Raw genomic sequence first — 143,230 nt, 5'->3', positions numbered from 1 at the left:
AAAACTGGAAAGGATTAGTTTACTACGTACATATCCCCAGAACTTAGCATTGGATAAAAATCAGCTAGCATATACTAATATATATGCTGCTGCTTAATCCAGTACTAGTATATATATCTATATATATAGAGAGAGTTAAAAGTTCCAGAGGAAGGATTGTTGAGAATAATGTTCATCGCCACCATTGCCAATATCATCGTCATCATAATTAGGAGTTGCTCTTTGTGGAAAATGTGGTGGTGAGTAGAGGTTACTTGACAAACAATCCAGTACTCCTCCTCCTCCAGGATGATATGGATCACAAAAAAATTCAGGTGGAGGCCCACTAGCATGATGATATGAATAATTCTCGGTCATATCAAAGAAAGCCCAATCCATTTCAGCCGCAACAGTATTATTATTATTATTACTAATAGTGTCCATTTGGACAACCTCACAATTAGTTGATGATAGCGAAATCTCCTCTTTCTCCATATTTATCACGTGCGAATTAATATTTCCCATATTACCCTCATGATCATCAGGCCGTATTTCCTGTACTACTGACGACTGCGAGTGATCATTCGCAAATCTAGCTGCGACAGCCTGTATCTCCGCAGGCGAAAGCCTTTGTCCGCCGGATATATTCGGCGGATTATCAGGGAAGTTAAATTTGGCTTTCGGCCCACGGAGGCAGAATTGAGCAGCATCAAAAGCTCTTGCGGCTTTTTCAGCGGTATCATAGGAGCCCAACCAAATCCTCTCCCGGCTATTAGGCAATCTGACTTCAGAAACCCATTTCCCCCACTTCCTCAACCGAACTCCTTTGTACTTTGGCTGATCATGACTAGGGCCACCTTCTTGATCCATGGATTGTTGTTATTACGAGCTAGTATATTATTAAAGTGGACCCAAATAGCTGAGAAAGAGATAGTTTTAATTGAAAATACCATTGGAGGGAAAATGATTATAAACAATTTAGATATATATATGATATGAATGGATGAAGGAATGAAATTGTATAGGGGCCGGTGACCTTTGTCAAAATCATTCAAAATGGGTCCAAGGACTGGAAACGTGTGGACGTTTAAAATTCAAGCTGGGAAGTCCAAATGAGCGTAAAGAGAGCGTGCATATGTCTTATATGGCTCGGTGGAGAAACTAAAATTGTGAGCTACTTAATGACGTCACATCCTTAGCTTACGTGGGTGGGGGATGGAGGGTTTTGGTTAGTTTGGTCATTTAAATTATTCACTAAAGAAATAAAATAGTACTGTTGGGTTCATATCAAATTATAAACTTATTAACCAGGCTATTAGCACGGGATCGATATTATATTCATCGTCATACCCTTACCTAAAAGTAACTTTAAGTCTAGAATTATGTTAATTCTATCCTAGCTTAGATAACAAATTTAGGCAGAGAAAGAGTTGTTGAAAACATATGAATCAAATTGGAAGAAAAAGATTTTTCATCCCTATAATCGATGAATATTACACAGGGTATTCATCGACCTAGAGAAGTATTACAACAAAGACTTAATAAAAGTTCTATGGAGATGTTTGAAGGGTAGAAGTATACCTGTGGAGTATACTAGGGCAATTAAGGACATGAACAATAGAGTCAAAACTCGGAAAAGGACAGTGGAATGAAACTCAAGAGCTTTCTCAGTTTTGATGGAATTGCATCAAGAATCAATTCACTTTAACTCGTTTTTATTTGTCTTGGAGATAGATGCATCGACGTAAGAAATTCAAGGTGAGGTGCCATAATGTATGTTATTTATGGATGACAAAATTTTGATTGACGAGACTCACGGTGAAGCTAATGCTAAATTGGAGCGTTGGAGATAACACACGTGGGTTCAGGTTCAGGTTGAGCAGAATCAAGACACAATCTTAATAAAAAAGAAATTAATCATACTTGGAGTGTAAGTTCAGTAGCATAATACACGAGGCGGATTTGAAAGTGAGGCTTAATACACAAGTCATCCAAAAGAGAAAAAGTTTCAAGTATCTTGGGCAGGGGCAGAACTAAGCGGAGATTCAAGGTTCGAATGAATCCAGTAGCTTTTCATAGATTTGCATTTGTATTAGAAAATTAAATAAATATATATGTACATTAACTTCTGACCCCTAACAAAACTAATAGATAGCTTATTGTTAAGGAAGGGGCCATGAAAATGCTTTTCCACACTAGAGTTGTGGGTTTGAACCCCACTATCATCAAAAGTTTCTCTTCCTTTTTAAAAGGAAACATGCTTTGCAATATTTTTCTCTTTCTTTAGAACCCCCAAATTCCTAATCCGTATAAGCGGTAGTCAAGCCGACTATGTTGTATGGGGTGCGTACTAGGAAAGATAAGATTAGAAATAATGAGGATGTCCAAGACAAGGAGGGAAAAGCTTTGGTGTAGGACAAAATGCGAAAAATAAGACTAGGATGGCTCGTACATGTGAAGAGGAGATGTGTGAATGTCCTGGTGTGAGAGGTTGATTTTAGGAGCGGTAATTGGGACAAAAGGAGTAATATATATTATCAGAAAATTACATAAAAGATACTATAAATCACAATAATTAAAAAAAATAGATATCTAAAAACCTATAAAAATTTTGATTGACTCTCGAAATTGGAACAAAGGGAGTAACATATATTCTGTGAAATTACGTAAAAAGTAATACAAATCACAACAGTGAACATCTTAAAATATCTATAAAAACATACAACAATTTTGAACTATCAAAATTATATATGTGCCATAAATTGGAACGAAAGAAATCACATATATTATGTGAAAATTATATAAAAAGTACTATAAATCATAATAATTAGCAACTTAAAATATTTAAAAAATATATAGAAATTTTGGTTGACTCCAAATTTCATCTGTTTCACATAAATTGGAAGAAAATGAGTAACATATACTAGGTTCATACTGGCACAACTCTGTTCTTAGTATAGACTATAGAGTAACTAGTAGAGATAGATTAGAAGTGTCAGTGATTTTTTAAAAATCGATTGGATCATATCGAATTAAACTGACTTTTATGGTTTTTTTTTAAAATGTAATTGAAAAGTCTTAAAATAAATTTATAATCGTACCGAATAATTAATATGAATTTTTTTATTTTATAAAAAGTATTAAAAAAATTTGAACCGAATATATATAATATAATTTTTATATATGTTAACTTTTTATAGTAAGTATTAAAGAAATTATCTTGGACCTTGGTACTTGATCTTTGGGATAAATTTTGTTAAAAAGAGTACCGTATTAAATCCAAAATTTATTGTCAAAGACAACTCAAGTAATCAACACTAGTTTGTTCTTTGTGATTATCTAAAATTTAAATTTCAAGTAGCAACAAAAGACCTATTCAATCCATAGGCATTAATTGTAGGCTAATATACTTTGAGGTGAGATTTTTATAATATTTACTTTGTATATTCAATTATAAATAGAGACGGATTTAGAATTTTGAGGTTCTGAATATCACATTCTATGAATAATAGCATGATTTCAATATTTACATAGAGAACTTTAATAGTCCTTTTGGCCCCAAAAATGCTTTTTTTAAAAATAAAATAATGAGGTAGTATTTAACCAAGTTTTGAGGACAAAATAAGTTTTTTTGGTAAATAGCAAAAACTGTTTTTCAAAATCTAAAAAAATAGATTTTCCTTTAAAAAGTACTTTTGATTAAAAAATACACTTTTTATTACCAAATTCGAATTGAACAAAAAGTGGATATGGTTGATAAAACATAAGAATCATATTCAACATAAATTGAGAAACATTTTTAAAATTTAGCCAAATACTAATTGCGGTTCAAAAGTATTTTTAAAATTATTTGGTCAAATAGTTCTAATCAAAAGTTTTTTATTTTTAAAAGCACTTTTTGGAAAAAAAAATGAAATTTCAAAATAATTTCATTTTTGAAAACCGTTCACAACTATAAAAAACTTCATCATCAATTTTGGCAACGGATATTTTTGGCTTGTTGGTTTGGTCGAATTTTTACCTTAAAGGACGTTTTGGGTTCAAATCTGCTTAGAACATGAAAAGGTTGGAACTTGTGACCCTGGGGAGTATAATTTGACGCATTATCATTGCCACTACACAATCATTTGGTACTAAGAGTGGCATGTGTTATATTTATATAAATTCTGATACATATGTACCTATATAGAGAGAGTTTCAATCGAGATGATCGGGTGCCATGGAACCCCCATACTTACTACTACGTAGATTATTTTTTAAAAAAGCAAAAAGTTGTAGATATTTTTTAAATCCCTATAGTCAACTACATCTAATAAGGCAGTTCCTTGATAGAACAATGCTTTACATTACAAACGATGTTAAAGTATAACTTAATTGTTTGACGAAATTATCAATTATAGATTTCATTTAAATCTAATATAAATTTTCATAATTTATAATAAGAGTGATGCATCATGTGATTATGATAAACATAATGAGTATATTGCTTCTGTTAGTTGGCATTGTAGTATATTCTAAAACAAAAAATATCTTCATTCTATGTTATTGTAACTTTTGAATATTTAACTCTATTACATTTTATCGATTGTGACACGTTAGATGACATTTAGCAAACCAAAAATAATCAAACCCTATTGAAATTATATCTTTTTTATTTTCTTCAATTTTGTGTTCAAGGGTGAATCTGTGATCTTTCTACGAAACTTAATATTTTATGTATATATTTTCTAGAAGGGGAAAGGGTCAAAATACCCCTAACCTATTAGAAATGATTCAAAAATACTCTTCTTATACCTAAATATTTTAAATATTATGGGATGAGATAATATTAATAATTTGAATAAAAAAATATTATTTTAGAACAAACAAAAGAATTCAATTTAATTAAATTTTAATTGAGAGTATTTTTAGATCAAAAGGTGGAAGAAGGGATATCTTTGAACCAAAAACAAAAATAAAAGGTATTTATAAATCAAAAGGTCGAAACAAGATATTTTAAAATTATTTTCAATAGGTTAATAGAATTCTTGACCCTTTTCTCTTTCTAGAGTTGATCTAATATGAACTTTTGGCACCCTTGCAACCAATCCGAACACAGTGAAGCCAAAGTTATATCCTCCCCATATCACTTTACTAAAATATATGAGCACAGCATTTGGCACATCTAGTCAATATAGGTAAAAGTAAACAAAAATAGTTATCGAACAATATTATATCACTGTCAATGTCATCATTACTGAAAACATAGCATACTTCAAATGTTCTCCATACTATGAAACTGATTAACAATTGCAGCATCTGGTACTTCATTTTCGATGTAACAGACTAAACAATCATTGAAAAACTCTTCATCAATTTCTTTGCACATTTCATTTTTGATCTTTTTCACCCAAGAGAAGGATCTTTCACACTTGCATGGCAACTGGAAGAATCAAAGTCAACTTCAAAAGCAAATAAACAAGTGGCCATGTTAAATGCAACTTTTTCTGAACAAACATCTTAGAAAGTGCAAGATAGTCAAAACGCGTTTTGAACGCGTAGTCAAAAAAGGAATAAAACGCGTTTTGAACGCGTAGTCAAAAAAGGAACAAAACGCGTTTTGAACGCGTAGTCAAAAAAGGAAAGTTCAATACGCGGATTTTACGCGTTTCTAGTTTCCTATAAATAGAAGACCTCTTGCCCTCATTTATCCCATCCCAGAAAGAGAGAGTAAGAATACAAAGAGAGTTATACACCAAGATAAATATTTTAGTCTTGAGTGTCCTCTTTAGTAGTTGTTCCTTTTACAAGAGAGAAGTGTTAATTGTTGTTTTCTCCTTGTATTTGAGAGCTGTGTACTCCATATTAAATAGTGAGATCCTTCTACCCCGTGGTTTTTCCCTTCTATCATTTAGAGGGGTTTCCACGTAAAATTCTCGTGTCCAATTTATTTTCATTATTTTCATCATATCAAACTTTAGTTGTGGTGCTTCCTCCCCCCAACAGTGGTATCAGAGCCCTCGGTTATTCTATCTGTTTTATGCGAAGATACTATTCGTGAATAGTAAAATTCAGTGAATAGTACTATTCACGTGAATAGTAAATTTCGGTGACGGTACAGTTTGTCACGATTGTTCGCAAAAATATTCAGAAACGATCTAGAAGGGTGTGAAGCAAATAACAATGTCGAGTACAACAAAGTTTGACGTTGAGAAATTCAATGGGACTAATTTTTCATTGTGGAAAATAAAAATAAAAGCGATATTGAGAAAAGACAATTGCTTAGCTGCAATTGAAGGCAGGCCCGCAGACTTTGCTGATGACAGAAAGTGGAATGACATAGACAGCAACGCAGTTGCTGATCTACACTTGGCACTAGCTGATCAAGTATTGTCCAGTGTGGCGGAAAAGAGGACGGCGAAGGAAATATGGGATACCCTTACAGGGTTGTATAAGGCCAAGTCTTTGCATAATAAAATCTTCTTAAAAAGAAGACTGTATACTCTTCGAATGGCAGAGTCCATGTCAGTTACTGAACACATCAATACTTTAAATACTCTGTTTTCGCAACTTACAACAATGGGTTGTAAAATAGAGGGGACTGAACGTGCGGAGCTTCTACTTCAAAGTCTGCCTGACTCGTATGATCAACTCATCATCAACCTGACGAACAATACAGACAGTCTAGTTTTCGATGAAATTGCAGCCGCTGTCTTGGAAGAAGAAAATAGGCGCAAAAATAAGGAAGATAGACAAGCAAGTTCGCAGCAAGCTGAAGCCTTAATGATGGTGAGAGGAAGACCAACGGAACGTGGCCCTAGTGGGAGTCACAATCATGGCAGATCGCAATCAAGAAGTAAGAAGAATATCAAGTGCTACAACTGTGGCAAGAAAGGGCACTTCAAGAAAGATTGTCGGTTCAAGAAGAAGAGTGAAAACCCTGAGCCATCAAATGCTCAAGGGAATGTTGCATGTACCTCGGATGATGGCGATATTTTATGTAGTGAGGCAATATCAAATAATGAAGGCAGAAAATATTTCGCTGATGTCTGGATCATGGACACAGGAGCAACATGGCACATGACTTCCAAGAGAGAATGGTTCCATCAATATAATCCTATCTCAGGAGGGTCTGTGTTCATGGGAAACGATCATGCTTTGGATGTTATTGGTATTGGGTCCATCAAAATAAAGATGTATGATGGCACGGTTCGCACCATCCAGGAGGTACGACATGTAAAAGACTTGAAGAAGAATCTATTGTCTTTAGGACAACTAGATGAAAATGGATGTTCATATAAGACTCATGGTGGAGTCATGAGAATATCCAAAGGAGCGCTTGTAGTAATGAAAGCGGAAAAACTTACGGCAAATCTATATGTGCTTAAAGGTGAAACACACCAAGAAGGAGAAGCATCAACCGCGTCAGCAAGTTTATTTGAAGAATCAATAATGATGTGGCATCGTAAACTTGGCCATATGTCGGAATGAGGTTTGAAGATTCTTGCTGAGCAAAAACTTCTTCCAGGGCTCAAAAAGGTTTCACTACCCTTTTGTGAGCATTGTGTTACCAGTAAGCAAAATAGACTGAAGTTTAGCAGTTCCTCTGCTAAAAGCAAGGAAATACTAGATCTGGTTCACTCTGATGTCTGGCAAGCACCGGTGGAGTCTCTAGGAGGAGCGAAATATTTCGTGTCATTCATCGATAATTACTCCAGGAGAAGTTGGGTGTATCCAATCAAGAGGAAGGCAAATGTTTTTCCAGTTTTCAAAGAGTTCAAAGCGCGGGTGGAACTTGAATCTGAGAAAAAGATCAAGTGTTTGAGGACAGATAATGGAGGAGAATACACTGGTGATGAATTTAATAACTTCTGTAAACAAGAAGGTATTAAACGGCAGTTCACAGTGGCATATACTCCACAACAAAATGGAGTAGCAGAGCGGATGAACAGAACCTTGTTGGAACGGACAAGAGCTATGTTGGCAACTGCAGGGTTGGAAAAACCATTCTGGGCAGAAGCAGTCAAAACCGCCTGTTATGTGATCAATCGGTCACCATCAACCGCAATTGATCTGAAAACGCCAATGGAGATGTGGACAGGAAAACCAACTGATTATTCTCGCTTACATATATTCGGAAGTTCTGCTTATGTTATGTACAACACCCAAGAAAAATTAAAGTTGGATCCAAAATCTAGGGAATGCATTTTCTTAGGGTATGTTGATGGAGTCAAGGCGTATCGCTTGTGGGATCCCACAGCCCGCAAGGTGGTAATCAGCAGGGATGTTGTATTTGTTGAAAACAAGATACAATCAAAAGAAGGTAGCACTTCAAAAGAAAAATCAGAGACTACTACAGTTGAAGTTGAAGAAATAGAAGAAGTTCCAGTTTCTTCTGAAGCAGCACTAGAGCACGAACAACAAGAGCAAGTTGAGATCGAAACTCCAGAAGTTCGACGATCAACTAGGGAGAGAAGAGAACCAGCTTGGCACTCAGATTATTCTATGGAGAGTAATATTGCATACTGTCTATTAACAGAAGATGGAGAGCCTTCAACCTTTCAAGAAGCTATGAAAGGCCAAGAATCATCTCTGTGGGTGGCAGCAATGCAAGAAGAAATTGAAGCTCTTCATAAAAATAAAACATGGGATCTTGTTCAATTACCACAAGGAAGGAAGGCCATTGGAAACAAATGGGTCTACAAGATCAAACGCAATGGTAATGATCAAGTGGAGAGGTATCGTGCAAGATTGGTGGTGAAAGGATTCGCTCAGAAAGAAGGTATAGACTTCAATGAGATATTTTCTCCGGTGGTTCGACTCACAACAATTCGAGTGGTCCTGGCGATGTGTGCTACATTTGACTTGTACTTGGAGCAGTTAGATGTCAAAACTGCATTTCTTCATGGAGAACTTGAAGAAGAAATTTATATGCTCCAACCAGAAGGATTTGAAGAACAGGAAAAAGAGAACTTGGTTTGCAGGTTGAACAAATCTCTATACGGTCTCAAACAAGTGCCGAGATGTTGGTATAAGAGATTTGATTCCTTCATTATAAGCCTTGGATACAACAGACATAGTTCAGATCCTTGTGTTTATTACAAGAGATTTGGTGATGAAGATTTTGTTATTTTGCTGTTGTATGTTGACGACATGTTGGTAGCAGGCCCCAACAAAGATCGTCTTACAAATTTAAAGGCACAGTTGGCTAGGGAGTTTGAAATGAAGGACTTGGGACCAACAAACAAGATTCTAGGGATGCAAATTCACCGAGACAGAAATAATAGGAAGATTTGGCTTTCTCAAAAGAACTACTTGAAGAAAATCTTGAGACGCTTCAAGATGCAAGACTGTAAGTCAATTTCTACCCCACTTCCTATTAATTTCAAGTTATCCTCAAGTATGTATCCTAGCAATGAAGCAGAGAGGATGGAGATGTCTCGAGTACCGTATGCATCAGCAGTGGGAAGTTTAATGTTCGCCATGGTATGTACAAGACCTGACATTGCACAAGCAGTGGGAGTGGTTAGTCGATACATGACTAATCCTGGTAAAGAGCATTGGAATACTGTTAAGAGGATCCTGAGATACATCAAGGGTACCTCAGATGTTACAATGTGTTATGGAGGATCAGACTTTACTGTTAAAGGTTATGTTGATTCAGATTATGCAGGTAATCTTGATAAAAGCAAGTCCACCACAGGTTATGTGTTTACTCTTGCTGGAGGAGCTGTAAGCTGGGTTTCAAAACTGCAATCTATCGTGGCTACATCTACGACGGAAGCAGAATATGTAGCAGCTACACAATCTAGCAAAGAAGCAATATGGATGCAGATGTTACTGGAGGAGCTCGGGCACAAACAAGAGAAGATTGCTCTGTTTTGTGACAGTCAGAGCGCTTTGCATCTTGCAAAGAATCCGGCATTTCATTCAAGGACAAAGCACATACGAGTTCAGTATCACTTTGTTCGTGAGAAGGTGGAAGAAGGCAGTGTGGATATTCAGAAAATTCACACTAATGACAACCTGACAAATATGTTTACGAAGCCGATCAACAGTAACAAGTTCATATGGTGTCGATCTTCTATTGGCCTAGCAGAAACGTAACATTGCAGTAATTGGGTAGAAAGGATGGTGTGAAGACTTAATTGATTCTCAATTAAATCTTCAAGTGGGAGAATGCAAGATAGTCAAAACGCGTTTTGAACGCGTAGTCAAAAAAGAAACAAAACGCGTTTTGAACGCGTAGTCAAAAAAGGAACAAAACGCGTTTTGAACGCGTAGTCAAAAAAGGAAAGTTCAATACGCGGATTTTACGCGTTTCTAGTTTCCTATAAATAGAAGACCTCTTGCCCTCATTTATCCCATCCCAGAAAGAGAGAGTAAGAATACAAAGAGAGTTATACACCAAGATAAATATTTTAGTCTTGAGTGTCCTCTTTAGTAGTTGTTCCTTTTACAAGAGAGAAGTGTTAATTGTTGTTTTCTCCTTGTATTTGAGAGCTGTGTACTCCATATTAAATAGTGAGATCCTTCTACCCCGTGGTTTTTCCCTTCTATCATTTAGAGGGGTTTCCACGTAAAATTCTCGTGTCCAATTTATTTTCATTATTTTCATCATATCAAACTTTAGTTGTGGTGCTTCCTCCCCCAACAGAAAGATCACCAAGTCCCTTCAAGTTTGTGAACTTATTGTCACATTGTCGCATATAAACAATGTAATTATCAAGCTGACAACTGAGTTCTTGAAGCTTGTCGTCACCAAATTCATTTGGATAATATTTTGCTAATCTCATTGTCTTGTCCTTGTCATAATTAGCAAAGGAATTTACTGGGCTCAAACTAGCCATGCCAAGAAGTAAGTCATTACTCACTGTATCAAAAAACTTGTCAAGCTCTTGCTATTGTGAATCAATAACAACATCAAAAACTTCCACGCGATAGTGATGTGAATATGTGACGGTAGATACCTTGCGCTTCAAACCTCTAGGAATAACATAGAGGTAATCCATTTTAGGAATCAAAATATCATATTTGACACAAAATGAAGAGACATCATCCATAAAATGTTCCCATTCACCATCTCTCATTATTTCAAATTGTCTCTTTGTCGTGCCAACGAGTTTCAAAACATTTACAATATCTTGATCTTTTCTTTGTAAGACTATATCCAACTCCTTTGTGATCGACAGTACTTTGAACATCACATGTTGCATATAAACAAACTCAAACGATTGTAGGTCATCCACAAGACCATCTGCCCACATTCTCTCAGAAGAGCATACATCATCACTCGCAATAACTTCTAATATGTTAACAATTAATGGAAATATAGTAATGAAACTAAGTACAGTTTCAAATGAGATTCCAAAGGAGCATCACTTGATCTCTCAAGCTCATCATACTTCTGATTAAAGTCTCGCCCAGTAAGAATTTTACCAAACTTTAGCAGTTCTTCCAAATTTTCAACTTGATTTTCTTGTGAAAAATCTTGTCGCTCAAAAGAAACTCCTATCAGATTCAACATAAAAGTGAGCATACCAAAGAAATCATCGACATCACGTTGTCTTTTAGCAACAGATACAAGTGTCAAATGTAGTGGTTGGGCAAAGCAATGAGTGCAATATGCCGACATGTTATCTTGTAAAATCTGAGTCTTAAGATCATTGATCTCTTTCTCCATGTTAGCGTCTCCATTATAACCTTGTGCACGTATCTTAGATGGACTCATTGAGTAACTCATAAGCAAAGAATCTATTGTTTCTTTCGATGATTGTGCAGATTTATCATTGATGTGGATAACACCAACGAAACGTTCCATCAAAATACCCTTTTTGGTAACACAGCATAAAACAATTGTCATTTCTTCCAAAACAATTGCCATTTAAGTCTTCAACAATGGTTTTAATTGTTTCCTTTGCACAAATATTCACAATGTTTTTCAGGACACTTGGGGCAATCATGGTTTGATGCATTTGAGCATTTTCTGATATAACTCTTCCCACATCAGGAACTGCACGTTTCCCGTACCATTGCAAGAACGCTTCCAAATTACCTTCATCTCCCAAGCATTTTCTTTCCTCATCAGCCAAAAATGGCAATCCTTGTTTCAAGAGGAACCTTGCTACATCAATTAAACCATTTAAGAGAATTCGATAATCACTCTTCGCTTTCTCAGAGTGTTTGTCATTTGCTAAGTTCAAAAGAGCAGAACGATCGACATTGGTGTCACTATGATCTTCTGGAGATATTGGTGAATCTGCAGCATCCATCTCGGCAGTAACTTCCTAGAAAATAGAAATTAAATCATTCAAAAAATTAATAATTCACAAACTGATTTCAAAAAATAAAAAAAAAATTAAATTCACCACACAATCATTTAAACGTGATAATTAACACAAAAATAAAAAATGAACCAAGTGTTTGACAAGTTCTTTTTTTTTTTTTACATGCAGTGTATATGACTTTTTCCTAGCCATGTGTTTGACATCACTTATATATTGAAAAGCGTACCCACTGTCCTTTTTTCTTTTTTTTAATACCCACTGTCCTTTTCGGAGATTACACCACTATGTTATTGTTATTGTTAAAATACTTAAACAATTCCAAGTTCTTTTCCCTAGCTTTCAACTACTACTCTTCTCATGAAACACAGATTTGAAAAAAAAAAATTGAAAAATATAAATCCTTTAGCAGGAATCGCAATGTAGAATAAAAGAGCAAGAAGGAGCAGGGTACCAAATCGAGGTCGATGGCTGAATGAGTATTTCTTTTTGGTTTGCCGCCGATGTGTGCTATTTTGCTTGTTTCTTTCTTTTGCTTCTTTCCAATTAACAAACAAGGGTTTTGTTAAATCCCTTGTTTGTTTGTTTTCGACTTTCCTCCTCTATTTTCCTATTATTTCCCATTTTTCTTATTTTTATAAATTGTTTATACAAATAGAAAAATTCAATATGTAAAATTGCATAATAACTGTGACTATTTATAATCATTGTAAATGAAGAAAGAAATAAGTTGAGGGAAAAGTTGGGAAACAGAATTGGATGGAAAGGAAAAGTGAAAAGAAAAAGAAGAAAAAAGTAAAGAAGAAAGGAACGTTCACAAAGACATCCATTTTCTTTAATAATTTACAACACTCTTTTTTGGATGTCCATAAAAAAATCTCTAGTGAAAGAACAAATATATATAGTTATTTTGAACACCTATAGATATTGTGCTTCATTAAAATCTTATTAGAAAAAATTCAGCGGGAAAAAGCCTAATGAATGAAAAACAGTACATACATTGATAAAAAACCTTACAAAAAAATTTCAGTGAGACAAAATCTTGGTTAAGAGAAAAAGAGTATAACGCGTATTTTACTCTCCTGATGAAAACTTCATGTGATATTTTGGAGACGACGCATTCCAATCTTATGTCTTAGCTTGTCAAAAGTTGATGTTGGTAATGCCTTTGTGAATAAATCTGCAAGATTATCACTCGAACGAACTTGTTGTACATCAATATCATCATTTTTCTGAAATCATGTGTGAAGATTATTTTTTGTGAAATATGTTTCGTTCTGTCTCCTTTTATGAAATCGCCTTTCAATTGAGCTATGCACGCGACATTGTCTTCAAATATAACTTTGGGTACTTTAACATCATTTTTCAGGCCACATCTTTCTTTGATGAACTATATCATCGATCTCAACCACACACATTCTCTACTTGCTTCATGAATTGTTATTATTTCAGCATGATTTGAAAAAGTAGTAACAATAGATTGCTTTGTAGATTGCCATAATATATAGCAGTTCATCCGTATGTAAATAGATAGCCTGTTTGAGATCGAACTTTATGTGGGTTTGATAAATAACCTGCATCTGCATTACCAATAAAGTCTGCACAACTTTTGTTAGTATAAAACAAATTCATATCAGTGGTACCCTTTAGGTATCGCAAAATATGTTTGATACCGTTCCAATGTCTTCGTGTTGGGGATGAACTATACCTTGCCAACAAATTAATAGAAAATGTTATATCAGGTCTGGTTGCGTTAGCAAGATACATAAGTGCACCAATATCACTGAAATAAGGTACTTTAGGATCAAAAAATTCTTCATTCTCTTCTGGAGGTCGAAATGGATATTTATCCACTTCAACTGATCAAACAACCATTGGAGTACTTAATGGATGTGTTTTGTCCATATAAAATTATTTTAAGATTTTTTCAGTGTAGGCAGATTGGTGGACAAAGACTATGTTTGCTAAATGTTCAATTTACAGACTTAGACAAAGTTTTGTCTTTTCAAGGTCTTTCATCTCAAATTCTTTCTTTAGATATTCAATTGTCTTTTGGACCTCTTTAGGGGTTCCATTGAGATTTATGTCATCAATATAAACGGTGAGTATAACAAACTTTGATTCTGTTTTTTAATAAAACACATGAATAAATGACATCATTTATATAACCTTCATTTATCAAGTACTCACTCAGGCGATTATACCATATACGTCCTGATTGGTTCAGACCATATAATGATCTTTGCAATTTGATTGAGTACATCTCCCGAGACTTAGTACATGCTTCAGGCAATTTTAATTCTTTTGGAATTTTCATGTAAATTTCATTATCAAGTGAACCATAAAGGTAAGTTGTAACTACCTCCATTAGATGTATTTCAAGATTTTTATGTACAACTAAACTGATGAGATATCGAAAAGTTATTCCATCTATAACAGGTGAATATGTTTCTTCATAGTTGACCCCGGGTCTTTGAGAGAATCCTTGTGCAACAAGACATGCCTTTTATCTTACAATTTCATTTCTCTTATTTCGTTTTTGCATAAAAACCCATTTATAGCCAACTGGTTTTACACCTTCACGGGTTTGGATTACAGGTCCAAAAACCTCATGTTTAGCAAGTGAGTCTAATTCTAATTGAATTGCCTTTTGTCATTCTGGTCAATCACATCTACGTCGACATTCTTTGACGAATTTAGGCTCAAGACTTTCACTATCTTACATGAGGTTAAGTGCAACATTAGATCAAAATATTATCCATCATAATTTTTGACCGATCTAAATATATCCCATCACCGAATGAACTTATTGAAAGTTCTTCATTCACTTGAGTCTCGAATTCACTAATTAGATCAGGAATATCAAGATTACTCAAATCTTGACATTTTTCAGGAGGTTCTTTTGTAGTATCATCCTTATTATTTCTCACGCTTCTTTTTCTAGGATTTTTATCCTTTGAACCCAATATTCTACCATGCTTCAGGCGTGTTTGAGATTTAGAAGTTATGATACTAGTAGATGGTCCTTTTGGGACATCAATCCGGATAGGCAAATTCTCTGCAGGGATATGTGACTTAGTTATTCGTTTTAAATCAATAAATACATCTGACATTTGATTTGCTATTTTCTATAAGTAGATGATCTTCTAGACCTCCTGTTCACATGTGCGGGTACGTGGATCAAAATGAGATAGTGATGAAACTTTTCACGAAATTTCTTTTTTGGGTTCCTTTTTCTCTCCCCCTAATTGCGGGAAAGTTGTTTCATCAAATCGATAATCTGCAAATCGAGCAGTTAATAAGTCTCTTGTCAATGGTTCAAGATAGCGAATTATGGAGGGTGAGTCAAACCCAACATATATGCCCAACATTCATTGAGGGTCCATCTTTATAAGTTGTGGTGGTGCTATAGACATATATACCGCACAACTAAAAATTCATAGATGGGCTATATTTGGCTCATGACCAAATACTAATTATGATGGAGAGTATTTATTATAATTTGTCGGTGTGAGACGTACAAGTGCTGTTGTATGTAAGATAGCATGACCCCAAGCAGTAATCGATAATTTATTTTCATTAGTAGAGGTCTTGCTATCAGTTGTAGGCACTTAATAAATGACTCTGCAAGGCCATTTTGAGTATTAACATGAACAACATGATATTCAATTTTTATCCCAATTGATAAGAAATAATCATCAAAAGCTTGGGATGTAAATTCTCCAGCATTATCAAAGCGAATAGCCTTAATTGGATAATCTGGAAATTGCGCCCTTAATCTTATTTTTTGTGCTAACAATTTCGCAAATGCTAAGTTGCGAGATGATAAGATGCACACATGAGACCATCTTGATGATGCATCTATTAGGACCATAAAATATCTAAACAATCCACTAGGTGGATGAATAGGTCCACATATATCCCCATATATATGCTCTAAAAAGTAAGGAGATTCGATGTCAGCCTTTAGGGTTGATGGTCTGACAATTAATTTGCCTTCATAATAAGTAACTCATGAAAATTCATCATTCGTAAGAATCTTCAGGTTCTTTAACGGATGTCCAGTTGAATTTTCAAGAATTCGTCTCATCATTACTGATCCAGATGACCTATTCAATCATGCCATAACGCAAATGCATTTAGATCAATAAACTTCTAGTTTACGATCAAATGTTCTTCAATTGCACTAATTTTTGCATAATATAGGTCAGACAACAAAATTGATATTTTTTTCAAAATATATTTCTAGCCTCAGACACCCTTGGTTATACCAAGGTATTCAGTATTCATTTCATTTAGTGTCTCAACATGATATCCATTTCTGTGGATATCTTTAAAACTTAACAAGTTTCTTGGAGATTTAGAAGAGAATAGTGTATCTTCTATGACAATCTTTGTCCCCTTAGGCAGAAATATAGTAGCTTTTTCGGAGCCTTCAATAATTTTTGAATTACCAGAAATTAAAATAACATTTGCTTTTCTTCTAAGCAAGTAAGAAAAATATTTCTCGTCTTTAAAAATGGTATGAGTCATTCCACTATCAAATACAAAAATATCATCATGATTAATCATTGATCCAAATAAAATTTGAGGCATATTCATATTTTTTTTCCAAAAAGAAATAAAGTAAACATTATAATTAATACATGACTCATTATATAAATTTTATTTATTTACATGAATTAGAAAAATACAAACATATTATTTAGTACAAACAAAATGAAAAGAAAATTATTTAAATATTATTAGGGTTATCAATATTCATATTTCCTTCTGAAAAATTGAAGAAATCAGTTACATCCAGATGCATAGGCTCAATATTATCTTCAGAGATAAAGTTTGTCTCTGATTATTTTCTACCCTCTTCAAGGATTCCTAATATAGCTGAACCAGACATTTTAATGACTGGCAGGTCCGTGACCAGTGCCCCATGCCTCCACATCTATGACATATACTTTCTGAATTTTTCTTTGGTGTAGGTTCTTACTTTTCACTCTTATTTTTATATTGCTGATCATTTTTTGGTGCCAGCCGAACATCATGATTATAATTTCTTCTTCGACCACGATCATGACTGGGTCCATGACCTCTTTTTCGTTGGTTATAATTTGTCTGATTCACTTCAGGGAGTGACAAAGAACCAACGGGCCGACTATCATAATTTTTCATTAACAGTTCATTGTGGTGTTCAACAATAAGAAGGTGAGAAAGTAATTCAAAATATTTTTAAAAACCCTTTTCGCGATATTGCTGCTGCAGGAGCACATTCGCGGGTGGAAATGTGGAGTATATTTTTTTAAGTTTGTCTTGCTCAGTGATTTCTTTTCCGCATAAATTTAATTGTGCTATAATTCTAAACAAGGCAAAATTATATTCAGTTATATTTTTAAAATTCATCAATCTCAGATTGAGCCAATCATGACGTGTCTGTGGAAGGATGACCAACTTCAGGTGGTCATATATTTCTTTTAGATTGTTCCACAGTTTAAGGGGGTTCTTTTAATGTGAGGTACTAAAATTTTAACCCCTCGTCAAGATGGTGGCGGAGAAATATTTGGCACGGTCTTGACTAGATGTCATATTGTTATTTTTGATGGTGTCTGCCAGACTCATCGATTCTAGGTGTATTTCGGCATCTAGTGCCCATGATGAGTAGCCTTTTCAAGAAATATCAAGAGCAACAAATTCAAGTTTAGAGTTATTCGACATTTTAAGAAAATTCTTACCCTTTTGTTACCTTTTTAAAATAACTCAAAGTGATGGAGGCTCGTGCTGATAACGTGTTATAAAACAAATAAACTTAGCAAATTAATAAGAAGGAGAAATAGTAAGAAACAGTAAGAGAAAGAGAGAGATAGGAGAATTCAGTATGTATAATTGCATAGCAACAGTGACTATTTATAGCAACTATAAATGAAGAAAGAAATAAGTTGAGAAAAAAATTGGGAGACAGAATTGGGGGGAAGGAAAAGTGAAAAGAGAAAGAAAGAAAAAGTAAAGAAGAAAGGGACGTCCACAAAGACATCCACTTCCTTCAATAATTTTACAACATTTACTAATTAAAATGTTCAGATTTCCACTTAAAGTAAAATAACTATAGCAAAATCAACATTTTTTTAAAAGTAAAAAATATGATCGACCGTAGTGCTCAAAAACAAAATAAAGTTGTTTTTTGTTCCCAACATCGATATTTTTCTCCTTTGATGACTCGAACTCACAGCCTTACAGTTGAAAATGTGGGTTGCTTATCAAAATCTGTTAAAAACTTATTTTTGGATCAAAATATAATAATTGATTTTTAATTTTTTTTAGAACTTATACCAAATTTTTATTCCCTATGTTTCAATTTGTTTGTCCTATTTTAACTTGACAAAAAGTTTAATAAAAGTAAAAAGAGATTTTTAAATCTTGCGATTTGAATTAAAAATATGTCAAATGTATTAAAATGATCCATGTCATGTGAAAAAGTTGAAATCGAAGAGTTGAGAAAAGAAAAATGACATTCTTTATGAATCGAACTAAAAAAAAATAGGACCAAAAAATTGAAACGGGAGAGTATATTTTTATAATAATAAAACAGAAGTTCATCTATATATGACCCCAACTAATTCCTATCTAGTCTTTTCGGTCATTTGATTTGAAAAAAGAGAGAAGTATTAAAAACACCCCAAACTTGCTGTGAGATTATTGGTTTCGTCCCTAAACTATTGATAAGCTTAAAAACACCCCTCAACTTGATGGACTAAGCTTAAATACAACTCCGAACTTGGCGTATTTAAGCTTAGTCCATAAGTTGAGGTGTGTTTTTTAAGCCTGTTAATAGTTTAGGGACGAAACCAATAATCTGCGCCAAGTTCGGAGGTATTTTTGATACTTCTCTAAAAAAAAAGACTGATGTGACCTTTTTTTACCCTTTTATGTGCTTAAATAAATTGTAGGCACTTGCTATGCCATATAGCATGGAAGGGGTGTATTTAGGCTTAGTTCGTCAAGTTGAGAGGTATTTTTAAACTTGTCAATAGTTCAGAGACGAAACCAAAAATCCACGCCAAGTTCAAGATGTTTTTGATACTTCTTTCTATTGTAAACTAGTGATGGTGTGTTGTATTGTGCAAAGTTGACTAATACATGTGGGGTAAGATCAGTGGCGGATCCAAGAACTTTATCCATGAGGTTCAAAATATGAAGAAGTAAATGCGAAAACTTATAAGATGAAAAGCAAAGTGATGCATTCACTAAATTCTACCCGCCTTATCATGCCTTTTTAACATTTCTTTCCATTTTTGTTGTGCACCATCGAATTCTTCTTAAAAAATATCATGTATTTTTTTTACTTTCACTTTGCAGTGTCTTACTTTATTTTAAAAAGCAATACAATAACAACTTTTTAATTCTTGATTTCCAACTTTACTTTACACATATGACAAGCGCAAAACATAATGTAAAGTACGTATGCACTTTATTAGTCAAAGATAACATAGTTTAAGATCATCTACACATGTATTGGTTCTAGTAATATATCAACATATTATGCTCAGTATTATCCAAGAAATTAAACTATAATTGTTGGTGTGGTTAAAAACCACAAGATTAAATAGAAACTATGAATTAAATTAAGAAAAATGTGTTATATGTGCATTATGCTCTCCGGTAATTTCATATTAACTATGTGCATACTATGAAATCTGTGATGGGGCGTTTTCAATTATAAGCTTGACATGTTATAGAGCAAGTAATCATACATAATTTCATAAAATCCTTTTCTTTTTCTATTTTTGTACTTGAATTTCACATGGTCATGAAGTGATCTTATAAGAGATTTACTCATTAATAGCATGAGTTGCGTAAGTAGTAAATTAACATGTCATTTGTGTTTCACTGCATTTCTATACATTTGGTAGCATAAATTCAACACCTAAGAGTAAAAACTGAAAATTAATCTATTTAAAGGATAAAGATCCATTCATTTGGAGGGCAAATCCTATTTTATTAAGAATTTATTTGGATTGACTTATATTAAGTACTTTTAAATCAAAATAACTTTTAAATATTTTTGTAGTGTTTAAATAATAAAATAATATTTTTAAGTATTTGAGTTTAAGTCCAAATAATAAAAACAAGTCAATAATCCTAAGTTAAAATCTTTAACTCTAAGGAATAAAATATTTTAAGAAAAATATGAGAGAAAATAAAAATACCATTCTTTAAAGCTCAATCCCCCACCCCAAAACCGAACGCCCTGTTGGCGATCAAAACGAGAGCTTACAACAGACAAAATCATAAGAACACAAATCACGAAAAAAGAGTATTTGGTGAAAGAAGCCAAAGCCATTAAAACCAAATACGCACACAGTACTGACTAACTGCCTACTGAATGAGAGAGAAACAGAGAGAGTGTAGATTGTAACGTATGGGTGTATGCTGTATATTTTGTCATTTGTTCAAATACCATTCTCTACTTCTCTTTCTCTCTCACTCTCACTCTCTTTGTAGATTGTAACGTCTGGGTGATATAGTTTTTCTTTTTGTTGATTTTGGGGAAAATGGAGATGTATAGTGGAAACCAGCCAATGGACGATGCTCCGGTGACGGAGCAGACTTCCCGACGAAGAAATTGGACTGGAAGGAGAGTACACTCTTACCTGCATTTTTTTTTTAAAATTTCATCTGAATTTTGCCGGAATTTCAGGACACTAGTTCATGTAATGTGGACTGTATCTGACTCTTTTTTTTTCTTTCTCATTGGGTGTAATGCAGAGCCTATGTCGCAGTTGTCGGTCGGCAGTGGCTCAGGATCGTACCCTGAACGGCTCAACGAGCCTGTTTGTATTTATTACTTGAGGAACGGAGTCTGTGGCTATGGCCCTCGCTGTCTGTTCAATCATCCTCGCAATGGGGATTAGGTAATTTTTGTTATAAGCCACATAAAAATCGTGTAATTCTAGGGTTCATTTCGATGTATTTGTGTTTATTATGCCTGATCACTTGATTTGCTTTTTTACTGTCCAATTCAGGTTGATCTACTAAGAAGTCGATTGGTTTTTCTATCTTCATTCCTGATTTTTAGTCTTTTTAGACATTAGTGATGTCTATTGTTAATCCTTTAAAATTGTTGTCTGAAAGAAGAAAGATCTTTCTTTTTTCTTACATTTTTGCACTTCTGATCTTTAGTGAAGTCAGCACAAAAGATTTGAAATTTCATGTATGTAAACTGATAACAGGCTATGGGAGCAAGAAAAGCTACTAGAGGAGAATACCTGAGAGAGCCGGTCAATATGTTTGCCAGGTAGTTCCATTAAATGTGATAGAAGTCAGTTTGGGATTTGGTGTTAGTTTAATGATCAAATTTGAGAGAGAAGATGTGTTTCTTGATTTAGCTCTGCTTTGTACAATAACTTTTATTTTTTTGCTGACCCTGTACTAATTGAGCTGTCCTTTTTGTTAACGATCCAATATATTTGCTTTTCCATCTTATCATAAATCTAATATGCTGAATGACATCTTATGTTGTCCTAGCATATAAGTGGCTTATTAAAAGAATTATGTTTTAGTATCTAGTATTCTATTTATGATGTTGATCATGATGAGATTTCTCATCGTATCTTTCAAATGCTCTATGGAGGAATCTATTTTTCAACTGTTCATTGTCCAATTTCATTGATTATACTTGTATCATTTTCTTCCAATTATGATTGATCATGGTTGTATAATGTTGGTGCATGAGATGAATTTAAATAGAGAAACATGGTCAGTATGGATTCATAGCTGACCCCAACTTGAACTGAGGCACAGTAGTTGTATAATTTTTATTTTTATTTTTTTTGGTATAAGCTATGATTGATTACTGTATGCCATTTCTCTCTTCCATTAGCTCTTCATTTTATGATATACGAAATTGGAGTTATTTGTCATATATATGTCCAAAATTTCTTGATACTCAAAAATGCACACTTGGCTGACTCAGCCCTCTCACGAGTCGTCTGTTTGCTGTCTGCCCAAGAAGAAGGACCTCTTTCTCTGTTTTAATTTTGCGTCTTTTTTAAAGCCACTGCTAGAATGTTATAAGTTGATTTTTGGCATTCTGTTCTGCATTCAATATATGTGTTACTAAGTTCATATTATTATTATTTTTTGGGTCTTTTGGAATATACTATTGAATTGGGCTACTCGTAAGTGCTTTAGTTTAAATAATCGGATTTAATTTCTACATTTTACCATTGGGGTGCTAGTTTCGAGCTTCTGAGACTTTTTACCTTACCTTCATTCATCTGTTCACTTGGCTTTCTAGAGTGAGGTTACGGTTTCCTTGTAGTGAATCAATCACTTTTTTAATTCTGTCTGTTCAATTCTTTGTGGAAGGTTCCAGTGTCTTTGTCTCTCTATTATGTATAGTGTTCCGACACATATCAAATGTTTGATATGCAGAGTTCATTTGTGTACGGTCCATTTTGGAAAGCGTAAAGTCTTCTGTCGCGTCTTCTAGTATTTACACTAAGCTTATCTGCGTACACACTACCCTTCCAGACCCGACTTGTGGGATTACAATGGAATTGTTGTTTTTGTTGTTACTATTTTTTTATGTTTCACGCTGATGATATTGTTCTTTAGAAAACTTTCTTCTGCGTTGTGATTTAATTTTAGAATGTGAATGCTATTGCTACCTGAATGTGTGGTTTAGATAACTATGCAGTTGAAGCCTACTATATTTTTTCTGATCTGTTAATTGTCATGATTTTGCTAGATTTAGCTAAATTTTGAATTTGCGTTGTATGTTACCTGTTGAAGAAATTTCTTTTGTTGTAGTGTAGGATCACTAATCAAAGAAAAAAATGAAAATCATTTCGTTCTGCTATGATATTCCATTTCATATCTTGTATTGTGTGATCTAGAAACTGAACCTATTTATTCCAAACTATGATTAACATTCAGAGGTTTCTTAACAAATGATTTGCTGCTAATATAAACTAAGTGATTGTTGAATACTAGAACTATCGGTCAGCAATGTTAGATGTCTATTTGTCTTGCATTTGGAACTCTTGCAAAACTTTCATGTATAAGACTGTAATGTTCACTATTATAATGCTAGTTGTTCCTGATTATGATTTACAGTACTATATGAGGACGGGGATGTGTAAATTTGGTGCGTCCTACAAATACCACCATCCAAGACAGAGAGGGGAATCTCCAAGCCTGGTGATACATAACATTTATGGTTCCCTGCTGCGACCGGTCTATCTTCTTTTCATGTTCATTATGTTCCTTCTGTCTGATTGCTATCTCCATTCGTTTGTGTTTTCAATCTTTTTCCTTGTCTCCTTTGAAAAGTTTGACCATTAAATTATCTTTTTGATTTGGCTCATTGAATTCGTTTTACTGAATGAAAAAGAATGTTCGCACTATATGAAAATAGTGCAATGTAAATTTGGCATGACCCGTAAAATTTACCATCCACAGCCATTTGGTGCGCAAGTTCCAGCATCAGCTGTTGGACCTTTTCCTTTGCCAACGACTATTACCCTACCAGCCATTTATCCAGTACTACAATTTCTTTTTGTTGATTCAGCTAAACAACTTGGAATGGTTGCTGGCAACTGGCTAGTTGTAAGGCCTACTCTGCTTCCAGGTTCCTATCTTCCTGGCACATATGGTCCTATACTTTTTTCCCCGGGAATAGTTCCTTTGCCGGATTGGACTCCTCATCCGGTATGTATATTGTAAGTGTTTGTTGCAGCTATTGATATAGATATTTCCTGAAATGCATTGTTTATCTGTCGAGTATTAAATTATCTAGTGTAGGGTTCTGCTAATCCAGTGCCCTCCCAAACTATTTGGTCTGCAACTGGAGCAGGTCCAGATTATGGTCGTACACAACTATTTACTTCAGAACCTGTCTACACAGGACACATATGTCTCTTACTGCTTCTCTTGGTGCTTCAAGAAGCATCCAGAATGAATTTGCATTTTCAGAAAGACCCGGGCAACCTGAATGTCATTATTACCTGAAGTATGGAGATTACAAATTCGAATCTTCATGTAAATACCATCGTCCACCTGAGCGGAGTGGGACAAACACAACTCTTATCCTCAGTGCTATGGGTCTTCCTCCTGGCCTGTAAGCAACTTGCCATCTAATCCTTAGATTGAAATTCTTCACTGCAAAATTTAATGCTTTATCATTTGGTCTTGCTTGTAAGTTTATATTATAACAGGTTATCCACCAACATTCCCCTAGTGTTTCTCAGTGCAAATTTGCAATTTCCTGTTTTGTAAAAATATTGACAATGAAAGATAACTAAGATGTGCTCATCCTTTCTACTCCCATGTAGGCAGTTGGGATTCATTTTCTTCCTTCCTTTCCTTCTTGTTATTGAAATATTTATTGCGTGCAAGTTCTGGCAGTTGATGCAGGAGTTCTCTTTGTCGGTCTCTCCTGGCATATTTATTGTGTTTATGCTAGTGGCATTGGGCTTGTGTTTAGGCTATATGATCTTTGCTTGCGGCATCTCTAACTCTAAGCTCGAGCCCAAACTTCATCAAGATTTATATTGGCAATTTTTTAATGATGACGTCAATGAAGTTAATTTATAAATAAAGATGCATTTAAAATTGAATGATTAAAAGTCTTGATAAAACAAATACTTCTATAGATGTTCATTCAAATTACACCATACAAAAGGAATTGGAAGGTTAATTAAGTAATTTGTTTTTCTTACTTTAATCTTTTCTTCTCTTTAAAACTGCATGTTAAGATATGATGTATCTTTTCATTTTTCTTAATTTAATTTTTTTTAAAGAAATCTATACTGTAATTTCTTAAACGTGTATGAAGCTTTAATATTTCATGTTTAACTTGACCATTTTGTCCTAAATTATATAGAACGTTGATTCCATCTTTCTAAAAGCATTTCAATATCCAAAAATGTGAAAAGTTAATCTCGTTTGCCATTATTTAGTATTATACTATTTAGAGAGTTAATTTGTAGTTTATATTTTAATTTTTAAAAACATTTTAGCTATATATTAAAAAAATAATTTAATAATTAAACATGTACTAAGGTAGAAAGGGAATGTCACCATAACTTTTTGACTTGTCTATAGTAAATTTCTTAGGAAAAAAGATAATTTGAAATAAGTTTAATAGCCATTTCCATATAAAAGGACACCAAACTTTTGGTACAATTTTAATTTGGTTGAAAAATAGATCTTTTATGGTGTCACTATCATCTCTTCCATGACATCATCACTCCTTGTCTAAGTTGCTCGGACTCTTCACTTTCAGTGTTGCACCTGTGTCGACACGACACAACATGGGTGTGGGTGTGGGATTTGTACCCGATCTGGTCAACTGATTTTGGGTACTTTGACCAAAATCAATGGAGAAATTCAGGATAGATTCAATGAATTTTGTAATCAAAACAAAAGCGAAGGTGAAATTGAAGAAAATGGAATACCTTGTATATAGAAATTTCCACATCACTCCTCTTCATTTTATCTCTTTTCAGGATTATCCTCTTGATCAACACCTTCTCCTCAAGTTTTCCACATAATATCTCAAATTTAGGTTTTATAACTCTATTTATAGATACTTGAATTGTTTTTAGCTGAATCCTTGTACATGTATCCACACCTAGATTCGTATTCCCAAATCTTAAAAGTTAGATCATTAAGAATTCGACCTCTAGATTCGCACCCATGTCAGACACCCTCACCCAAGTCCAAGCAACTTAGCTCCTTATAGCATTTAAGAAGCCCATATAGTTATTAAAATTTCCAAAAGGGGTGAGAACTTGCCAGGTCATTAGAACTTCAAGTAGGGTGTAAAATGGACAAGAAAATTTCATGTGAAGACTACTAAAGTTGGATCTTCTCTCTTATATAGAAGTAATATAAGTAATATAGCACCTTTCTTGGTTCATGATTCCAAAGTAATGTTAATTTGGTTCATTGTAATTTTTTAAATAATGTTGTTGTCTCCCATCCAAACTAAGGGCAATTCTAAATTTAGTGAAAGCTTAAATCTATCATGACTTTACTTATGAGGAATTGTAGCTTTAAAACGACAAAAAAAAACACGTGTTGATCACAAACTAGTTAAATTCAGGTAATGTGAATCTTCATTGGCCATTTCACTTCACTTGGACCTATTTCATTCCAATATTCAATCATTTAGGTTCCTTAATAACTAGCCGTTCTCTACAGTTTCCATTAATATACACATCCTTAATAATAGGCGTCAATCATTGTGTTCTACGTTTTTGCGATGTGTATAGATTCGAAAGATTGTACGTTTTTTGAGACAAACTTCCATCCTCGAGATTCTAGGTCTAGATCGTCTTTTTTTTTTACATTACCTTATAAAAAAAGGTCTAGCTCGTCTACACTTGTAGGACTTTCTATCATCATGACTTCACACTATAGACGGATGCGTTTGTAGGCATACATAGGATGTAATCAAATCATATTAAGCGACATTTTATTTTATCCTCTATGTGTGTTGCTAGCACCTTCCGTCGGAGGTGATCATTTTGATCTGTACATCCATTTGTAGGTCTGCATAGGATCTAACCAAATTATCTCACCTATTGTCTTATTCTCTGTGTATTTTTTGCGCCTTTTATAGGAGGTGATCATTACGATATTGTCTAATCTTGCATATGTGCACATCCATCTCAACATTCTTATTTTAACATTTATGTTCCCATAACAATGCCTTACAAAATAGAAAATTGCAAATTTGCACTGAGAAATACTAAGGGAATGTTGGTAGATAACCTGTTGTAATATAGACTTACAAGTAAGGCCAAATGATAAATCATTAAATTTTGCAGAGAAGAATTTCAATCTAAGGATTAGATGGCAAGTTGCTTATAGGCCAGGAGGAAAACCCATAGCACCGAGGATAAAAGTTGTGTTTGTTCCACTCCGCTCAGGTGGATGATGGTATTTACGTGAAGATCCGAATTTGCAATCCCCATACTTCATGTAATACTGACATTCAGGCTGCCCAGGTCTTTCTAGAAATGCAAACTCATTCTAATTGCTTCTTGAAGCACCAAGAGAAGTAATAATAGACATATGGTCCTGTGTAGGCAGGTGCTGAAGCAAATAGTTGTGTATGACCATAAACTGGACCTGCTCCAGCTCAAGACTGAGTAGGTTGGGAGGGCATTAGAATAGCATAATCCTGCACCAAATAATTTAATACTTAGCAGATAAATAGTGCATTTCAGAAAAGATTTATATCAACAGTTGCAACAAACACTTATGATATACATACCAGATAAGGTGTCCAATCCGGCACGGGAACCATTTCGAGGGAAAAAGCACAAGACCATATGTGCTAGGAAGATAGGAACCTGAAAGTAAAGTAGGCCTTGCAACTGGCCAGTTGCCAGCAACCATTCCATATTGTTCAGCAGAATCAACAAAAAAAGATTGTGGTGCTGGATAAGTGGCTGGTGGGGAACAGCCGTTGGCAAAGGAAAAGGTTCAGCCGTTGGTGCTGGAACTTGCGCACCAAGTGGCTGTGGATGGTGAAATTTACAGGTCATGCCAAATTTGCTTTGTCTGATTTTATATAGTGCGAACATTCTTTTTCATTCTGCGAAACGAACTCAATTAGTCAAATCAAAAAGATAATTTAACAGTCAAATTTTTTTCAAAGGAGACAAGGAAAAGGATTGAAAACACAAACGAATGGAAATAGCAATACAAGGAGACAGAAGGAACACAATGAACATGAATAGAAGACAGACTGGTCTGCATTGCCAAGTTGATGTTGCGTTCTTGTTCTAATTGTGTGAAGAGATTCTTAGCTGTCCATTGATCTTTTGGCAAGGTGCATCTTCTATCCAATCATCAACATATTAATATTTTAACTCAGTGAATTTTGTGCTTTAATAATATCTGTGCTTAGACTGAAAGTGCAGTAATTTGCTCTCACTACTCACAAAATGGAGTGTGCAAATTTGGACCTTGTTGCAAGTTTGACCATCTACTGGGAATAAGCTATAGTCCCTCGGCATCTTCTCTTGTTGATATGCTTGTTGCGCGTTACCCTATTGGATCTTCTGTTGGTACTTTGGCTCCATCCTCCGCTTATGTCATTCTCCTTCCAATTGGACTTTACGTGGATCCTGTTTGTTCCCTATTAAAACTGGGGACAAACTCCAACTTGACTTATATACCTTGGTCATGTTGTTTTGATCTGGGACTCTCTTGTAAAGAAAGCAGTTGATTGACAGATTCCGAGCAAGGCAATGTATTACTGCCTTTATGGGATCTGGTTGATATACTTGTTGTGAAATGGGAAGTTGCTCAACTTTTTCTAGTACTCCTATCTATCATCAAATACAGCAAAATTTGACTTTTATAAGAATTCTTTTTCTGTTTGTATCGAATTCTGTCTTTTCAATGACATTTTGATGCTCTTAGTTGGTTATAACTTCCCCCCTGCATCTGCTGTCAATGATTGCTGTTTGGATTGGGCGAGAAAATATGAGGTTATATTTCTTTTCTTTTCTATTATATATAAGCCAACAAGAGTTGGATGAACACTAAACACTACGAAAATTGATTGTACAGTAAGCTATGTAAAGCGTACTATAAACTTGGGCTTCTGTACTTGGACTTTCATTTATGTTCTTTCCCTATCAACACATGTATTCTATTTCTTTTTTCCTGCAAATCACCTGTACTTGACTAATTCTGTTTCTCCTACTCTTTTCTAGGTCTGTGCATTTCTCCATTCTCTTTCTTCCATGTCCCAGTAATCTTCACTCAGAGAGGGCGAGAAAGTATTCAGGAAGGATCATTTTTTTAGCCCAGGTCTGTTCCTTTAATTATCAGTTTACCACTTTTGTTTCGTCTTCTTTGTTTTTTCAAGTTGTTGATGCAAGTTTTTTCTGAGAATTTAATTCTCAGTTTGGAATTTTAAGGAAAAAACCTAAACTCTCTATTTTACTTTGGTCAGACTAACTTTTATGTGTTGATTCATGGGTTTGAAAAGGATTGTGATCATCCTTCAATTTTCTCTCTCCGTCTTTGTGAAGACTCGGGTTGATCCCTTTTTGCTCATTCTCTTTTCATTTTAGGTGGCCTGGGTGGGTGTTTGATTTCATTATAATTCGAGATTGTGAAGCTTTGTTTTAAGTGGGTTTCTTCAAATGGTACACGTTTAAGTGTACTCAGTATTGGAACTTAAGAATGTATGTATCACTTTAAATCAGTTAATTAGAAATTCAGTTGAATTGACGAAAGCAAATTAATCTTATTTGATACTGCAGATGCAGGTTAACTTTTGAGTTTTTGGTGTCAAATTCTGTAACACAGTATTATGCTATTACTTCCACTTTTTCATGAATTAATTGATATGAGATTCTGCTTTACATTTACTTTCAGACATTTTATTTAAAAATAATGAATGCATTAGGACCAGCCTAATGGATATAATTAATAAATCAACAGAAACGAAAGAACAAAAAATAAAATATGCCTGAGATTTGAGCTAGCTTACTTTCAGGCATGTATTTCGATTGGAGATATTTGTACCATTTTTCTGCTCGATGACTCCAAGAATATTTGTAGAAACTAATGGAGTATATATCTATTTATTTGAGCAGACTGAGTCCTTGTGTGATTTTAATTGGGCGTTCTCGAAGGTATCGTTTTACTGTCACCATTTTATTTTTGGATCTGACTTCTTTATTTAGTGATACTGCCTAAATACTTGTACTATTACTTTACTATTGTTATTATTATGGCAGGGAGGAGGATGAATAAGTATTTTAAGTTGCTGTATCAAGTATTGCATTTTTAGAAGATCCGACATTGGTGCAACAACTATTTTGGAGAGTCCGCTCAACATAGTTCGTCAAGTCTGGTAAGTTTTTCTCCCCTTTTTCCTTCTTTTTGCACTGATTTCTGGCCTATGGGCGGCATCTACCTCATCCTGATCACGAGGGGGGGGGGGGTTCATTATGATGGGGGTATTTGTTTTTTCCCTTAAGGAAAATATGAAATGCATAGGGGACCATCCTTGTGTTGTGGCATGCTCCTCAGATTTTCGGATTCGCAGGGGGCCTCTCCGAAGATTGAGGAACAAGAAGAGATCTATTAAGAGAAAGATTTATTGTAGAGAAAATCTTGACAGTGACATCCAATCACAATCTACACGAAAGTTGTCCCCTTTTTATGGAGATTTACCCATCACAGAGATGCACAGAGTAAGAGAACGATTTTCATATATCCCTTTTCTACTCTACTCCTCTTCTGGTTGTGCCACTACCAGTCGCAGGTAACCCCTGGTCCGGCTGCCCCTGACCTTAGAAGAACTATTATCCTTATGACTGAACAAGGATCAGCTTCTTACTTCTCGAGGGATAGTTCCACGATCCCGACCAACAACTTCTTGGGAGTAGGGGCATTTGATTTCTGGCCTTCGCCACTTGATTTCTTTGAGAGTTCATCAATTTTTGGTTCCATGGTAGTTTTTCATACTCTTTTGAAAATTTGAGATTTTCCTTGGGGGAGGTATCAGACAGAATTTGGAATGGAATAATATTGATTCATACATGAAATAGACAGTTAGAGGTTAAACAAAAGAATTTTTTTCACAACCCCGATACATTTCATAAGCATACACTAGAATAACATGATAAAAATTAAAGATTGTGTCCAATTTTAGACGATGTAAATTTTGATTTCTGTTGTTATGATGTTGCTGCTGTAATCTCTCAGGCCTTAGCTCCTTAGTGTTAAAAATCTTTGATACAATGCTTAGATGATTAGATAATGATGGATGAATCAGAATGAAGCTGGAAACAGTGAAGGAATATTAAAAAGTAGTTATTCCTGTACATTAGTCACAAAAACAGTTATTACTGTTCACTGTTGGTTCGGGTAGTTATTCTGTTAGTTATTGGTAATTTGTAGCTCTAGCTTCCATGTATAAATAGAGATGTAAGACACTTGTTGATTCATTCAATGGTATATGATAATTCTCTTTTCTCTCTCTTGCTTGTGCTTCTTCTTAGCTTCTATCTCGGAATTGCCCTGATATAGCTTTCTTCTTCGATGTTCATCCTCCTAGTTGATATTCTCACTTTGATTACTGGTAATTGGATCATTCTCCTTTGTTCTTTTTTTTTTGCTCCTTTTGGTCTTCACTTTTGGGTTTCTTGTGGAGTTTCTCCATTTTCTGGTGGATCTTCTCTCGGTTAGTTCTTCTATTGACCCCTAATTTTTTATAGTGAGTTCGGTTGGCGTATGTATATGTTTTATCTCTATTTTTCATGAATGCCATGATCTACTCATGCATGATTTTAGTAGTTTAGGTTCAAATAATTGCAAAAATATGTTGTACTAAGAGTGGCTTGTACTGTTGAACTTAAGATTGGCTTGTACTGATTTTTGTGTGATGACCTGCCCTTGATTATTGACTTCATATTATTAAGCAAAGTAGAGAACTCGGGATGGTACTGTTTTGACAGTAGTGTACTTCAAGGCACGCTGACAAGCTTGACATTGTTGGATTATGGCACTTCAGATACGCTGCTACAATCAAATATGGAGATTTTAAGAATTTATCAAATAGTTTTTACCATACGTAAATGGCAGGTGATACTTTTTGTAGCAATAAGTAAAGTCAAAAGAAGATGTTTACATGTGAAAGACCTTAATTTCATGAGCAAATAATTTTTTTTTAGCAAGAAGACACTTTAAAAATATGGTACTCTCATTTATTCTATCTTCAATAAGGGCTCTAATGCTCATTACATGAGTGTTCAACAATGTGAGTAAATAAGGCACACCTTTTGTCTTAAAAGAAAAATCTATTAACCTCCTAAACAACGAAAATAAAAGCCATAGTGGTGTTTTAGTGGTTAAGATATCAACAAAAGATGGCAAAAAGGATTCGACACAGCAGTAGCCAGTAGCCCTTTTATAAGATAGTTCTCAGATCTTGACATGTTTAATTGATATTATTGTTTAAACTTTTCTGTAATGTTTTTTTCTAATTGTTTCTTCATGGATGAAAGTCTTGGGACCATGATAAGAGTGACATTGTATCCCAGAATCTAACTGCACATTTCTCTCTTCCTTTACTCTCATGTTCTGAAGTTCAGACAGATTTGGTAATTTTAGTGATAATCATAGACTCTAGATTCTTTTATAGATGCAGGGAAAGTCATAGAATCTTGACTGATCTAATATTTTCTCCATCTATCAAGGTAATTCTGTAAGTTGTTTAGACTCCTAAATTAGGACATAAACACTTCTATTGTACAACAATGTGCAGGTGACGAGATTTTTTTTTTCAAAAGCAATTACTTACATGTTGACATGGCATTAACATCTTTCACTAACAAACAAACAACAACAACATACCCAGTGATATCTCACAAGTGGGGTCTGGATTAACATCTTTCACTGGGGATCACAATATTTTTTGGACAGATTTCACATATTTCAAAACCTTAAAGTATCTTTGATTATATAATGATAGGTAGCAATAAATGTTTTCATGCTTGCGGTATAACCATATACATTTGAGATTTTATTAAGCTAACACTAAAATTTTGGTAATATAATTGAATTCAATGTGTTTGATGCCCAAGACTCTTGCTTTGACTTTTTGTGTTTTCAGTCATCACAGAACGACATGATTGTTTGCATAGCCCTATGTATTTTTCAAGTTTGCTCAATTTTTCATATGTAATGCATATAGACCCCTGTCCATGTCTATCCCCTTGTGATGTTTTATTGTTTTACGTGCTCACTCTTAGAAGAAGCATTCAAATCTTACAGATATTCGTAGTTGGTATCCTTATTATATTTTCATATTGGAAATTTCTTGCAGTGTACTCGTATGGCAGAGAATGACATTCCATGTTCAGAGAGTCAGAGAATGTTAAAAAGCCACTCTCTCTATTCTTTAGAGATATAAGGTACTTGTAAGGTTTTTGCTTTTCCTTTTTCTCTTCTTGATCGTCAATTCAAATTCTGGTATGAGCAATAATTTTATAATTTATCATTTTTTTCATTGAAGGATCGGGATACAACTTTAAGGATTTTTAACACCTACGTGAGAAATAAAAAAATACATATGATGAAGAACATGTGAAAAACGATAAATTAATGTGCTTCTTTAATTTCTCATTTTTATCCTTGCCCACGCTAAATATAGGTGAAAAATTAACTGTTGAAGAGATCTGTAGAACGAAGGATTTTCCATTCATCATATCGACCGATCCAGTCTCACGTACCTGCTCCTGATGAAAGCAAGGATGAAACCTGCTTTCATTCAAACACTTTGGGCTCATCATCTCAGTGAAGAGGTGCTACAAGAACTGGAGCAAGTCCAAGAAGGAGGCGGCCTTTATGAAATACTCCACGAAATATGAGATTGATGAAGGTAAAAGAGATAACCAGAGTGAGTTTTTATGCTTGTGTCACTCGTGTATTCTCTCATACTCAAGTACTAAATCTGAATGTCATCCTTCATAGATTATTTTTTTTGGACCATGACTTGTATCTGCTTTTGCTGCATTTATAAAATGTATTTCTAAAAAATAAATTCCCTTCTTTCTCCAAAATGTTGTTTAGACTACCATTCATGCTCTGAAATACTAGTAAAGGTGTTGTAAGATTTAATTTCTCAGTGATATTTGCACGTCTTAAAGTTAAAGAAGCTGATACTTGCATGGTATCTTCTTGCTAGGCAAAAGATCTTTGTTCTTTCTAATTTACAAATACTGATTATATGCAGAGAATCTGTTGATCTTTTATGGCTCGACAACGTGAACAAAACAAGAAGATATAACCTGCAATACATTTAAGTTGGGCCTTGGGTCCGTGTTGAATATTTTGGTTGAAGAATAGTGTTGACTACTACTGGTCTATGTCAGAGTAGAGAGAAAATGTAATAGCACATTCGATATGTAGTTTATATATCAGTGGTGTTTGATTCATGGGATGGTCTTATGCACTTAGTATAGTAAAAGTGCTCAATTAGGCACATATTGTACATGGACTATTGTATGGTTCAGTGTTTGGTTTTATCTATCTTGATGCAAGATTGAAACATGATCAATATTATTCAATGGTGTGTATTTGAGCGCATCTCTTTCTTATGTACGTGAGAATGTTACTTTCCTATCCATGTTAGTACTCATTTGGCCACATATAGTTGAATAAGCTGAATTTTTTTTATTTGGATACACATGATGTAGTTTCACCAAATTTTCCTTTTTGTGAATTTAGCTCTAACATTCCACTGGATGAAATAAATCATCTTTGCATCTAAAAATTAAAAGAAAAGATACTTTAGACCGAAAATACTTTCTCTGTGATAAGTCTTGGCTAACCATTATGTGACTGATGACAAAAATGAAATATTAGTCAAGTTTGTTTTTATAGCTTTGGACCGAAAAAATAAGAAATACATATTTTAAACAGATAACCATTTGAGGTAAAGTATGTGCCTAGTAACTATGATTTTGATTTTCACCTAACTAAAACTAATAGTAAGCTCTCCATCCAAGTTAGGTCTGTAAAAATTTACAGAATGAATGATCAGTCATATATATATAGCATCAGTTGTTCTCAAATTTCATCAATTGATTATTCAAGATGCATGAATATATATGTATGTGATGAGTTTGAAGTTAATTGTTCAATGTTTATATGACTATTTTATTGATATATTGTAATGTTTTTCAATTTCATATTCAATATGTCTTATTTTACCTTCCTTAAAAAACCATAAAAATTCAATCACAATTGGAAAGGTTAAACAAGAATTTTTTTACAGAAAGCAAATTCTAATTTTTTTTTTAAAAAAGACAGGTTTCTTGACTTGTTATCAATTTCCAAGATGTTATCCTCTGTAAAACTATTTCAGAACAAAAGCCGTCAATAATTGTTCACGTTTTTTGCGATTTTTTTCATGATATATACATATCTTAATTATGTATTTAGACATAAGCATGGTTTAATGATGTCATTGTTTAAAAAATAGTACACAATGAAAGTGTTCTAGAAACTTATTGCTAACATTAATTATAGATAATAAACACAAACACATAGCATATATAAAGTGTGTTGAAAATTTAATTCAAAGAATACCTCTCGAAGAGTCCAATTTTGCTATATTTTATAGTGAACCCAAATTCACAATCGAACTTGAGAAATACTTGATGGGCAAATCCTATAGAAAATTGATTCTTTTCTAGGTTAGAAGAACTTCTACTTATAGGGGGAAGCTTTTCTCAATCCAAAATTTGGAAGAAAAATAATTGTCCTCTTTCTTTTTCCTTAAGAAATAGGGCGGATTTCGAATTCTAGTTAAATATGAGCGTTGCAGAACCACATAATTAATTATTGATGATGCTCTTATTATGAAAATAATTTTAAAAATTAATTTGACTTATTCTTACCATAATTACACTAAAAATTCATAATTGCAGTCCTCTATTTATATTTTGAAATTCTCCATGTTTAGATTATCGATATTAATCAATAAATTAAATTATTGGTGAATTTAATTTAATAATTAATTATATAATTATTTAAAATTTATTAAATATAAATTTATAAAATAATTCAAATTATATTAAACTCAAAATATATTATAAAAAAATACAATGGGGTCCATAAATTTGTATCACTATTGGAGTCAAATAAGGAGAAGTAAACCATGACCCTCAAATTTATTTTGACCCAAAATCGTGCTAAGGAAGGTAAAATAAGACATGAATATAAGATTGAAAAACATTACAATAGATCAACAAAATAGTCATATAGTCATTGAACAATTAAATTCAAATTCATCAAATACATATATATTTATGCATCTCGGATAATCAATTGATGTGATTTGAGAACTACTCATACGATACACATAATAATGATGGATTATTCATTCAGTAAACTTTTATAACGCTAACTCAGATGGAGAGTCTATTGTTAATTTAAGTCACAGGTGAAAATCCTAGTTATATTGATTCAATCATATATTTACTCAATTTAGGAGAGTTGATATAAATTATCAAATTAACAATTAAATACATAGTGACTTTTATTAAACTCATCTGATATGGAGAAATGTTTAAGCCAAAATATAAATTTAATTCTTCATTATTATTTAATCTTGATAATTATCGGAGAAAATCCTTATCACCAAATGATTTTTTCCGCAAATTTCATAAAAAAAAATTCTACAAAACAAAAGTTAGCCAAAATCCCATCTAAACAATCCCCAATGTCCAAAATACGGCCTCAATTAGTAGTCTAGCTACTGTTTGACAGATCATTCAAAATCCGTAAAATATTTGAATATACTCACTCATGACCAAATTGGAAAAATCAGAGTTTTGAAAAAGTTAAGAGTTTGATTTCAAAATTTCCAATCCCTAATTCTTATCAGTTATCACATATCGTAATTAGAATACTACTATACATGAATGAAAAATAAATTATGAAAAACAGTTTTTTTTGTTAATGTTTCATGGAAAACAATATAGTCTTCTGGCAAACTTGCTTAGTTGATTCATAAAGTTTTTCCCTTTTTTTTTTTTTTTAAAAAAACAGTAATAACATGAGACCCAAAAAAAAAAAAGGAAAAACTTTTCACCACTTTGCATAGGCTGCCGCCACCAAACCCTCAATTCTTCTCTTTTGTTTCATTAAATTTATATAAAAAACCAAAACTTTTCAGAAAACTCTTGATTGCTGATGACAGGGGGCTTATTGTTCATAATATTTGATAGATTTTATTTTGTGTGTTTGAATTCTCTGTCGCTAAAACTAGTTATTCTGTTGTTTGGGTTTATGTGATAATTTTTGAGTGATGCCAGCTATTATCCCTATCGAATTCTAGTCATAAATCATAAGTTTAAAAAAAATATTGATATTTTGCTTTTATTCTCATTTCAAAAATAAGGGGGATAAAAACAAAAAAAGGAAAAAAATGGAGTGGAAATTAATTCTTCAAACAAAATAAATTTATCAGTTTTGTTAATGGAGATTTAACATTATGCCGAATGCTCAAAGAAGAAACTCCAAAGTGCATCATCATCAAATTCAAATCCCTTACTACTGGTAAGCGAAACGATCAACTATTTGATGGCTTGGAATAATCCAGATTTACCAGAAGGTACACTGCGTAACCTAATGGAACAGGACACACTCAAATGGGTATTCGTAGGCGGTAAAGGTGGTGTTGGGAAAACGACGTGCAGTTCTGTTTTAGGGATCCTTCTTTCTCAGGTCAGATCTTCTGTTCTAATAATATCAACCGATCCAGCTCACAATCTAAGCGATGCATTTCAACAGCGTTTCGCTAAAACCCCTACCGTCGTTAATGGCTTCACCAATTTGTACGCCATGGTATGCTACCCATTTTATTCCATTGGATCTTATTTATTTTCTAGTGTTTGGTTAACTAACAACTTTTTATCCATGTGATTTGTTGTTTCAATCAATGTGCATTGTCATTTTATTTTTATTTTATTAATGGTGGTATACAGGTCAACTTGTGGTAACTCTGTCCATAGTGTGCATTCTTATTACATACTACTCAAACACTGACTTAAATATATTGGTGTAATTTAACATGTTATAACAGATTATTTGCTTTAATTTTCATGTAAATAGTTCGACGTATTATGGACAATGTAAAAAATTCTCTTAGAACTTACGGTGTATAGAAGTTAAAAGTTATACCTTATTGTGCACCTTGTATCATTACCATTTGTTACCTGGCTTTTGTACCCAATCGAACACTATAAAATGATCCGAAGGTTGAATTTTTAAGGTAAATCTTTTTCTAGAAACATTCTCTCAAACTAAACGGACCCTTGTTTGTTGTTGTTTAATTGCTGCAAGTTTTGAGAAATTATGAAAAATGACAAAAATTTGATTATAGGAGCACTATTTTTTCCTTTTAACTTCTTTTGCCTGAGGTGGGGTGTGGAGAGCAAGAGAGGGAGTAGAAGAGTTGTTTATGTGGAATTGAAGCTTGATCCTTTTAAATTTTGAGTAATTCTTGTTGTTGTTGAGTGTAATGTGTGTTGAATTATGTATTTCAGTGATTTTAAAGAGACTTTTATGTAAAATTTATCAAATTGTGTAGCTTTTTCAGTTTATAGTCAATTTTGTTCTGATATGCTGTTATGGGGTAATGATTTTATGATTGAAGTTTTGTTCTTTAGGAAGTTGATCCAACTATAGAGAATGAAGACGGTGGTTCAGAAGGAGTGGACGGTTTCTTCTCGGATTTGGCGAATGCAGTTCCAGGAATTGATGAAGCTATGAGTTTTGCTGAGATGCTAAAGTAAGTGATATATTTTTTTCATGACATGTAAATTGGATTATGAATTCTCTCCCCCCGAAAATGAAGTTAAAAATAAGTTTTAAGTCTATATATAGGAAAATAAGGTTTCTTTTGTAGATATAGGTGTGCATGTGCACGAATACACACGTAGTTTTGTTCTTTTTAGAAAATTTCTTTTTGTCAATCAATTTTTCAGCACTTTATTGAGAAGTTTATCTGCCTAGCTCAAACTATTCTCAACAGAGTCTGAGTTTGGCTTCTAAATTCCAGCACTTAAGGAAAGCATATTAGCTAATGGGAAGTACCTGTCTAGCTACCTGATTTGTGTTTTCTAGAAATATATGAGGGTTGTTGCTTTTACAGATGGCACAGTGATTCATTCCATAACAAACACTCAAAGGCCAACACGGAGAATAATTTGAATTTTGTCTTGATTGATCTTTTGCGTCCAAGTTTTAACTCGTGTAATATATATGTATATTATAATGGTTCTTAGCTGTGTGGCCTTTTTTTGTTTGGAGTTTATGCTGGAAACTCTTGGGATCAAGCTGGCTGTCGCTTGCAGTGAATTACACCACGTGTTTGGAGTTTATGCTAGAAACTCTTGGGATCAAGCTGGCTGTCACTTGCTTATCAGGCAAACTAAGATTAGAATTTTTAGAGCCAGACAATGATTGGGATTCGTAGTACATAAAGAGGTTCTGAGTTGCAGTAGGAGTTTCAACTTCGAAATACATATGTGCTAATTATAAGTGAAACAGGATTGTGGGGTTTACGTTAATTCCCATTTAAATTGCTCGGACTTGCTTTTCCTTTTCTAGACATTTGTATCATATATAGCTGATCATCTTTTTAACAGTGTTCACTGGTAAGTTTCATCCTGTTATGGTACATTGATAGTACTTATATGCTAGTAATTTGTTTGAGATCTAGTATCAAAAATGAACTTGTGTTTTTTGTTTATATGTACACTTTTGGTGTTTTCTTTATCACGTGGACTTCAATTCACTCGATTTGTTTCTTTCTAGATTGGTGAGAACAATGGATTACTCTGTAATAGTGTTTGATACAGCGCCAACGGGACATACTCTCCGGTTGCTACAGTTCCCATCAACACTAGAGAAGGGGCTTGCAAAAATAATGAGTTTGAAGAGCAAATTTGGTGGGGTTCTAAGTCAGGTAACAACCCCTTCCCTCCGGAAAAAACAGGAGAGAACCTATTCATGTTCTACTATTTCCCCTTTTAAGCAGCTAACAAGAAGATACATAGAGATGCTATTTGGAGTATAAGTGGTTACTAGAAATGTGTGCAAAATTATTGTTCATTTCATCTACAAGCCTGGAAGTTCAAGCCAGCTTGTAGGAAGTGGATGACTTTTGTATATCTATTATTAATGCAAAGTACTGTCAATCGCAGATGACTCGTATCTTTGGTGTTGACGATGAATTTGGTGAGGATGCAATTCTAGGCAAGCTGGAAGCCATGAGAGATATTATTAAACATGTGAACAGACAATTTAAGGATCCCGTAAGAGTTTCCCTAATAATGGTCATTTATTTTTATGAAGAACTTGTTTTCTATGCATTAATTCTAGATTGAACCATGACAAAATTTAGTCCAGAGTTAGTAGGGATGATCATTTGCTATAGCTTGCAGCAATTGACAAAGAAAATATTTGAGTTCAGACGGTCATGCATTATTTGAGCCTTGTAGTTTCAGTAGAAAATAGTTTCTGTATCAACATTACCAGTTTCAAAAAAAACTAAGTTTCTCAATCCGATCAAATATTTAATCAGTTAATATAATGTTTGAACTTGATCGCTGACAACAATTACTTATGTTTTGAATTAGAAAAAGACTAGATTGATATGGTTGGTAGCACATAAATATTCACAACACACATTCTGGCGATCTTTTTATTTTGATTGTGGAGAAGTCTTCTAGATGAAGTGAATATAAATTATATATACTTATGTACTTTATGTCCAACAATCTGGAGGGAAAAAGACCAAAGCGGAAATCAGCATTCAGCTACTGTCTCATGTTGATATAATTTATTTGGACTTTTTATTGATGAAATCTACTTCTTGTCCTGTAAAGGGCAAGAAAAAGTTCTTCACAGTGATTCTTATATGTTCTCTTTTTACTTGCTCTGAGTTCTGCTTATGAATTAACACCGCTTTTTATAGGACATGACGACATTTGTTTGTGTTTGCATTCCGGAATTCCTCTCTCTATATGAGACTGAAAGACTCGTTCAGGAACTCACTAGGTTTGAGATTGATACACACAACATTATAATTAACCAAGTGCTCTATGATGTAGAAGGTACACAAACTCTCCTCGATTGTTTTTCCTTTTGAATCTGTTGTTGTCGTCTTACTTAATCTCATTTTGTTTATGTTAACTTGTTCCTATGCAAGAGAAAACATAATTCTTTAAATTGCAACTATTTTCAGTTGTTGAATCCCAGTTGCTGAAGGCTAGGATGAGGATGCAACAAAAATACTTGGATCAGTTCTACGCATTATATGACGACTTCAATATTACCAAGCTACCTTTGCTACCACAAGAGGTATGAAGATACCTTCCTCTCACGAACACACACACATACATATATATATATATATATTTAAGACCTCTGTTTTTCCGTTTTCCTATTGGCGCGTTCAAAGAAGTATAGCGGCCATAAAATCTTCTCTACTCTGTAACATGGAGCTAGTGCATTATAGTATCCATATTAGATTATACATTTTCATTCTTGAATTAAAGATCTATGATACTCTGTACTTTCCTTTTTAGTTTGTCCCGAAGAGAATGACACATTTCTCTTTCTGGAAACTATTTAATCTTAGCCTCTCCATTTTACCCTTAATGACATGTTTTGTTGGAACCTCCTTAATTAAAAAGTTCATTCTTTTATACGGACTGAGAAAAAAATAAGACATGTCAAACTCTCGCCATTACTCATTCAAAAGAACAATTTTGGTACTTTGCGTCTATCTAGCTTACATGTAAAAAGCCTTGTATTCAATTTCTTAAACTCTGCCCCTTATCAAACATTTTCAAATAAAATGTGTAGGAGGGAGTAATTCCGAGCAAGGAAATAATGGAAGATTGGGCATGGCATGACATTTCTTGTCACACCAATTGTAACTCACATTACTAACGTTTTTTTGGATAGGTTTGTGGTGTTGAAGCTCTGAAAGAATTCAAGTATCGTTTTCTAACACCATATCGACCTACTCGTGCGCGATGTTCAGCGGAAGAGTTGGAGAGAGGAATAGCCAAACTGAAAGAACAGTTGAAAGATGCTGAAGCAGACTATGAAAAAATTAGGAAAGGAAAAAATCAGGTTTAATCTAGAAAGACTTTTCAAATGTTAGGGAGATAGTGTCATTGAACAAATTATTGTGTTCTTCGAGAGGATCAGCATGTATAATTGTTTCATTCATTGATAGGAAAGTTCTTTTGTGCCTTCCAAGAGGACAATAAATCTACCTTCTTGGTCTTACAAAGATATTGGACCAGTAATATCAACTCCAATCTAGCATTGTATCTCCAAAAGAATTGAGCACACACATGCACCTGCCCAAGAATTGTTTTTAGGTGGATATAAAGTAGGGAGTAATCATATAAGAATACTTTGCAATAGATGTGATATTATTAAGACTTGCCTAACCATCAAGTGAAAAGGGTTCATCTTTCCTAACATATAGCTTATCCATTACCTTTTTAATCAAACCATTAGATAGGCTTCCTACTTTTTGCATAATGCATTGGGCATCCCAAAATACTGCAACTAAGCTTCTGTTCCAAATAAATCGGGATTGACTATATAAATTTTCACTAAGCATATTTCTCTATTTAAATTATCTTAAACCAATATTATACAAATCTGGTATTACGAGGATTCATCATGAATTTGTTAGTTTTACACTAGTTGTCAGCTCAACAAAACCCTCCTCCTTTACTCAAATTAAAACCACCACTATGTGCAAGCTCATCCAATCGGAGTTGGGCATCCCAAATACATAAAAGAAAAATTCTTTTTATGTAATCCGGTGATATGTAGCACTCCATACAATATCTACACACATGATATTTGGCACAGAAAATTACACTCAATAACCTTGGAAATTGATAATCTTAAACTTTTGATCCATGTTTACCACATAGACGAATCTTCAAGGTCAAAGTAAAAACCTATTGAACTTGAAGATTTGCCATGGGGCGGGTCAAAAGTTCAAGACCAGCTACCTCTTGAGACCATTCTTGTAAATCACCCAATTTGTGATATGGTAGTTTTAGGGCAGGCCATAAGCCCATAACCATCAAGCTTCAGTTTATAGATGGGCCAAACAAAGTTATTGTAAGCCCAAAGATAAGCTAGCTCTGTCATTTTGTTCAACTGGTGGCTGAGAAATTATCTTGTTTTGTCTTTGTCACCTATATTTCCCACCACAATTTTCAGAAACTCTGCTCCACTTCTTCACTTCCCTTTTCTCAAAGGTTAATTCCTTCACCCAATCAATCCTCATGGATACTCTATCTAGCTCAGTTTCTTCACTCACAGTTCCAAACCTCCGCAGATACTCTGCTGATTTCTATCATTTCAAGAATCCCTATACAACAACATCATCTTCCTCCTCACCCCACTTCAATTTCCCAAAACCAACTTCAATCTCAAACAAAACCAACTATTTTACCCATAAAAAGACTACCAATTTCCCATTTCTATCTAAAAACGCACCTCCCAAACAACCCTTCTCTAAGCATCAAACACCTCATACTAGATCTTCAAGTGGCTATGCTGCAGCACTTATAGACATAGCTAACAGAAACAACTCACTTGAAAAACTCGATAAAGACGTAAGAAGGTTATCAAGATGGTTAAGAAATGACCAGCTACGTGTTGTTATGACAGACCCTTTTGTGGGAAATCAAGAAAAAAGGTATGTTCTTAAGGAGATATTGTCTAAGGGGAATTTCAACAAACACTTGGTGGGTGTGGTGAAGCTTTTGATGGAGAAGAATAAATTGGGGATTGTAGATGAAGTTTTGATGGAATTTGAGAGGATTTATGATCAGCTTTGTGGGACACAAGTGGTTTTGGTTTCATCAGAGGTGAAATTGGAGAAAGATAAAGTGTTTGGAATTGCTAAGAAGGTACAACAACTTAGTGGGGCTGAAAAAATGAAGGTCAAGGTAAGAAATTTGGTTGATGATCAGAAAAGGTCACGCTCCTTTGCTATGTGACTTTTAACTTTTGAATATTTCCCTATACGCGAATTCAAGATTTAAAATCAGTGAATTCTGCTTTTTATATACGTATCAACTTTTATTTTATATGTATATGTGAGAAATATGGAAGGGCATCGATAAATCGAACCAAATCGGAAAAAAAAATCGACTAGTGGTTTGGTTTGACTTGGTTTGGTATTTGGAAAAAAACCCGACCATTATGGATTGGTTTGATTTTAACTAAAAAAAGTCAAATCGAACCCAAACCAACCCGATTATAGATATACTACTTTTAAATTATGTTATACATAAAAATATTTATTAAAATATAATTTATAAATATTTTTTTAAAATTTTTCATAATTTTTGTTTTCTTTCTTACATTTAGATTTGGATTTGAGAAGCTCATCTAAATAATATACAAAAAAAGCTCATCTTATAAAGTTATATTATAAAGTTAAAATTTCAAACAATGTTCTGCCTCCATCTTATATGTTGATATTTTATACTAGAACTCTTTTTAAGAAGTACTTGGTGTATAACTCTCTTTGTATTCTTACTCTCTCTTTCTGGAATGATTTAAATGAGGGCAGAATGCCCTCTATTTATAACAAACAAAAACGCGTAAAACGCGTTTTGTTTCTGTCACCTTTTTAATTTGCCAAATTTCCAAATTAAAGAAAGCAAAAGGACGGTGCATGTAGCACCTCCGTTTTGACTTTCTTTCTTCTTTCATTCTCTGGCAAATTAAAGAAAGCAAAAGGACAGTGCATGTAGCACCTCCTTTTTGACTTTCTTTCTTCTTTCAGTTATCAATTTCCAAAATGTTATCCTCTGTAAAACTATTTCAGAACAAAAGTCGTCAATAATTGTTCATGTTTTTTGCGATATTTTTCATGATATATACATATCTTAATTATGTATTTAGACATAAGCATGATTTAATGATGTCATTGTTTAAAAAATAGTACACAATGAAAGTGTTCTAGAAACTTAATGCTAACATTAATTATAGATAATAAACACAAACACATAGCATATATAAAGCGTGTTGAAAATTTAATTCAAAGAATACCTATCGAAGAGTCCAATTTCGCTATATTTTATAGTAAACCCAAATTCACAATCGAACTTGATAAATACTTGGTGGGCAAGTCCTATAGAAAATTGATTCTTTTCTAGGTTAGAAGAACCTCTACTTATAGAGAAGCTTTTCTCAATCCAAAATTTGGAAGAAAAAATAATTGTCCACTTTCTTTTTCCTTAAGAAATAGGGCAGATTTCGATTTCTTGTTAAATATGGGTGTTGCAAAACCACATAATTAATTATTGATGATGCTCTTATTATGAAAATAATTTTAAAAATTAATTTGACTTATTCTTACCATAATTACACTAAAAATTCATAATTGCAGTCCTCTATTTATATTTTGAAATTCTCCATGTTTAGATTATCGATATTAATCAATAAATTAAATTATTGGTGAATTTAATTTAATAATTAATTATATAATTATTTAAAATTTATTAAATATAAATTTATAAAATAATTCAAACTATATTAAACTCAAAATATATTATAAAAAAATACAATGGGGTCCATAAATTTGTATCACTATTGGAGTCAAATAAGGAGAAGTAAACCACGGGGCCCATAAATTTGTGTGAATTAAAAATTGGGAAACTTACATAAATATACAATATTAAAAAAATATTTACCATTTATAGCAATAAAAAAATAATTTCATTGAACACTTATAATACATTTATAATACAGTTTTAATACATATTGCAGAAAAATATTTATAAAACATATATAATACAAGTTTTATAAATGGATAATATATTTATCACATATTTTAATAGACTTATAATACATTATGTTAGTTTCTTACTACACAAATATAATATATATTTTAAAACACTTATAATACATTTATATTGTATGCATAATTCACTTTTAATACAAGTGCAGATTTATCATAATATTGCTATATATTGCTATAAATGGTAATAAATAAAAAATATTGCTAAAATCAGTAATTAATTTTTAAAAAGCACTCAATCAAGTAATTTTTCCTTAAAAATTCCTACCACATTTATATGAATCTTTCCAAAATCATCTAAAGCATTTATATGTATTGGAATTTGGAAGTGCTGGCAATACGTATAACTGGAGTCTTCTAAAGCCATTGGCGCCAATTTGAATAAATAAATAAATTGCATGGATAATTTTTATATTTAGTTTAATTTTAAATTGATTTAATTATCGGTCAGTACTTCAAGCATAATCTTCAAAAGATAAAATATTTTGACAAAATTTGAAGCAGGGGGCATTTTGTAATCATTTAAAATTTATTAAATATAAATTTATAAAATGATTCAAGTTATATTAAATTCAAAATATATTAGTACAAATAAATATTATGAATTAATATAATTGGGTTAATTATTTGAGTCTAATAAATGTGAATTTAATTAAAAACTCAATTTCATTGATTTGGGCCTCAAATGATGAGCCCACCTTGTCAAAACCTAATGTCATCTCACCTTAGAAGTCCAGTTTGGTGTCACGTGTCAAATGACGTGGCATACCAAGTCAAACAATGAAGCCAATGGGATCATGTCATGCGTCAAAATGACAAGCCCACTTCGCTAAAGCCCAATATGTCATGTCACTTAAATCTAATTGGCCGAAAGGAAGCTTGTTCTTATCACAACTCCTCTATTCCACAACTATAAATAGGGGTCCTCATAATTTAAAAATCACACTAAAATTTAACAAGAAGCTAGAGAGAACTCGTGGATCAAACGCCGCAAATTTCTGTACAAGCTACAAGTTCAAGAATTCAAGCACTCAAGTATTAAAGTTCATGAACAATTCAAGATGAAGACCACCAGATCCAAGAACATTCTTAAAAACCCTTGAATTCAAGTATAAGTCAAGATCAAGATCAAGTTCATCAAATCCACAAATCAAGATCGAGACCACAAGAATTCAAGATCAAGCCCAAAAGCATTTGAATTCAAGTACAAGTCAAGATCAAATCTAGCTATCAAGTTCAACCAAATTCAAGAGCAAGCTTACAAGCCCTTGAATTTATATTTGAAAAGGCGAATTAAAGGATTCATAGATATTGTAACGCTCAAATTTTGAAATTAAATACCACGATTGTTGCGATACTTTTCCGGTCTTGATTATTATATTCTTAACGCAAATTTTATTATCTACAAATTTGTCTTCAGAACAATACTTAACTTATTTCATGCACCGGATTCATAAATTCACTGGTCGAATTTGCACATGAAAACTTATAAGCTTCTCATAAAAAGGTGTATCATCAATCTATATATCGAAACATGAATTTCATTAACGAACTTATTATTTCACCAATATATATTATTATCATCCAATCTACTAGGCATGTTGATCCATCTCAGGATCTCACCTTTTAATAAAAACGACAATTGATATATACAACTCATAATAATATATCAAGATTTGGAATATAAATACATTTAACAATTTAGAGTATATATTTTTCGGTCTAAAACATCTATCTCCAGTTGGTCTTATTCAATATATACAAAATGCACTAGCACAGAAGTTAAAACTATACCACTCTCGTAATCAAGATAAATTATATTTAATCTTGTGCTACAATCCTTCGGATGGCTTGTCCAAATTTCCATCTATGATTGTGAACTATAATTTTTAACTCAAAAGAACCGATGCTTTAATCTTTTCATGTGTATAAGCTTAATTAACTCTATACACTAAATAATCTATTATATAAGTTGAGTACACATATACGACAAAATGATCTATTTAATGTAACACTTTATTGATCTGGATAATAAATAAGTAATTATTCATAAATAATAGGAATAATACATAAATAAACCATTTAACTTGGATTCAGTTGATGAATAATACATAAATAAACTATTTAACTTGGATTCAGTTGACATCTATACTCTTCAACTTTGGATATGCACAAGTAGATACTTAAACTTGTATAAAATTGAATAAGCAGACACACACGTCCTACGTGGCATAATGCATGTACGACGCCACATAGGACACAAAATTGCCATATAGGATGTAATGTAGGACGAATGTATCTATTTGTTCAATTTTATTTAAATTTAAATGTCTACTTGTGCACACTCAAAATTGAAGGCGTAAATGCCAACTAAATTCAAGTTAAAAAGCATATTTATGTATTATTCCTAAATAATACTATATCAAAATACATGATTAATAATATATCACAACAAAAATAAGATAACATACACTCTATTCTTCACACACCTTATTCTGTAAAATTACACTCAATATATTTATCATTAGTAAATCATACACTTGAGATATGTTCATAAAACTTCTCCTTGACAATCTTAAAGTTTTCCAAAACAAATTTTCCTTCTTTGTACTTTTGGCTTTCATCATATGCTCTTTCATATTTTCATCCCAAAACTTCCCCACAATCAGAGCATTTAACATCAGCCACAACATGCAAACCAGTCATTAGCTGCCGGTCCTCCTTTAACCCTAACACTACATTCATGGCATGCGTAAATAAATAAGCTCTCCCTGTTCTTGCCTGCCTTTTCACAACATATTGTGTCATAAACAAAGGCGGATCTAATGCGTTCAACTGAATTCAATATTTTTTTTTGATATAAAGCATAGAAATTGTGTAAGTGGAGAAAGTCACTAAAAAATTTACGTAATAAGTACAAATAATAGATTTTGGATTATGATAAAAAAAAAAAATTAAAATTGAACTCATACAATTCAAATTTTAAATCCGCTTTTGAAAGTCATAATATCAAAACTAATTGATAAAAATAGAAGTAGAGCCAAAATATTGAGTTTATAAATTCTAAGGTTTAAAAAAAAGTAGTTTAATGAGTCTGAATAAATGAAGACTATGTCTTCGCCTTATGAATACTAATAGTAATAGCAGGACACTTTGAATTCGATAGGAGAAATTTTTATATTACTTTTTTTCTTATTCAAAAAATGTGATTGTATCGAGAGATCAATAGTATGAGAATCCCCCTCTTTTACAAGGATCATCTTCAGCGCTATTCATTTTAGCTATATTAATTTAGACCAAAAGTTGGCATAAATATTATACATATATTTCTTTTTTTTGTCGTCGAATTTTGTTCAACTGAAATAGAAAAGATTAAGATCAAATAAAAAAAAATCTTATATTCTCTCATGTTTTATTCTTTTCTTTCATATTCTTGATTTATTCATATTATAAGTGATTTTCTTAACACAAATATAGAATTTTGATCAAAATTATTGAAATAACTAAATTCATAATTTTTTCTCTAGCTCCGCTCCTAAATATGAAAACCTTTAAAGTTAAATTTATCAAATTTAAATTCTGTATTTGTATCTGATTTATAATCATTTCAAGTTCTTCCAAAAGAAGGGAAGAAAGAAAATAGGAAAGCTTGAGATCAATTGAAAGAAAAATCAAAACCTGAAAATTTTTGGAGACAATATCATCATGAAGAGCAATGTGATTTCTGCATTTACAGCAACTATATATCCTTGGACCCACTAATCCTTCTTCCATATTTGTTGAAAAATTGAATGCTCTCTCAAAACAAGAGGATCAATAAGTAATTAAAGCTTGATTAATATTAAATGATCAATTAGTATGTAGAAAGATTAATTTCTTGCTTGATTGAAGCAAAAGCTTTGTTCAAGTTGACTGGCATATTCAATAATTAGACTGAACATGAGATGAAAGAGAAAGGAATTAATAAGAAAATGAAATGCTTGATTGAAGATTAATTTACAAATTAACAAAGTCGTAGTAGATTGCAAGTGCAATCAATCAACATTTTTAGATAAAATGATTAGGTGTTGATAAGGATGGAATTCACTATTTAATTGTCCCCCTTTTTTTAGAGATAGTCTTATGATCATTCATTAGTCATTTCTCATTATTATAACTTGTGAAGTAGTAATAATTACTAACATATAGGGGATGGACCAACAATACCTCCCCCATTCCCCTGCTGTTGTGGTCATTCATCAGTCAATAGATATATCGTGTTTGTACGTAAATCTTTAATATTTAGCTATGGTTAATTAATATGTTGGTGTATATGCATTTTATTATTAAAATAAAATATTAAGTGCATATTTTAATGGATATAAATTGACAAGAATGTGGTCAATTATTTTTTGTGTAACTTAATTAACCACTAAGTCATGTTCTACCTTATTATGTTTTGTAACATATGTAACTTCCAATGCATAATTCCTCTATTCATTTACTTACATTATTATCCACTTTATTTCTATTCAAGACAAGGAAAATTCTTCACCTATACATAGTGGTGTTTTTTTCTTTGTGAAATACATGTCAAATAAGATGAGATGAAATATGTTTAAGTATGAAAAAATATTATAGTGTGAAGTAGTGAAAGAGAGAGTTGAGACAAGAAAATATTCTAAGTCTTCAACTATATTCACTATATAAAAGAGAGTAATTATATGTTGAAGGAATGTATTCTTTTGGCGGAACTTTGGACTCTTCAACTTATCCAGAGTTGCTTGAGTTGTACAACTTTGTTGGGTTGTTGTATCCTGGAGGGGACAAGTCAAGAGTATTACTGCTGGATCGGTGTAGATTATGTCGCAGTGAGCTTGAATCTCCTTAAAGAGAGTGAAATATCCACGCCTCAGCCGAAATATTTTTTATTCATTTTTGTTTATTTTATTTTCAACTGTAATTTATTATATTTGTGATATATTACTCCAACATAATATATATTTTAACTTTATTGAATTAATTAATATTATAATAAATTTACACGATTTGATATAAACACTCGATGTAGGAAGTATGTACCATCTAAAATATTTGGGATTTAGTAGCGTATATGTGTGGATATACTTATTCAACAACAAACTTAGTATAATTTCATAAAGTAAGATTTGAAAGGATAAAATATACATAGATTTTACCTTTATCTCAGAGGTAGAAAAATGTTATTTCTGATAGTGCAAATACACTTACTATCAACGGGGATACATTTCGACACAAACATTGTATATGCATAAATACACTTATTAAGCATGTAATACAATGTATTTCATCATTATTATGCGCTCAGATAAAATATATTCCGCTACATAGATAATGTATATGCATGAATGCACTTATTAAATGAGCACAAATATAGTGTGATTCACTATTATTATGCGCAAAAATATAATGTACTTAAGCTATGAAGATATTGAATATGCTCGGATACACATTATGTGCGTGGATATAGTTAGTCTTCTGCAGAGATAGTGAATATATGCGAATACATTTATTATGTACGATTGTACGTATATATAATATATTTCACTATTATTATGTACGTATACAATAGACCCTTGTGGTCGGGCCCTTCCCCGGACCCTGCGCATAGCGGGAGCTTTAGTGCACCGGGCTGCCCTTTTTTTATTATTATGTACGTAAATACATTTTATTTCACTATTATTATGCACATAAATACGTTGAAACTAAAATAATGTTCCGTGTTATAATTAAACAAATCTCGCAACTTTTCACATATCTGGATGTAAATAACGCTATTTATGAATTTTTCTTTAAGTTAAATTTCTTTCATCAAAAAATAACATTATAATTTATAGATACAATGTTAAATTATTTTTTTTCCATATATTATTATGGATGTAAAATTCTCTTGCTTCTTCATATATTTATTTCTTTATATTTTAAATTGCTATGATAAAAATTAAATTTGATGATTACATAAAATGAAAGTGAGACAATTTTAATTCTTTGTGAACTTTTAAATCATTAAAACGTTATATTTGTATATTTCTTGTCATAACAAGTCTTATTTTCAATCTCCTCTTGTCTGATTAATTGAAACTTCAGCAAAGAAAATGACAAAAATTAAGAAGAAAATGATTAAAATGCTGTGGAAAAAGATATATTAGCAGTGCGGTGAACGTGGATCGAAAAAACGTGATCTTCAGATCTTCAGTCTGACGCTCAATTTCATTTTGGTTGAGATGTCTAAATCTCAAATAAAATGTATTATTAAAATATTTTCTCTGAATATGTAAATTAAATAATTATTATTGTAATATTTTCTGTTTTAGTTTTTAAAAAATAAGTTCTAATGTTATTTTGTATTGTACAATATTTTTTTTATCGTGGAATCTTTTTCTCATGAGAGGTAATGAGAAAAATTCTACAATGAATTGCTACATATGCTAGATCACTAATAAAGGGAAATTACAATAACCCAAACATGAACTTAATTATTGGAGCACCATTCAAAAAAATAAAGAAATATAACAACAATTATCACGACTCAATTCCAAATAAGTTGAATTTGGCTATATAAATCTTCACTATTCATGCATATTTTTCTATTTAAATTCATCTCAAGTTGATGTTATACAACAACAACAACAACAACTCAGTGAAATCCCACAACGTGAGGTTTGGAGAGGGTAAAGTGTACGTAGACCTTACTCCTACCAAGGTAGGACGACTGTTTCCGAGAGACCCTCGGCTCAAAAGAAGCATAAAAAGAGGTCAAATAAGACTAAGAAGTTTGAAGCAATGTGAGAAAGCAAATAACGAATAACACAAATAACGAAAGCGACAGATATAAAATAGAGTAATCAAAGTACATAAAGTAATAGAGAGATACTAACAGAAGTCAGAGCACAAAAAATTATAGTGCACTGATGTTGTCACGCCCCGGGAGGGTACCCTAGACGTGGTCGGCACTCGAAAACCAGTTCTGGCCTTCAAGCGAACCACTTGGTCCAATCACACTTTCATTCAGTTATACTCTATTAGAGGAAGACTCAAATTATAAGAATACTATTTATAATAAAGCCAAAGGCCAACCACATCTCCATTCAACAACTAGAAAAAATAAAACTAGTCACAACGAAACAATTCAACATCATCCACACTCTAGTCTATGAAGCCTCTATCAACAATATAAGAGGTGCCAATGACAAATTCATGGCTACCACAAATCAAAATAAAGGAAAACTAACTCAAAGCTGAAAAGATAACTGCGGTATCCTCCGAAAACAAGGAGGACTCATCAACTAGCTGGAAGTGAATAGATCTTCAACGATACGCCTGTTGATGATCTCTAGTACCTGTCTCTGCATCATGAAACGATGTAGGCCAAATGACGTCAGTACGTGGAATGTATGAGTATGTAAAATGGCCGAATGAAACATACATCAAGGTGGGATCAAATCAACTCAGAATCTCAACTCAGAAGAAGGTACAACTCAATCAAGATGTTCTGAGTCTAAACAAAATATAATTTAGACAGGACCAATCACATACAATCCAGCCTAATCCATTCCAATCCGACTCAGAGTACTATCAAGACCTATATGGAAGTTTCTCTTATCCGACAACCATCACTTATGAGCCAGTGATAGTACAACAAGCCGACGTTTTTGCCACGTCCGTTCATACCTTGCTAGGGTACGAACGAATCAACAAATCATAAATTCATAACCAATCAAGTCATATTATATCAGGACAGTAATTTGGAAAACATCCGACTTTAACGGTCCAATTCCTTTTTACGTTTGGCGACGTAGTTATTGGATTCGAGTTATTACTTACTCTTACCCAATTCGGTGCTCGATACTCCTCCCAAGACTCAATGCTCATAAAACTCTATCCAATCAATTCAATCTAATCATATCGACCAGTCTCGTTTGGACCTTTGTCAATTCATCAATTCTATCCCAAATCAAGCCTCTTGACCAATCATATTATCCAATTAACCCCAATCTTATATATATATTTTTAAGGCATGTAAAAGACAATGGCCTAGTCTATATCTCTTTTTTTATTTTTTAGGAAATCTCAAGAATATTGCTTACTTTACTTTCTGTCATCACCTTTGACTAGAAAGAATGTCTTTCCATAGAGTTCTTTTGCCAAACATTATTATTTAATAACTATCCAAGTTGTCCCAAACCAAACCAAACACTTCACATAAAATTAGGAAATAAATGATAAAGTTAGCTTTTTCTATATTATTAGAATATATCAAAGTGGAAGTATTATATGAATATACTAATAGGAATATAACTTTTTCTTAAATATAATTTAATTTCATGATGCTAATGGAATTCCATTGAGGCATCAACTCACAGAAATTGGATTCATGCTAACTAAAAGGTTAATCAAATATTGTCCCCATCTTATTTCTAGCAATTTGAATCTGTGAAGGTGTTAAACTAATGAAAACATCTTAACCAACATTTTAGTATTCTTTCTATGTTCCATCATTTGGTAGTTGAATTAAACTATAACGTACCAACGTATTTCAAGTTACTGCAAGTTAATTATCTATTGTTAATATAACAAAATATGTTTAACAACTCATATCAATCAACTCTTAGACATACCAAAATATGTATAACAACTCATATCAATCAACTCTTAGACATAACAAAATATGTATAACAACTCATATCAATCAACTCATATCAAACATGAAACATTTATCAATTTCTCAACTTATCAATATCAACATAACAAAATCAAGTTAATAGATGTATGAACTCATTAGGACATAAATCTATCAAGAAAACTCAATTCTTATGAAAATTCAATCTCAAATAAGATGTAGGGCACATGGTGAATTTAATCCATATTTTTAGTAACCTTACATACCTTAGTGTAGATTTTGAAGAAACCTTGATGTTAGGTCTTCAAAGGGAAACTTGAATCCTTGAGTTTGAGAGGATTTTATTGGAGATAATTTGAGAGAGAAGGGGATAAAGATTTGGGTTGTTTGGAGAGGAAAAAGACTGAAATTATGATCCAAAACGCGTCCAGTTATGTATATAGATATTAGGTAATTTTACCAAAATATCCCTACAAAATCTGGAAAATCGGCCAAAATTCGCTGCAGGTCTTCTCTGTTCGATCAAGCATAACTTTTGACTCCGAACTCGGAAAAATACAATCTTGGTGGCGTTGGAAATAAGACTCAAAGACCTTTAATTTGATAGGTTATGGGACACCCAGTTCGTTATATTTTAGGAGATATGGTCGTTTGAAGTTGACCCTTATACTAACTCATTCGGAAACTTAGCCGAAAGGAATTCTTTGGACTTGGCTTGATTTTTTTTTGGGGATTCCTTAAGACCCTAAATCACATATAATATTTTAAATACTTATCAATCAATCATAGATCATATATACAAATTGAAGCCTTCGAGTTTGATCTTATACGTACATGAAGAATGGTTCGAATCTTAGTGGAAAAAAAATTGGGGTGTTACAGATGCGCCTACTAATACGGAAGAATAACGAGAGAATACGAAAGAATAATGAGACTATATACTAGCCTTCTACCCTACTATGGGTCATCCACACCCTCCTATCTAAGGTCATGCTCTCGTTAAGCTGTAATTGCGCCATGTCCTGTCTAATCACCTCTCCCCAATATTTCTTCGGCCTACCCCTACCTCTTCTGAAACCATCCATGGCCAACCTCTCACACCTCCGCACTAGGGAATTTGTGTCTTTTCTCTTCACATGCCCAAACCATCTCAGTCGCATTTTCCGCATCTTGTCTTCCACCAAGGCCACTCCTACCTTGTCCCGAATAGCCTAATTTCTAATCCTGTCACTCCTGGTATGCCCACACATCCATCTCAACATTCTCATCACGGATACTTTCATCTTTTGAACGTGAGAGACTTTAACTGGCCAACACTCCGCCCCATATAACATAGCCGGTCTAACCACCACTTTGTAGAACTTGCCTTTAAGTTGTGGTGGCACCTTCTTGTCATATAGAACACTGGAAGTGAGCCTCCATTTCATCCACCCTGCCCAATACGATGTGTGACATCCTTGTCAATCTCCCCGCTGCCTTGCATGATAGACCCAAGGTACTTGAAACTACTTTTCTTTTGGATGGCCTGGTCACCAAGCCTAACTTCTGCACCAACCTCTTGAGGTGTCTCACTGAACTTGCACTCTAAGTACTCTGTCTTGGTCCTACTCAACTTAAACCCTTTAGACTCCAAGGTATGTCTCCAATCCTCCAGCTTAGCGTTAACTACGCTACGAGTCTCATCGATCAGGACAACATAAAAATAAACTATTAAAAATTATCTATATTTTTCACCTGCATAAAAAATTTCTAATAAGGCTAAAAGATTCCTAGAAATAGTAAGTCCTAAAGTAAATACATTAACACGACGACAAGAGTAAAACTATATATTTTCAACTACTAATTGGTATCACTCGTCTAGATATTTTCCTTCCATTTATCCTATCTTTTGTTAAGTCATTATTAATTTTAAGAAATTGTCGATATTTTGAGAATTCTATTTTATGTGATTTTAAATTTATTCTATCTTTTTTAATATGTTCATTTATCATGGTTTTATAGCTTTGGATTAGTGCATTTGAAGATTGACACAAGAGTATGTCAATATCACTTCAAACAACTCTCATTTTATAAACTTGTGCTCTATTTATACCTTCTCGTGAATATAAGCATTGAAAATCTTTTATCTCATTTATATTTTAAAAGAAAAATACTATAAGATGTACAAATTTTCAATACAAATGTAAAAAGGAAAATTTAAAAATGTAATATACTACTGCTTTATTAATTAAAATGGAGCAATAACATTGAATTTGTCAAGGCCAAAAGCTACCTGCTCCCATTTTCCTGAGGTCATGAATGACTTGGCTGTATATATAATTCCCATTAGAAAACCTCAGAAAAGTTTAATAAAATAGCTTTTTATATATTTCTTATTATCTAAACTAATTTGGTTGACTTGTACCATATCTAGAAACTAATTTCGTTACAACAGTATTGAGGTGGCAAATAATACTAATAATGGGTCAAATTTTGACAAATTAAAATAGATTAAATCATTAAATGAATCATGATCAATAAAAATTATAGATATTATAGATGAGAGAACTAATCGTACTAGATCAAATTTTAACAGATTAGACATGTCAAATCAATAAATAAATCATGACTTAAATCCTTTAAAAAAAATTAAATTAAAAAGAATTGACCGAATCAAAATAACGAATCATAACCTAAACCAACCTTCATCCTTTTAAGTTAGAATATTTACACACTGTGCTCAAGCAGACAAAACAAATTATGTCAAATACCTGTTTTGAAAAATATTACACTCAATACTTATTTAGAGAAAATGTGGAGAAAAAAATCTAGCAAGTATATTTTATATACCTACAAAATATATCATTCAGGTTTTATATAACTGAAAGATGTACAATACAAAAACTATCGTTTATCTCGAAGGTGTACACAATAATATTCCCATCATTTCATAATAAGACGTATTTTTACCTTTTCAATTTGTTTCATAAATAAGAGATGTTTCATATAATTAAGAAGACATTAATGATATTCCAGCAAGAAACTATTTCCTCCATTTCATTTATATGTCATTATTTTAGATTTCACGTGCATTAATAAACTAAATAAGTTTACTATTTTATCCTTATTTAATTTTTTTTAAAGTCAAGTTTTCAATCAATGAACCTAAAATAATTTATTTTAATTAGTTAATTTGATCAATGGAAATGAATTATTTATTTGATTTTTTTATGTTGGTCAAATGTATATTTTCAAGACTAATAACTCACAAGGGTAAAATAGAAAGAATAATGTCATTTATGCATTGATTTTGTAAAATGACAAATATTAAGAACCATCTATTTTTTTAGCAAGAACTGACATATAAATAAAAATGAAGGGAATACTAAAGAGCTACATCTTTTTCAAGTTATTTATTAAGGGCAAACTAGTAAAGATATTTTTTTACTTTTGAGGAAAGCATAATTTTCTTGAGGGGTATGCCCATATTAAAAACAACACTTATTTATTTTTAAAATAAAAAAGTATTATTTTTGAAGGTGCTAAGTTTATACTCTCTCCATTCCTAAATAAGTGATAGTAGTTTAGTATTTTTATTCCAAAATAATTGATGTTTTACGTCTCCAAGAAGGATTTGATTTTGTTCTTTCAAAAAATTTCTTATTCAACAATACATGAAGGTTTACACCATACTTCTTTATTCAAGACATTTAATTATGAGTAAATTTGTAAAAACACTCCTTATTTTCTAGAAATGAGAAATTTCTTAAGAAATTTGTACAAGCTAAAATCACAATTTATTCTTTTGTCCATTTTTACTTATCCACTATACTAAAAATAGATATCTAACAATACTTGTTCAATTTATGAAATCAAGAAATAATTTTACACTTAATTCCTAATTTATCCTTATCATTAATTAGAGTCATTTTCCTATTATATTTTTCAAGTATTGTATTTATTATATTCAAAAGGTAATATGATAAAGTTATCCTTCAATTTATAATTTCTTAAAAATTGTGCAAAATCAATAATGGACAAGTATTATTGAATGGAAGGAGTATTTATAAATGAAAGGATTAGTTGGTAGTAGGAATATTTTAGGTTGCTTGGGTAATCACAAATTTTTTGATGTGAGGAGGGTGTAACACCCCTCAATTTTCCCACCTAAGATTCGGACCTTCATTGTACACGTGTAGGGTCTAGCTCAATTATTTTGAAGTATGTGCTTGAGTTAAGATGAGTCCCTGAGAAATTGAAGAGTGTTGGAGGCGATGTGGGGTCACAGAGGACCCCTAGGACCAAGCTAAGTCCAAAAAGGTTCGTCATGGCTAAGTTAGGATGAGTTCGTGTATGGGGTCGACTTCTAATGACCCTATCTTTTGAAAGACGACAATCTGGGTGGCCCATGACCCATCAAATTAAAGGTCGTCGAGTCTTCTTTCCAACGCCGCCAAGAATGTACATTTTGGAGTTTGGAGTCAAAAGATATGTCGATCCTAAGATGAACTAGCGCGGCAGGAATTTCATTTTTGGAACTGGATTGCAACTGCTGGGGAAATAGCCTTGGCGATGTAAGGGCGCGACGCGCCACTATCGCGCCAGAAACATGCCTCAGTAGTTTGGTCCTTGGCGCGACGCGCCACTATTGGGTAGCAAGGTTTTTCAAGCCTATTTTCCAAAACCCAAAAAACTTGGCCTTGGCGCTGTAAGGGCGCGACGCGCCACTATCGCGCCAAGAATGTGCCTCAGTAGTTTGGTCCCTGGCGCGGCGCGCCACTAACAGATGTGCAGGTTTTAGGCGTAATCGGCCTGACGCTGCAATGGCGCGACGCGCCACTATCGCGCCAGGAGCATTTTTAGCCTATTTTCAAAACTTTTGAGAAGGGGCAATTTGGGAATTCACCCAAATTATATATGTATCATCCTTGGGCATTTTGGGATCACAATTTGCAGCCTCACTCTCTCTCTAAAAAGCCCTAGAAATCCCTCTCTTTTCTTCTTCTTCTTCTTCTTCTTCTTCTTCTTCTTCTTCTTCTTCTTCTTCTTCTTCTTCTTCTTCTCTATTTCCATCAAGAATTGTTCCAAGAGCTTCAAGATTTGAGTTCTCCATTGAAGACCCAACCACAAGGTTTTCTTCAAGTCTTCACTAAGGTATGTAAGGCTATCCAAAACATGGGTTGAGTCCACCCATGTGCCCTACTCTTGCTTTGAGGTTAAAGGTCCATGAGAATGGAGTTTCTTGGTATGGTTTATGTTTGAATGAGTTTTGTCTCCTATTAATTTGACTTTATTGGTGTTGATGTTGTTGAGCTACAAAGTTCCTAAAACCTTCATGTTAGTATGAGTTGATGGAAATGACTTGTTAATATGCTTTGTTGATTTCCTTAACCATGTGTTTATGTTGAATGTGTCAATTTCCTTAAATGTGATATCCCTCTTGAATTATTGAGTTAAAGCCTTAGAGTTGTGATGAGTCCTAAGGAGAGGTTATAATTGCTTATCTAAATGAGGCTTGATTGAGTTGATTGGGGGATAAAATTGACGAGTGGACAAGGTCCTAAATGAGACTTGCCATTATGACTTGATTGAGTTGAGATGAGAATAAAGTTGATGAGTTGGCAAGGTTCTAAATGAAACTAGCCGCGAGGGCTTATTTGAGATGATTGGATGGAGTCTTATGAGCATAGAGTCATGGGAGGAGTATCGAGTATCGAGGCAGGAGAGAGTATAGTCCGTACTCGAACCCCAGGAACTACGCCGCCAACGTAGGTAGGGATGAAACCGTTAAAGTCGGATGCTTCCCATGGGATCGAACCGTTAAAGTCGGATGTTTCCCATTTATTTATCCTGAAATGATAGGACTTGACTAATCGATGGAATCCATGATTAGGGAGGCGTTCATGCCCTGGCAAGGTATGGACGGACGTGGCAACAACGTCTAATTATTGTACTATTACTGGCTCATAAGTGATGGTTGTCGGATAAGAGAAACTCCCATTTAGGTCTTTCTAGTACTCCGAGTCAGTTGAGTTGAGTGGCATGAGATTTGGTCTGGTCTAAAACACTTCTTGTTAGACTTAGGAACCTTAAGTGAGTTGTTATGTATATATATATATGAGTTGAGATTCTGAGTTGATATTGATGTTTTCTTGATGTTCGTTTCATCCGGCCATTTACATACTCGTACATTCCATGTACTGACGTCATTTGGCCTGCATCATTTTATGATGCAACGACAGATACTAGAGATCATCAACCGGCGCTCCATTGATGATTCACATACACTTTCAGTCAGTTGGTGAGTCCTCCTAGTTTCCGGAGGATGTTGAGCTTTCTTGTATAGTTTTGTTGTTGTTTCCTCTATTTTGATTGTTGGTAGCCATGGGCTTGTCATTGGCACATTCTAGACTTTGATAGAGGCTTCATAGACTAGAGTGTGGGAAGGTTGGACTGCTATTTTTGAGAAGTCTTATTATAACTGTTTTGATGAGTTGATAGTAATTGGCCCTCGGCCCTTATATTATGAATAGTGTGCCTATGATTGAGTCTTCCTCTGAGTAAATATGAATGGATGATAGTGTGACTGAATCAGGTGGTTCGCTTGAAGGTCAAAAATGGCTTTCGAGTGCCGGTCACGTCTAGGGTACCCTCCCGGAGCGTGACAGAGGGTTTGCCAGAAATCATATTTTTATCTCGTAAAAATAGAGACAAAGTTAGAAATAAGGTGTGCTTATGTTTTTCCTCTCCAGGCTTTATTTATGAGATCAAAATGAGTATTAATTTTACTATTAGGGTGTGATATAGGATGAATATGGTATGGTATATACCGAATTATCATATCATATCAAAAATTTTAATATCGTGATTTTGGTATTACGGTATTTGATATTTAAAAATAACAAATCGAAATATCGAATATCATAACGAAGTATATATTTACATATATATGTATAAAATACTAACACATATCCAACCTAGTATTAGTATAAAATAAATGTTTAGAAGTTAAAACTTTGACTACTCTATTTTGATTGAAATGTATTTTAAATGTAATTGATTAACAAAATGAGTTGTTTGTACTTTCTTTTGAATATATATTTTTACATGTGTAATGTGTTAGTATGATATAATTGAAATATATTTTTTAAAATTATTAAAGTCATAATACTTTATTATACGAGTATATATTAATCAAAATTGAACAAACTATGATTACAAATTTACCATATCGCAAAATATCGAACCATACCAAATTAAATTAGTATAATAATATAATAATAATTTTAAAAACCAAACACCAAAATTATTGTTTCGAAGTTTCAGATACCATATCATACCATGCATGCCCACCCCTAGACTGCGATCTACAGGAAAAACATAAAAATATTTCAAGATTATTTTTTTTAGAAAAATAAGTAAATTTCTCTCCTTTTTTTGTTTTTTGTTTTTGTTTGTGAGTGTGTTTAGTATGGGGATGAGGACATGGGTGAGAGAGAGGCAAAATCACAGACCCCACAAGGCCAAATCCAAAGTCCCCTTTCTTCCCAGCAAATTCCAACCATTTTCACTCAACTACAGTAGTTTTCACCCCTAAAGCTGAAAATGACAAAGGATGAAGTATGCAGACTCATCATTATGTCATGGATTATATTAGTATAATGTATCCAACTTTGTAAGGGGTGTTGAGCAAATCAATCGGTAAACCACTCAGATTCGGACACATTTTCTTATTATTAACTGTGAAATGTGTCCATTTGCATGGTTAATCAAAGATTCATAGTGGGTCTATCTTGGATTTCTAAAAAGATTCATACTTTCTGCAAACTACTAACTACTACATTGTTTTCAAGAAAAGAGAAAATGGGGTTGTTGACAAACAGAGTGGGAAGAAGTGAGATCAAACCAGGAGACCATATTTACACTTACAGAGCTGTTTTTGCTTACTCCCACCATGGTAATTTCACAAAAAATCAAGAAAGTAAAATAGTAAAAAAAAAAAATTTGCCTCTCTGTGTACTTTGGTTTATTTGTTTAGTTTACTCCATTTTTATTTCTTAGAAGGCTGCTGTAATCTGTGATTTCCCACTTTTGAATGTTTTCATTTGGTTTCGACTGTCAAGATTTGTGTTTTATCATGTGAATTACTAGGCCTAGTTAGATATGCTTTCATTCTTTGTTTTGGCCCTCAAATTGAATATAATTCACAACAACAACAACATACCGGTGTAATTTCATAAGTGCTGTGTGGAGAGACTAGTGTGTACATAGATGCTACCCCTGTCTTGCGAAGTAGAGATGCTATTTCCTAAATTGGGTATAATGTACCTGCATCAGAATTATAATTTTGTCGTTAAGCAATGAGTCAACGAGTAGCTTATTCTCTTATCTATGTAAAAATATGGAGGTATATATGTGTATCTCTCTTGTATGTAATCTTTGAACGAAGTAGTGTTGAAGTGGCTTTGAGAACTTTTCGTTTGTGCTGAGGGTCTATCGGAAAAAACCTCTTAACCCCTATAAAGCTCTCGTACATCTTACCCTCCCCAGAGGAATTATACTGGGTATGTTGTTGTTGTAAGTGCTGTAGTGGGTCACTTGTATCTATTGAGGTTCATAATGAACCGTTGATGTGTGTATTCGTTGATTGCATGAGATTTTGGATACAGTTTTTGATATTGCCTACAGCAGGATGACAAGTTTCGTGATTGAGTCCTGAGTAGCTTGCTTGTACATATGGAGGTTCAGATGACAAGTCTATTGAATCTGGTAATTTTATTAGCTTTGCAATACTTGGACTAAGATGAACGGAGAAATTCTGAATGAAGAATGATTTCAGAGCTATGACCATTTAGGGTCTTTGTGTAGCTGTTTCTAGAAAGTAGAGGTGTAGAAATGAGTGTCTATATCCTTGTGTTTTCCAAATTTGCCTAAACTAAAGTTAGCGGCACTCTTCTTTTTCTTCCATTCTCGATTATGTATGAAATAAGAAATGAGAGTAACTGTTACAACACAGAAATATAGTTCCTAGACATTCTATCTTGGAAAGTCCGTCATTAGATCCACCCTGATGTCTAAATATATTTGCTTAATCAGTGCTTGATTTTTTAATTATTAAAGTCTTAAAACTAGTTCTTAATCTTTATGAAATACTATAATTATAATAAAAAAGGTGCTAAGAAAGATGGACCAGCATTCTTGTGTATCCCATTGCCAGCTTAATATGACTAAACAAAACCGCAATTTCAAATAATATAAGTTGGATTCTGTTGGATTCAGAGGTTATCTCCACCAGGAAAATTTAGTTAAAAGTTAGATATGCACAATATGTTGATTCTACGTTATGGCTACTAAATTGTCATTTTGTAGCTAAGAGAGCCGTTGATCTGAATATAATAGAGAAAAATGCTGTAGGCAGTTGAATTATTTTAAGTATTGTTGCTGTAACATGTGCTCTTCTATCTTCTTAGAAGGTACAATAAAACATAGCAAAATGATCATTATTCTCCTTCTGGAGGTTATGACTTAAAAATGATACTTGTTGGTAGCACATCAGTCTGATCAATGTGAGGATTCATGACATTCAAGTGAAACTTTCTTCTATGGATCTTGCAAAATACATTGAAACAATACAGGGTCTTCTCAACCCCAAAATGATGACTTGATGGTAAAGCTAGAAATTTTTGTGGATGCAGGCGGTGGATTAATTGATTGATAGGCTAGGAGTTCTTTTCATTATATGTTTGACAATGGTGTGATCTACTTGATGCTTTATTGCTGAAATTTAAATGATCATGGCTTCGTATCTGTGCTTGTTCAACTCTAACAAACCATAAGACTGCTTCCAGGCTATCACATGGATGTTTTTTTTTTGAACGTATGGTGGTATCCCCAGATGCATTCTTTCTTATAACTTTTTCTTCATGACTCCTCCATTTTATGCTTTTCTTTGGAGCAGACACTTCATGTCTAAGGGTTGGTTCTGCACCTCGTCTATACCTTGTTGTAAAATCTTACCCTGATGCAAAATTTGACTCTGGAATATCACGAGTTATCATGTTACTCAGATTTTTTTTTTTAATCTATACACTTTTTATTATGTTTCCTTACTTGATCTAAAAAGTTGTTGTTCCCCCTTCATCTAATCTACACAAAAAAATGAAAATTACATTTTCCAAAGCAGTCAGCTGCAATTACTATGATATACAAGTCCATTTTCTTTATGTTTATTTAAATTACGATGCTCAAATTAGTGTTGAATAGCAAGGTCATATTTTCTTCCTGCAAATAAGTACTATTTTTTTTTATGTGTTGAGTTTTCTGAAAATATGGCATTCATAAATCATAGGTATTTTTGTTGGGGGAAGCAAAGTGGTCCATTTTAACCGTCGAGGTTTCATTCAATGGAATACAAAATTGAATATAAGAAAATACTTTTCAGAAAAAACAAAAAAAAAAAGTGAAGAAGTGATCGATTCCTTAATCTTTAAATTGCGTAAAAAAAAATAATGTCAGACCTTTCTTCTTCATGTCCAACCTTTCCCGACTGTGGATTTAAGCAACCTAACAGTGGCGTCGTTCTTTCTTGTCTGGATTGCTTTCTCCGCGATGGTTCACTCTACATCTTTGATTATGGAGTAAGCCCATCTGTTTTCCTTACCAGAGTGCGAGGGGGCACTTGCACTACTGCAGCATCAGACCCTCCAGAGATGATCATACACCGAGCAATGTATCTTCTTCAAAATGGATTCGGAAACTATAATGTGTTCCTTAACAATTGTGAGGACTTTGCGCTGTACTGCAAAACAGGTCTTCTGGCAGCTGATAGACACGGTGTTGGAAGTAGCGGACAAGCTTCTTCTATCATTGGTGCTCCTTTAGCTGCTCTTCTTTCCTCTCCTCTGAAGTTGCTAATTCCTCCTGTTGATGTGGCCACACTAACAGCAGGGATGTATTGTATGAATAGATATGCAACTGACATTGGCGTTCGAAGTGATGTTGTCAAAGTAGCAGTTGAAAACCTGACGGAGAAGCTTGGCTATGGAAACAGTCATGAAAGAGTCATCGTAGAACATAAGTCTTCGAATCCGGGAACTGCTAGGTGACATCAATGTATGTCTTACACAGAGAGTATTCTTGATGTTGTATCGATTTATGATGAAGTTATTGTATTTGCTTAACATAGCATATATGTTGTCCAGAAACTGCTCTTTGGTTATCCATGTGTGGAAGGTAACGGCCTACTCTAAGTTGGCAGTAACTTTTAAGGCATAATACATAAACATATACACCTCAGTTGGTAAGTAAACACTTCAACTTTGATAGTGCACATCTAAACACCTCAATTTGGTCTCAATTGGCAACTAAATACTCTAACTCGTCTCCACTGTGTCTCGTGGACACCTGATGCTAATGTGGTGCATAAATTTTGAAAGTGTCTAGATGATTAGTTTGTTAGTTGGAGTGTTCAACTGACATAGAGGAGACGAGTTGAGGTGTCTAGATGTGCATACTCAAAATTATAGCGTTTACTTTCCAACTGAGGACAAGTTTGAGTGTTTGTTTATGTATTATGCTTAATTTTTATATTTTGGGAGTGTCGTTCATTTACTTGCTGAGTCTATGTTCTGGCACACAAGATTGTCGTGCAGAAAATCTGTATCATTCTTGCTTGATTTTGTTTGTGCTTTCCTCAAGTTATTATCTAGCTTCTTGGCAACCAATTGTCTTTATTTTAAAAGCTCATCATCACCAACCTCCACCTTTGGGTGAGCCACTAGACTGAAACCAAACTGACGTTAGATTAAGGCTAAGGAACAGACTTCATCTTTTCTATTTTTTCACTTACACTTTACACTTTAGTTGAGTCTAACAAAATTCAGGTGCGGATCCTTTCATTGTGGATCAAGACTATGCAAAGGTAGAACTTCATAGAAGCTTTGTTGACTTAAGTTGATTTTCACTACGCACAATAAGAACGCGGAATAATGAAAATAGATTTGTGTTCCGCTTTCAAAGTCAGTCGTCTGTAGTTCCCACTAGAGCAAAAATGACTCTTTAGTGGGTTCCATTTCTTTTTACTGTACTTTTGGGTTAATCTAACTCAAATGGGAAGAAGAGGATTAGCCAAGTTGTGGTACACTTTGCACGTTTGCTGAGCAAACTGTTAAGACACTTTCCAAAAGAGAGGGAACTTCTCACCCCTACAGAGGTGGGTAGCGACCGCTTCCGGAATGAAAGTTTTTCCTCCACTTTTTTTTTTTTTTAGAGTGTATCACTATTTTTGAAATTAAAAAAAAAGTTTGTGGATAAAGTAATTGAAAAGGCAATTTATGTAAGACTTCAAGAGATATCAGTTTCAAATTAAAGTTACTATTTGACCATCTTAAGTAAGGAAGAGTAGTAGAAAATGTCCAATTACTCAAGTCATCTTGGTAGCTCATCCAGGCAAGTTTCGAATCAACGCAGGCTCCTCAGTGCTAAGCACATCGTGCTGACTTCTCCTGGTATAACATTTTTTATGGATGATTTATATGAATTAATTCCGTAAGAGGTGGTCTTGAATTTTTGGCGTCACTTAACAATTTGTTTTTTGTTTTAAAAATGGCCTTAGCTTCAGAAAATTTGCTTCAATAAGTCCGATATATTGAACCTTTTTAATTCGCAAAAATTCTGTGTTATAAGCAAAAGTTGCATTTGTTGCTCAATTGTTCACAAATTTGACAATTTTTTTTTATTTGCCATTTTAAATTGCTCACAAGTTACAACGTATTGACAAAAGAAGTTACTTGTATTATTTAATTTGTTCACAATTTTTTCCTCCACCTTACAAAGAGTCGTTTATATAATTGATAAAATAATATTCTATATTTTTTAACTGAAAAAGTCTTTTGCTAAATTATTATTCAAGAAATTTAATTGACTTTGATGATGATTAATTTAAAATAAAGTAACTAAATCAATACAATTGAAGAATCATATTGAATAAACAACACCTTACACCATCCTCGTTGAAATGTCTCAAACTTCTGTCCTGTGCAAATATAACTTAAAAGACACCTTTACTTGGAAATAAGTTATTTTGAAATTAATTATTTCATTTTCAATATGAGATAAAAATATAATTTTAAGATAAATAATTTTAAAATAAATTATCTTATGATTTTATCGCAATTAAATATATGATAAATTAATTTTGAAATTAGTTATTTTTTATGGCTCGATTTTAAAGTCTCTTATTTTTCATGGAGTTTCTATTGACACCATTGGAGATTGGAGTAATATTTTACCCAAAATCTGGAAAATGAGTAGCTCAGCAACAGCAGCATGGAAGCAGCTTCTTCTCAATTCCATCAACTCCAATTCCCATCTAAAGCATTCAACCTACTTTCAGCTTGTACCAATCCCTGCATTACTTCCATTTTTTATTTATATAGTTTCTATTACTTAATTTTATTATTACAATTCTCTTCTTTATTTAGGCAACTGTTGGATCCAATGGCAAACCCTCTAATCGAACTGTTGTCTTCAGGTGTGGTTTCACCCTTTAAATTTATGAACTAAATTCAGAGATTTCTTCATTTTTATTGTGTAATTTATCTTCATCTGCTCTTTTGTTTTTGTAGAGGGTTTCAAGATGCTACTGATAAGATTCAAATTAATACTGACTCACGAAGTCGAAAGGTTTGTATTTCTATAGCCTTTCTTATGTTAGGGCTAGCATTTTGGAAATTGACTGCTTTTTGTTAAAGAAATGTTTTATAAAGTTCTGCAACTTTCAAGAATTCATATTAGATAAGAGGGAGTTGTACCGAGGTTAAAGGGTAAAAATGGATATATAAAAAAGAAAGAATTCATATCTTAAACTATTCAAAATTTTAGAATTTCTAATATGATGGTAGTAGTGGTGGATCCAAAAGTTTGATGAAGAGGCTTCAAAATATAAAGAAGTAAACATATAAAGAAGCCAAGGGGATTCAAATCTTACTATATATACGTAATAAGTAATTATGAACTTGTATATACAATGTAATTTTTTGAAAAAGGAGGTTTGGATAACCCCCTTTTGATACCCCAGCTCTACCCATGTATGGTGGTATCCCTGTCAAACAACACTGGGACGGAGTAGTATAATTGATCTTTTAGTTTTTCCATTTAATTTTGCATCCCTTATTAGTATTGTTATTATTACTCTCCCACGATCATATTCTTCAATTTTAATTATTACTTATTGTTTCCTTTGCTTCAGTTATCACTTTTTTTTGTTGCTATTGTTCTCTTTTCTATTGTTTTTCCATGACTTCTTCACTGCTGTATTTCTTTTACATACTTTACTTTTATATGCTCTACTTGAGCCAAGGGTCTATTGGAAATGGCCTCTCTACCTTCACAAGGTAGGAGTAAGGCTACGTACACACCACCCTCCTTAGGCCCTTCTTGTGGGATTACACTGGATATGTTGTTGTTGTTGTTGCCATTTAAGTTGTGAATTATGCTTAGAACTGATGACGGTTTACTTGAATCAGTGCAGATTGAAGATCTTAAGCATTGCCCATTTGCAGAGGTATTTGATACTTTGTTAATTCAATATTGCTGAAGAGAATATAAAATGATTCAGCTCCTTTCTTTTTTATGGCTTCTGAATTGGGCCTCGGGCTTAATGTGTAAATGCATAGCAGAGTTGCTTCCCGTCTGACTTTTTGCAAAATGTGAAACATTCTGTAATTAATCCAACACTGTTTGAAAAAATCTGGAAATGATTCAGGTGTGCTGGTATTTCACTGAAACTTGGGAACAATTCAGAATTCATGGAAGAGTCGATATGATTGATGCATCAAACTCTGATCCAGATAAACTTAGGGTAATTCCGAAAAATCTATACTATTTCATGTATTTTACCTATACATGTGATAATTTGTGAGTTTCTTTTTTGTTCTACTAAAAATATATCTAAGACTTGCAATCACCTCCAGTTTCAGAGCAAATGCCTCTATCTAGAATTAAGTGTCACTCACTTATTTTAAGATGTGTTAAAAGCTCCAAATGCATTCAGAAACTTGCTGTATTCGGCTCTTTGCTATGTTTCAATTACCATGCATTTCTGATTGTACTAAGAGCTTATTGGCAAATATCTCATAGTGGAATGGTGGTGGCCCTTTCAACAATATCATACTTCTGCTCTATATACCTTGAATTATCTGGCAACCCATACGTTCAGGTTTTGTATTTAATTCTGTTGATTATTTCAAACATGTAAAAATAATCAGCATAATAGGGTACAAGACTTCATAAAAAGCTACGTGATCAGTTCAGAACATTTCGAAAGTTATCAACATTGCTTAGTGCTTTAAATGGCATTAGCTTCATAACTGGTTACTTGATGAGATGCCTTGTATATGTAAGATATTGATATTTTATCTCACTATCTGTAGTGGAATGGTGGTGGCCCTTTCAACAATAGCATACTTCTGCTCTAGATACCTTGAATTATCTGGCAACCCATACGTTCAGGTTTTGTATTTAATTCTGTTGATTATTTCAAACATGTAAAAATAATCAGCATAATAGGGTACAAGACTTCATAAAAAGCTACGTGATCAGTTCAGAACATTTCGAAAGTTATCAACATTGCTTAGTGCTTTAAATGGCATTAGCTTCATAACTGGTTACTTGATGAGATGCCTTGTGTATGTAAGATATTGATATTTTATCTCACTATCTGTAGTGTTGAACTGTTAATCTCTATAAATAGAGATTTAGTTCATCGACTTGGCACAGAAATTAAACTTACTGCCTCTTAGTAAATAATGTATTTTCTTCTTTATATTCTGATAATAACAATTCAGCAAAGAGAGGCAGCTTGGTTTGCTGGTTCTGTGATATCAAGACTACAATATTTGGGGCCTACTCCAGGGCTTCCTTCTCTAGATGAACAACCATCAAATGATTCATTGGATGCTTCTACTGGTCCAGTTGATTCGTTCTGCCTTCTAGTTCTGGACCCCGAGCAGGTCTGAGTTTTCCCTGGTCATGTCACTCTCACGAAGAAGAATTGGACATCTGTAACTTCCCGTATTTGTGTTACTTACAGGTTGATTATTTGAACTTGAAGAGTAATGAGAGGCTAGCATTTTCAACTGGACGAAGTGTCAATGGTGAGAACTTCTGGACACAAAATAAAGTCAACCCATGATATTTGATTTGTCATCTCACAGATTATCCCAATCAGACTATTGGTATATGCACTGTAATGAATCTTTTTAATATCATTAAGATAATTTTGAAAGGAACATAGTTCTCTTTGACTGAATAAACTATAATACTTCATATGTAATACGATCTCCATTACATTATAGAAATTTGATGTCAGAATTATGCGAGATAGGAAAACTCTATATGTTAAATTAGTCATGGTTTTGCATATCTGGGTACCAAAGACCTCTGCTATTCTTCTCATAGTGCGCTCTACTTCTGATATGTGCTATGATGATCTATATTTTGAACAACGACATTGCTTCTGAGAAACCTCATGAAGTAGGTCAACCTTCCTTGCAAAGCTTCTTCCCCGAATGAATATTTCAAGTTATTCGACTCAGAGGCTGAAAAAGGGTTGTTACTTTGTTTAATGAGATTGTGGAATACTCATTTGAGCAAAAGCGTCCCCAAGGAAGGCGTGCTAGATGATTATCCCTCTTTGTAAAAGTAAAGGGCCTATTTATATCTGCCAAGATTGTGTGATTGAGAGTTGGTTGTGCTAGCCTTGCAAATTATGGAGTCGATCAAGTTTATAGACACTTTTGTCCTTGTACTCAGGGGTCTTTGTCGAGTTGTTAGAGTATGATCTATAACTATTTCTACTGTGGATTAAAAATGGATTTGTTAGATTTCACAGTTCCTGATGAAAGCAATCAGCTGAATTTGAAGCACATGCGTACTAAGGTAGCTCTACCTAGCCTCTAATGCTTCACTTTCGGTTTATGGTCCCTGGTATTCTTTGTCACTTGCTGGAAGCCCCCCACCATTCAGAACATTTTATTCGAGAATACTGGTAGCTTTCAAATTTCTCCTATAGGATTCCTTCTTTTCTATCTTGTGAGTTGTGATTTATAATCTATAAATTGGCAAAGTTAATGTTTGAAATGTTGTGCCAATTTGAATGACCAAAATGCTTGTGCTAAGCACTTGCCAGTTGTACTTGAAGGAAATGTTAAAGCTGTGTTTTTCAGGTAATTAGTTAGTTATCTACCTCCTAAAGGTATGTTTGGAGTTACCAGTTTTTGTTCTTAGTAAGCTTAGAAGAGAAAATGGGACTACCAGACAGCTTCTCCGTTCCCATACTTACCATTGGACTTTTTATTATATTTCGTATTAGTGATCAATCATTTTCCAATTTCCTGTATCCAAAACCCTACCTACCTGCATATGTCTGTATGCCGCGTAAAGGAAGCTTTGTCATGATGCAAAAGACAAACGGATGGAAAAACAAAGACAAGTTCCGATTCTATTACACAAACTTAAAAATGTCAACAATTGCCAATTCTTTGAAAAATAGAATAGCAGTGTATCGGCTATTGCACACTTGATTGGTCAAAGAATCTCCAATTGGAAACATATAAACTTTCTAGGTTTGTTTTTGTCAACCTCCACCCTAATAAAAACACATATATATCTAGCATCTGGGCAAGTCTTTTGGAGGATGAGGAAGTCTTTCTAATGGCCCTTCCCCATTCTTCACAATGAGCACCACTGATAAGCCCCAAGATAAATGTATCTCCAAATGACAGTGCATAAACCATGCCCCTGTGCATGAAAATGGTCCATCCGTGAGTTTAGTACAACTTACTGTAATAATTAAGAGATACAATTTAGTTTATTACCTGGATTGTCAGCAACGAATCGAATGGCAGCCCATCCACCTACTGGAACTCCAATTGTGTTCATGTATGGTGGATCCACCAGATTGAAGTTGGCTGTATCTGGATCATAGTTTCTGGTACCATAACCCACAACATAAAAGCTGTAGCCATGAAGATGAATAGGGTGGTTTTCCGTGGAGACGGTGCTGGTGTCCTGTAGGATCAGTTGAACCTTGGTCCCATAGTCAAGGACATAGGTCCTAGTTCCATTCAGAGAATTTGTGTCATTAGGAGGGTTATTAGGTGCCCCATTCACAAAATCATAGAACTTCAGGGGTACCCAAGGAAAATCTCGAGTGAAGTACCCACTGACGTTCTTGTAGTAAGCTTCCAGAATTGAGATATTAGGTTTACTAAAGCTGATGTTATTCATGGAAGCAGCCATGACTCCACCCCCTTTAGCTTGACAATCTTTTTGGGGATTCTCGGACCGGCATTTTTGCACGTTTAGTCCAATTGTAATGAATAGGTTTCTGTCAATATCTTTAGAAACAGTGACAGGATTAAGACTTCTAAGCCCGTCCATGACTGTCTTAGCGGCAAGATTGTCATCAAAATGTGGTAAAGCTGCAGGTAAACTTAAGTCATTTGCTGTGGCACCAAAATACTGGAAGTAAGCTATTGATGTTATGTTTTGAAATGAGACATTCTTAGCAGATTGGTAAGGTCCCATGGCCATTGAATATCTTGCTATAGGCTTATCTGCTGTGACTAGGACGTTTAGGGTTTGACCCGGCCCAAGCATGACTCGGTCCGTGGTCAATGGCTTTGTGTACTCTGCATCAACTTCAACAATTGTCAATCTGTGATTTGCAATGGCAAAGAAATGCTCCTGGTTCAAAGCTGCATTGATTAACCTTAACAAGTATGTTTTCCCAGGAACCACGTCTATTTTATAAATATCTGAAACAAATCACAACACTTTTTAGCTAACAGAAACAGTTAAAAAGTACTCCTTTGTGTGTCGATTTATGTGATGCACTCTCTTTTTGTTTTATCTCAAAAAGAATGATACATTTCTATATTTAAAAACAATTTAACTTGAAACTTCTCATTTTATCCTTAATGAGATGATTTATAGCTACACAAATATATTACTCCCTCAATTCCAAAATAATTGAATTGTTGGAGTATTCTTTTAGTGTTCAAAATAATTGAATTGTTCACTATTCAAGATAGATGTTGGAATTTTTTCCAATTTTACCCTTCATTAATTAAATTTCAAGGTTGAGTTCCAAGAATGAATTAAATGAGTATTGAAAATTAGCATGGAGTTTGAAAATGGTAAAAATGAAAAAAACATGATTAATTTCTGTCTTTGTTTTTTTTTTCTTAAGATGTATGTCATATTCCAACAATTTAATTATTTTGGAATGGAGGGAGTACATTTTTTGGATCACAAATTTTAAAAGTCTTGGTACTTTTTTTCTTAAGGTCCGTATCAAGTCAAGGTGCATCACATAAATTGAGATGGAAGGGTAGCAAATATGACAAGTAATGATGCAACTTTTGTCATTTTTCCCTGTTCTTGGAATTAAAAGTTTAGTAATGAATGTAAAAAATTACCATTAGCAGAGCAATTATAATTAGGGCCGGGTTGGCCATTGATGGTAAAAGCATCAGCCGGTGGCGGGGCTCCGCCACTAGCTAAAACTGCCTGCTCAATTTGCACCATGTCCTTCATCCAATACTCTCCTGTAAAATTCCCAAGTTTGAGAATAGCAAAAGCTTGTAGAAAGTCAGCGTGTAAAAGTTAAATCTTTTGAGACACTTCAGAAATAATATTGTTTTCAGATTAGTTATTGAGACATTCTTATTCTGAAAAAGGTTTAAGTTATATGCATTGGTAGTGTAAAGATTGTTTACACTAATGGTGTAAATTTATCTGTTAATAGAGTTATTGTTTTACACTGTTAGCTAGCGTATATAACTTAATTTCTTCTCAAAAAGAAAGATAACTAACTTTGTTGAATCAATGTACCTAAAATAATGATATGCTCTTCATAGGGGAACTTGAAAGGGTAAGAAACACCCTTCTTAGGGTAAACAACAATGGCACCATAAACAGTGGCTCGAAGCCACGAAACATGAGCGTGCCAGAAAAATGTGCCCTTCTGTTGTATCAGAGTGAACTCATACGTGAAGTTTTGTCCAGTTTGTATGGGGCATTGTGTAATGTACGAAGGGCCATCGGACCAACACGACAGCCTCTGCCTGATGCCATGCCTGATGAAATCTTGGAATCTAAGGTAAGTTTAATTTGCCATAATATGTGAAAATGAGAAAAGAAAGGGAAGAGAATTGAGATTTTCTTTAATATCAGTTACCAGTGGATTGTGATATTGTATGGGGATTCATTAGTAACTCTGACTATAACTTTATCGTCTTCTTGAGCATAAACAACTGGACCTGGATACATTCCATTGATGGTTGGAATGTCTTTTGTGTTACATAACTTAGTAATCCTTGTAGTTTTCACCTGAAAAAGAAAAAAAGAAGATTTGAGTAGTAAATACCACTTGTTTAATAAAAGTTAAATAAGAAGGAAATTAAACCTTGAAATCATAGAATCTTGTTGATCTGCCTCCTGGCAGTTGTAGTCTAAAACCCACTACATATTTACTGTGGTTATTATTGCAGAGAAATAAGATTAATAAGAAGTAAATAAACAAAGTAGTGACCAATGTCATGTTGAGAGTTAGGAGAATAAAAGGAGATTGACATGTTACTTATAATACAAGGTTTGATGAATATATACAAGGAAGAGGAATTATAAGATGTTGGCTAGATGTGATTATATTTTGTAGCTTCCATGATTCCTCTCACATGGTTTTGTAATAATAAGATGTTGGGGAAATCTTTATTCATAATTTCATATATATAATCCTCACTGGGGAGCAAATTTTTTTTTTTAAAAAAATAAAATGTATAGCTAGCTCATTATAGTCCCTGACCATACAACATTTTTCTTAATTTGCAACATATGAGTACATAAAAGTTAAATAGATTATGAATGAGCATTATATATATATATATATATATTATTCTTTTTTTGATTGAGGAAGCGGAGTTTTACGTGCAATGCAAACCTGCTCTTTTGATTAGGGATGGCTACTTGTTCCCCAACTTACTATTGCCCTACTTGTGCAGCATACTCCATACGTACACACTTTACTTGCATGACATGTTTATTATAACGCGCCACTCAATTTTACTCACTGAGTAGGGCTGCAAGGGGTTCATGATTCATCCAAACTCCATTCGTCAGAAAAAGTATATGTAAGGCAAGACCAATTTTATTGTGAACATTGCTTGACAAGTACCCTTCCATCTCATTCAAACAAAACAATTTACTTGAACAAGAGTTTGACTTATACTAATATAAATTGTATAGTAGAATAGCAATGGAAGAAATTAAGGATATGACATGTGCATATCAACTGAAAGTTGAGTTGGTAGATGATTTGAATAATTCAAGTTTGAGAAAAATTTGTAGATGTTCTGAGAAAGAAAGAAACACATAAATTAGTCTAATAGTTATATAGCATAAATATTAGTTGAATAGAAATTATAATTAATCTCTGGATTTAAATTACTGTTTATATTCATGTATTGGCCATAATTCACAAAAATATTTTGTGTCTTAGCTACTATACAATCAACCATGGAATGTGCAACAAGTTGAAAAAGTACAAAAAAAAGAAAAAAAGCTTCTACCAAGTAAATTTCGTACGTAAAGCTAGACAAGTAGAGCTGTATATGTAATCATGCCTTGACCCCAATTTGGCTCGTTGTATAAATTCCTCAGTATTCTTTTGATGGATAGTAGGGAAGATATAAAGTGTTCATTCGAATAGCTTTTGCTTAGAACTTTCAAAATAAGTACAAAAAAATTGATTATGAACCCAATAAATCGAAAAGAGTTATGATAAAATTCAGAAATTAATCATATTTCTAAAATTCAAATCTTTGATCCATCTTTGATAGTCGGAGTGGTTTGTGTGTGTATGGTTGGGAAGTGTTTAAAGAAGAAGAACAAACAAATTCAGTATAAATTATAATTCTACGGGTAAGCTCCGAAGAGGATAGTATATTTCGTGTACATTCTTATAGACCCTCGACTCAATAAGATGAGTGAGAGTCGTTTAAAGAAGATGAAATTTAGCAACACGTGAGATGACAAGATGATTAGAGGCAAAAGTAAAAGAAATGAAGTTTTAAGCAAAGAAGAATGGTGGGATGAAGTGGTATTTAAAGGTGACCAAAAGGGAATTAAAAAGATTTATGTGTGTGGTCTTTTCTAGACATTTTTTTGTCACTCAAAATCATAAGCAGTTTGTGCACGCCTGAGGGCCCTAAATCATCTCTACTACACATTACTATGTGGTATATATATATTAATAAAGTAAGAAGAAACAAAATTATTTTATATTATTATGTGGCAATTAACAGTTGAAAAATACGCCAGGTAGAAGCTCGCATTTAAAAAAGAGCATATCCACACTTTTTGCTTTGTCGAACATCTTGTAGCTAAAACTAATGATAGATAAAAGATACCAAAATATGTTGCACCAATTAACATTTCTCACTACCATCAACGTCAGACTGTGCAGGTAAATTTCTTGAAAGACTATACGACAGTATTAATTATTTGGTGCAAAAGACAGTTTAGTTTTACCAAAACAGTACACTCTATTATGTTGTACACCAGGGGATTTTCACAAAGATTGTGTCAAATAAATGCAAACTGCAGTATATTATGTAGTTAACCAAGGGGGTTTTTCTCCATTAGGCCAGATAATTTTTGTGACCAAGTGCAGTCATTGGTGACTCGATAACTTCAATGAAAAAAGAAACACAACTATCTGGTTGATTTATCACAAGATGAGGATGCTTTTGTTGTAGATGAACTTGTCGACTCTTCAGCTTGCACAAGTTTGCGAAGTCTGTCTTGAAGGACTCTGACTCGGTCCTCTGTTTTGCGGAGCCTTCGCCATCTATAGGCAAACCAGAGCCCAATCCCCCCGTATACAACAGTATAGGAACCCCAAACATAAGGGTAAGTTTCTGCATTCTCTTTGATTTTCAGGTACTGTTCTTGTATCTTCCCTGCCCAAGTAGTGTATGAGTAACTTTCTAATTGCTTGTCGTCTACTGCAGTTGGTGGTTGAAACACTTCACTCTTCTCCTGAGACGCCATCGTTGGTCCTGTAATTCAAAACTTGGAAAAATAGTCTCGAATGGAGAACCAATCCCTGTGACTTGTGTTACTTAGCTGCAGCAAACACAAGGAGTCCTCAGTTACTCGGAGAAATAAGATTATCAAATACACAAAACATTGAAGAAAAATCTAGTGTTTTTTTTCCACATTTAATGCTTTTTTTCCTGAAGAAGAAAAATAGCAAACATGATTTATACAATGACACGTAGAGGCAAATAAGATAAACATCTATCTAGAGCACGAGCAAGAGCAAGAGCAAACTTTTGTAACAATGTTTCAACATATGCTTTATCGATATCAAAAGGCCTCACCAGTTAAGACTAATGTAATCTTTGTCAATAAAGAGCTAAACCCAATGAAAAATTCTAAGATCATCCTCTCCTGGAAGAGGAACCCGTGAAAGAATTGCATCATTACAAGTAAAAACTATTCTGTTCTACAAAAAGTGGTGTCGAAAGCTGAGTAGAGGGCTTAAATCCGTAAAATCCATGGATATTGTACGATCCCAGATGAAGCCAAGACTTATCACAGAGAAAACAAAATGAAAACAACATGAAAGATATATCCTAGACTAATTCCTTAAAAAAATGATTATATTATAGCTACTAATTGAAAGGGTTCAATCATCCTTAGGAGCTTGCTCCATATTCCATATTCCATATTCTTCCTTGGACGTCCAACAAAATCATAAGCATTACAATTTCTATCTAACACACAATCCTCAAGTCTTCCTCTAAGAATAAAAGGGCAGCCCGTGCACTATGCGGGTCCAGAAAAGTGCTGGACCACAAGAGTTTATCGTACGTAGTCTGGTAGAAACTGATTTCACAGCTCAAACCTGGACCACAAGAGTTTATCTAGTCTGGTAGAAACTGATTTCACAGCTCAAACCTGTGACTTTCAGTTCACGTTACACTAATTTTACCAGTTACACACACCGAGGCTTCCCTTCGATCCTTGGTTTGAAAAATCAGTCCAACCGAATTAGCCTAACCCAAGTGCGGCTCAACCCTAAAGCCACTGGCCCCAAAAAATAAGGGCCTCCAAAGAACCAAAAATCCCCTAAATTCAGTTCGCTCAAATACGAAAACATACCGAAGATGCACAAAAAGGAAATAAATTCGACCGATTAAACGAAGAACCAAAAGAAGTAAGCAGACAAAAGATGAAGGAGATACATACCTACGTACATAAAAGAGACAACTAGATCTGATGAAAGGCGATGCAAAATGTTAATATTAGTTCTGAGAAGCACACTTGGAAGAAACCCTATGTACTTTTTAAAAAAAATATTACGAAATGTAAGATTGTTATAAAAAAAATCTATTTATTGTTACAATTACTTTTTATCCCTTAATTTTAATTTGTCTAATATGCCTCAATCTAAATCAACCATGTTTTAATAATGACTTTGTAAGATTATCTTCAATTCTTTGAGATGTTTAATTAAACACTTCAAGGTCAATTTAAATAGATTATCAAATAATTAAATTTAAATATTTTAACTTTGAATGTCTTCTAAAAGTAATAATTACTATAGTATTAATTTTTGTAATTTAAAATATTACGTAATATTATATAAGAAAAAAAATAATACTCTAATTGGCATATTCAATGAAGTGAAGTCTTAATTTTATTTTTAAACACTTCTAGAATAATTTTGATAGTACATGTAACAATTGATTATATTAAAAAAAAAATCAAAAATATAATCAATAAGAGAAATTTAAACTATGTAAAGTACAATAATTTATATATATTTATTTTTGTCTTACAAAATATTACAAAGAACTGTTATACTATCACTTGAAAAAAAATTAATTATTAAATTATGATCTATCACAATATTTTTTAGAATTTATGAAAATAATATATATATATATAATTAATTAATTAAAAATAACTCTTTTTTTAAAATTTTAGCTTTAGGCCATCTATTCTATTGAGCAACTCTTAACCTAACCTGACAAATTTTAAGAGCAAAGAAAAGAGCGAAAATGCTTTGGTTTTTATAAACAAGTTAAATTTCATTTATTAAGGAAGTTCTAATTGAACTCCAAAAAGAAATTGTCCATTTTCAACTTTTGCAGATAATAATATGGTAGAAAAGCTAATAAATGTTATAAAATAAATTAAACTTAGCAAAATAAGGAAGAGAGAGTGAGATAAAAAGAGAATTAAGAGATATTGCAGTATCTATGTTTTTATTTCAATTGCCAAACTTTGACAATTTATAGCCAAAACAAGATTAAAATTAGTGGGTAACTTGCCCACTCATGTAAAGAAAAAGGACCAACAAGTGGACAGCCACTTGCTCTTCCTACTTGCTTTCTAACACTCCTCTTTGGATGTCCACGTGTAATGTGTCTCAATAAAATTTTTACAAGAAACAATAGACATAGTTATTCTGAACACCAATTGATGTTATGCCTCGTTAAAACCTTACTAAGAAAAACCAGTGAGAAAAAACGTAATGAAAAAAAAAGAGTACACACATCTGGTAATACGCCTTGAGTGTTGTCTCATTAAAAACCTTACCAGGGAGACACAGTGAGAAAAAACCTTGGTTAAAGAAAAAAGAAGAAGAAACTGAAATGGAAAGAAAGAGAATGCGATGAATTAATGGAAAAATTAATGGACATGTAAAAACAAGAAGAAAATGAAGATGGAATCTTTTTCAACGTTCATATTACACGTGGCCTCTTTTTATTGGTCTTTGTTGCCTCCAACAAATCTCCAACGGGCCTAAAATAGGTGAAGTCACGGAGTCGTCCATGTAGTCAAATAAAGAGGACGAAATTACGTAAAATATTAGTTCAGGGGTGATAGGACCTTAGTATAATTTAGGTGTGTTCTAACGATTTCGATTATAGTTTGGGGGGGGGGGGGGGGAAATTTGTGTATTATCCCCTTTTTTTTATAGTTTGGTCTCAACTTTTTTTATGGATGGTCCTTAATGTTTAACCAAAATTCATTTTGGTCTTTTATCCTAAACCTAATGGATTTATCAAAAAAAGAGTATTAATTTTAACTGTGGATCCCACGTGACTATCAAAATTCATCAATAAGTGTTACATTTAATTGTGGACCTCACGTGACTAACAAAATCCACCATTATTGTCTTCTTTGTTAGCAGTTAAGAAAAACTCCATGAAATGTAACACCATTGTTTCTACTTTATCTAACAAAATTTATTATCTTCTCTTGTTTGAAATAGAAATGGGAATTACGTCAGTGGAATATTCAGGAAAGAGAAAATTGTAAATTTTGTTGGAAAAAATCGAGACAATAGTGTTAAATTTTATGGAGTTCTTTCTTTGGAGCTAACAAATAAAAAAATAATAGTGAATTTTGTTAGCCACATAGGGTCAACAATTAATTTAACACTTATTTTTTTGATAAATCCGTTAGGTTTAGAATAAATGACCAAATTAAATATTTTTTGTTATAACCATTTCAATCAAGTGAAATATATTGAGGATCAAAATTAACACCTTTGTTATAAATTAATGATCATTTCAATCAAGTGAAATATATTATGGACCAAATAAAGCATTACCCATATAGTAAGGACCATTTTGGTCATTTTCTCTAGAATATACCAAAATCTCCTTTAATCTTGTAGTCTTAAACACAAAATGTGAAAAACTAAAATTAAAGAATTGACAAAAAAAGAAAGAAATGTTCTTTTTGAAAATTTCACGCCCCAAACTAGGTGAGGCACGACAGACACTCGATACTGTAATCGATCGAGTTAGCCACTGAAACATACTAGCTAACTAAATCGTGGGCCCAAATATCGGACAACACAACATCTGAAATACTAATACTGGACCGTTAAGGTCATGACCTGAATAACAATAAGTCATATAACCAAAGGTAGATAAGTCCAAATAATAAAGTACTAGCTAGCCGATGAGGCTGCAATTGAAGATATATATGCATACACATTTATATACATGCCAAGTCTATGGGCTAGAGACTAAAAGCTACAAACACAAACTCAAAATAGTGTGTCCTAAATAGCCTCTAAGAGTGTCATAAGCACCGTAGAGACAAAGCCCCGACTATACCCAAACTGTACAACAAAATTAAACATCCTAGGAAATCTCTAGGAAGAGGTGAAGCTTACCAACTCTCAGTTGAACCCCGAAATTCTAGCAGAGTGGCCGATCAAAATTCTTGCCTGGACCTGTACATGAAACAAAAAATGCAGCGTCCCCAGGTAATGGGATGTCAGTATGAATAAAAATGTACTGATATGTAAGGCGGAAAATAGAATCATAAATAGTTGTTATAAAAAGAAAAATAGAAATACCACCGACACTAAAACTTTGATACCCTCCATGATCGACATCCGACCTCATAGCAATTAAATATGCATGGTATGCTAGTGTAATCTTATGTCGTGAATACATAAATATATATATTAATGCAAATGCATGACATACCCAATCAAATGTTAGCAATGACGGTCTCTTCCGGTAGCTAACCGATATCATATAGCCAACATGTGGCCATCTGTACAATACATATATTCTTGTGGGCAAATAGGGGCCCCTCCCTTCGATTATAGCTCGGAGTCCATGCATAACATATCATGTATGATATGAACTTTGAATGCACACAGTAGGCCGTAACAAGAACTTAGCCAATCTTGGCTCATTGGTACTCTTATTCTCATAATCTCATAATCACTTCCGTCTAACATGCAAATGCCTCGTGGAACCTCGTATGTTTTCTGAATAAGCTTGAAAACTTAACTCGACTTTTGAAAGATAACTTAATCCTAAAGATGTTCATAAAAAGCTTAAGGATTCCTTGATAATTTGCAAAATACAAGATTTCAAAAATCAAGTGTTTTAGTAGTTTAAACATACAAATTGTATTTGACAGTTTTGGGAATCAACGAGCTATTTTAACATATTTCAAAATACACTTTAGCGAGGAATAAGGGTTGGTTGTAAATGAAATGTCTTTCATAATCTTTTTAAGCTACACCACCCAAAGAAGAATAAGAATTCATACATATGAACATATAGTCAAGAGGGTCGACAAACTGACATATAGATGTCGAATACTCTATTTAATTGAATGAGTGGAATATCAACATAATAGCATCATGAAAACACTTCAACTACGATCCCAATATCTTTCACAAAGGTCTTTCTAGCAATAGAATGGTAAAATATTGCATTTGATGTTTTAGAAATTTCTCAGTATTCGTGCTTAAAGGAAGGACGGAGCTTAGCCTTAATATACCTTTCCAACAAACATCCGAATGCTCGTAGTTCCTTCACAAAAGTTGTTCCTTACATCCTAAGCTTCACAAACACTATATATATTCAACTTATACGCACCTATAAATAGTTTTTAACTGAGCCTAAATCAGCAAATTTGCCATAGGATCCTTACTTGAAGAAACGTCCGTAGAATTTCGTAAAAACAATCATAAAAGAGTCCCCGAGATGATTACCTTAGCAGACCAAGTGTAAAGCTTGAAGAAACATAAAGAACTACAAGGTCCTATCTTGAAAAAATAGCTCCAAACACATCTAATAAAAGGAGAAAACGATTGTTACGTGTAAAGATCGCGTTTCTAGGCACGGGGGCAAAGTTTAATGGTAAAAATCGCTAAAAACGCACCCTAATCACTCAAGATCACCGTTGGAGCCCTTCCTTAAGCTTTCTCACTATTTTTGAACTGAAAAGAAATGTTTTGAGGTCTTAAACCATTGAGTTGGTGACTTATATCATTTTTTGACCCGATCCGATTTTAGCCTAGACAGTTCATGGTAAAACGAGCATAACTCTTACCTAAATGTCGATTTGACGTGAGGATTTTTTTTTGTTGCAAACTAGACTCATAGACCTTTGATTTGTAGGTCGTGGGACCCATAATTCTTTACATGTTGGGAGAAATGATCTGAGACATTTGATCCGAAGTTTAGAAAATTTATTAGAGAAACTTACGATCAATTTTTGCCAACCTTTATTTCGCGAGTTGCTTGACTTCAAAATTTAAAATACGACCATTGTGACCTTATAATACCTCATAGATCAATATTATTTGCATAATAGACACTCTTAGTCTTATACCAAATGTACGGAATAATTTAAACCTTCCGAATGGACGGGGATGCTACCCGAACCATTTCTTAAACCCCAAACCTTTGTTAAAGGGCTTTCTTTGACCTAAAATTTTAGTTTAGTTCCTTGATATTACCACACATTTGTAGTATTATTCTCCCGATGTACAATACCAAGTCATATATACCTTATATAACCACGCCACGCCACATATATTATGTAAGAAAAAAAATATGAGATTTCACAGAAAAGGACTAAAAAATAAGACAAACAAATTAAAATAGAACAATGCAAAATATTTTTTAATTTTTTTTATAATAATTCAATTGTTGCTAAAAGATAATGCAGAACGTGCAATAGCCTAGTGGCAGTTTATCAAAGAAGAGGACACTACGGATCACTCTCTAGGGGCCAGGATCAAAATATCACCAAAATCTCTTCCCAAGTAATCTCAGTCTTATTAAGCTCAAAAAGGTCGTTAGGCATTGTCTGCCAAATACTAGCAACTCCCCAGGAACTCCTGACACGCTTTGATTAACATCTGCAGAAATATAACTTAAGCATTCTCGATCTCTCCAGCCTCTCCTAATAATGGATTGCTAATCACAAAAGGCACATTTTCCTGTGTCTTGGACTTCACAAAAGATACCATGAATATGCACAACAGAAATGCTATCCCTGCCTAGCCAAAGCCAAGGAAGCAAGACTCCATGCTTATCCATAAGAAGCAGTGCATAGTGGGCTCTTCAACCAACTTAACTGGCTATTGAGGAAGAAAAACTAGTGGTTTGCTCTTCCATTCACCGCAAGAACTCAGATTCCAACATCCTTATAGCCATGATCAGATGACAACACTGGATCGCAACCCTATCTTATCCCTCTCAATCCATTGTTACCCCAGGATTGTAGCCAACCCATACTGACGATTGGTACAAGTGAATTAGTCCAACGAATTGTACTCCACCACAGTATCATATGTTTGCATAGACAAAGGACTCTCGGCAAAGCACCTACAATGAACATTATTATTTAAGTCAAAGAATGCGGTATAAACAGCAATGCTTTAAAGAGAGAGAAAGAGGGGGCAAAGAGAGACTCAAATTCTATGCATATAAAAATTTTACTTGAAAAAAGAAGAATGAAACCAAAAGGCAAAAAAGAAAAAAAAAACTAAAATGACAGGAACAAGAACATTAGTTGAAAGTAGCTACAGAAAGAGCAACTATAAAAAATAGGGGATATCATCTCAACAGAACATCTATTCACTGTTACAATTGCAGCTCAGGCAGTTAGTTCCAAAGGCGACAAGGCCCTGCCTCGCCACGCGGCGAGGCGCTCGCCTCTTTGAATTGAGGTGCCAATTAATACCAAATTCTTAAAATATTTAATTGCATATATAAATATTTAAAATCTCAAAAGCAATAACATATATTAGCAAAATGAACATTCAAAAACTAATCGTAGATACAAAAAGTCCACAACTTGAATGATTCAATAATTCATAAGACAATTGACAAACAATACTAGAACTCTAAAATTCTATTCTTCTTCAAGATTATCAAAATCTTGAAGATCAACATCCATTTCATTATGATTATATTGCTCCTCATCTTCCTCCTCGGATTCTTCATCAATTAGTGTCCGAGACGTCCTACTTGAAATAATTATTTATGGACAAATAAATACTATGTTAATTAGTATAAAACTAAATTGCTTATGAGAGAGAAAATATAGAAGAATTAAAACAAAATTAAAAAATTGGCAGATTGCTGCAAACCTGCAACTCAGAACTCAGTCCAAAAAAAAAACAGAGACTAGAAAAACGAGACGAGAAAAACACAGGCAGAGGCGCAGAGCACTGCTGAATGCTTGAGTCGAGTTCAAAAAAGAAGAAGAAAGAAACTGAAGAAGAGAAGAAGAAGAAAAAGAAAGAACTAAAGAGAAGATCAGAAGAAACGTACCTGTAAGCTGTTGAGAAATCGCTGAAGAAGAAAGACGAAGTTGAGCAATCGACTTGTGCGAGACAGCTAGAGAAGAAGAAAGAAACTGATGCGGGCATGCAGCTAAGTCGCGACTTAGCAGGTTTGCCAAAATAACAAAAAAAAAACTAAAATTTTCTTTTAATTAATAAATCAGTTCTTTTTTTAAAAAAAAAATCGAATGGCGCGCCTTTCTCGCCTAGCCACGCCTGGTCGCCTCTCACCATTTCGTCGCCTCGTGTCGCCTTTTCGATCTCGCCTCGCCACGCAGAGAAAAGGCGACAAGACATCGCCTCGCCACGCAGAGTCGCCAGGCGAGCGCCTTTCAGAACACTGGGTAGCAGTTTCTAATTCAAAATAGATCGCTGGTAAATATGGCACTTCCGGTCTCTAACCTGGAAGGACTGTTTATTTAGAACGCTTATTGCCTGTAAAGGCTCTAGAGAAAAATAGCTTGACAGATATACCTTGATGGACCATCTCCCTTTCTGTCTAGGAGATGAATTAAATGCAATGAGTTTAACACCAGCACGTCAAACATTACTTTCTATTAGCTAATTAGATTATATCCCAAGTCTCCTGCCTGTGGTGGTAATAAGATAACTATAGAAATTAGTTCATGGATGCATCTCAGTATTCAAAGGTGGAACTACACATACATGATCCACTGTCTTCAATGTTCACAAACTTTTGCTAAGATGGTTGACGGAATTGGTTCTCACATCTATAAATCTATCGCATGAAGAAAAACAATGATTCAAAGCCTAATGTTAGCTTAGCACAAAAAGGGTGTGGCACTGATCACTGAGGTGGATGCAAACCCTGGAGACCAGAAATCAAATCCCAGCAAATACAAAAAAATACTGATCACTTCACTTCTGCCTAAACATTGATAAACAGAGGGTACCATGTGTGCAAGTGGTATGTAGCAAGTAAGCAGTATAATAGTCGAGTTGTGTGCAAGCTAGGCCCCACACCACCATTATTTTAAAAAATCTAAATTAATCCATTTTAAAAAAAAAATCTGATGTTATTTAGAAGTTTTTTTTGCCAAAACAACATCAAATTCAGAATTGTTTACTTTAACCACAATAACAAAACGAAGATTTGATCATCCCTATTCTCAGCTTAAGTTGTGAAAGTGAGGCATCTATGGATGCTGATCAGTAAGATGAGATTTAAGCAGACAAATTAGGATTCTCCTTACTTGCAATTAAAGTTATCAAAGAGGTCCCATGGCTGCTTTTGAGGGCACAAAGGTGATACTCTTTTCCTATATGCCAATCAATTTACTAAAATAAGATGTTCCACTCCAAAGATTGACTGCAGTCTGTTCAATTCTGATACTTGGTCTTGAATAGAGAAGTATTTCTTCAACAAAATATTGATTGAGCTATTAGAACATAGCAATTAGTTTGTTAGTTTTTGATAAATGTTATAGAAATATTGACTTCATGTTGCCAACTCTAATACTTGGTCTTGAAAGGAAAAGAAATACTTCGATGGAAATTTGATTGCTATTATAGTCATGCAATTAGTTGGTTAGTGAATACTCAATGTCAGGAGTGAATACAACTATTTAGCTGCGGGTTCAATTGAACCCGGTACTTTTGACACGGAACAAACTTTTTTTTTCTTGATAACCCCGTGGTGTCCAGGCCAGGAACATACATTTATGTGTAAAAAGATATTATAATTGTAACAAATAGTAGGTCTGACTAATAGTTTTAAAAATAAAATGGGTTCTATGTTAAGAATCTTAAAAGTTGAAACAACAGATTTTGAATCCTAAATCCGCCTCTGCTCAATGTCATAAAGTTATAAGTGAAGTTGTGTGTCAAAGTAAAGACTCATAGAAGTATATGATAGATACCTTAGTTCATGCCAAAACATTTCTGTACATTCATGCAAGAAGGGCCGCAGTGGAGCAAGAAAATCACCTCCTGCGCACTGCTGTGTTGAATGTGTATTTTCGGAGATAAAAAGTGAGGTAGCAACATGGACAATAATGGATGGATCTGGATCCCCCAGTATAGCTTGCAGCTCCCTTCTTATCCAAGGCTCTATTCTCTGTAACATCTTTTCTTTGGTACTCCTATTATCCATGTGCTATAAATTAAAATACAGTAAAGATTAGAACCAAATTTAGTCGTCTCAAGCAGAATCGATTAAGACAGACAACTTCTAGCCATCTGGTTCTTCCTATCAGGATAGTAGATATAATAATAGCTACCACAATTCCCCTAATTTATTAAGTGAATTGGATAAATCTATTGGGGTAATCATTACCTGCATAAGACAATTTTTAGATGAAAAAGGAACAGCCTGCAATCTCTCTTCATATATGCTGCAACCAAGTATACCATTCCAGGTCAACAAATATCATCTATTAGGATTTTCAAGACCAAATTCAAACTCCTATAGGTAAGTAAATGGTATAGGATAAACCTGCGGCTATTAAGGGGAAATTACAAATAATTAGTAGAAAAAGTACCTAGAACGCCAGAGAATGATTCTCCTGGTAATATCATCTGGATTTAAAGCTCCAATCTGATCAAACGATCGCCGTCTTGGAAACGGCCTCGTTCTGGAGCCAAAAGTATTCAACTCTTCTCTCCTACTCCTAATCACTCTGTCCAACAAGAAATCACTAATTCATTGGGGATAATTCAGAGCAACTTAAGGAGATTTCAAATCAATTATACTTCAACACTAAAAATTAGTAGTACAATTTCGTTTATGAGCTCAAACTGGTAGATAATTTAAGGACAAATAAACTAACCTTCGGTCCGCCAATCGATCTCTAGGCCTAGAGGAGACAAAACCTGAGTTTAACTTCTTAGTCTCGCTACGAGCTGATAATTTTTCTTTCTGGAAGGTCCGGGATGAGGAGCTGATTCTGGAAAACCATGAATCAAAGTCGGCGTTGCAGAGAGGGCATTTTCTGTTCAGATCGCTCCATCTGCGGATGCAAACGATGCAATAGGCGTGCATACATGGGATAATTACCGCCGCGCTCCGATAGTGTAACCGGCAGAGGCATATCGGGCATGATTTCCGGGCAACGGCAGTGACAATTCCCTTTAATCTGGAGTCCATAGGAGAGCAACAATTTCAAGTCGGGTCAACTATTTATTTATTAAATTATAAATTAGTCTACTAAGAGTAAATTAAAAATTAAATTACTAGTGAAATAAAATTAACATCAAAAAAAATATCACATAAATCGATAAGAATTGAGGTTTTTTTTTCTTTTGGACCAACTAGGCTGTTGGTTTCTCATTCGGTGGTATTTAATACCTATATTGTATTAGAGTTCAATTAATCTAAATTTACATTGTGTAGGATCTTATTCTAGAGAAACACTTCCTATCGAGAAGGAAATTTTCATACCAAAACACGAAATTAAAACTCTGATTTTTATTTTTTTAAAAGTCGGCCTCATATCGTTGTTCCATGCTAGAATGCTTTTTTGAAGTTGCTCCATCTCGTTGTGTTATTTCAATCACCACGAAATGTTATAAATATGTTATTTACGTGTTATTTGAATAAAATACTTAAAATTTATGTAATATTGATGGCTATTTAAATACAAAATGTAAATTTGTAGCTCTGAAGTGAATAGTTTGTAACGTATTTATTCTCTCAGCTAAAAAATGAAAAATTTGTAACTCGAAATTTAGTTGATAGCTCCATACGAGTTGGGGACAATTTTTCACGTTAGTATTTGCAAGTAATTGGACGATACAATCAGAAATTATTATTTATTTTTAAGAAGTGAAGCTAGTTACCTAAAAAATAAAGTAGGCAATTAGTTACAATAAAATAAATACACAAAATGGATACAAGTTAAATTCTTATTCGTACACAATTTTTTTTTCCTTTTTCTTGCTAAAAAGTAATTAATACTCTACCTCATACTTAAAACTTGTACATTGCAGATCAAACGCTAACTAAAAAAGTCATAATAAAGGAGTATTTACTATTCACCATAATTCTTATTGATCTCGAAACGGTAGGTAGGAGTATTATTATTAAGAAGAAAAAAAACTGAACATTACCATTTTGATTATTTATGATAATTTATAATTAAACCCATAAAGCACCAACGTTTTTGAGTTTAGGCTTTAAGGCCCCTTGTAGATGAAGACTCATGACCTCACTTTCCCCACCGACCATTTGTCCGCCGATGAACACCGCCGGAACCGTCGGATTGCAGCCGAGAGTCGAAAGCGCGGCTTCAATCTCACGGCCAGCTCTGTTCATCTCATCGAGCTCGTAAACGGCAGTGTTAACGCCGAGGTCGGAGAAGAAAGACTTAATTGAGTAGCTCATGCAGCAAGCAGTCTTGCTAAATATCACAACTGGCTTTTCACTTACCATTTTGCTTACTCTCTCCATTACAAATTTCAACAAATTAATTAAATAAAGAGGAGTTTTTTCAGCTCTGTGATTTTTGTTGAGAGACTTTTGAGTTTTAAGGTGAAAGGGTCCAACGAGACATGTATATATAGACTTCCTAATTTACTCTACATGCCAAAAAAAAAGAAGAAGAAGTACCTAATAATAATAAGATTTATTTAGCTTTACTTTCTTTTATTCTATAATCACTGTATTGGCGAAGTCAAAATTTTTAATAAGCGGGTACAAAATTTTAAGAAATAGACACATGAACTAACCGAAAAAAGTTCAACATCTACTATTTATATATAAAAAAATATTTTAATCATACATAAATAACATAATTTTTTATCGAAGAGGTTCGGATGAACGTCCACTAACAATGCTCCGCACCCCACTACGAGTGTTGTCAATGCAAAAAGTAAATTTTTAGTCATCGAATGTAGGTGAATATAGTCTTTTACAAATTTAAATAAAATATATATATATCTTATTTTATATTCGAAGAATTTTGGTGATTTTTTTTTTATAAAAAATAAAATAAAATTACCGCTAGACAATATGTCTAACAACCTTTTATTATATGGCAAAAAACTAAATTCCTCTATAGGATTAAATATAAGGAAGGGGACTATGTCTTACCTTATAAATCCTAATAATGTAACGACCTTCTGCTAATTAACAATCATGAAGAAAATAAGAATTTGAGAGCACTAGGCATTCTATTATCATCACAGAATTAATTATACACTCTATGAAGATATTATATAGGAGAATGCTTAACTAATGTAAAATTATAAAAACATAGAAGACAGTTAAGTTACAGAAGTATGAACTAAAAAAGATAGGTTGACATTCTAAAGTAAACTGAAGTATATTTTTCATGTCTTCTTCTTTAAATTTATTCAACAACATTTGATAGTTTATCACTTCTTCTTAGAATTATTGGATATATCTTGTTGATATTGTCATATGATTCTGCTTTGTCAACCTCATTGATAGGTCATTAGAACAAACTCCCTCAGTCATCTTACCATCCCAACTATTCTTTCTTTCATGCTTCTTTTTTGTTTTTTTGCGCTATTGCCTAGGAGAAATATCTGCATCATCCCTAGCAGCATTTGCAAAATAGTGATCCAACAAATCCTCTTCGTCACCTTCCTCAATGTTGTCCTCATCTTGTAGGTTAGCAAACCTATTCGGGGAGAAAGTACTACTACCGTCAACTTGCAGTTGTTTGTTAGTATTAATAGATGCAGGACAAGTCAACTTTTCAACATTATAACTCACCAATGCATCAATAAGCTCCTTGTCACTAGTAGAATATTTTTTAACATTAGAATCTGTTAAAATCAATTATCGTCAAGGATATAACAGAGATGAAACACGGGCAATGCTACTAGCTTAGGCACAAAGCCTGGTGCTCCGGGGCTCAATTTGCTATGAGTTGTGACATGTCCATCCTCTTCTTCCACCAGGTTCGTCCATAGACTCTCAATTGATTGACTATTGAACAGTCATATGGTTAGCGAAGTTCGATTTCCCACCTTGTAATTTCCTCTACCATATTCCCTTCTCTTACCCCATTTTTTTTTTTATAAAAAATAAGTATTATATTGTAGATCTTTTTATAAATATAAAACTCAAAATAAATAGTATAGAAAGCTACAAATTCAATTAATTCAGTCAGTTAATACTATAACTCAATGTCCCCCATCATGCATAAGAATCTGAGCAATTAACTAAAAACCTTTGTAAATCATTTAACAGCCGTTATACAACCATGAGGGCAAGAATATAATTCAAGTGGGAGTAATTCAACTTTATCAAATCCATTTTCATTAATCACTATATATAGCATAGAAATTCAAGCAACATGACATATATACTTGTTGTCCCTTATGCATGCTTTTTCATTATAATAAACACATATATTTCAAGGTGATTTGAAATCCCATTTAAATCACTAAATCAAACTTTAATCTTATATTTAGGGGATATAAAAATTATATATATATATATATATATATATATAAAAAATCACCTTACATAGTGTAATTTTTTATCAAGGTGTTCAGGTGAACACCCTCACCCCACCCCTCCCAGATCCACCCATGTACACTATTATCTCGCGACTATTAATGATTGTGGTGAGTAATAGATATCATTTCGAGCCTTAAACATGAAATTAATTGTCTGTAGTATGGAACACATTACTCTAATAATGGGACTTTTCCAGGTGAACATGAATTAGTTGAGCTCCAAAATGAGCATCACAGAAATGAGAAAATAAAAAAAAGAAGATTCTTATCATATACGGAAAAGGACGTGTCATTGTACGGTTTTAATTTCTCGTTTATGATAGCTCAGTCTTTTTTATTTCTTTTATCCTAGTTATATTTATTAGCCATGAAATAAAGGAAAATATAATGTGGATAAAGCTAGGTAGGTGTATAGAGAATCAAGTGACCACCAAAGATGCGGTACAGTGGATGGGGCTACTCCTTTTTTAATTAATTAGAGATCTCAAGTTTGAGTGCTGGATATAAAAAAATTATTGGTAGAGAATGCTTCCCTGGAATGGGCCACTACGCGACGTGAATCAGAAATAGCCGGGCTCCAATGTTGGTAGCAGACATCGCATGGAAAACAAAAAAAAATAGAGAATCAAGTGGGATAAGGAATCAAGTGACCACCAAAGATGTGGTACAGTGGATGGGGCTACTCCTTTTTTAATTAATTAGAGGTTTCAGGTTTGAGTGCTGGATATGAAAAAATTATTGGTAGAGAATGCTTCCCTGGCATGGGCCACTACGCGATGTGAATCGGAAATAGCCGGGCTCCAATGTTGGTAGCAGACATCGCATGGAAAACAAAAAAAATAGAGAATCAAGTGGGATAAGGAATCAAGTGACCACCAAAGATGTGGTACAGTGGATGGGGCTACTCCTTTTTTAATTAATTAGAGGTTTCAGGTTTGAGTGCTGGATATGAAAAAATTAAAAAAAATTACTTGATTGAGTGCTTTTTAAAAATTAATTACTGATTTTAGCGATATTTTTTATTTATTACCATTTATAGCAATACATAGCAATATTATGATAAATCTACACTTGTATTAAAAGTGAATTATGCATACAATATAAATGTATTATAAGTGTTTTAAAATATATATTATGTTTGTATAGTAAGAAACTGACATAATATATTATAAATCTATTAAAATATGTGATAAATGTATTATCCATCTATAAAACTTGTATTATATATGTTTTATAAATAGTTCTCTGCAATATGTATTAAAACTGTATTATAAATGTATTATAAGTGTTCAGTGAAAAAAAAATTATTGCTATAAATGGTAAATATTTTCTTAATATTGTATATTTATGTAAGTTTTCCAAAAAATTATTGGTAGAGAATGCTTCCCTGAAATGGGCCACTACGCGATGTGAATCAAAAATAGTCGGACTCCAATGTTGGTAGCAGACATCGCATGGAAAACAAAAAAAATAGAGAATCAAGTGGGATAAGGAAAATCTTGATTAAAATTCCCAATTAGAGAAAGCGACTGATATATCGATCTAGTCCGAATTAAGCATCTGATGTGTTGGGTCAGATTTAGGAGCGGTTTGAATTGACTTATTTTACGTGTTTTTTAAGCTAAAATAATTTTTAAATATTTAGTTTTGGGTAAGAAAAAAATAATTATTTTTTAACCTAAAAAGATAAAATAAGTCAAAAATTACAACTTAAAATTTATCATTTTTAATTTATAAATCAAAAGTTATAAGCCCATAGTCTTATCCAATTGGAAAATTTCAGTGGTCCAATATACAAATATTCGACATTTCACTCAACTAAGCAGAAAGCCATTAGGAGAATAGGATATAGAATTTTGCAATCACTTTTATTCATAAGCACATGTTTATCTCTTTGGAGACATCCGATAAAGAAATAATTACTCCGTAAATATATTCTTTACATTATCAGGTCCATATCAACATGTAAGTTTCCTTATATTTAGGGATTCAAAATCTTAAAAATAAGATATTTACCAAAATAATCTGATGGTGTAACAAAAATAATCACTTATTACATGCTTAAACACTTGATGACAACACTTATCATGCATGCACTTGTCTTCTATTGAAACACATTCATCTAAGGAAAAAAGATTAAATTTGATTAAAAAGCAAAGTATTTGATCAAGCTTTTGAAAAGAAAAAAAATGTTTCTGAAGAGTAATGGAAACTATTTTTGAGAAGCTAAAAAAAAGTAGTTTTTTCCTAAAAGTAGAAAAAATACACTTTTTAAAAGTTCAATCAAACACTAATTAATGAAGTATTTTTTAAATTAATTAATCAAACATAAATTATTTTTTAAAATAAGCTAATTTTAAAAATGTGACCAAACCGATTATATATCCTACGAAAGGATCACAAACTAAATTTTGGGCAACTTACTTACTACCCATAAATGTCCCTAGTACATCTCCAAAGGTCATGTTTTACTACTTGCTTGATTGCAATAAAGTTTCATATCTATCTATAAAAAATAATATTCCCTCAATTTATTTTAGAAGGCAGATGAAATTTACACTTAAAAGTTAAAAATATATACGTATTTATCTAGTTAAAAAGATACTGGTACTGTACATAATATGATTCGTCATTATATTTTATATGGTAGAAAAATGAACACAAATGTGGGATAGACTAAAATGTGTCACAGACATATTGAAGTGCTTTCGATGCTCGAATTAGAGGAAAATTGATCGGATAGATAGATTAGATATCTCCATCAAGAAAAAGCAAATTATTAAGAGATTCATATACTTTAAGCAGATACTTGCCCTCTCCTACAATTATCTAATGAGTCTTAAATTTAATGAGATGCTTTTTCTGTGGGCTTTTCCATAGCTTCAGTTTGTGCCATACCTGAAACATATGAGACCCCTGGACCTTGTGTTTCCATACAGATACAAAAATTTATCTCTGTTCCCCGGTACATTATTGAGAGATGCATAGGAGCATGTGTATAATTATGTTCTTTGAATATGCATTTATATGTTGCGAAAACCACATAAATTTCTAAGTTGTATCGAAAAGTCAGTTACACACTTAAACTATCATGGATATCTATTACACATCTAAATTATCTAAAAGTGAAACTATTACACACATGAATGCATAACACCACTCTCATAGTATGTGGTGTATTACACTCGCTGCCACGTGGCACCACGTCAATGCCACATCAGAAATTTTATTTTTTTACTTTTCTTTTCCTAGTTAACTATCCATCCGATTTTTTATATTTTTTCTTTTCTTTTTTTATTAATTAACTTTTCTTTTATTAATTATATTTTATACAAATTAACTCTTAATTAATTATTAACCACCCATCAGATTTTTTATATTTTTTTTCTTTTAATTATTAACCACTCATCTAACCTCCCGACCCCCTCCCAAAACCCCAATCGTCTTCTCCACCAAAATGGGAAAAAGAATTCTTCTTCTTCTTAATGGATTTTAAAAGAAAAAAATCAAGATTCAAAATGAGAAATAAATAGAGGTGAGAAGAAAAAGAGGGTAGGTGGATGTGAAGAAGAAAGGATGTAGGGGGTAGGGTGATTTTGTTTTTTAATTTTTTTTTTACTTTAATGAATTTTGAAAGAAAAATCAAAATTTAAAATGAGAGTAAATGGAGGTATTTGTGAAGAGGAAAGGATGTGGGTGGGATAATTTTTTTTTACTTTACATAATATGACTCGCTTTTTGTTTACCACATGAGTAACAATTTTACTTTTTGATAGTTTAAGTATGTAATAGATCACCATGATAATTTAAATGTGACCTTTCGATACAACTTGGGAGGGATTTATGCCTTTTTCCTTTATATGTTTAGTTTGATTTTTTCGATTGTTTTTTTGGCTTAAAATCAAAAGGAAATGAAATCATGTCGATTTTTAAAATTAAAAATCAAATCAAACAAAAAAAATGTCGGGGTTTTTCAATTGTTTTTTTTGGCTTAAAATCAAAAGCAAATGAAATTATGTTGATTTTTAAAATAAAAATTAAATCAAAAAAAATATCGGGGTTTTTCTTCGATTTTCGTGGACCCCCCTGTAAATTCATGCACCTAATCAATTGAGAAACCAAAGGGACTTCAGAAGAAAATTCTTGTTTACCTCAATCTATGCTTTTGAGGCAGAGTAAGATGTACTGATTAGATTCATGGAATAATAAAAAACAATGCAGGAAAATCAGAATAATCTTTATATCAAAATAATGAAATCTTCCCTGGTTATAATTCCAGAATAATAATCTTGGAGTAACATGGTTATGAACCAAACGAGATCCCACCATACATGACCTCCTACTTGCATCGACCTGTAGGGCTAACAACCCGAATTCTTCACATTCACAAACTCATGAAGTGCAAGACAGATCTCCAATTAAATGAACTAAATAGATGGATCAATAACCAGGTTGGATTGGTGATAGGCTTGGTACAAGTACAACGCTGTCACTCTACCCAAACAATACCATTGTCAGGATCCATGTGGTTCCACAAGCTTAACTACCTACATCAATCCTAACAGAGCATTCTCCACTTTGTCCCCACATCCAATCCAAATTTCCTCTACCGAGTACCTATCTTCATCACCAGTGATCTTATGAATAGACTCTTTACATCCCTTATCATAGAAGCTTCAAAACAGTGGGGGCTATGGTCCCACGAGATGTGTAATACATACATTTTTGGCAGAGACGGATGGATAATCTCCGCTGGTTGTCATTCTAGTTAAGTGTGTATATAACAGAAAAGCGCACAGATTGTGCAGAAGTTACATCCCGTAAAGTAAACCAAAAGAACAAGTGTACCACTGAGGCCATGACTATCTATGTAGTGCTTCCATGAACTCCAGCAGGGATTATAAACAACAAATTGCTAAGAATGTCTCCGTTAGAAATGTAGTACTACAGCTTCAGAAGTTGGGGAAAATAATGACCTATTCTACATCGGACTAACAAATTCTAAACTAAATATCTTTCCTTTTTCTGCCAGTCAAACAGCATCCTGGACAGAAAATCTCAATGCCCTTGAGTTGATGATTGGCAGGGCAAAGAGATAGAGCATCAAATGACGTCCTGGATAAAATACCAGATGATTAGATCACAATATGAATAAAATTTCCTTCCGTTTTGAGGTTCTGGTCAGCCAGACAACCTCATCTTTGCACTCATTTCGACTCTCATTTTCTCCTCTTTCCCTGGAAAAAAGGAACAAATGATGGTTATACAGAAATCTGGAACTCATAAACAGTACTGTAACCCGAAGAAGAATAAATTAAAAGAAATACTTACTGAGCTGACATAGTCATCCATTGACAATTGCTTCCGTTTCTTCAGACCAGAAGGGCTTTCAGCTGCCTGTCTCGCCAAAGTGCGCTTTGATGGGGTAGTGTTCTGTCGAAATTAAAAAAAAAATTAGCATCAATCTTATTTACCTGCAAAAAATGAGTCAAGAGGTTGCTATCTAACCTTCGCAAGCTTCTTTTCTTTGCGTGCCTGCCTCTCCCTCTCATCATATTCTTGATTTTCCCTCTCAATCAACCGAATAAGTGCATCACATCTTCTGGCAAGTTCTTGAGTGGTACGAGACTTCACAAACCAATCAAATTTGAACAAGGTGGATGTGCGAAATGCAGTCTTCAGCTCATCCCAATTTCCATAGCCAAGCTTATGAACCATACATATCTATAAAAATAACCACGATAATCATGTTACCTGATAGTGGATTAAATCCTAAAAGTTCAACAGTACAATTTCAGTCCACTCACCATGAAACGATCGCACTCCTCATTATACAACTTTCCTTTGTTCTGACCATACTGGATCTTCAATTCCAACCATGGATTTTTGTATCGATCCAGCTTCTTACCAATTGCTTTCATAATCTCATCCCTCCGCGAAATTCTAGCCTCTCCTCTTTCAATGTTCTTAATAATCCTATCATAATCTGCAAGTTTAATATCCATCAAACTAAATTACCATTCTCCAAATGCTACACGCTCAACTTGTATGCAAATGTTAACCCGTAAATAATTATAATTACTTGTAAAAGCCTAATTTTGCGTGTATCCCAATTATCAAGAACTTTTTAGTAAATTTTCTAATCCTAGTTTTACATCATCAATTAGCAGGTCATATTTTTAAAAGCCTTCTCTATCTAAACTAAGAAAATAAATATTACAAACTAACCTTTCAATACACTCACATCTCAAATTACAGCTCTGTACTCTTTAATTGTCCTAAACAGTGTTCACTTTCTTAAAAGGAAAAGTAACTACTAAATAAAATGATACTAAAACAAAACAGTTGCACGGGACCCACTTATTCTATGCAGTGCAAGCTCTCTTTTTCAATGGTGTTTGGATTGGATAACTTTTTCAGAAATCAAAATCAAGTTTTGGATTTTTGAAACCAACAATAACAAAAAGATCATGTTTCGAAAGAACCCTCTTCTTCCCCGATTGCCACAAATTGACCAACACTATTGTTTCAAGGTGTATAATTGCCATTAACCTTTTTGTTATATCTGTGGTCTAGTGGTCAATGAAATAGTGGTCAATGAAATAGAAGGAGAACCATGAAATCACAGTTCAAGACTCATCGGCAGCAAAATAACACTAGGTGATTTCTTTACATCTGCTAAAGCCTAGGGCAGAGTACCCGATACTTGTGCTGGTGGGAAGCAGCAGATACCCGGTGGAATAGTCGAGATGTGTGCAAGTAGGTTTGGACACCAATTCACAAAAAAAACTGGTTTTTATATTGCTATGGTACAATGTATTGTTAGTCTAAATGCATGAAATTCTAATGAATTGACACAATATTCATAGTGGAGATGGGATTAATTATATGGCAGCCAATGCTCGTTTTATAATATAATATGTTGCACTGTTGGCTTTTTATTTGGCCAAAGTTTCCAATCCAAACTTCATTCTGTTTCTAAGCGAAACTTGCAATCACAAATCAATATTTCAAAAAAGATTTTTAGAACTCCATCACGAAACTGTTTTTTTTGAAATATCAAATCAGAAATATCCAAATGCCATTAGGAAATTGTTAGAATTGGAAAAGGAAAAAATAGTATATACAATTCTACTTAGAATAGGAATAAGAATAGTATATAGAATCCTGCTTGGAAAAGGATTATAATGTAGTGTCCTAGTTGGAAAAGGAGTCTAATGTAGTGTCTATAAATAGGATCTCAATGTAATAATATAGATATACAATTCAATAATATTCTTCTCCAGTATTTCTCACTTGATATCAGAGCTTGGTTGGGGTTTCCGCACATAATCAAGAGTTAAGATGTCTTCATCATCTTCAACAAAGTATAAAATAGAGAAATTTGATTGAGGATATAGTTTCAGTCTATAGAAGAATAGAATGAGGTCGTCCTTGGTGTTACAAGGGTTATGGAAGGCAATTGAGGAGGTTTTTTTCCAGAAGAGGTCAAAGAATTAGAAAAAGCAGACTTGAAAAAGAGTTTGTACAATCTTAGAGTGTCTAGTGTTCCATATTCGAGTGCAGTTAGTAGCATTATGTATGCCATGGCTTGCACTCATCCTAACATTTCACATGTTGTTAGTGTTGTGTATAAGTACATAGCATGTCCTCGTAAAGAACATAAGCAGGCAGTGAAGTGGATCTTGAGATACTTGAAGAGTACTACAAATGTGGGCTTGACTTTTTCCAAAGACAAGCTAAGTGAATCAATAGTAGGTTATGTGGATTCGGATTATGAAGAGGACTTGGATAAGAGTAGATCACTAACAAGCTATGTTTTTACTCTTTCTGGTAGTGCCATCAGTTGGAAGGCAACTTTGCAATCCGATGTTGCTTTGTCCACCACAGAAACTGAGTATATGGCAATTACAAAGGCAGTGAAAGAGGATATATGGCTAGAAGGCTTGGCGGACAAAACATATGGTAGTCAGACATCATTTTATCTGAGATATTGTATCTAAAAGGGTTTTTGATGTAGAGAAAGTGTCTACACAAAATAATCGATGACCAAGATAGTTCTGACCAATAAGTTTAGGCATTGCCTAGACTTGATTGGTGCGAGTTGTATAAGCCATTTGGAGGGCTGAGGGCAAGGCAGAGAAACATTATTCCTATTGATGAAGGAAATTTAAGACAAGGGGGAGATTTGTTTATTATGTATTGAATTTTCCCCCGGTATATTTTAAGAAACTCATAATCCCTATTGGTTTGAAAGACTCTTTGTCCTAATAGATTTGGAAAATGAATATATTGTCCTAAGATTGGAAGAACTTTTTCCTCATAGGTTTTGGGCTACTTGGGATCTATCTATCTATATATATAGGGCATATAGTCGGGGATTCTATAGGAGGCAGAGGACCCACAATGTAGTCTTAAGGGCTTGAGAGCATTGTACACTTCTTTCTGGACTACATTCTCATATTTGATTAGTTACGTACGTCTTTTCGATGATTCTTCAAATGTGACTTACGTAGTTACATTTTTTGTCAATGCTGTGCGAAAATTCAACACCACCTCAAGGTCCAGCAACCTCTGGCGACTAAAGCCCAACCAGCGTCGTTGATCACAGATCCGTCACGCATGGCTAGATCTAGGGTTCCAGTGATCGCGTCGATGCATGAGCCTATACGACCAATTTTCCAACAACTTTCTTGTTTAATATCGACTAGTTTCTTTATTCCGAGATGATCCATAGATTATATACCAAAGTACGAGCACTTCTCGGCGACCACTATACTGTTTGCGATATATATAAGTTTTCCAACAACATTTTCTCTTTATTTCAGATTCACTTTTGCCAAAAGGATATACTCAGATATTTGGGTTGGATTATAATGATACTTCCTCTCCTGAGGCTATAGTAGCATATGTCCGTCTTTTTCCATATATGGTTGTCATTTGTTTTTGGCCTTTTAATCAATTGGACATTAAGAATGTTTTTCTCCACAATGATCTTGAGGAAAGTCTATATGGAGCAACCACCTAGTTTTGTTGCTCAAGGGGAATCTAGTAGCCTTGTATGTTGATTGCACATGTCACTCTATGGTCTGAAATAGTCTTCGCAAGCTTGGCAAGCTTTGGGAAGTTCAACACAATAATTCAAGAGTTAGGCATGACTTGTAGTAGAGCTGATCACTCTGTGTTTTATCGGCATTTTACATCAAATTCATTATTTCATGAGAAGACTAAACACATTGAGATTTGCTGACAATTTTATGAAGCCAGGTGATCGACTTGCAAATATCTTTACCAAGCCCCTCACCGATCCTCGTATTAATTACATTTGTAACAAGCTAGGTACATATGACTTATATGCACCAGCTTGAGGGAAAGTGTTAGAATAGGAAAAGGAACAAGAATAGTATATACCATCCTATTTAGAATAGGAATAGGAATAGGAATAGTATATAGAATCCTACTTGAAAAAGGATTATAACGTAGTGTTCTAGTTGGAAAAAGAGTCTAATATAGTGTCTATAAATAGGGTCTCAATGTAATAACGTAGATACACAATTCAATAATATGTTTCTCCAATATGTCTCACAGAAACAAAAAAATAGCATGTTCCAAATACTTGCAACACTATTCATTATCCAATCTTAATATGTAAAAACGGACATTCAATTAAAGAATGGTATAGCCAATAGTTGTTCCTTTAATCACAAATTAACCCACTGACACTTACCATTTAGTTCTTTGTATCTTTCTTTGAAAACATGTGCATATCTTTCAACCTCCTCCTCTATTTTCCCCTCCATTTCTGCAGCAATACTTTTTAAGTCATTGCGACCATACTTCTCACAAGCCCTGATAAAAGTATTGAAGTCTCTTCTACTCCACATTGAAAATCCCTAGATATCAAACTTGTCAACCTCCAACTATAATAAAGGTAATTACAACCGCAGGATGAGTTAGTAGATACACTTACCTCTTCCAACAGTTGCTCCTTTTCTTCCTGCTCTTCAGCCGTTAAAGGCTCTCCTGCATCTATATACATAAAACAATTTTGAGGACATTCAGAAGAAGGAGACCCCAATTATTTCCCATATAGAAATGAAAAAAAAATTAAGCTATTAAAATGGTAAGAAAAAAAATACCTTCAGGTTCTTCGACCTCTATAGTATCTTTAACCTGATTCTTCTGGTGTGTCTGCTGGAATAAGTAACACCTTTATAAACATAAAAAACACGAAAGAGTAGCAATGGGAAAAATTGAGAAATCCAAAACTTAACCAACCATAAGAAAGCGCACTTCCTTCTCATACAACTCACTCAGTCTCTGTGTATTGAAGAACTGAAAGTCGTGCCTACAAATGGCAAGAATAACCAGAACTGTGGTTAGGGGAAAAAGTACTAAGGTTGCAAGAGACCTATGGTCACAGAACCTTCATTTTGAAATGCTAATATATATGGCCCAACAGAATCAGGAGAGAACAAAACTAGTACACAAAATAGAAAAATGTGCAAACATAAACTTACAGCTGCGGCATCCGAGGAATCCGAGGCTCTTTAGGTCTTGCAGGGCCACTTTGGCGCATGGTTTGCTTGAAGTATTCAGACTCTGAATAACTAACCGCAAACGAGAGTCATGTTTTAACAGATGATGAACTAAGTTTCAGTAAATAAAAGGTAAAATGCAGCAACATAAAAAAACATACTTGCGCTTTCTCTCTCTTTTTGGAGGTTCTATCCAATTGTCGCTGACAATTTTCTTGAAATCCACCTTGTTTTCTTCCTTTATTGACACAATGCAAAGGCAGAAAGACAAGTTAAACACACAGAAAAAGTAGCTACCGAGCAAAGAGTCACCAGAATACTGAACAAATAAGCAATGTTACCTTCTCATCATCAAAGTCATACAATTCAGCAGCTGCATAAAGTTGGGAATCTATAGTTAAAGCAGTACATAAGTTACAAGAGTCGAATAGAAATGATCAGGAAATAAAGTGCATACTGTCGTCCATCTTAAACTTGATAGCATCTTCTGTAAACTTCTTCATCTTGGCATCAAGTTCAGCTGTTGCCTCTTCTCCTTTAGCTATTATTCTATCTATATCCTCATCAGTAATAGTGCTATCTTTAGCACTGAAAACCATTTCAGCACCAAACCGCACCATTTGCAGCAGCTCATCCTTGTTAACAGCTGTATTATGCATCACATGATACTCAGTCAGTTATTTCATATGTATCTCAAAAGTTATCAAGAGAACGAATTTGTACGCAAAATAAACTCACTTTTTTGCTCAGCTAGCCGCCCCTGCTGGATAACCAATGCATCAAGTGCAAGCTTTTTGTAAGCCCTTTCAATCACCTTTTCCTCAATGGTATACTGCATGAATAATTGAAAAGCATGTCTCACCACACCACCAGAAGATCCCAAAGCAGCATCTTTTCAGTGCATATACACATTAGGGAAAGAAAACCAACCTCAGTGCAGAAGCGGAATACTTGGACTTCCTTCTTCTGACCAATTCTATGGGCCCGGTCCTGAGCCTGCAAATCAACCTGTGGATTCCTGCAATTTCATTAATGCAAAGACAAGAGATTCAGATACCATCCTGTTTCCTGGGTTTTACAAATCTACAGCGCTAAAGATCCTCACCAGTCACTATCATAAAGAATAACAATATCTGCTGTAGCAAGATTGATACCAAGACCACCAGCTCTGGTTGACAACAAGAAGGCAAATTTTTCACTCCCTGGTTTGTTAAAAGCCTCAATAGAAGCATCACGATCCTCACCACCAGTATTTCCATCAATCCGGCAATACTGGTGACCTCGGAACAACAAGTAGTCTTCAAGGATGTCCAATAGCCTGGTCATCTGAATTAGGAAATAAAAAGAAAGGGTTAAGTCTGAAAGCTGAAGATCCAGAAAGCTGTTGAAACTTCAGATAGACACAAGAAAATGAAGATAATTAGAGGGTGAAACCTGTGAAAATATTAAAACCCTTGAGCCACGTTCCTTTAATTTAGGAAGCAACTTGTCTAGAAGAACCATTTTCCCTGCAACAAGTTACAGGAATTACAAGGCATGTAAAAACTGCTGCAGAAAATGGAAATTAGACACACCAACAACCCAGATGCATTCAAAGATATCAAAATATTACCAGCATTTTCTACAAGATGCTCTCCTGTTGTATATGGAGGTCCTGGCTCAGCACCTTGGAAAAGATACGGATGGTTACAGCATTTTCGTAGCTGCATTGCTATATTGAGAAGACGCTTGCGCTCCCCTCCAGAATTGACAACTTCAAGATCTTTCTGCAGCAGAGCCTTGTAGTACTGCTTCTGCATCTGTGACATACCGACCTTAAGAATTGTTTCTTTTTTGGGAGGCAGACCTTTCTCCACATCAGACTTCAGCCTCCTAAGAAGGAATGGACGCAGGACCTGCCCAAGCAACCAAAGTTGAAAACTCAGTTTATGTTTACAAGGCTTCTCCCTCAAAGTTCAAAGCCAGTGAAAGATGAAATAAAAAAGAAAGAAGAGAGATCATAGAGTAACTATTGTTCAAACTGCATGAACTGCTTGGTCTCAATTATAGAAACTACTATTAAAAAGCAACACACCTTATGAAGCTGTTGGACCACCTCCTGCTGGTCAGACTCACCAGAAATCTGGAACCACTCATCAAAAGTCTCAGCTGAGCTAAAGATCTCAGGCAGCAGAAAGTTCAGTAGTGCCCAGAGTTCATGAAGATTATTCTGTGTAATATCATAGAATTCATACTTCAATTAAACTGAAAGTGCAAATATACTATCAAGATAAAAAGGCTCATTGACATTGCAGCAAAGATGCAAAGTTTGGATCAGAAAGTAATTTTTTGAAGTAGGAAAAAAGCTTGACCAGCACAAAATTAAAAGACATACGTATTAATCAGGTCATTTATCAACATTAGTTGGAAAATAGTTCAAGTATTCTCTGGTAGGAGCAGTATTTGAAATCTGAAAGGTTAGGAGTAGCATTGTATCATACTAGTTTGAAAATTTCAGATAAGTAATTTGTATTAAGGGAAATTGGAGTAAATAATGCACAATAAAAAGTCTAGTAAATCCAGAATTATAGCCTACATACAAGGAAAATAACAAAATAAACATCACCTGAAGCGGTGTCCCCGTGATAAGTAATCTATAATTAGTGTTGTAGAGCCTCATTGTTTTTGAAAGAAGAGAATTTTCATTCTTGATTCTATGTGCCTCATCAATTATGATGTAACGCCAACTAAAGCGTCGTAAAGCAGACTTCTCTTTGATAACCATCTCAAAGCTTGTGACACACACATCAAACTTCCCTGCAACAAGTAGTTCCTCACGTATGTATCTCTGTAAACAAAACACAACAGATGGCTTGAACAAGCATTACAATGTGCAAAAGAGGAAAGCAAATGAGCCTATAAGAGTTGTCGCTTACCCTTTCATCAGGATTTCCAAGGAACTTAACAGCACGTAAAACAGGACAGAAACGTTTGATTTCGTTCATCCAATTGCCAAGCGTGGATTTTGGAGCAACAACCATGTGAGGACCAGTTATTCCTCGAAATTCATGTAGGTAGCCCATCAAGGAGATGGTTTGCAACGTCTTACCAAGACCCTATGCAATATTAAGAGGATTAAATGATGATGCTCTCCTAAAGGTCATAATTGCAAAATGTAGGGAGAATAGAGCATCTCAATACAGTTGCATATGACCATACTAACCATTTCATCAGCAAGTATTCCATTTATTCCATTCTCATACAGTCGAATCAGCCAGTTCAAACCAGCAAGTTGATAATCCCTCATCTTCCCTTGAATACCTGACACAGTATTTATGATGTGATACTCAGATGCTTAAAGAAGAATGAAAAATGAAGGCACTAACAGAGAAAATTTGTCTCAGATAGATGCCTGTATCTCAAACTTCAACTGTTCAATATATCATTATTTTCCGAAATACACTTAAATTCAAAACTTTGAGCAGGCTACCATGCTTCATATAAAAGAAGTATAGGAGAATTCAACAAGTGTAACCTCACTAACTTTGTTTTCTTTAAATTCACAGTTTCCAATAATGATGCTCAATAACCTAAGGTGATTTAGAGGTATTGGCAAATCTCCATCCCTCTAAACCTCGCTTATTTCTTTAGTCACCTTATATAAATAAAATGATAACAAAAATAACTTGATTCTGTGCAGCCATCAATCACTTCCTCACATGTTTAACTAACACTATCACTTGTAACAACAACTTGACTAAATAACCGTGCACAGAGCTACTCACACTATACAGCTCACAGGATTATTGAATAAGTAACTTCTATTAAGTAGGACCTATGCCCAAGTATCTGATCTCAGCCTTTTCAGGATGGACCTTCCAGTTTAGTAACAACTTCATAATACACAGTTAAGTAACAAAATCATATTACAAATACGCTTGCATCAAAATATATCTTACAGGAGGGTTGTGCCATAAGTCGTGTATTCCCAGAAAGTTCATCTTCTTCATCTTTGAGATACTCTTCATCTTCTTCCTCTTCAGTTACCTTTGATGCATGACGGCCCCTAAAGAAAGGAAAGGTTATCAAATTGGCTCATAATGAATCCACGCACAGAACTATCTCCGGTAAGTGGTAAAAAAATTCTCCTTTATATGGCACAACATAAAGCATACTGTGTGAAATACGTCCACACAAATAATCATCTGAAATAACATGGTACCATCCAACTCTAAAACCAGGTTGTGTATGACTGTTACTTCAGGCTTCAGTGTATAACTTTATCTTTTTATGATTAAGGAAAGCTTTTTATTCGATATTCACATTACACTGCAGGAACTGCAGAACATGTAGAGAAAAGGAGATCTTTTTATTCGATATTCACATTACAACTCTCCTTTTACCTTTTTATGATTAAGAAGAACTTTTTATTCGATATTCACATTACAACGCCAGGAACTGCAGAACATGTAGAGAAAAGGATCATGCCTCTGTTTTTAGATGATGAGTCAATGAAGCCCTTCTATGTGTCAGCATAGTTTATATCAAAAGGAAACAACTTGAAAAACAAGCAAGCAAAATGAAAGTCCTAGCCAGGATATATAAATAGCAATGTGTATGTACATTGTGTTGATTTTACGTTGCAAACACTTGCACATAAACTCCCACTAATAGGCAAAGAAGATGTTATTCTATTGTAAGGAAGAATCAAATAAATTAACCTAAAAAACTAAATAGTCGCTTCTTCTTGCTTGAACCTCAGTTCCATATCACTCACTCCATGCTCTTAACATAAACTATTGAATAACAAAGAAATTCCAGATGATTAGCCAAAATGCATTGCTCAAAGTATTTAAGCTCTATAAGTCTCTGGGATCACAATATCGGCCTGCGAATTTAGAAAAAAACAACAAATATAGGTTCAAACGAAGATACTCATACCTTCCTTTTGTCTTCTTTGGAGCGGTGGACTGCTCACCCTTGGCAAAATGCGCAAATAACTCAGTTTGCTGCAAGAGATACTTCAATCGCCCCTGTCCTTTGTCATTCTGCCACAGATACATCAGCATTGAGTACGCCTTTATGAACAATTAAAACAAAAGAAAAGGGGAACCCGCAAGTATTCTCACTGAGATACCATGTCAGCCTCAATGGCAGCATTCTGTGAATCCAACATTTCTTGTATTTTCTGCTTCTTGATCCTCTGCATCTCTTTCAACCTGGCCTTTTCACGCTTTGAGATTTCATTGACTGCAACCTCTTCCTACAGGTAATATAGCAGAATTGGTGAGTTACACAATAAATGTCTTAAAACTTGTCAAAACATGAAAGCTGCTAAAAAATAAATATTTTATATGGTTCGCTAAGTAATTCAATAAGGAAAATTGCCCGGCATTTCACTATAATATGCCAGAAAAAATATGACTACAAAATGGAGGAGCTCCCATTCCAATGGTGAGATCCATATTAACTTCAGTTTCCCCGATAGCAAAAGCTCCTCCCAGAACGTGGGCGCATACTTGAAAATAAAATTTCAATCTAAATGACTAAAAAAACCCTAGCATGGACAACTTGGCCAAGCATTAGCAAAATGAGACATGATATTGGGCATTAATTCGGCAGAACCACCAAAATCAGATAAAAGTAACCCTAATATCAGAATGACCATAACAACTCTAGCAATCACGTGAGATCAGCCCCATTAAGATACCTCATTATCCTCATCTTCTAGGTCCGCTCCATCGATAGGAGCATCATCGTCTTCCTCTTCGTCAGAGTCCTCAGCGGCCCTGGCGACAGCCTCAAGCTCCTCTTCGTCTTCCTCTTCATTGACCTGACCTTGTACTTGTTCCTCCTCGGAACTATCTGATAGAGACTCCTCCGAAGATGATCTGTCTCTCGACTGTTTACCCATGGTGCCGATGCTAGGGTTTCTCAGGTGGGAGAGACTCGCCGACTAACTAGCGAATTGCTAGGTTTGGTCGTTTGGAATAATATACTTTGCTTGCTAAGAAGAACCAAAATAGGTGTTTGATTATATATGGTGATGTAATGTGCCGATGAAATGAGAGTTCCCGCCACTGGTGGGTGATCTGCAATTTGGCGCCTTTTGGTATTGGATGGACTCTGATAGGTTTTTGGGAGATCTGCACAAACAGGATTAATTTGAGTGGCCGAGATTTTGGAATCAAACTAAAAAATTGAGTTTTTAAAGTTATGTATTTTATTTGGAAAAAAATAAAATTTTATAAGTGATTTTATTTTATTTTTAAAAAAGTTGATATAAGCTTGAATCTATTATTGAAGGAAGATACACGTAACTAAAACATCAAACAATTCAAGCAATTGATGTTGGATTTCAAAATTTTGATAAGTGAAATCTCATATACTATGTTGGAGTTTGAAAATCTCATACAAATAAATTTTAATTTTGTATATTGAAGTTCAAAGCTCTTAAATATGAAACTTCAATTTTAACTCAATTTTTTAAAAAAAATTCCTACTACAAGTTTTATAGCAATCCCATTTTTCACCTTGAATTGGTCAAAATATGCGAAATTTTTGACTTTTCGTGGAGGACCCAAACCGGAAGGAGTCTAGTTGTGAGCCCTAATCTTGCGTAGAGATCGAAGATCTGCTTGAACTCAAAACACAATCAAAATTTGAATTTATAAAAATTGAAAACCCCAAATACAATCATAGCTAATGCATTATATAGACTTTGTTTTTTTAGTTTATTCAACACAAAAATCTAATAAACATAAATTCAAATAGTATAAGTATGTTGTATTCATTAAGAATAAATCTCAATAAAATATCAAAGCAAAAAATGCAAACAAAATTTAGAGATCTCTTATAACCTTGGTCAATATAATATTTCAAATATACAGGAAAATGTAGTGTTACAAAACAACAAGACATAATATATAAATTTTGCTATTTTAATTTTTGATGTACATAAATAAACATTTAAAATTATGTAATATATTCTACACAAGAGAAATAAGAAATCTTATAAAATGTCACGTAACATACAAATTGACACAAGCCGGAAGAAAATTACCTTGGCCAAACGGTAAAGGAAGACGTTACGTCCAGCAAACATTCTGCGGTTTTACCACTGCATCACGTCGTTTTCCGAAGGCGACAAGGAAATCTTCTTTCTTTTGTGAATTATAAAGGAGAAAGGAAATCCAGGAGTGCACGAAAAGCACCTAATTGTCCCCAAAATAGTTGACCTTTCTTCCTCGTTCTTTCTCCGCTGCAACTTTTTCTCCGTACAGGTTATGGATGGACGAATTTTGTTAAAGGGGGTTATATTCATGTGCTTAACTGCCTGTTCAACTGCTAGAGGTAATTGTAAATGCCATATACTACTAATACTTGTTTTGATTTGCAATAACTAATGAGTGCAGTGCATTTATCGGACTGCATTTGCTATGTGATTATGTATAATTGGAATTCATCTGAAAACTTGAAGTTTTATCAGTACAGTAGCAAGTGAAATTTAAGATTCTGGCTTTAAATTGTTAATCAACCTTCTTGATTATTTCTGGATTGATATATAAACTCTAGCTAGACCCTCTCAAACAGTTGTTATTAAACCCTAGGTTTATGTCGCCTTTCATTGCTCATACCTGGACTGCCTAGCCTGGTAATTGAGGTCTATACACATTTAAGTATTCCCCCGGTGTTAATTAGGGATACTTGAGTTTGTTCTCTTCTTGGACTTGGTAATGCATTTTTAATCAAGATGACACTATTTCATGACTGGGAAAAAGAATGGGCTAGGAATGGTTTGGGATGCAAGAGGAAGACAAAAGTCCAGTGAAGTTTATGACCAAGACTGATAGTTCGGCTAAGATAGCATTTTAGACATCCATATACGGATATTTTTGCTGAGACACTGGGCATGTCTCAAATACTTTGTAAGCTTATGTTGTGTTGAGTTACCGAGATGGACATGGCAATTCCCACTATGTATCAACAGATACGTAGTGGTATCTATGGATACTTTGGACCGTGGTGACGGACAAATGGAAATTAAAGCTTCAAGTGAAGCAACCTAGATAAGGTTGTACAGGCATTGTTTACTTTGTTATGTATTTAGATGTAATTTTTTGTGTGCAAAAATAAATTCCCAACAGATGCATTGTATTTGCAAACTGATAATTGGCATGGTTGGTTATGACAACTGATTTACAATTAAATTATTTTGGCTGTAGACCTCAAAGTGAAGGATCAAGGAACAATCTACAATCATACTCTTGCCACCATATTGGTGGAATATGCTGCAACGGTCAGTTTTTGTTACATTTTAAATAAGTGAGTAGGGTCAGAATTCTTTTAATTGAAGGGTAATCCCTTACTTTTATTGAAAATGGTTGATGTGATTTGGCTGGATATCATGATGGCGAAAATTGGACTTTACCAAGAAACGATGGACTGAAATCCCAATTTCCAATTTCTTTCTGTGTAGTTTTGATTTATATATTCCTTGAACTCTTCTTACTCGTTTTTGCTGCATTTGATTTGCAGTTAATATATTCCATACTTCACCAGTTCAAGTTGTTTTATTAGGGAACCAATTATATCCATACTTGTGACGTTCTTGCTGGACTTTTGACACCTTGAGTATATAACAAAAATAACCCCTATGTTTGTAGGTCTATGTATCAGATTTGACAGAACTATTTACTTGGACATGCCCAAGATGTGATGATTTGACGAAGGTATTTTGTTCGGGTTGTTGTGAATATATTCTTCAGGTTGAAGAGAAGCTTTATGTAAATTTCATCCTGTGCTATTCTTATATGATTAACTTGTCCAAGCCTTCATCCTGTGCAGGGGTTTCAAATTTTAGAGCTCATTGTTGATGTGAAGCGATGTCTACAGGTGAAAATCAAATAGCGCAAAAGCATGTCGTGCTTACATTTGTAGGTGCTAGTTTGGTTCTAACTATTGATATCCATTTCAGGCATTTGTGGGGGTGGATCCAGATCTTAATGCCATTGTAATTGCTTTCCGAGGCACACAGGGAACCAGGTTTCATTCTACTCCGAGCCGTGCTCGTCATCCATGTGGTTCCATGTTTAATTTGAATGTATGGTGAAGCAAAAATGTTTTATTTTGCAAATAAGAAGTCTGACTAGTTTTTTGAGATGGATATCTTAGTAGATATATCAGAGTTGCCATACATATGTCCAGTTCAAAAAGCATAGATCTTTAGCTCTCTTAGTCTTTTGGTGTAAAAGTGAATATGTACAAGAAGTAGATAGGATGGTTAATTTCCTTAGTTCTTTTCACATGTAGCTAGTGTACTAAGATGCATATTGTTGGGGTTGTACTACTTATCCATTGCACTCTCTGGGTGCTATTTTCTTTAATAAAATTTCATTACATTTTTGAAAAATGTCCAGCTCAAAAATCATTTTTCTTGGAAGGAAAAACTGCTCGAAGGGTATTTTTGAGAAAAAAATATAAGGATGAGAGCATTTTTGACCCTTTTACCCTTTAAATTATAACAAGTAGTCTCTATTTATACGACGTCTTTGTAGCTTCCGTCTTTCCCTTCTGTTTTCCAACATTCAACCGGTGTTTCTTTCAGGGACTCCGTTAAACACACAAAACATAAAAATACTTAATTTCTGAATACAAATACATGATTTGAATTAAAGTTATTAGGTACGGCTGATCCCGTACGTGGGCTCTAGCTCCACCCCTGTTGTCTTCCTCTTCCCAATCAAACCCAGCCAAAGAAAAAGGGTACACATAAAAACGGAAGGATTTTTTTTGGTTAGATGGGCATTTAAAATTTATGCCATTAACTTTTGATGATTGGGAAGAGAGGTCTTGTCATCGTTCAAGGTAGAGGAAGTCCATTTAGGTTTTCAATTAGGCAGGAAGTCCAAGTAATTCAGTTTTCTTTTTTTAATGGAGGAGAATATTGTGAAGGTGGAGCGACGGGGAAGTTGACCAGACCTTTCATGTCTACTAGCCTGTTTGGCCAAGCTTTTGGGAAGCCAAAGTGTATATTTTTGTAGGGAAGTGCTTCATTTGGAGAGTTGAGATGCTTGGTCAAGCTTTTATGGAATAATGAGTATTTTTGAGTAGTAGTAGATGTTGTTTTTCAATAGATGTAAAAGTAGCTTTTCCCAAGAAGGATTTTTGGAACCTTGGCCAAGCACAATTTTGGTGCTCTAACATTGGCAAAGTGTTTTTCAAATTGATTAGCCAACCACAAGCTGCTACTCTTTAAACGTACTTCTTTGAAAAACATTATGACAAAAGCACCTTTCAGAATAAGCAGATTTTGGAATCTTGGCCACGCAGACTATAAGTTATGAATATAGTTCGAGAGATTCTTTTTGATCTTGCCGTGTGATTATGCCTAAAATCCACTAAGCACTGGTGGATCTGTTCATATAAAGCTGCATGCATCTCCAACATAATGACGACTAAGTTCATTTGCTTTTTTGATACAGCATACAGAATTGGATTGCAGATCTATACTGGAAGCAGCTTGATATAGAATATCCTGGAATGGAAGATGCAATGGTGAGTGTACAATATTTTGAATCTTTTCTGCTTCTGATTTGTGTATTTATCATCTTTTCTGCGGGAAGATTAAAGTCAGTTTTGCATCTTGCAGGTGCATCATGGATTTTATTCTGCTTACCACAACACAACATTACGACCTGGAGTGCTAAGTGCTGTTGAAAGAGCAAAAGAGCTGTATGGAGACATTCCCATTATGGTGACAGGACATTCAATGGGAGGGGCCATGGCTGCTTTTTGTGGATTGGATCTCACAGTATGTTTCGAACTTGCTGCTATTTTTATGACTTTCCATCGTCTATATATTTTGACTTCCTTTTCCAATTAGATAGTTCAGGTTATAGAATACCCTTGTAAGTACTATTGCATTTTCACTCACTGACGAATAGTTACATGTTTCAATTTCCCACTTTGCTTCATGAATTATGAATTTATGATTTGACAAGATGCGTTTTATCTCTCTTTTACTAATATTTTTTATTGATCAGTTGTAGATGTTCATACTTGTGATTAGAAAAGGTGGAACTGTATGCTTGATGGATCTTGTGACATAACAAGGCTTCCCCCCCTCCCGGAAAAAAGAAAAGAAAAATGAGCTAGTATTTCTATTGACTTATTTTATGTATGCTTATTCCAGGTAAATTATGGCTCGCGGAATGTTTCAGTAATGACGTTTGGACAACCTCGAATCGGGAATACTGCTTTTGCATCCTACTACAGCAAATGGGTGCCAAATACAATTCGGGTCACACATGAACATGATATTGTCCCTCATCTGCCCCCATACTATCACTATTTCCCTCAAAAAACTTATCATCATTTTCCTAGGGAGGTAACTGTTCTACAAGCACAACTCAAATATTTTGTCCCTAATTTTAAGCTGTTTGTCATCTAGCTGTCAATTCAGTACATGGAAAAATTATCAGGAATGAAATAGTAACCTTCTGTGTATTGAATATCTAGAGTACAGTAACTTAGCTATTCAAAAGATACAAATTTATTTATTCAAAGAAATCGGTGTAGCAAGCAGAAGAATGTTGACTTGTACTTGAACTCTTATTATCTGTTTAAAGATTATTATATATTTTTATGCATTGTTGTATGTTGCTCGCAATCCCATTCTATGCCTGAGTAAATTGAAAGTACGATGTCATGTATGATGTAAGTTTCATCAATTTAATGGCTGTTATAAATTGATCGTTGGTTTTATTCTTGTAATTGAGATCTCCGATGTTGCAGGTGTGGCTCCATAACCTAGGCTTTGGACTTCTTTCTTATACAGTTGAAAAGGTCTGTGATAATTCAGGGGAAGACCCTTCTTGTAGCAGGTAACTTCTCTCTGTCATGGGCTTATCTGCAAATTGGTGTATATTAAACGTAGTTCATGCTGGTCAGTTAAAAAAATAGAGGAAAAATCATTATAGTAAATTGGTAATTAGTAAAGGGCACACTGCATCATTGTCACTATGCGGCTTCCTCCTTCATCTAAAGGAGGTTTGATTCGTTCTACAAAATTGTGAAAGAATAAAACTGTAAAATCTCTGTGAAGCTCTAAGCACAAAAAGTTCACTGGAATGAAGAAAAGGGGACATAAAGGATAAAAATGAAAACAAAGTAATAAAAAGTTGATACTTTGTCCGACTAAATTATGGAAAATGACTGAAGGTTGTAGTTTCTCTGTTGAACAATCACATGTGTAAGAGCTTAATTGGTGTTTCTAAGTACAACTGTTTTACACCTCTCACTGTCAAATTCTAGAAAGAAATTATCTCATTGCTATTTTGTTTGACCTAATTGCTATATATCTAGTAGATAACATCCTGCTTTAACCATGATCTTTTTAATTACTCTTTTATCATTCTTTGATTCAATTATTGATGTTTGGTCTTGTTTATAAATCTATTACCTTTATAATTCGAAAATAATGCACCAATCTCCAGAGATAAAATCTGAAGATTAATCAAGTCAACCCCATCTTTTGGTCATACAAATCAGTTAGGAGCTAGTAGTTCAAAAGGATTCTTAGAGAGAAGCGAACTATTTTTCTTTCTTCTTACTGAAGGAATTATCGTATCAATGTTTATTTGAATGTCTCATAGCCAGACTCTAATCCTATGTGAAACATGTTCGGTTACCAATGATAGGCCTTCCTGGCCCCTGGGCCTTTTCTGACTGTCCTTTGTATTGTGGAGAACTCGTGGAATTTTGCTAGTGCTGTTGGCCTGTTTGCTAATTTTCTAAAATATCCAGGTCAGTGGCTGGTAGAAGTATTATGGATCATCTGATGTATTATGGTGTAAGATTAGGAGGTGAGGATTCAGGATTCTGCAAAATTGTGATGGATGATGGTCTTGCTGCATACGGCACAGTTGATATTGATGGAAATGTCATTCTATCCAGAGATATTCCTGCTTCTGTTTTGAGGATGAATGTCGAATCTAACGAGGAAGGGCGGTCGATATAGAGGTTTTCTGGGATTATTTACTTGGCTTTTGGGAGGTGATTATAGGTCCTTGGCACGGCTTAAATTTGAGCTATATCCCAGTCAATTGTGCAGTTTTGGTCATACACTGGAGTATATATTTGAGCTCTTTTTTCTTATATGCACATATCATCTATGTAAATAATATTTTACTAATGTAATTAACTAAACCCAATGAGAATAGTGTGATTGTTCAACTCTGAAACAGAAGTGACTAAGTGGAAGTATTATCAGTACAGTTCAATTAACAAAAAGTTAATTAATCAGAAAGGTTGCACAACTCAACAAACCATATAATCTGGCAAGAATTATCCTTATGTGAACTAAAGTGGTTGGTTACAATAAAAAATTTAAATAGCATGTTGTCATTATTTAGCAAGACTTAATATTTCCTACTGTAGCTATCCATATTTTACTTCTTATTTTGAGGATAATATAATTCTTTAAATGGCCTTTATATAACATATTTCTCAAGAAAGGGACTAAAAGTATGCATTTTAAATAGTTAAAATGTTAGTAATACGCTAAGTTTGTGTTCCATAATTCGATTTTTTTAATGTACATATTATTAATATATATACCATATCGACAAATATTAACTTACACCATCTAGTACACACTACTTTGTACTGGTAATAAATAAGTTGGAAAAGGTAATCACATTTTAAGAGAATCATAACTGAAACCATTTGATTACCGCGCTTCCACCTTAATTTGTTAGACACTAGACCAAGATTTTATTAGCACAACTAAACTATTAAGGCTTTCATGTAAAAAAATGTCTCAAATTGAGATTTTCGGCTATCTTTCAGATGCGCATGTGGTAAACTTCGCTTCGGTATAATAGTCTATAAACTACATAGAAAAGATAAACCACACTAGGCAAGCTTCATGCAACGAGCTTAATCGAGAAAGCATACATGAGGTTTTAAACTTATGAACCCAATTCATCGAGAGATTCCCTATCCAACCAACTCGATTACTGGTGGATTTCAAATTGAGATTATATGTTCAATTCACTCCGAATAAGCCATGCCTTTGCTCCAATCTACCCCTTAATTGTTTGTACATTGTTTTTCCAACAATAATTTGACAACTCAAAATTTTAAATCAATAAATTTCTCTTTAAAGAAAATATTACAAGTTTTTTTGTAAGACAAAATATATATAATTGAAATTTCGAAATCAGTGCCAGTTTAGTTTATTCATCATTTTCCGACCCTGTCCAATAGAGCTAAAGGAGTTTTAACAAAGAGGGATCATATTCCAAAAGTGGAATAGTAAGTGTTTTTTCATTTTTAATTGGAGGTTTTGAGTTTGAGTTCTCCTCAATATAAATTCGCTTTTGTTATAAAGCAGCATATCAACCCTTGTCAAATTTTTCCCAATACCAACAAAAATCCCCCATCCAAAAAACAAACTATAAAAATGTGTCACCATCTAAGAAAAATATTTAACAGCATTCAAAGCTCATATAAATTTATGCGTTTTGCTTATATATATATTTTTCATTACTTGATTAAATTACACGTATTCTCACTAATTCATTGTAAACAAGTTAAATCATTTTGTTTTTAAGTTACGTAATAAGCGCATTTTTTTTACCGGCAGAATATCAACCGTCAACCAACTAACTATCTTGATGGCCAATGCCCATAACACCGTTATAACCTTCACTATTCCCCAATGGCCCAATTAACGGTGCTTATCCTCTTTCTCTCCCATGCTCCACCAACCAACTAACTATCTTATTATCGCCATTCATTTTTATTTATCCAATATTTTAAATTTTTACTTCTAATGTATTAAAAAAATCTTATTTTATTCTCAACACTATATACTTATTTATTACTAAATCATTTCCACAAATTTATGACTTTACATTAATTAATACGAATATTGTAATGAAATATTCATATTAGTTATTATTTCTTAAAAAAAATTATAAAATCAAAAATGGATAAATAAAAGTAAATAAATAAGCTATTTCTATCTCTTCACTGATTTTAAAGAACAATTATTACCATAAAATATAAAAATATAATTAATTTGATCTTGAATTTAAAATAATAAATAATTTGAGATAATTATTTATTAAAATCACAATAGATGATTTGAGAGGTGGAAATATTTCTTTATTTCCATATATGTCATAGTATCTATTTACTGCTATTATTGTTGCAATATCTTAATTGGGGGTATTCTCAATAATTAAATGGCTGCATATAAAGGTCCTGACCTGTAGTTCATGTTTAGAAAATTTTAGTGGGAGTGTTACCTCAAATAGATTATGGAGCCGAATTTATTCGAAAATTCAATGTAGATAGGTGGAAAACCAAATAAAATAAAATAAAGGTCCTTTGTCTCTCCATAACGAGATGTCATATTCACTTTGATTGAATTTTGGGTTTTCAGCCCATTCCCCTTCGTCTCCTGTCCTCCTCCCTTGGCTAGTTACCATTTTCTTTGGTACCGGGGGTGGTGGGCGTACTTTCTTTCCTTGCAAAAAAATGGAAGGCTCCTGCAATGAACGCCTTTATTTTGGCAAAATGGGTTATGGGTACATTTATGCATTTTTGATGTATATTATATATATATATATATATATATATATATATATATATATATGTTAACCTTCAGATTTAGGATGTATTGTATGTAAATGTGGCTCTTAACTGTTTGATTAGTGAACTAAATGATGAAATGCCCTTATTTAGCTGGTGGGTAAACTTCGATTTTATGTTTTGTTATGTGGCTGGTGGGTAAACTTCGATTTTATGTTTTGTTATGTGGGGTTATCTGTATAAGCTTCAAGATTGAAACTTTGTTAGTTTCTGATTGGGATTTTAATTGTTCTTTGCCTCTAGATTGTTGCGTAACTTTATCCTGATTAATTAATTGATTTGTGGATATGTGATGTGATAGATGTGAGCACTATAGGAGAAGATGCAGGATTAGGGCACCTTGCTGCAATGAGGTCTTTGATTGTCGACATTGTCACAATGAAGCAACGGTAACTTAATTAGAGAAGGGGTTTCATGATCTTGAAGTTACTCACTATTAACTGCTGTATTATCAATCTGATGACAATTTGTTATGTTTTTTTTTTGCTGTGTTTGTTTCATTAGAGCTTGTTGCGCAATATATTTGATTGGCATGAACTGGTTCGACATGATGTTAAGCAGGTACTGTTTTGGGGATATTCTTCTTCTGTTTTATGGTTTAGAAATTCTTACATGAAAAATGTCTTGTTTTGGTATATCAGGTCATTTGCTCAGTTTGTGATACAGAACAGCCAGTACGTGTCCCTTTATTGAATTTAATGTTTTTTTTCTTTTATGGTGATATATGATTCGAGTGTCTAATCTCTTTCTCTATTTCAATTTAGGTTGCTCGCGTTTGTACAAACTGTGGTGTAAATATGGGAGAATACTTTTGTGAAGTGTGCAAATTCTATGATGATGATGTAATTATCCCATGCTTCTGCTGAATGAGATTCATTCATTGCCCCTAGCCTCATATAAGCTCAATGTCCTTCGTTCTTTAGGATTTAGACACTTTCATCGACTATGTATATCAATGTACTTATTTCTATAATTGCACTGTTACAGATAGACAAAGGGCAATTTCATTGTGATGATTGTGGAATCTGCAGGTTATATACACATTCCATTGGTAGCTTTATCTAGAATACGTTGGTGCTTCTGAAGTCTGCTAATTAGAATAGTTTCTTTTATGCAGAGTTGGTGGTCGTCAGAACTTTTTTCACTGCAAGAAGTGTGGTGCGCATTACAATTTCCTCTTATTATTATTTGAGGCTCCATGGAAACTGCTCTTCTTTTTCTTAAGTTTGTTATATGTTATTTTAATTTTTCTTTATGTGCTAAACTGTGAACGCATTGGTGATTCTGTACTATGGGACTATTGGGTCTCTCATCCTTTAAAATATTCTTTTATTCGTTCCTATTATTGACTTGTCTTCTATGGGACCGAAGAAAGAATTACTAGTGACTAACATCATTTGGGCAGTATATAATTAAATTCTCCTTTGCTTAGATCGTAGTCTTAAAGATATACCAGATATGGATGCTTCAATCCTGTTTCTTGATTACAGAATGTGTTTGTATATTACAAGCATGGAACTTTGTTTTTACTTTATTGTTTACGTACTTGTAAATTATCACAGTCAATACGAAGATTTTATTACACATTCTATACTAGTTGTAAACGCGATTGTATATGCATGGTTTGTCGGTTTTATATACATGCACACTTTGTTGTCTTTTTCTCCCTTTTGAAGTGTGGAATATTGGAGTATTGTCACAACATTTCCTGGAGTTCTCATTGGGAAACTCCATGTAAGTGTGCTTTGAGTGGTTGAAGCTGCCTGCTTTCTCATGCCACTGGTTAATTGGTTGGTTGGCCGATGAAAGCAGAGAAGTTAAAGATTGAGAGAAGTTTAAAGCTTTTCAAGTTTGTTTCTCTTGCTTAAAGCTGTCAAGTGGTTCAGTCTGGTACCAAAGGGTGCTGGGCTTATGGAGAAGGGTTGTGGGTGTGGCAGAGGCTGGCTGGACCAGTTCTGGGCTTCCGGCCCTTAACTAGATTTTTTTTTTTTAACATGCTAACAATTTACACACACTATTAAAAATATATTGTAGTTTGAAGTTATACTTGAATTAAAATTTAAAACTTAAAAAATTGAGATTTTTAAAAAAAATAATTCTAATCTCTTTTATGCTTAACATTTAGAACTAAATTAAAACTAAAAAGTCAAGTCCACTTACCGGCCACTAACCTGGCGCGCTTTCTTAAGGGGTCGTGGGGTGGGCTGGTCTCATTAAAGTTCCCAAAACCCGCTCCCAGCCTGTCCTCCTTACCCAGCACCTAACAGCCCCTACCCCAAACCCGGTCCCCCTTCCTGTTGTCTTGTCCCGGACCGGACTGTCCCTGTTGACAGACATACTCTTGCAAGTTGGGAAATTTTCCAAATAATCTCAAATATTTTACTTTCTTCCTTCTCTTCTTGGTATAGGTTCTCTCAACAGTAGACATTCATATTATGTTGTGGCTTCTGCTATCTCTATCATTTCATTGCCGAAAATGTTGTAGCTTCTTCACCTTATGTTGTTCATTCTGTAGGCTCTTGCTATTCAGTTAGTTTACGTAATAACCACTCGTGTGTGGAGAACTCCATGCGGCATCATTGTCCCATTTGTTATGAGGTATGGTATATTAAGTGTTATGCCTTTGCTGTGGATTCTGCCACTAATTATTTTTATTCATGCTGCGATAATTTTTGAAATGCAGTATCTCTTTGATTCTCTTAAAGACACAACAGTAATGAAATGTGGGCACACAATGCACACTGAGTGCTACCACGAGATGATAAAGCGTGACAAGTAATCACTAACTTTATCTATTTATGCTGTTTGTTTGGTTCTCACTACATAAAAGGGTAAAAATTATGTTATCTGACTATCATTCTATCTGGAACTCAGATCCTGCTGCCCCATATGTTCCAAATCAATCATAGATATGTCGAGAGTTTGGCGAAGAATGGATGAGGAGGTAGGTTCTTCGAACTGGTGCAAATAAAACTCTAGGAGGGTGGTTGAGTCCAATTTCCAGAGGATGCATATTATCATGTAAAAAGTGTCCATGCTTAACAAACTTGTGCACGGTTAATTACCTTTTAAGCATGCTAAAAAAATTGCTGTTATTTCTTAAGGGATCAAACCTATATAGTACGTAGAGCATTAGTTTTGCAGTTTTAACTGTACGAGGTTGATCTGGGTCCAATTTTTTGAGGATGCAGTCTTATTGTAGAAATTCTCTGCATACTTAAAAGCTTAGGGAAGGCTGATTACTCTTCCTACGCATATGTCATAATTTTCTGTTACTTCAAAGGGCTCAAACCTCAGAACAGGTTTAGCATGCTTACAAATGTTTGGAAGCACTTCAAAAACTTTTTGGTTTCTAGTTTCAGTTAACAATGTTGGGCTGGAACATAATGTTGTTATTCTACATTTCTACTTGTATCTCCCAAGATGAATAAACGCGGTGTTTTTCTAGTTAAATTTCTATCCTTCCCTGCATTCCCACACATACGAAAAAAAAGAAGATAGAGAGAAGAAGAAGTTATCCTCAAAAGAACTTATTTCTGAAGTTTTCATTGACTTTATTGGAAAAAGAAGAATAGTATCTTGCATGTGGTATCTGAATTCATAATCAAGAGCCAAAGTCTTGAAAATATTACTATAACAGTGTTTAAGTGTACTTTTAGACCCCCCCATAGTTATATTATATCAGTAGAGGATATTTCATTTCCTGGAAGTACTAATGCAACTTGAAAATAGTGTAGTGCAATTCAGTATTGTGAATGGACTTGGCTCCCAAAAGATCGCTAGGCTCACCTACTTGAGCGTATTGTAAAATGGTTGTGGTTGATGATACTGATAGTTGCTTGACGTGCCATGTCTTTTCCTTTAGTCTCAATCTGCAGTGAACGGCGTTTTTGAACATCTAAGTTGACATCTGGTTTTCTCTTTGCATTGCTGCAAATCTGCAGTCTCCTGAATGTTTGTTATCAATTGTTCTGTTACTTCTGATGTTATTCTGTGCTGGTTATCAATTGTTCTGCTACTCCTGAAATTATATATGTTCTTTCAACATTAGTTGTTCTTGCTGAGTACTCCTTCACGTCAATGGCCTTGTTTACTTTGTAAACTGAGCTTAAACATTTTCATCTCAAGCTAGACATGCTGTTTTCGTTATGTTGCAGTTTCACTATAAAACGAGGATACTGGGAACTGAAAACTTTTAAATTAACTGGACTTTTGCTTAAGTTTTACTTTTAACTTGTTTTCAAGAGTCTTATACACCCAGTTGAACTCATATTCTCCCTCAACTTCAAAATCTTCCTTTTCAGATTGAAGAGACAATCATGCCTGAAGATCTTAGAGACAAGAAGGTACTTATGCTTTTTTTCTTAACCCCATATTTTTGGCGTTGAATTGTTGAGGTTCTGCACTCTGCAGAATTTTTACTGATTCCTATATTTATATTAGAAAAAATTGAAGTTCATGCTGAAGTCTGAACCACATTAGGCTTCAATCTTTGTCATCCTTGGCACCATCTTTGCTTCTTATATCATCTATGCTTAACCCATCTAACTTGATCAATCTGCAGGTTTGGATTCTATGTAATGACTGTAATGATACAACCGAAGTATTCTTCCACATTATCGGGCAGAAATGCCGACACTGTGAATCATATAACACCCGTATGATTGCATCTCCAGTTCTTCCTCAATAACAATCTTCTTACTGGAAAAACTGATTGTTGTGCGTGGGAACCTGGTGTCAGGGGCCAGTAACAAGAGGATGATTTTCACCAAATGTGATTCTTTTCATTCCTTTTTACATGATTTGCCGCCTTTGCAACATAACTCAACTTGCATTTCGGGTATTATTCTTTCTTCAATGATGTGGAGTAGAAAATCCAACTGATCTGATACTGGACTTATATGTACCATATATGCATAACTATTGTATCAAAACTATCTAGTGTGTTAAAATTGCCAAAATGGATGATGGTATTACAATTCATGCAACCATTTCCTGTTGTAACATGCATATGATTTATAATCACTGTAAATATTTATTTGTATAATTGTACACATGCTTCCGGCCCTTAATAATCATGCGTTGTCTTATAGCTGATGTTTGCTGTCAAGATGATAAAAATCAGATTGTGTTGAGTTTACACACCCTTAAAGGCTTCCCGCATAGGCGATTACACCAAATTATATATAATTACCATGGTTAAGTGATTAGAGCCTGTTTGGCTTAGTTTATCTAAAAGCCCATGTATTTAAATAATATTAGTATATATTATTAATTACGAATTTTAATACATATTTCAACTTTATTTAAAATGACACTATTTTTCTTACCCAAAATAGCAAAAAAAATAAAAGTACCAAAATGTTTTTACCTTCTCTCTCTTCGTTTTTTCTCTTTTTTTCTCTTTCTCTTTGTTCCTCTTTCTCTCTACTCTCTCTTCCGATTTTTTCCTTTATTTTTTCTTTTTCTCTTTCTTCCTCTTTCTCTTTTCTCTCTCTCCTTCTTCTCTTCTTTTTTTGTCCATTTTTCCTCCTTTTTTTCTATCCATTTTTTTCTCTTTTTCTTTCCCCCTCTTTTAAAAAATAATTATTAATTATTCTAATTTAAAATTTAATTTTGAATTAGATATTATAGAAATAATATTTTTACTACCTTTTAAATTAAATAATTTTATTATATAAATACATATATATTGCATTTCTAACACAATAAAAGAAATAAATATAAACGATAAGTGTAATACATTTTGAATTCAATATATTATACATATTATAGACATGTTTTAATATACGTCGTGAATATATAACTAAAAATTTTAATATAAATGTATTATAAGTATTATGTATGAATTTCAAACATTCTAGTATTATTCAAATTAATTTACACTGTTAAAATGTATTATATTTGTTGAAATAACAACAATTGAATTCATAAAAAAATATAATATTGAATTCTAATTGTAATACATTTCAATGCACGCTATGAATATATAACTAAAATACTTTAAACACAATGACATATTTCGTTAATAAGAGAAAAAATAAAAAATAATTATAATATATTTTGAATACAATAATATGCATGTTTCAATGCATGTGCTGAATATATAACTAAAATATTTTTAATATAATAATATATTCCGTTAATAAGAGAAAAAAATAAAATATAATTATTATAAATTTTGAATTCAATATATTATATGCACGTTTCAATGCATGTAGTGAATATATAACTAAAATATTTATAATACAATAATATATTTTAGCACTATTAATAAGAGAAAAAAATAATAATTATAATACATTTTGAAATCAATTTATGATACATATTATAGGCATCTTTTAATAAATGTGGTAAATATATAATTAAAATATTTTTAATACAATTATATTATAAGTATCATATGTGTTTCAAATATTTCGATACTATTTAAATTAGTTTTAAATTAGGATAATTAATTATTATTTTTAAAAAAAGGGAGAAAGAGAAAGATAAAGAGAAAAAATAAGAAGAAGCACGCAGGAAGGGGGAAGAGAGAGAGAGAGAGAGAGAAAGAGAAGGGGGGGGGTAATGGAGTGATTTTAGTTATTAATTAAGATAAATATGTTATAGATGTAATGAAAAAGTACTCTAAAAAGATAATTATTAATCTAAAAGAGTTCATTTATGTAAAAATTCTTATCTAAAACAGCTTAGCTTATAAGCCAAAAAAAATAAGTTTAGCTACCCCAACTTATAAGCTACTTTAGATAAGTTAAGTCAAACAGATCTAATTATTTTTTTGAGCTTATTTTAAGCATAAGATGGCTTTAAGTTGGTCCGTCAAACATTCAAAAAAACTGAAAACAGCTTACTTATAAGCCAATCCAAACAGGCTTTAAATGTGGTGAGAATGTGTGTTGATTAACCATCCCCCCCAAACCTCCCCCCCAAAAAATAATCCTTTATGGCTTCTATTTTTGAAAAAGTAGTGATATCATGCTAACATTGGTGAATGCCATTTTACATGTTGCATCAAAAGGTTTCAAATGAAATTTTTATGTTATTTGCAAATGGTTGTAAGCGTTATGACTAATGGTATTTATTCCAGTTCGTTTGTTCACCAACAAGACCACTATTTTTATGTGATTAATGAAATAGGGGAAGAAAAGCGCATTAGTAATTCATTCCCTGTAATTTACCTGCAATTAACAAGTAGAGAGCAAATATGAGTAACAATGGATCCACCTATCCCTACGAGTTATTAAGAAGTCTCGGATTTGAATCACCAAAATGAAAAATAATAATCCTGGTAGGAGTGCTTTCTCCTTTAATGAGTCTTACGCGAGCACAAATCCTAATTAGTCAAAGATTCCAAAAAGTGGTATTGAATAACAAGCGAAAAATAAAAAGAGAACAGTGAGATCCACCTTTCATGAGCCCAAATGCTGTGTGGTATACAACCAGAAATGTCCTTGAAAAACAATATAGTAGATCAATTTGCTTCAGTTTGAAGAATCCAAGAATATAAGGAATACAATTAGGAAAGTTCCTCAAGGAACCTTAGGCACAACACATAACATTTGGTTACACCCATTTCATTCATTATAAAATTAGTATTATTTCTTTCAAAAAAGATGGCATTTATATTTCTGGTTTTGTTCGGTTTCAGTTCATTTTTTTTTATTTAATACCAAATGAAATCAAATACTATCGTTTTTTCTTAAAATTTACATCAAATCAAAGTACACATTGATTGAGTAGTTAGGTAAAACCCTAGTTGCACCAGCTCCTGAATCAGATTACTTTGAATCCTTCTGATTTTCCAACTAGCAGACCAAATCTCTCAATACCAACATTAATCACAAGGTTTAAAAAAGAAAGATTTTATTAATGATTGACAAGGACACCGTTCTCCTCTCCAAGCGAATAAATTGCAGTAGAGGCTGTACACAGATGCCAATTCCGTACTTGTCACAGATTGTAGCTAAATAAACAAAAAGAGATCCTGTAGTTTTTGTGTGAATATGAAAGTAGGGTAACACATGCTGCATGTGAAAATGGACGTCCAAATGACTCCAATTATTCGAAGAAGTGATAGATGTAGCAGCAATTACTCTGAAACTCCAAGGAACTGAGCAAAGCTCGGATATTTGGGCTCCCATCCTAGTTCAGCACGAGTCTTTGAGTTGTTTAACTTCTTCCCTAAAGGATCACTAGTTCCTGAAAGAAATTATACATAACCATTTGACGCATGACACTTGAGCAATTATCAGTAATAAAGACCAAGGATAGAATCAGTTACCTGTGAAACCCTCAAAATTCTTATCAAACTTTCCACATTTATCGACTAAGTCCATCACTTCCTGCCTGCAGTGAGCACAAGGTAATACAACATAGGTCAGAAATTCAGAATATCTTAATTACTTGACCCAAACATGGAGAGCATTTAAATGGAATGACCTGGATACAGGGTGGCTGTCACAGCCCAAAAAGATCCGACCACGAAGTCTCTTCTTCAAGATGGTAACTGACATTGAAGCTGCATCCTGTTGGAAAAGACAGGTCAAAACATCAATATTGGCGTAATTAACAAGCATGAAAGCACAAAAAAAGTGCAACCTCCAGACTGAACATGATGTAAAACATAAATGCATAGTCACCTCATAATGAATAAGATTGAGGATGTGGTCGGGGCGAATATCACAGCTCCCTTTATGTAACCAGTATATATGTGCACCTCTATCTGCTTTGTGTTAATGGTTAAGGTAGGCACATAGACAGTAAAGATCTAAAAGCTCCACAGAAAGGAATATGCCGCCTGAAGTGCATAACGAAGGATATATAAAGGCCAGCCAATCTAACTACACAACCATCAAAGTCCAGCACTACTTTCTCTGCCTTGAGAAGTACATCGGTTCTGGGACTCTTCCCAATTGGAACTACGGGGCCATCCTATACATTGACATAGAAAAGATGTTTAGCTAAAAAAAGGAATACTGCTGGAATAACACATGACTCATTGTTTCAAGTTATAAACTTCACAAATTAAAATGCGTTAGTTCCTCTAAAAAGGCAACTTAAAACATTGTATCTTAATGTTTAATACATAAAATCCCACCTTGAGTGAATCAATCAGAACAAGAAACTGTTAGAATAATGTTTATAAGATTTAACACCTCATTTATTGCTCCATTGTCAAAGCAGTCATATGGTGCAGAGCTCGAAGTAAATAGGAAGGAACCTTCACCGTTCCAATTTAAGGCAGCCTCCCTGGCCAATTCACATGCAAAAGAGAATTTAATTATATGCACCATTCAGTTTTTATGTTAAACCAAATTCAGTTTTGATCAGCGTCACCTAAGCAAGGCAGAATGCTGCCAAGTAACAACAACATGTGGAATATATTTGATTAGTTCTCAGTCCCATACTGTCAATGAATAAAAGACTTTATACCATTATCAAGAAAAATAATATTAATGATTAATTCCCTGTTAGAAATCACTTCCCTACTAAGCAGAAACAAACAGAAAAGCTAATCAGATTAACTCGTACTGATGAAGAAATCTATTAGAAAAGAGATACTTATTATTCCATAAATAAAAGCGGCATTATCCCTGAACCTTATGACATGCAACACAACATAATAACAACTAAGCCTAATCCCAACTAGTTGGAATAGTTCACCAAATAAAATTTCCCTTTAATAAAAAGGCAGAAACTCAAACATGATTTTGCTCATTAGTGAACCACGAATTACTACGTTTTCTGCTCTCCATCATGAAAAATCTAAAGAAACTATCCACCTTGTTACTATTTTATCAGCATGAATGATCCATAGAAAAGTTGAAACTTGATATCAATTAATGCCATTATAGATAGGGATTTGACAAATTATTAACCTCACCTAATGTCACCAGCATAGTCTTCAGTCTGAGATGGAGGAGCACAGAATATAACATAAGGGAACTTGTAGGTCAGCTTGGTTTGTTTGGAAGATGGTTTAATTCCCATTTTAATCAGTTCATCATGATGATTGGTGGTCACTGTCTGCCCATATATCTGACAGCCTGGGTGTTCCTGTCACATTAAAGGATCCACAACTCTTAGCATCTAATTCACAAAGTACACTTCATGAGCAGCACAGAAATCCACCAGTTTGTTACAGTTACAACGCCAGAGTTACATACAATCTAATTTCAGAAAAATAAACAATACATGCTTCCAACTCCGACCCAACTTAACAAACAAGAAGCAGTTGGCTATGATCATACTATTTTTGAACTGGTGTACAGACACAGAAAACTTATGTTCCTTCTTTTAAAAGAACAATACCTCTCTCCATTTTTCAGCCACTAAACGACCAAGAACACCAGGCCCAACAATCAGCAGGTCATTCGCTCCAATGTTACCCCTAGACGAAGCGTCCAATTCTTCACTCGGAGCATCTTCAATAACCAATAAATCAGACAACAGGAATCAAACTAGAGAAGACAATTTCAGAAAGAGATGCATATATCTTAGGAGTAAAGCATGAAACATTCTTCCTAAACATAAATTCATCAGCACTTGAATAACTCTTTTCAATTGGATACTTAAGATTGCCAACAACTTATTTTGCCCCGAAAAAAAGGAAGCTCAGTGCACAAAACATCCGTGTTCATGCAGGTTCGGGGAAGGGCCACAGCCCAAGGACAGCGTACCCTAATGCAAGCATTAATGGCTGCTTCAATGACTTGAACTCATGACCTGGAGGTCACACACACAGAAACAAATTTATTTTGCCACAATCACACAAATTCCTGTCAACAAAACTAAGTCCATAGACATCAAATTCCATAAGACTTGATCTAATTAACGAGGATCACAGCCTGTAAATATCTGGTTGACGCATAATACGGCGGTGATGATCGCTGGAGGCAATGTTTTTAAATACTTTTCAGGCACTCGCAATTTGGGCAATCGAATATCCTTAGAAATTTGGTAATCTAATGGTATCAAATACGTCGACAACATCACTCGTAGTTATGCAAATGAAGTCAATCGCATAAAGAAAAGTAGAAGCAACAGCTACATAGTTGTTTTCAGCAACAGTTGATCAACTAATTAGTAGTCTCAAATCCAATGTATCCGTGCATATTAATTTCATCTAGTGTGTATATATGTTTGAAGGACAGTACCAATGGCAGAGGAAGCGTTGACTTGGAGAGAATTGGTGGACATTGTTGCTGATTTATGCTTCAGAAGAGAGGTTGAACTTGGAAGGGGGAGAGGATATTGCTTATCACACTGGGAAATCAACTTCTTTTACTGGGCTTCGCCTCTTTCACTTGGGCCTGGATACTCCCATTTGGAATGTTACACAAAAGTCTTCCAAATTTGGAAAAACTACGTAACTAAGCAAACATCTCTAATATAATTACTAAATTTATGTTATAAAGTAAATTAACTTAGCAAAATAAGATGAGAATAAGAGAAAGAGAGAGGACCATAAGAATTGAGAAAGTCGTGTCTGCGTGTTTCTATGTTTTTTATTTCATTGCAAAATGGCCAATTTATAGCCATGAGGTAAGAGAACAAATGAACAATTTGCAGTGGGCCCCACGTAAAGAAAAAAACAATTCAAGTGGATAACCACTTGCACCACTTGTTCTTTAACACTCTCCCTTGAATGTCCACGTGAAACGTACCTTATTAAAAATTTTATAATAAATAATACACATAGTTATCGTGAACACTCATAGATATTGTGCCTCGTTAAAACCTTACTAAGAAAAATCCAGTGAAGTAAAAAAGAATACACACATCTGGTAATACGTTTTGATTGCTGCCTCATTAAAAACTTTACCAGAAAAACCCAGTGGGACAAAACCTTAATTAAGGGAAAAAGAGTGCAGCGCATATTTTCTGTGACTTAGTTATCCGTTGCAAATCAGTAAATGTATCTAGCTTGAGACACTCTTGGTTATACCAAGATATTCAATATTCATTTCATTTAATATTTCAACATGATATCCATTTCTGCGGATATCTTTAAAACTGAACAAGTTTCTTGGGTGATTTAGAAGAGAATAGTGCATCTTCTATAACAATTTCTGTCCCCTTAGGCAGAAATATAGTAGCTTTTTTGGAGCCTTCATTCATTTTTGAATTACCAGAAATTGTAATAACATTTGGTTTTCTTCTAAGAAAGTTGAAAAAATATTTCTCGTATTTAAAAATGGCATGAGTTGTTCCACTATCAATTACACAAATATCCTCGTGATTGATCATTGATCCAAATAAAATTTAAGGCATATCCATATTTTTCTTCAAAAAGAAATAAGGTAAATATTATAATTAATACATGACTCATTATACAACTTTTATTTATTTACATGGATTAGAAAAATACAAACATATTATTTAGTATAGACAAATAAAAAGAGAAATTATTTAAATATTATTAGGCTTAGCAATATTCATATTTTCTTCTGAAAAATTAAAGAAATCAGTTATATCTAGATGCATAGGCTCAATATTATCTTCAAAGATAAAATTTATCTTTGGATTATTTTTTACGCTTTTCAAGGATGCCTGATATAGTTGAACCAGACGTTTTGATGACCGACAAATCCGTGACTAGTGCATCATACCTCCACATCTATGACATATGCTTTCTGAATTTTTCTTTGGTAAAGCTTCTGGCTTTTCACTCTTCTTTTTATACTGCTGATCATTTTTTGGTACCAGCCGAATATCATGATTATAATTTCTTCTTCGACCACGACCACGACTGGGGCCATGACCTCTTTCTCGTTGGTTATAGTTTGCCTGATTCACTTTAGGAAATGACAAAGAACCAACAGGCCGACTACCATGATTTTTTCATTAACAGTTCATTGTGGCGTTCAACAATAAGAAGGTGAGAAAATAATTCAAATTTTTTTTCAAAATCCTTTTTGCGATATTGCTGCTGCAGAAGCATATTCGCAAGTGAAAATGTGGAGTATATTTTTTCTAATTTATCTTGCTCAGTGATTTCTTCTTCGCATAAATTTAACTGTGATATAATTCTAAACAAGGCAGAATTATATTCAGTTATATTTTTAAAATTCATTAATATCAGATTTTTTCAATTATGACGTGCTTGTGGAAGGATGACCAACTTCAGGTCGTTATATCTTTCTTTTAGATTTTTCCACAATTTAAGGGGGTCTTTTAATGTGAGGTACTGTAATTTTAGCTCCTCGTCAAGATGGTGAAGGAGAAATATCATGGCTTTGGCACAGTCTTGACTAGATGTCGTATTGTCATCTTTGATGGTGTCTGCCAGACCCATCGATTCTAGGTGTATTTCAGCATCTAGTGCCCATGATGAGTAATCTTTTCCAGAAATATCAAGAGCAACAAATTCAAGTTTAGAGATATTCGACATTTTAAGAAAATAAAATTCTTACCATTTTGTTACCTTGTTAAAATTGCTCAAAGTCATGAAAGATCGTGTTGATAACGTGTTATACAGTAAATTAACTTAGCAAAATAAGGTTAGAATAAGAGAAAGAGAGAGGAGCAGAAGAATTGAGAAAGTCGTGTGTGTGTTTCTATATTTTTCATTTCATTGCAAAATGATCAATTTATAGCCATAAGATAAGAGAACAAATGGGCAACTTGCAGTGGGCCCCACGTAATAAATAAATAAATTCAAGTGGACAACCACTTGCACCATTTGTTCTTTAACAATTTCATATTATTTTAAAATAATTATAAATTCACACGCTACCCCTACTTTTTTGGCGAGAATTAAATAGATACACTCTCTTAGGGTGTTCACGGGTTAGTTTGGATCGGTTATTAGTCAAAATCAATATCAAATCAAACCAATTATAATCTTCCTTCATTGGTTTGATTGTCATCGATTTTGGTTTGATTTGGTTCGGTTATTTGGTTACTAACCATACACAAAAATAAAAGCAATGCTACATCCTAAATGGGGAAAAGTGATAACAATCCATTCAAAATGAAAAATAGTTAGAACTATTGATATTGTAGATTTTCATTCACTAAATTTACTGTGAATAAAGCTTCAAAATTCACCATTTTGGCCTAGAAGAAAGTCCCACCAAAAATTGTCAACATTCATATACATGAAATCAATAAGATAAATGTTCTTGTCTTGAGCATTTTTTCTTTCATAAATAGATTAAAAATAAAATTTGATGAAAACGTATAAAAGATTTTTAAAATTGTTTGTAAAAATAATATATTATGTATGTATAATTATAAAATATATGTATATAATTTTTGGTTCGGTTCGATAATTTTTTTGGTTTTTTTCGAACAAACCCAAACCCAAAACAAACAGTATCGATTTTTTATAAACTAAAATCAAACCAAATCAAATTCAAATAAAATCGATTTGATTTGATTTTTCGATTTGAATTGATTTTTATCCAAATCGTGAACACCCCTACACTTCCTCGCTTGCCTATTGCCCTTTCTACCCACTCTCTCTTTCCAAATTTCCCCCTCATCCCCTCTTTTTCTCTTGCCATCTTTTTTCAGAAACCTTTATCTAGCCTTAGTTTTATGTTGTGTTTCTTTCTCAAAGAAAAGAAGAGAAAAAAAGTAAAAATTTGAGGAAGGATGCAAGTCTATGAAGGCAATGCAGGTGGTATAGACAATAATGCCTCTCCTCTTTGCAGTGATTATAAGTCTTTTTTTTTTAATTGGATGAATTGATTTTTTTTATTATTGGATTTGAACTTATAAATGGCTATGTAATTGATATAAGATATTATTAAAGGGCCACTAGTTAAGGCATAAATATATCATATATACGTATCTAGATAATTATATCATCCTTTTTTTCCAAAGTATGTATCTATCCATAGATACACTGCATACATCACAAATTTGCAATCAGATACATATATTTTTGATATCAAATAAATATATTTATGCACAAACATACTAGATACATCATAGATATATTGAATACATTAGTGCCCTCTTAGAATCAATATGTAACTATGCACAAATACATTGGATACATGAAACAGATATTGGATACACTAAATATTTGATACTGGACACACTAGTTGAAGTTGATATGCAAAAATAAACTGAATATATTAGTGTACATTTAATAATATATACACATATACATGAAATTGTGGAACATATATATAGAGAATTAGAGAGACGATAGAAAGAGAGAGGAGAGACGCGAGATACGTATGATACAATGTATCTACAGGCATACTCTTATATGATATGGAGTTATTATAGCTATCGCACCTAGTATACTAGTGTGCTTTATGAAAGATGCTCTAAAAAGGTTAATGGGGTACCCTATTTGGTCGCCCTCATTTAACTTTAACTTGTATTATTACCCATTTTGGTGAACTTTAGATAAAATTATATTTTCGTTCACTTATTTTTGTTTTTCGCTTCAAAAGCTTTGCTCCATATTGATTAACATAGATTTTATGCCTATTATATTGTTCAATTCCTATAAATTTTTATTAATTTTGGGGTTAATTTTAGATTAGAAAAAAAGAAGATTAAGACACCATGAGTGAAATAAAATGAAAGTACACCAAATCAATGTAGGTGCCATGAGTGAAACACCATGTATCATGAGTGGAACTCTAACTTCAAACAAAAATATTTGAAATTTAACATTTCTAAGGCTACAACTTCAGACACAAATATTTGAAGTTTGATCCTACCAAAGTACCTTCAGTTATATATGTCTAAAGTTAGTTTTATCTAGGTCATAACTTCAGTAAAAAGTTTAAAATTGACCTTGACAACCGATTATATATCTGAAGCCTTATCATGACTATATTTCAAACCAAAAATGTGTTAAGATAGAAGCGAATTCTCAACTTCAATTGCGTATGTCTGAAATTATTTTCAAACACGAATAAACTTACAATTTTTTTAAAACTTTAAATATAAATTAAATAATGCCCTCTTAAAGTAATATTTATTCACTTCGACCTCTCATCATGTTCCCACCTCATTGGATTTTGACAGAAAATAGGAGATTTTGAATATCAAAAGGTGATTTTGAACTTTTGTCCCTACTTAAGAGAATTATTTTCAAAAATGACTTTGACTTACAAAATTTGTTGAACAAAACTTTTTTTTTAATCAAAGATCACATGGGTCTGAATTTATTAGAATGGAAAAAAATGTGTAAGACATGTGGGTTGACAAAGTGCACAGCCCACCAACAAAAATACATTCCAACAAAAGAAAATATCTACACAAAAACTAAAAAAAGAAATAAGAAAAACATATATTTTTCTTATGGTGTTGAACAAAACTTGTGTTTTCCACCAAGCATAAATTTTAGTTATAGTGTGCACATAAGTTAGTTTTACTTATGAACCATGTGTAGATAATAAAATTTGTGTCGAAAAATAATAATCAGGAACGAAAAATATCGCAACAATCGTAGTATTTGATTTTTGAATATGAGTGTTACAATCTCTATGTATCATCTGATTCGTCTTTTCGGATATAAATTCAAGGGCTTTTGAGCTTGATTTTAAATTTGGTTGAACTTGATGGATTTGATCTTAACTTGTTACTTCAATTCAAGGGCTTTTAGGCTAGATCTTGAATCTTGTGGTCTTGATCTTGATTTGTTGATTGAATGATCTTGAACTTCACTTGTTCTTGAACTTGATGATCTTGATCTTCACTTGTTCTTGAACTTGATCTTCACTTGTACTTGAATTCAAGGGCTTTTGGGCTTGTTCTTGAATCTGGTAGTCTTGATCTTGAGTTGTTCTTGAACTTGATGAACTTGATCTTGAATTCTTGAACTTGTAGAGAAATCTGTGGCATTTGATCCACGAGCACTCTTTGGCTTCTTGTTAGAATTCTGATATTTTTTTCTCAATTATGAGGATCTCTATTTATAGTTGTGGAATAGAGGAATTGTGATGAAAACAGATTTTTTTTCGGCCAATCAGATTTAAGTGACATGGCATAATGGGCTTTAGCGAATGGATTTGTCATTTTGACACATAGCATGCTCCTATTGGCTTATTTTTTTGACTTGACATGACACGTCACGTCACTTGACACATGACACCAAAAATGGGTCTCTAGGATGATATGAATTTGGGCTTAGCAAAGTGGGCTCATCATTTGTAGCTCAAATCAATGGACTAGCCCAATAAAATTAGACTTTAATTTATATTAATCCATAATATTTTTTTGGACTAATATATGTTGAATTTAATATAATTCAAATCATTTATAAATTTATATTTAATAAATTTTAAATGATTACAAATGCCCTTTGCTTCAAGTCTTGTCGAGATATTTTATCTTTTAAAGAATATGCTTGAAGTATTAATAATTTTTTCAAGTCAATTAATCGAGAACTGAAAGGAATAGTAATTTGCCAAGTAATTATGTGTTCAATGCAGTGGCTATTTTCATTTAGATTCCTATGCCACTTTAAAATTAATAAATCATGAATTCCCATTAAAATCATGTGGGAACCTTTAATTTCCAACTACTACTTGGGTTCTTATCACTTTTGCTTGAGTGCTAATAAAATTAGAAGAGTGCACTACGCACAGCATAACTGATCATACAAATAATACTTTTCCAATTCTACTAGAAGTCAAATTATTAAGACCAATTTATGTTGGATACTATTTGTGGATGTGGCTCTATAAATAGATGCAAGCCCATCATCAACATCTGTAATTCAAAGCTCCTTGTGTTTGTAGACAAGCAGGCAGGTACGTGCTTTCTCTTTCTTTGTTTTTTTTTCTTTATTTTGTGTTGTTTTTTTCTTTGTACGTCTCTCCCTTTTTTTAATAGGCCCATGGAATTAATATTCGTATTTTGTTGAGGCTATATAATGGAGAGTTTTATCATAACATAAAAATTTGGTGTTGAGGTGTGAAGAGATGGATACGCACCCCTACTTTGGGGAAGGTAATTTTATGGTATTCTTATGGTGAAAAGGAATGAATACGCATTCCCGCCCTAAAAAGGTAATTTAAAGGTATTCTTACGGTGCAAAGAAATGGATACGCATTTCCGCCCTAGAAAAGGTAATTTTATGGTATTCTGAAGGCGCAAAGGGATGGATACACATTCCCGCCTTAAGAAAGGTAATTTTATGATATTCTGAAGGCGCAAAGGGATAGATACGCATCCCTGCCCTAAGAAAGGTAATTTTATAGTATTCTGAAGGCGCAAAGGGATGGATACACATCCCCGCCCTAGCAAAGGTAATTTTATGGTATCTTGAAAGTGCAAAGGAATGGATACACACCCCGCCTTAAGAATAACAAAGGGCTCACTTGGCACTATTTGTTTTTATACCTAAGTTTTGTCACTAATGGTCTCTTTTATTCCTTGCAGTTTGAAGAGATAGCGATTTTCAGACAATACGTCTCTTCCTCCACCAAACTTAGTCATCTTATAGTTGAAACTGAGGAAGGGGTGGATCAAACTAGGTTCTTGACTCACACTCCACTAGTCGGTCGATATGCGAGTTCGTGACCTTTCTTGAAAAACCCATTTTGTATGGCGAGTTGGACTTCAGTGCAAACCCATAGTTCTAATAATTTGCTCAGGTTGTGGTCCCTTCAAGCACCAGATCATTATCATGCTAATATTGCAACTTCTCTTCCAAGTTTAGGTCGTCGCATAATCCAAAGTGAGATACGCTGGAGAGATACAATGATAATTGAGGGAGAGTATCGTTATATTCCAGGGTACTGGGAGTGGACCAAAGATATACTTGGTAAAAGCCAAGAAGTCTTGGGTATGGCACAAATTTATGATGCCGTTTATACATCTCTTTTCACTTATGATCATAATTCAGATATTTTACAACCATTCTGTGAAGCTTGGTGTCCCAAAACACTTCTTACCTATGTTGGGAAATTATATATTTCTCTATGGGATTTACATACTTTCGGAGGCTTGCCAATTTGGGGTTCTCTTTATGAAGAAATGGTGACTGAGGCTAGAGAACTTACAGGATTAGATGAAAAGAAGGTAAAATACATTCCTCGGACTTGTGAATATCTATTTATGGCCTTTCATCATCTTCGAGGTGCTAACCAAGAAGTATCTTTTAGTAAGTGGATAGAATTCTAGTGCAAAAAAACTTTAAGGTATGGACCTGCTCCGCTGAGGCAGGAGAAGAAGTATGCTCACCTTGAATTGACACATAATCCTAGTGGGATTTCAGCAGATACAACAAGATGGTCACGTGCCGAAGAAGAAGTATTTGCTAAGCTTCAGGTGAAATCTGACAAAAGAGATGACACATATCTGGCAGCTTGCTTATCTTGTTGGTTGTGCGCTTTTGTTCTCCCCAATAGGGAAGGTGACTTCATTCATCTGGGGACTTTCAAGATGGCGAGTGGGAGGAAGATCATCCTTACTATTTCGATATTAGCTAGTATCTATAATGGTTTGAGCAAGATCTCGATTTCATCAAAACTTAATCAAATTAAAGTCTGCTTCCCCATCCACTATGTTTATGGTTGGCTTGCTCATTATTTCAAGACTCATTACACATTTTCTAATGGGTGCTTTGTTCCCACTATGGTAGTATATTTTGGAGAGGGTGGCGCTGTAACACCCCCCTAAAATTTTTTCCTAAGATTCGGACCTTTCTTGTATTTGTGTAGGATCGAACTCTATAATTGTAGAGTATATGCATGAGTTAAGATGAGTCCCTGAGAAATTGAAGAGTGTTAGAGGTGATGTGGGGTCACAAAGGACCCCTAGGACCAAGCTAAGTCCAAAAGATTCATCGTGGCTAAGTTTTAGGATGAGTTCGTATAAGGGGTCGACTTCTAATGACCCTATATTTTGAAAGACGACAATCTGGGTGGCCCACAACCTAATAAATTAAAGGCCGTCGAGTTTTTTTTCCAACGCCACCAAGAATGTAATTTTTGGAGTTCGAAGTCAAAAGATATGACGATCCTAAGACAGACGGGTACTACAGGAATTTCAGGCCTGGGACAACTGCTGGAAACCTGGGCTTGGCGCTACAGTGGCGCGATGCGCCACTATCTCGCCAGGAATAAGCCTCAGTAATTTGTTCCCTGGCGCGGCACGCCACTATGAGATGTGCAGGGTTTTTAAGCCTATTTTTCCAGAACCCAGAAAATATAGGCTTGGTGCTGTAAGGGCGCGACGCGCTACTATCGCGCCAAGAATGTGCCTCAGTAGTTTGGTCCCTGGCGCGGTGCGCCACTAACAGATGTGCAAGTTTTAGGCCTAATCGACCTGGCGCTACAATGGCGCGACGCGCCAGGAGCGTTTTAGCCTATTTTTCAGAATTTTGGAGAAAAGTCAATTTGGGAATTGTCCCAAATTATATATGTATTAGCCTTGAACGTTTTTGGGACCATTTTCAATCCCACTCTCTCTCTCTCTAAAAGCCCTAGAAATCCCCTTTTTCTTCTTCTTCTCCAACAAGGATTTGTTCCAAGAGCTTCAAGACTTCAAGTTGCCATTGAAGACCCAACTACAAGGTTTCTTCAAGAATCTATTCTAAGGTATGTAAGGCTATCCAAAACATGGGTTGAGTCCACCCATGTGCCCTACATCGTCTTTGATTTATTGTCCATAAGAATGAAGCTTATTGATAGAGGTAGGTCCAAATAGGTCCTTTTCATCTATTATCCTAATTTCCATTATGATGATGTTGTGGGGTCAAGAAAGTGATGTACTTCATGTTGTTATGAGTTGATTGAGATGAGGTGTCGATTATATATTGTTAATTTCCTAACTATGTTGATTTTGATAAAGAAATGTTAATTTTCTTAAATATGTTGTTTATCTTGAATTGTTGATTTAAAACCTTGGAGTTGTGTTGAGTCCCAAAAGATTTGTTAAATGAATAGAGGAACGATTGTATAGGTTTACATGTTGTTATAAATGCATATTTAATCTACTTTTGAAATATATGATTGAGATTGATCGGATAGTATGATTGGGAGAGATTTGATTATGATAGAGTTGATGAGTTGACAAGGTTGTAAATGAAACTTGTCGATATGATTTGATTGAGTTGATTGGATGGATTTTTATGAGCATTGAGTCTTGGGAGGAGTATCGAGAACCAAATTGGGTAAGAGTATAGTCCATACTCGAACCCAATAACTACGTCGCCAAAGTAGGAGGGGATTGAACTGTTAAAGGCGGATGCTTCTCCAAATCTATTATCCTGACATTATAGGACTTGGTTGTTTTGGATCCATGATTGGTTGATTCGTTCATGTCCTCGCAAAGTATGAACGGATGCGGCAACAACGTCGATTTATTGTACTTTCACTGGCTCATAAGTGATGGTTGTTGGGTAAGAGAAACTCCCACATAGGTCTTAATAGTACTCTGAGTCGAATTGAGTTGAATTGTGTGTGAATTGGTTCCATCTAAACTATATTCTTGCTTAGACTTAGGATGCTTGATTGAGTTGTACTTCCTTCTGATATTGTCTCATTCGTCCATCTTACATACTCATACATTCCATGTACTGATGCCATTTGGCCTGCATCATTTCATGATGCAGAGACAGGTACTAGAAATCATCAACCGGCGCACCGTTGAAGATCCACATACTCTCAGCTAGTTGGTGAGTCCTCCTAGTTTCCGAAGGATGTTGAGCTTTCTTGTATAGTCTGTGTTGTTTTCCTTTATTTTGACTGTTGGTAGCTATGGGATTGTCATTGGCACCTCCTAGATTGTTGATAGAGGCTTCATAGACCGGAGTGTAGAAATGTTGGAGTGTTCTTTTGAGTAGTTCGTCCATAACTATTGTTGATTCGATAGTTGTTTGGCCTTTGACCCTAATTTATGAATAGTATTTCATTGACTGAGTCTTCCGCTGAGAGAATGTGATTAAATAAATATGTGACTGGACCAGGTGGTTTACTTGGAGGCCAGAAATGGCTTTTGAGTGTCGGCCACGCCTAGGGTACCCTCTCAGAGCGTGACAGGCCTAAAGTATTTTGACATAAATGATGCAAGAAAATGCATTCATGGTGGAGAGGACGTGGCTTGGACATCTACCACGATGGATAAAATGTACCCTTACTTTTATGTAGATAATGATCATGCACCAGAGTTAGAGTCAAGATATTTCATGACTATCCACTTCAACTATCTCCCTCTTAGATGTAAAAATTCATTTACATTGAGCCATATAGCCCACATCGCTTTAGTCGTCAATTTGGATTCTATCAGAATATTCCTGCATTATGAGGAATGACATTCGCAGTGCCTCTCTGGACAAAGTACTCATATTTTGGAAGATTTGTACTATGAGCCATTCTTTATCACGAGCAACTTTTTCTTTAATCACACCTAATGCGGGAAAGTCCTTTGGATCTAGCTATGAGACTTGGTGGAAGAAAACTCATGGGAGTTTCCTTAATGATCATTTGCAGACTTTAGTGAATGTTGTTGGGCCGAATCCTGTCGTACATCTAGAGGGTTTTGAAGAAGTACATATGAACAAAGTCCTTAATGCCGGTGTACCTATTTCTTTTAATGCCATATTGCCCCAACAACGCAGAATAGAAATATCTCAACTGTCTTCAAGGGTGTTGAAAGAGAGGACACTTGCTCAGGTTGCTCATATCTCTAAAAGAGTGCTTCAAGATGAGAATGAAAGTAGCAGCAGAGATCATTATTGGAAAAGAATAAGAGCAAGCCCAAGCAATTTGAAGGATGATACTATATCTGTGGTTGAACTACATGTTGATACGAACAACCCTTCAAGGACCATAACAGTCCCTATTGAAGAGGTAGGTTAAGAACTTCACTCTATCGAGTATATCCTAACATTTTTTTAATTGATTATTTATCTCTCTCCTTTTCTAATACAGGAGAACAACATTGCGGAATTGCAGCGAGGAAAGTCACAAGATAGTGGTGAATCTATATCTGCTCCGTATTTGATGAAACCACCTTCCATGGCTAAAGTGGGTGAAGGGCTACTTTCTATTTCTCGTGACGAGGTCAAAAAAACTTTGAAGTCTGATGTACACAAGCATGCATCAGTTGTTGTATCTATATTTGATGGGAAGAATGTCATCTTAGATGCTCAAAAGATCTTTGTCTCCACTCTTTGGGCCGTTATTCGAGGAAAACTTTCTAAAAGTGATATAGATTCTTCTTCTTCTTTTAAAGATGAAATTCAAGTAATTATCAAGGAGATGGACTGCAAGGACGTGGATTTCTAACCTTTGAGAAAGTTATTGAACTCCTTCTTTGAGTTTGCCACTTCGTATGACCAAGCATGATCAACCCTTCATGATATGGATGTGGAAACCGTAAAAAATGAATTGTTTTTAACAGCGGGAGAACTCCTTTCAAATGCTATGCTTGAAAAGCATGAAAAAGTTAAAAGTGGTATCCTCCTTTCGTCAATCACTAGGTCATGTGACAAAGGAGATAAAAGAATTGTGTAGAAAGATGCAGGATTTAGAAGTCCTTTTAGCAGCTGCTGAGGATGAAGTCGAAGGAGCCATGCTAGCCACCTCACTGGAAGTCAATGAATTCAATTCATGCTTTGATACAGACTTGTCAAATGATTTGGGACAAAAGAAAGAGCGTCTAGAAGCTATGCGTCAAGAATTAATCAATTACAAATTATGCCTAGATTAGATTTTTTTTAATCTTCTTTTTCATTTATTTACTTTAAAGTTTATTTGATATGTTTAGATGATTTTATGGTAACAAAGTTTCTTTTTTCTTTATTTAAGCCCTACACCATGCATTTTATAGATCTTTCGTTTACACTCTTCAATTCTGAATTTGCTTTCTTATTTTCTAATAATCCTAACTCAATCCACATTTTGCATGCCAATAAGAATAAGAATAATGGAGTTTCTTTCTTTTCTTTAAGTTTGTGCATTCAATTTTGACTTCCAAATATTATGGAGTTTAGTGCTTCAACTTATAGAATTAATAGATTTTTGAGGACTTCAACTCGTAAACCTAATTGATTTGAGAACTAACTTGAATACTTGAAGAATTTGAGGACTTTAATTTGTAAAACTTTGGTTGATTTGAGAACTAACTTGAAGACTTGAAGAATTTGAGGAATTTAATTTGTAAAACTTTGATTGATTTGGGACCTCAACTTCAAGACATGTAGATTTTGAGTGCTTCGACTTCTATTGGAGAAACTCATATTTCATAGGGGTTTGCCCCCATCAAATCACCACCATTAAGTATGAAGTTTGATGAGAGTATATATAACTTCAATATTAATGTGATAGATCAAGCTGGAACATGTGGGTTTTTGACACCCATGCAACTGAAATCATAATATAATTCTAAGTGACTATGTACCATAGTGAAGAGGATCAAGTCACAACGTAGTTCTGGGGATTGATTTTTTTGTGTGTCCTAACTTTTTCCTAGGCCGCCTCTTTTGAGATTTGCAACCTAGCAGACTTTTTTTTGGGTGCCGTACACAATTTATACTCTTGTAGGCCAGGAGTAACATGCAGTTTATACTCATACCTTAAGGAGTTGCATCTCACTTCAAGGATAATACCTTTTCAGAAATTTTGCATTAATAGGATCAATCTTCGTGCCATCAACATCAACAAGCTTGTAAGCACCATTTGTATAAGTTTTTTATACGACATATGGTCCATTCCACTTCGAGGTGAATTTGCCCCCAGACTTATGTGAATTGATAATGGGCCTTTTTACTGCAAGGACTTGATCTCCAACTTGGAAACGCCTCAAACGAACTTTCTTGTTGAAAGAATGAGATAGACGGAATTGATAACATTCAAGATTTTGTTGAGCTTCCAGCCTCTTTTCATCAAGTGCTTCTAACTCGGCAAGACGTAGTCGAACAATTTTTTCTTCAGTGAGCCTTCTTGGATAGCAAGTCTTAAGGAAGGTATTTGAAGCTCAAGTGGTAGGACTGCTTCAACTCCGAAAGCGAGTGAATATAGGGTTGCTTGAGTCGGTGTACGACATGTCGTCCTATATGTCCACAAAGCTTCTTCTATTCTTTCATGACAATCTCGCTTGAACTTGGAGGCAACTTTCTTCAGTAGATTACATAGAGTCTTATTGAATACTTCAGCTAGACCATTCACTACTAAAAAATGGTGATAAACGACGGAAAGAAAAGTGATG

At 33.9% G+C, this 143,230-nt stretch overlaps 13 protein-coding genes and 3 pseudogenes across 18 annotated transcripts in view; 7 read left to right on the top strand and 9 right to left on the bottom strand.

The window, feature by feature from the left end:
- The window catches only part of LOC129900873 (ethylene-responsive transcription factor ERF017-like), a 1,238-nt gene extending 252 nt beyond the window's left edge, over nucleotides 1–986 (bottom strand). Inside the window, exon 1 of the mRNA XM_055975945.1 lies at nucleotides 1–986. This exon is cut by the window's left edge and continues 252 nt beyond it. Coding sequence (XP_055831920.1) covers nucleotides 136–849 — 714 coding nt within the window. The 5' untranslated portion in view covers nucleotides 850–986 and the 3' untranslated portion in view covers nucleotides 1–135.
- A 9,873-nt stretch (nucleotides 987–10,859) lies between these two features.
- Nucleotides 10,860–11,842, bottom strand: LOC129900037 (uncharacterized). Its single transcript, XM_055975019.1, has 2 exons — nucleotides 11,310–11,842; nucleotides 10,860–11,226 (listed from the first exon to the last, which is right to left on the bottom strand). Exons 1-2 carry the CDS (start codon nucleotides 11,840–11,842, stop codon nucleotides 10,860–10,862), a joined length of 900 nt encoding a protein of 299 aa, XP_055830994.1.
- An 8,633-nt stretch (nucleotides 11,843–20,475) lies between these two features.
- Nucleotides 20,476–34,363, top strand: LOC129898654 (zinc finger CCCH domain-containing protein 32-like; annotated as a pseudogene).
- A 2,513-nt stretch (nucleotides 34,364–36,876) lies between these two features.
- LOC129899183 (ATPase GET3A-like) lies at nucleotides 36,877–42,074 on the top strand. Of its 2 annotated transcripts, XM_055974033.1 has the most exons (8): nucleotides 36,877–37,511; nucleotides 37,578–37,631; nucleotides 38,456–38,577; nucleotides 39,606–39,756; nucleotides 39,995–40,105; nucleotides 40,768–40,906; nucleotides 41,038–41,153; nucleotides 41,763–42,074. In XM_055974033.1, exons 1-8 carry the CDS (start codon nucleotides 37,368–37,370, stop codon nucleotides 41,937–41,939), a joined length of 1,014 nt encoding a protein of 337 aa, XP_055830008.1. In that variant the 5' UTR covers nucleotides 36,877–37,367; the 3' UTR covers nucleotides 41,940–42,074. The 2 variants fall into 2 exon arrangements, with proteins under 2 accessions (XP_055830008.1, XP_055830007.1); XM_055974032.1 differs by having other exon boundaries at nucleotides 36,877–37,631.
- A 963-nt stretch (nucleotides 42,075–43,037) lies between these two features.
- LOC129899184 (ATP synthase subunit delta, chloroplastic-like) lies at nucleotides 43,038–43,902 on the top strand. Its single transcript, XM_055974034.1, has one exon. It carries the CDS (start codon nucleotides 43,118–43,120, stop codon nucleotides 43,835–43,837), a length of 720 nt encoding a protein of 239 aa, XP_055830009.1. The 5' UTR covers nucleotides 43,038–43,117; the 3' UTR covers nucleotides 43,838–43,902.
- Nucleotides 43,903–46,914: 3,012 nt separating this feature from the next.
- LOC129901504 (protein yippee-like At4g27745) lies at nucleotides 46,915–49,520 on the bottom strand (annotated as a pseudogene).
- A 12,557-nt stretch (nucleotides 49,521–62,077) lies between these two features.
- LOC129899243 (protein LEAD-SENSITIVE 1-like) lies at nucleotides 62,078–65,972 on the top strand (annotated as a pseudogene).
- Nucleotides 65,973–67,506: 1,534 nt separating this feature from the next.
- LOC129899242 (pyridoxine/pyridoxamine 5'-phosphate oxidase 2) lies at nucleotides 67,507–70,554 on the top strand. The gene is made up of 7 exons (XM_055974128.1): nucleotides 67,507–67,661; nucleotides 67,747–67,796; nucleotides 67,891–67,948; nucleotides 68,796–68,828; nucleotides 69,030–69,125; nucleotides 70,111–70,275; nucleotides 70,356–70,554. Exons 1-7 carry the CDS (start codon nucleotides 67,569–67,571, stop codon nucleotides 70,455–70,457), a joined length of 597 nt encoding a protein of 198 aa, XP_055830103.1. The 5' UTR covers nucleotides 67,507–67,568; the 3' UTR covers nucleotides 70,458–70,554.
- A 1,187-nt stretch (nucleotides 70,555–71,741) lies between these two features.
- LOC129899241 (laccase-6) lies at nucleotides 71,742–75,027 on the bottom strand. Of its 2 annotated transcripts, XM_055974126.1 has the most exons (6): nucleotides 74,736–75,027; nucleotides 74,508–74,659; nucleotides 74,162–74,406; nucleotides 73,747–73,875; nucleotides 72,142–73,083; nucleotides 71,742–72,064 (listed from the first exon to the last, which is right to left on the bottom strand). In XM_055974126.1, the coding sequence occupies exons 1-6, from the start codon at nucleotides 74,868–74,870 to the stop codon at nucleotides 71,934–71,936; spliced, it is 1,734 nt and encodes a 577-aa protein (XP_055830101.1). In that variant the 5' UTR covers nucleotides 74,871–75,027; the 3' UTR covers nucleotides 71,742–71,933. The 2 variants fall into 2 exon arrangements, with proteins under 2 accessions (XP_055830101.1, XP_055830102.1); XM_055974127.1 differs by lacking the exon at nucleotides 74,736–75,027 and having other exon boundaries at nucleotides 74,162–74,416; nucleotides 74,508–74,636.
- A 1,771-nt stretch (nucleotides 75,028–76,798) lies between these two features.
- LOC129901549 (uncharacterized) lies at nucleotides 76,799–78,692 on the bottom strand. The gene is made up of 2 exons (XM_055976762.1): nucleotides 78,584–78,692; nucleotides 76,799–77,455 (listed from the first exon to the last, which is right to left on the bottom strand). The coding sequence occupies exon 2, from the start codon at nucleotides 77,378–77,380 to the stop codon at nucleotides 77,042–77,044; it is 339 nt and encodes a 112-aa protein (XP_055832737.1). The 5' UTR covers nucleotides 77,381–77,455; nucleotides 78,584–78,692; the 3' UTR covers nucleotides 76,799–77,041.
- Nucleotides 78,693–83,753: 5,061 nt separating this feature from the next.
- On the bottom strand, nucleotides 83,754–88,605 carry LOC129899496 (uncharacterized). Of its 2 annotated transcripts, XR_008769543.1 has the most exons (6): nucleotides 88,253–88,605; nucleotides 87,965–88,102; nucleotides 87,760–87,817; nucleotides 87,344–87,579; nucleotides 85,453–86,863; nucleotides 83,754–84,501 (listed from the first exon to the last, which is right to left on the bottom strand). XR_008769543.1 is itself a non-coding variant. In XM_055974487.1 (5 exons), exons 1-5 carry the CDS (start codon nucleotides 88,567–88,569, stop codon nucleotides 84,432–84,434), a joined length of 819 nt encoding a protein of 272 aa, XP_055830462.1. In that variant the 5' UTR covers nucleotides 88,570–88,605; the 3' UTR covers nucleotides 83,754–84,431. The 2 variants fall into 2 exon arrangements, 1 of the variants encoding a protein (XP_055830462.1); XM_055974487.1 differs by lacking the exon at nucleotides 85,453–86,863.
- Nucleotides 88,606–89,309: 704 nt separating this feature from the next.
- On the bottom strand, nucleotides 89,310–89,937 carry LOC129900425 (monothiol glutaredoxin-S7-like). Its single transcript, XM_055975400.1, has one exon. It carries the CDS (start codon nucleotides 89,869–89,871, stop codon nucleotides 89,560–89,562), a length of 312 nt encoding a protein of 103 aa, XP_055831375.1. The 5' UTR covers nucleotides 89,872–89,937; the 3' UTR covers nucleotides 89,310–89,559.
- Nucleotides 89,938–96,129: 6,192 nt separating this feature from the next.
- On the bottom strand, nucleotides 96,130–108,606 carry LOC129898868 (ISWI chromatin-remodeling complex ATPase CHR11). Of its 2 annotated transcripts, none has more exons than XM_055973577.1 (25): nucleotides 108,141–108,606; nucleotides 107,568–107,693; nucleotides 107,372–107,478; nucleotides 106,390–106,496; nucleotides 105,654–105,751; nucleotides 105,367–105,546; nucleotides 105,057–105,278; nucleotides 104,526–104,660; nucleotides 104,064–104,346; nucleotides 103,886–103,959; nucleotides 103,557–103,777; nucleotides 103,382–103,469; nucleotides 103,190–103,283; nucleotides 102,909–103,097; nucleotides 102,793–102,824; nucleotides 102,613–102,689; nucleotides 102,434–102,523; nucleotides 102,192–102,261; nucleotides 102,053–102,107; nucleotides 101,884–101,942; nucleotides 101,641–101,806; nucleotides 97,721–97,899; nucleotides 97,422–97,637; nucleotides 97,245–97,346; nucleotides 96,130–97,150 (listed from the first exon to the last, which is right to left on the bottom strand). In XM_055973577.1, the coding sequence occupies exons 1-25, from the start codon at nucleotides 108,342–108,344 to the stop codon at nucleotides 97,133–97,135; spliced, it is 3,192 nt and encodes a 1,063-aa protein (XP_055829552.1). In that variant the 5' UTR covers nucleotides 108,345–108,606; the 3' UTR covers nucleotides 96,130–97,132. The 2 variants fall into 2 exon arrangements, with proteins under 2 accessions (XP_055829552.1, XP_055829553.1); XM_055973578.1 differs by having other exon boundaries at nucleotides 102,053–102,104.
- An 860-nt stretch (nucleotides 108,607–109,466) lies between these two features.
- LOC129900506 (lipase-like) lies at nucleotides 109,467–115,739 on the top strand. 2 transcript variants are annotated; one of them, XM_055975493.1, is made up of 10 exons: nucleotides 109,468–109,783; nucleotides 110,656–110,729; nucleotides 111,097–111,162; nucleotides 111,278–111,325; nucleotides 111,408–111,475; nucleotides 112,915–112,987; nucleotides 113,082–113,243; nucleotides 113,625–113,819; nucleotides 114,227–114,315; nucleotides 115,238–115,739. In XM_055975493.1, the coding sequence occupies exons 1-10, from the start codon at nucleotides 109,717–109,719 to the stop codon at nucleotides 115,449–115,451; spliced, it is 1,056 nt and encodes a 351-aa protein (XP_055831468.1). In that variant the 5' UTR covers nucleotides 109,468–109,716; the 3' UTR covers nucleotides 115,452–115,739. The 2 variants fall into 2 exon arrangements, with proteins under 2 accessions (XP_055831469.1, XP_055831468.1); XM_055975494.1 differs by lacking the exon at nucleotides 115,238–115,739 and having other exon boundaries at nucleotides 109,467–109,783; nucleotides 114,227–114,319.
- A 2,078-nt stretch (nucleotides 115,740–117,817) lies between these two features.
- On the top strand, nucleotides 117,818–123,140 carry LOC129901281 (E3 ubiquitin-protein ligase MIEL1-like). The gene is made up of 12 exons (XM_055976417.1): nucleotides 117,818–118,029; nucleotides 118,395–118,482; nucleotides 118,598–118,654; nucleotides 118,735–118,767; nucleotides 118,858–118,935; nucleotides 119,081–119,124; nucleotides 119,211–119,251; nucleotides 120,609–120,691; nucleotides 120,777–120,868; nucleotides 120,968–121,037; nucleotides 122,398–122,439; nucleotides 122,658–123,140. Exons 1-12 carry the CDS (start codon nucleotides 117,980–117,982, stop codon nucleotides 122,781–122,783), a joined length of 804 nt encoding a protein of 267 aa, XP_055832392.1. The 5' UTR covers nucleotides 117,818–117,979; the 3' UTR covers nucleotides 122,784–123,140.
- Nucleotides 123,141–125,942: 2,802 nt separating this feature from the next.
- LOC129901174 (uncharacterized) lies at nucleotides 125,943–129,467 on the bottom strand. Its single transcript, XM_055976298.1, has 9 exons — nucleotides 129,253–129,467; nucleotides 128,408–128,520; nucleotides 127,980–128,152; nucleotides 127,252–127,345; nucleotides 126,919–127,027; nucleotides 126,736–126,827; nucleotides 126,536–126,621; nucleotides 126,378–126,442; nucleotides 125,943–126,295 (listed from the first exon to the last, which is right to left on the bottom strand). Exons 1-9 carry the CDS (start codon nucleotides 129,293–129,295, stop codon nucleotides 126,186–126,188), a joined length of 885 nt encoding a protein of 294 aa, XP_055832273.1. The 5' UTR covers nucleotides 129,296–129,467; the 3' UTR covers nucleotides 125,943–126,185.
- Nucleotides 129,468–143,230: the final 13,763 nt, after the last annotated feature.

Source organism: Solanum dulcamara, chromosome 8 (assembly GCF_947179165.1).
Source record: "Solanum dulcamara chromosome 8, daSolDulc1.2, whole genome shotgun sequence".
NCBI lineage: Eukaryota > Viridiplantae > Streptophyta > Magnoliopsida > Solanales > Solanaceae > Solanum > Solanum dulcamara.
Note: the sequence above shows the minus strand (reverse complement) of the source record. Positions and strands in the feature narration are given on the sequence as shown.

Bases quoted from the DNA above. Each gene is read 5' to 3' on its own strand.
- LOC129900037 (XM_055975019.1), bottom strand. From the start codon at position 11,842: ATGGCAATTGTTTTGGAAGAAATGACAATTGTTTTATGCTGTGTTACC. The intron at 11,227-11,309 runs GTACTTAGTTTC...CTCTTCTGAGAG, and splicing joins TTGGAATCTCATTTGAAACT to AATGTGGGCAGATGGTCTTG.
- LOC129899183 (XM_055974032.1), top strand. From the start codon at position 37,368: ATGGCTTGGAATAATCCAGATTTACCAGAAGGTACACTGCGTAACCTA. The intron at 40,106-40,767 runs GTAAGAGTTTCC...CGCTTTTTATAG, and splicing joins ACAGACAATTTAAGGATCCC to GACATGACGACATTTGTTTG. The intron at 41,154-41,762 runs GTATGAAGATAC...TTTTTTGGATAG, and splicing joins TACCTTTGCTACCACAAGAG to GTTTGTGGTGTTGAAGCTCT.
- LOC129899184 (XM_055974034.1), top strand. From the start codon at position 43,118: ATGGATACTCTATCTAGCTCAGTTTCTTCACTCACAGTTCCAAACCTC.
- LOC129899242 (XM_055974128.1), top strand. From the start codon at position 67,569: ATGAGTAGCTCAGCAACAGCAGCATGGAAGCAGCTTCTTCTCAATTCC. The intron at 67,797-67,890 runs GTGTGGTTTCAC...TTGTTTTTGTAG, and splicing joins AATCGAACTGTTGTCTTCAG to AGGGTTTCAAGATGCTACTG. The intron at 67,949-68,795 runs GTTTGTATTTCT...GAATCAGTGCAG, and splicing joins CTGACTCACGAAGTCGAAAG to ATTGAAGATCTTAAGCATTG.
- LOC129899241 (XM_055974126.1), bottom strand. From the start codon at position 74,870: ATGACATTGGTCACTACTTTGTTTATTTACTTCTTATTAATCTTATTT. The intron at 74,660-74,735 runs GTTTAATTTCCT...TTTCTTTTTCAG, and splicing joins CAAGATTCTATGATTTCAAG to GTGAAAACTACAAGGATTAC. The intron at 73,084-73,746 runs GTAATTTTTTAC...GATTTGTTTCAG, and splicing joins TTATAATTGCTCTGCTAATG to ATATTTATAAAATAGACGTG.
- LOC129901549 (XM_055976762.1), bottom strand. From the start codon at position 77,380: ATGGCGTCTCAGGAGAAGAGTGAAGTGTTTCAACCACCAACTGCAGTA.
- LOC129899496 (XM_055974487.1), bottom strand. From the start codon at position 88,569: ATGGACTCCAGATTAAAGGGAATTGTCACTGCCGTTGCCCGGAAATCA. The intron at 87,818-87,964 runs GTACTTTTTCTA...ACTTGGTTGCAG, and splicing joins ATCATTCTCTGGCGTTCTAG to CATATATGAAGAGAGATTGC. The intron at 87,580-87,759 runs GTAATGATTACC...TTTAATTTATAG, and splicing joins CTAAAAATTGTCTTATGCAG to CACATGGATAATAGGAGTAC.
- LOC129900425 (XM_055975400.1), bottom strand. From the start codon at position 89,871: ATGGAGAGAGTAAGCAAAATGGTAAGTGAAAAGCCAGTTGTGATATTT.
- LOC129898868 (XM_055973577.1), bottom strand. From the start codon at position 108,344: ATGGGTAAACAGTCGAGAGACAGATCATCTTCGGAGGAGTCTCTATCA. The intron at 107,694-108,140 runs GTATCTTAATGG...TATTACCTGTAG, and splicing joins TAGAAGATGAGGATAATGAG to GAAGAGGTTGCAGTCAATGA. The intron at 102,262-102,433 runs GTAAGTTTATGT...TGCCATTTGTAG, and splicing joins ATTCCTCGGATGCCGCAGCT to GCACGACTTTCAGTTCTTCA.
- LOC129900506 (XM_055975493.1), top strand. From the start codon at position 109,717: ATGGATGGACGAATTTTGTTAAAGGGGGTTATATTCATGTGCTTAACT. The intron at 109,784-110,655 runs GTAATTGTAAAT...TTTTGGCTGTAG, and splicing joins TGCCTGTTCAACTGCTAGAG to ACCTCAAAGTGAAGGATCAA. The intron at 113,820-114,226 runs GTAACTGTTCTA...CCGATGTTGCAG, and splicing joins ATCATCATTTTCCTAGGGAG to GTGTGGCTCCATAACCTAGG.
- LOC129901281 (XM_055976417.1), top strand. From the start codon at position 117,980: ATGGAAGGCTCCTGCAATGAACGCCTTTATTTTGGCAAAATGGGTTAT. The intron at 119,125-119,210 runs GTTATATACACA...TCTTTTATGCAG, and splicing joins GATGATTGTGGAATCTGCAG to AGTTGGTGGTCGTCAGAACT. The intron at 122,440-122,657 runs GTACTTATGCTT...ATCAATCTGCAG, and splicing joins AAGATCTTAGAGACAAGAAG to GTTTGGATTCTATGTAATGA.
- LOC129901174 (XM_055976298.1), bottom strand. From the start codon at position 129,295: ATGTCCACCAATTCTCTCCAAGTCAACGCTTCCTCTGCCATTG. The intron at 126,828-126,918 runs ATATATCCTTCG...TTAACCATTAAC, and splicing joins AGTTAGATTGGCTGGCCTTT to ACAAAGCAGATAGAGGTGCA. The intron at 126,443-126,535 runs GTCATTCCATTT...TGCTCACTGCAG, and splicing joins GACAGCCACCCTGTATCCAG to GCAGGAAGTGATGGACTTAG.